We start from the raw sequence: 121,896 nt of genomic DNA on the forward strand, positions 1-121,896 counted from the left end.
CTCATGCACACATCATCCATTTTTTATTTGTGGCTGTGGATTGTAACTGATGAACTTCTGCCTTGGTACCTTTCTCTCTGGCTCCCCAAGAATATGCAAGATTGGTGTAAAGGTTGTGTCGCTGGTGCAATGCCATAATTCATGGGATTGATCTAGGCCTAGGACTTTAACCTTGCCTAGTGATTAAGCTAGAACCCTGCATCAGGATGAGGCTCCAGATACAACATGTTCCGTCCCTTCTTAGTTCATTAAAGCTGTAGATAATGGTGCAACTTGCCTCAGACTTCATTTTTTATATTTATTGAGGAAATGATTATTGGGGGTGGGGAGAGCTGGACAGCATGTTTTGGAGTCCACTTTAGTGATACTCATTTCACTTCATTTGTTTATAGAAAACAGACGAAAACGTGGAGGTAATACTGCTGGGTAACAAGTGTGATAAGGAGACCGAACGTGTCATTCCAAAAAACAGAGGGAAAAAGGTAAGGCATTTATCACATTGTTTCACCTCTTCTTCTTTTTTAAACAAAATATATAATACAAACCAGGGGTTGTCAACCTGGTCCCTACCACCAACTAGTGGGCGTTTCAGGATTCTAGGTGGGCGGTAGGGGGTTCTACGGCACAAGCTGAATCCTCCTTCCATCAAGCACTGGTGGGCAGTAAGGAAATTTTACCATCAAGAAAGATGCATTAGTGGGCGGTAGGTATAAAAAGGTTGACTACCCCTGATATAAACATATAAAATACAATATCTGTATGAAGGGCAGATCTTTCAAGTGGTATCTCAATATAAGAGTTCCCTTTTAAGAGGAATGCATTATTTGCATATTTTGCATCAGTCTCTTGCATCTGGAATATGCAAATACTACAATTTTTACTTGAACTATACAAGTAAATACAGGCCTCCTACAGCAAACTGCATGCTTTTTTGGAACCATTTGTGGTTAGTCAACTAAAAGCTATCGTGATGAATATTCAACCAGGGGGCAGTGTTGGCGTATCACATTTTCTGGCTTCTAAATAGTTCAATGCCTTTTTCAATTGTATGGTTAACAGAGTAACTTTGTGTTAATGGAACAATCCATTACCATTTCTCATTCCTTTCTAGATTTTGTTTGAATTGCTCTTCCATTCCTTTGTCACAATATAGGAAATAATTCTGATTTCTCTCCATTTGGTGAAATTTTCCTAGAGAGCAGAACAGCCAATATTACCTGCTTTCATCAAGTAGTATCATGTAGTATTTGCTCTGCTAATAAATTAGTAGCATTTTGTCATATATACCGTATTTTTTGCTCTATAAGACTCACTTTTTCCCTCCTAAAAAGTAAGGGGAAATGTGTGTGCATCTTATGGAGCGAATGCAGGCTGCGCAGCTATCACAGAAGCCAGAACAGCAAGAGGGATTGCTGCTTTCGCTGCACAGCGATCCCTCTTGCTGTTCTGGCTTCTGAGATTCAGAAATTTTTTTCTTGTTTTCCTCCTCTAAAAACTAGGTGGTCTGGTGCGTCTTATAGAGCAAAAAATACGGTAACTCTAAACATTGAGCATGCTCACTATTATCCTTAGAGCAGGGGTTTTCAACCAGTGTGCCATGGCAACACTGGCCTCTGTCCCTCTTTCATTCCCTCCATCCTCTGATGCTCTCTTGTGTCTCTGCCTCCCAAAGGCTTGCACAGCTGTTTGTTGCAGCAGCCCTGGCTACAAGCTCCCCAGACAAATGGTGCCTTTGGGGCTGGCCAGGGGGTCCTGGTTGCCAGGAGCTGAGGCACCCTTGGAGTAAGCAAGCAAGCGGGCGAGGGAGCCCAGACAGCCAGTCCACCAGCCCTTGCTGTTGGAAATGGACAGACAAGTGGGGAGGCTGGGCAGGCAGGCAGGTGCTGTGCTGGCCTTGCTGTGCCTGCTGTGTGCAAGGCCTGCCTGGGAGTTGAGTGCCTGGTGCTAAAGATGAGCCTTTCTGCCATGCAAGCCTGGCAGTGCCCGCTGCTGCCATTGCTGCCTCCCAAGGCAAGTAAGGTGTTGGCTTCATGTTCACCTTTGGCCAGGCTCCATCAGGCCACTAAGGCTGAGGGCATCCTCTTCCCAGGCCCCTGTGGGGCAGTGTGAGGAGGCACTTCTCTTTGGGGCAGCTTAGCCCTACAGCATCAGGTGTCTCCAGACCATTCAGAAGGCCTGACTGTAATCCTAACCACCATTTTAATCAAGATCTAAGGCAGTGGTTTTCAACCAATGTGCCGTGGCACCCTAGGGTGCCTTGAGTGATGGTCAGGGGTGCTGTGGGCAACACTGGCCTCTATCCCTCTTTCCTTCCCTCCCTCCTCTGATGCCCTCTTGTGTCTCTGCTTCCCAAAGGCTTGCACAGCTGTTTATTGCAGTAGCCCTGGCTACAAGCGCCCCCAGGCGAATGGTGCCTCTGGGAGGCACCTCTCTTTGGGGTGGGGGTGGGGCAGCTCAGAGACCGACTTTTGGCAGCAGCGGGTGCCTGGAGGAAGAGGAGAGGAGTGGAAGCGGAGGGAACACTCCACAAGGGAGGGTGTTCGAAAAAGAGTGAGAGGCTGCCAGCTCTGCAGGCAAGGGGTGACATAACTGGGCTCCTGAGCCCCACAGGGGTGCCGCAGAAAGAATGTAGTTGGTCAAGGGAGCCGTGGACTCATAAAGGTTGAAAACGTCTTCCTTAGAGGACTCTAAAGATAGGTAAAGGTAAAGGGGCCCCTGACCATTAGGTCCAGTCGTGGCCGACTCTGGGGTTGCAGCACTCATCTCGCTTTATTGGCCAAGGGAGCCGGCATACAGCTTCCGGGTCATGTGGCCAGCATGACTAAGCCACTTCTGGCAAACCAGAGCAGTGCACGGAAATGCCGTTTACCTTCCCGCTGGAGTGGTACCTATCTACTTGCAATTTTTGGCATGCTTTTGAACTGCTAGGTTGGCAGGAGATAGAATGTATGAAAAATCCTTCATTGGTCTTTCGGGGTGCACAAATGAACTTTAGTCGTGTCCTGAGCAGAGTGATTTAAGTCATTATTGAAATCACTAAGCAAATAGATAAATTTTAATTATTTGATTCGAATCAAATTTCCCATACTAATAGGTTGATCTAATTACCAAAAAAAAAAAAACATTCACTCAGATCCTAAAATAACCTATCCTAAGATTAGTTAAGGAAGCTCACAGAGGGGGAGAGCTTTCTATCTCCACCCTAGCTACCCACCTGTAGCTCCCTCCCTTTCCACCGTGCCTGCCCACATGGCACCTGCAAAAAGTATTAGTAAATATTCCCACCGCGTTCAGTGGAATGTGGACGTGTTCCATGTTGGAGAGGCTGAGCCAGTGCAAACAGGACCTGAGCAGGAATGCAAAGTCTCTCGTGTATTGTGATTTTTGGAAGGAATATTTACTAAGACTTTTTGCGTGTGCCATAGTAGGGCACCCAGTTGGAGATCCCTGACTTTTGTCTATGACTTCCCTGTTTGGAACAGTGTTGAATGTGAACTAAACCAAGATTGAAACACGTTTCTTTTGAAAAATCATCATATAAGCTCTAAGTACAGGTTTTAAGAGAGCCTTACACATTCCCTTAATTAAAATTATGAGATGTTCTGACATATGTTGTGTGGGTGGTAGAAATATTAAAGGCTAGACAAATGTGCTATTTTTCAGTCAGAAACGCCTAGGCAACATTTTCCAGCTTTAAAACTCATGCCTTTATGTAGTTATCCATTTCAATTTATGTCCTGCCTGTTTTCTGTTTGTATTGTTGCTTGTTTGAATATGATAGTTGCATCTTTATTAACCTTTATGTGGCACTTTATACGGGGAAGCTTTGAAATCCTGTTTGCCTTTACAGAAACCTTACCATTTTTATTACTATTTGTAACATCCCACCCCCCTTTTTTATATAGCTATTTTATTTATTTGGACCATTTTGTCCCTGCTCTTCAGCTCCAAATGCATCTGAAGAATAGCTGACAGTAAAAATAAAAATATATAAAAAACTAGATACTGTATTAGGTAAAGGTAAAGGGACCCCTGACCATTAGGTCCAGTCATGACCAACTCTGGGGTTGCGGCGCTCATCTCGCTTTATTGGCCAAGGGAGCCGGCATACAGCTTCTGGGTCATGTGGCCAGCATGACTAAGCCGCTTCTGGCAAACCAGAGCAGCGCATGGAAATGCTGTTTACCTTCCCGCTGGAGCGGTACCTATTTATCTACTTGCATTGCGTGCTTTCGAACTGCTAGGTTGGCAGGAGCAGGGACCGAGCAACGGGAGCTCACCCCATCACGGGGATTTAAACCGCCAACCTTCTGATCAGCAAGTCCTAGGCTCTGTGGTTTAACCTACAGCGCCACCCGTGTACAGTATAGAACAACATTAAAAGGAGCAGAACATTAAAATAGGAGTTTCATACTTTCTTAGCTCTGGTTTTATTCTGTATTTTAAAAGGTATTAAGCCAAACATCTAAATAAATACAATTTATTTCCTTGGCACTGGAAGGGGATGGCACCAACAGGTGAGCCTCTCTGGGGGAGAGTGTTCTAATGATGGAGTGCTGCACCAAAAAGTGTTGGATATCCTCATCCTTCTCTCTTCTTCAAATACAGGTGACCCTCAAAAAATAGCCTCAGAAAAGGATCTGGGCTTGTATTCAGTGAAGTCGACCCATTTATGGAAGGACTTCTGCTTGCACAATGGAATCTCTCCTTCTGCTCTCTCCTCTTCCTGAGCTTGCCCCACCACCATCACCACCACAAAAAAGTCTGCTCTGGATGGATAAGGGAACCCCCAGAACAGGTTGGTGGAGCATGGCAGGAGGAAAAGAATCATAAGTTGCATTGCACAAGTGGAAGTCCTTGCAGAAATGGGACCACTTTGTTGGGTACAACCCCGTGTGCTTTCAGATATTTACTGAGATTAACAAATAATGGTCTTCATATTAGTGCTTTGCTGTCTTATGAATTAGATTATTCAGTTTTAAAAAGTTTGATTGACTTAAAGGGTGCCCATGCTTATTCAGGCAGCAATTATTTGTTTAAAAGTTTCTTTCAACTACTACTACTGCTGCTACTTATTACTATTATTAATTCATGTTATAGCCTGTCCTTCTTCCCAAAGGACCCCAGGGGGGCTTTCTTACCATATGACCATTGTTTCTAGATTGGGAGCACCATTTTAACAGGCACTTCCTGCCCCCTTTCCTTGGTTTAGGAAGGAATGCCTCTAACTGAGCAATGGAGGACCTTCTTTCCACAAAGAACTGCATTTCCTCAAGAGTAATGTTTGTTGTTGAGTGGGTCCAGAATCACACCCTGCAACCTTCACTCTCTGAAGATCACCGCACACATGTGCACGTGCACACACACACACACACACACACATCTCTCTACCCCTCCCCAACACACATGCTCCTTGACCATGGCCCATCAAGAGCCGCCAACTCAAGGCATCCTAAGTTCTAGCACAAAGGGGGGGGCAAGGAAGCTGGTTTATTTGGAGCGACCCCAAAGTGCCTTAAGCAGCTTAAAGCAGCACCTCCCCATCTTTTCCTCTCACGTTTCCCAACAGAAGGGCAGGGGAGTAGCTGCTTCATTGCTTTTGGAGAACCAGCTCCACACAAAACAAGCTTTCCTCACTCTTCAGCTTCCATTTATTTGCCAGTTAACTGACAAAAAATGAAAACGATTCTTGCGATTCTTATTATTTTTAATTAACCAGGTTGAAGACCTATGTGAGATTTTTCAGGGACACATCTTTATAAGCCTCTTTTTTACCCCAAGAACACACATTTTTCACCTCAGATTTTCCTGCTAACTGTTCCAAAATTTTGGTAGTTAGGATTCAAGCCTTTGTTTTGGATGGGATTCTAAAAATCTTCCTAATGTGATTCATTAAATTATTTATTTCCCCATGGCTTACTTCTATTGGCACGAATAATTCAATCCTTTTCATTTGTTCCTGTAATCAACTATAGAAACCAGTAATTACAGGTGCTCAAAATAGCTATAAATTGTATGCCTCCTTCCCTCCCCCACTAGCCTAGAAGAAAGACATTTTCTAGGGAGCTACACTCATTTCAGGAGAAATTATTAGATTTGCTATTCAAAAAGGCATGCATGCTCTTTTCTTTCTCAATTTATTTGACCTTTCTTTTCTCCTTTGTAAGATCTCCATGGGGATCATAAGGCCAAACATGTTTGAAAAGCATGTCTGAGAAATGTCACTGCAAAAATGTTTTTAAAGCTTTGTAGAGTCCACACATTGGTGATATTTTACTTTTGAAACAAGTATAACCTAAGATTAGAATGAAATTATTGTTGTATAGTAGAAATATGTTGTTGGTGTCATGGTCATCGTCGTTGATTTATTAATTGCCTTCTAAACGACTGTCTCAAGGCAATTCACACATTAAAACAGTTGAAACCCCCAAAACAACAAATACATTTAAAACAAGACTGAAAGCATAACAATGTAGACACTCGTGGTTAAGACCCATTTATGTTGTGTTGAGGGGAATAAATAAATGGGGAGTGGGGGAACCCACTTTTTCCCACTCTCCATTTATTTATTTACTTTCTCCACCTGTACACCTAACAGATTTTCCACACATACCAAGCTTTGTGAAGGTAGCATGAAGACTCTGACAGCATCCCAGAGCCGAGAGTGTCTGCTGTCTGTGCAGTCTTTGAGAATGACAATGTGTGGGTCATATTGGTTTGAACCCAGCTAAATAAGGAGACTTACTGTAAGTTAAATCTTGCTGTTAAGGAGACTTGCTGTAGGTTATTATTATCCAATAATAATGGGGGGGAGCAGAGGGGAGAGAATAGATGATGTCTATGGATATAAAAGCAAACCCCCATTTAGGTGGGCTTATGTTCCGAGGCACCATGCATATATTTGAGATACAACTGAAAACCCCCACCATATCCCTTTTTGTGACATTTTTTATTCACCTCTGGGTTCGGCGCAATGCGCATGTGCATAGTCATACACATATTGAACACGGTTAATGGGGGGGGGGTTCCTGTATATTCATTCCCAACCCTAAACAGACTGTGAAATGAGGTCTGTTGATTTCATTCTGTGACAGAGTTTGTAACAGGGATGGTGCAAGCCTCTTTTCAAACTGAGTTTGCTATGAATTGCACTTTCCAGGCATTAGTAGTGTTTGAATTCAGACTCATGTTCCTTTTTTCCCCCAGCTTGCTTGGGAATATGGAATACCCTTTTTTGAGACCAGTGCTAAGGACAATATTAACATTGAAGATGCCTTTTTAGTGCTAGCTAAAGAAATATTGAACAAGGTAAGCTCACTGCAACAACTTTTTTTTCTTAAACCGAATCTTGTAAATTAGATGGCCCAGAAATACAAATTCATTCCTGCTCTGTGAATATATTTAGCCTACAAATTGTTGTCTTTACCTTAACAAACAATGTTTTGAAGAAAGAAAATACATGTGATAGAAAGGGAAAGTTTAAACATTCGGATCTACTGACTATGTACCTACTGACCTATAAGTTTGGGATCAGAAATCTCCAGACGTTGTTGGCTGGGCTCTGGCTCCTGTAGAGACAGACTGGGGCCTTCTTAAAGGGATAGACACAGAGCCCATTCTGCCTGAGGATCCTCACTTTAAGGTTTCTGATCATGTTGATTCAGTCTACAGTCTCATCCAGTCCAAAAACAATGACCAGTTCAGACCCATCCAATCTCTCCAATAGTTTGCCTAAAATCTACTTTCCACCCTGCCCACCATGATACACCAGTTCCTCTGTCCATACAAATCTATGGTGTGACCACATTTGGAATATGATGTACGGTTCTGGTCTCCTCACCTCAAAAAGGGTACTCCACATTAAAAAATAAATTACCATATAAAACAGCAACATATCTGCTACCACCTGGGACTGATGAAGAGCTATTGGAGCTTTTGAGCTTAAATAATCCAGAGGCAACCGTTGGGGAGGAAGCTAGGGGACAACCAAGTCTTTGGTCTTCTATAGCCTCTTCCCCTACCAACAGTGAAGGATAGGGGGCTTTGCCAAGAGGTTTCCCCTGCTATTCCAGTCATCTAGTGAGAAGATGTATAATAAGTGCACTGGAGGTAACCCTAGGGGGTTGTAAGAAGGGGCTGGCAAGAGGCCCCCTGGATCTGTTGCTCCCCAAGCCCTATATCCTGGGAAAAGGGGCAACTGGAGTGTCATGAGGCTCAGAAACTGAAGACACCCTGTCACCAACCCATTAAGTGTAGAGGGACCTTGGCGAGTGGACACCACCAAAGGCAAGCCAGAAGTCATTCAGATGGACTTCCGAAACCTACTCTCCAAGCTGAAAAAAAACAACTGAATTCCACTGTGGTCAGCATTCATCCCACGTTTGTCATATAGCAGGAATGCAGAGCCTGTGGTCTTCATATGTTGTTGGACTGCAGCTCCCATCATCCCTGATCACTGGCCACACAAGCTAGGGCTGATGGGAGCTGAAGTTTAAGGAAACAAGCCAGGATCAGAAACCATACTTTGAAGTTGACTTGTTTCCCTAAACTACAGTTTGTCTGAGCTCAGATGTAGCAGTAAACCCATTAGTTTAAACTGGAAGTGAAAGCTCCTATTTTTTTTTGTCAGGAGGGGATGGAGAGCTGATGAGCGCAAGGTTTGTTCATGTAACACAAAACTGTAAGTTAGCATTATGCCCAAAGGTGGCCATAGTATCCATGTGTCTCATGGAAAACACTGTTAATTTGAAAGTGCGGCTTCTGTTGTTAGGAAGAGCTGAACTACCTTGAATGGGTATGTTTTTATACAGGAAATTGAAAATAAATGAAAAACAGAGTAGCTAAACTATGCATTTCTATGACTTCCAGGAATACTGTCCACCCCCATCCTAAGTATACATTTAAGAAATTTGTGTCATGCACATTCTCTTACATAATATGTGTTTTGACAGCATCTAGAATCCTGAATTGACTTCAGCATCTGGGAAAGATACTGAGCTGTCTGACTCATCTCACATACTTTCGCATTGTCGGGAGACTGAGTCTTGTTCTTCTGACATTGAAGTGCTATTGGTGAATTAAATTCCTTAACGTTAGCATAATGCATTTTGCTATTGTTTCTATTTTTAAAAAAGAAAGACTACGGTGAGAGAAATCTAGGAATTCCAGATTGCAGTCAATTCCAAACAGACAGCACTACTTCATACAGTATATAATTTGTGTATGAATTCACTGACGCACAATGCAGTGATGGTCACTAGCTTAGAAGTCTTCAAAGGGGGATTAGGCAAAATCATGGATGATAAGTCTGTCAGTGGCTGCTAGCCATAATTGCTATATGAAATCTTCATGTTCAGAGACAGCATGCCACTCAGCATTAGTTGCTGGGAAACAAATAGCAGGAGAGCAAGATTGTCTTCAAGTTCTGCCCAAAGGCATCTGCCTAGTCATATAGGGAACAGCATGCTGATCCAACAGGCTTTTAGTCCTGAGGGTAGCACTGGACTGCAGCACGTGGACAACAGTCATCAGGCTATCCTGATCCACAGCCTTTCAGGGTTGCTGTAAAGATGTAATTATGTGCTTATCCACTGCTAGAGAAGGTAGCTGAGCTCTGGTCAACCACACGTATACCAGGAAGTCAGAATAGCCCAAGGCCCACTGGCCATGAACACAGATGGACTAGCACAGGCCTGCCTGAACTGGCAGAAACCTTGTTGGTTTTTTTACAACTAGTAGAGCATGAGACTTTTAATCCCAGGGCTGTGAGTTTGAGCCCACATTGGGCAAAAGATTCCTGCATTGCACAAGATGACCCTTGTGATCCCATCCAACTCTACGATTCTGTGATTCTATGAATGGCCACTCTACTATGGAATGCTGCTTTTAAAGTCATATTTATTAATGATTATTAATGTTATTCATAACTGTTTCAATTAATATACTTATTATCGCAAAGGTATTTGTAATGCTAACTTTGTTCACACTGGATTAAATTCTGTTATTCTTTTCCCTCAGAATTCCTGTGCATCCCTTGACTTAGATGTAGTGGACCTATATGAAAAAACACGAAAGAGAAGTTGCTGCAAGCTGTGATGAGCAGTTTTGTATTCTTTCTGATCACGTTATCTATTTTGTACATACCAATACTTGAACTTTTAATATTTTGTTTTCCCTTCAATGATATACAAAATACCCAATTGTTACTGGTATTGACAAAGCAACAGCACTGCCTGTCCACTAACATTTTATTTAACTGCCTGTTACAAATGTTCAAGATAAACAAAACTATGATTTGCACAGGAGGACTGTAAAGTATTATGCAAATACAAGCATAAGAAGTATCTTTGTGAAAGTGTTGGTTGTTTATACAGGAAATTTATGAAGTAGAAAGGTGGACGCAATGGGGTGAAACTCAGCTGAAAAGATCTAGTTACAGGTAGGTAGCCATGTTGGTCTGCTGTTGTCGAAACAAAATTTAAAAAATCCTTCCAGCAGCACCTTAGAGACCAACTAAGTTTTTTCTTGGTATGAGCTTACATGTGCACGCACACTTCTTCAGACACACTGAAACAGAAGTCACCAGACCCTTATATATAGTGAGAGGGTGGGGAGGGGTATTACACAGAAGGGTGGTGAGAATGGGTGATTGGCCAATAGGTGTGGTAAACCTGTTGACAACTGTTAACAACTGCAATTGGTCTTACAGGAAAAAGCAATGGGTGAGATGGCTAAAAATAGCTTTATCATGTATAATGAGATAAGAATCCAGTTGTCTCTATTCAGACCAGGTCTCTCCATGGTTTTAAGTTTGGTAATAAGTTGGAATTCAGCAACTTCTGATTCCAGTCTATTTCTGAAATTCTTTTGTAATAAGACAGCTACTTTGAGATCTTGTATAGAATGTCCTGGGAGATTGAAGTGTTCTCCTACTGGTTTCTCTGTCTTGTGATTCCTGATATAGATTTATGTCCATTTATCCTTTGGCGTAGAGTTTGGCCACCTGATCGGCATTCTGTACTGTAAACAGACGCTCTCAGAGGAACTCTCTGTACTGGACAACTCTATTAGGAATCACCCAGCTTGGCAAGAGTTCCACAAGGAAAAACAAACCAGTTACCACTCTCAACTGGAGTTACTGAAAAAACAGAAAAACAAAAAACTCTCTAACCTTTCCAACCTACAGGCTACTAATCAAAACAACAAGATCAACAATATTGTCAATCTCTCACAGCAAACACCCAGCCCAGCTGAGGAATCAGTCCTTTCAAGTGGACTGTCATTCTGCCCTGCCAAATCCCCACACATGATCCTTTTCTGTGGGGACTTGGAAGCATTTTTCTGTCGTTTACGCCTGAAGGAGTACTTTCAACACACACAAGAACAAGACAAAGTAGAACAAACAACATCTTCACAACACAACATCTCTCAACCTACTGGGGAACAACTACCACCCTCCCAACACAGAACATTGACCACCAACTACCACCGAAAAAATGTTACACAAAAAGGGATTCCACATGGACCCCTCCTGATGGATGCAATACTACACTAGATCTGTACATCGATTGCTTCCGCCACAGAATCCAAACGGATGTGACCAGAAAACACCATTGCTTACAACAAAATCTAAACCATGCTGAAAGGAGAGCCATAGATAATCTCAGGAACAACCCAGACATTATAATTAAAGAGGCGGAGAAGGGTGAAACTGTTATTACATCCAGGAAACTGATTATATCCAGGAGGCTCACAGACAACTTTCCAATACTGCCTTTTACATAAAATTGGACTCAGACCCCACACAAGAATACAAAAAGAACTGAACGAGATTGTTAAGGAGCTACCCCCACACATCCAAGAACAGATCCTCACAAACACACCAGCAGAACCTCGACCAGGAACTTTCTATCTTCTACCTAAAATACACAAACCAGGAAATCCAGGACGCCCCATCATCTCAGGTATTGGCACTATTACTGTGGGTGTTTCCAGTTATATGGACTCTGTTCTGAAACCATATGCCCTCAATGCTCCCAACTATGTATGTGACACCACAGATTTTCTGAGGAAAATACAATCTTTGAATAATCTCCCTAACAATACTATACTAGCCACTATGGATGTGGAATCTCTGTATACCAACATCCCACACATATAAGGAACACCATTTCAGATAAAATCACAGTGGACTTTGCTACCAAACTCTGCCATTTTGTCCTTATCCACAACAACTTCAAATTTGGTGATGACCTGTTCCTCCAGATCAGCGGCACAGCAATGGGCACTTGCATGGCCCCACAGTATGCCAACATCCTCATGGCAGATTTAGAACAACGTTTCCTAAACGCCTAGCCACTCAAACCTCTCGTGTACCTGCAATACATTGATGATATTTTTATTATCTGGACACTTGGTCAACAGACCCTGGACACCTTCCACCAGACATTCAATGACTTTCACCATCTACCTAACAATGAACCAATCTATGCAAGAAATACATTTTTTGGACACTACTATAAAAATACAGGATGGGCATATAGACACCTTATACCATAAACCAACTGACCGACAAACATATTTACATGCTTCTAGCTACCATCCCAAACATACCAAACAATCCAGTCCGGGAATAAGTGTGTTTTTACATGAGTAGAATGTATCCTTTTATTTAAAATGCATCTCTGGGTTATTTGTGGGGCCTACCTGGTGTTTTTGCATGATTAGAATGTGTGTTTTTATTTAAAATGCATCTCTGGGTTATTGGTGGGGCATAGGAATCTGTTCATTCCCCCCCCCCCGAATATAGTCCAGCCCCCCACAAGGTCTGAGAGACGGTGGACCAGCCCACAGCTGGAAAAGGTTGCTGACCCCTGGACTAGGGCCTAGAAGACCGGGGTTCAAATCTCCACTCAGCCATGGAGCTCACTGGGTGACCTTGCACCAGTCACTGCCTCTTAGCCTAACTTTCCTCATAGGATTGTTGGGGGGATTAAATGAGGAGGGGGATAACCATGTACACCACCTTGAACTCCTGGGAGGAAAAAGTGTGACATAAATGCAATAAATAAATACTTTATCAAGGTAGCAAGAAGCTCCAGGCTCCGGTGTGAGCCATTGCTAAGCTCAAACGATCCAGTAGCGCTTATGACGCAAATTGCTTTTTTTCAACTCCCATCTTGCTTGGGGCTAATCATACAACCATCCTGGATAAGGAAAGAAATTGTTATCATTGCCACACACAAAAATGTTATTTTGCAACCAATAAGATACCTCTACTGATATGCAAATCAGAGGTCGTAAAACCGTTACAGAAATTGAGGGACAAAGTCTCAGTTTACAGCTTGAGCTGCATCCAAGATTCCTAGCTGCCAATCGTAAACTTTCAAGAGACAAGACATCAGTTTTTAGTACTGGGGTCCAATTCCAGTGTAACCTTTTCCTTACAGAGGAAAAACATTACTCATTTGATGCCAAACCGATACGAATTTTGCAGGAAAGATCTGTGAGCCTGAGCAGGTAGAAATCTAAACTCCTACGAATGTCGCCTCCCCCACAAAAAAAAGTATAATATTTGCTTTCAATGTATGGTTCCTATGAACATAGTACACTTTCCCAGCAGTGTGCCTAGTATAGTTGTCCAACGCTCATTATATTTAAGGATTCTTCCATTATCCCATTCAATGCCATCAGTTTCCTTTCTTTTGGAGCAATGCCAACAGAACTGGCCGAAGTTGTTTTGTCACTATAATGGAGGCGTATTTCTCTTTGTCATACACATCTGAGAAAGACCGGTCCTAATGACATTCAGGCAATCCATGGGAGGGAGTACAAGAGATGAGACATAGAACAGAGAAAGAACAAAACATACAAAGGGAACAGAAAAAAAGACACACACATCCCTCTGCGCAGGAAGTCTAAGGCTGGTCCACCGCTGCTTCCTGCCAGCAACACAGCTCAGATAGATGGATGGAGCAGCAGCTGAACTGCCCCAAATCAAAACTGCTAGGAAGGGGAAGGCATATCCCACCACTGAGAGCTCTGCTTCTACACCAATTACAGGAAGAATCAATGAGCAAGCAAACCTGTCTGTTGTCATCACTGCTGTGCTACACTCATCCTCTTCTCAATGCCATATAACATTGCAGGTGGGCAATGAAAGAAGAGGCAGATTAGATGGATGGTGCTAACAGAAGGATTGGGGTGGAAGATAGGCTGGTAGCCCTAGCTGAGATGCATGTGTGTGTTTCTGCACACGAACATTAGAGCACAACCATGGCACAGGAGACCCTTTGCTTTTTTTTGGTGCCCCCAACAGCTACTTGTGCTTCCCTATGGTAAAGCCAGGCCTGAGTGACAAAGAACTCCACTGAAGGTTACAAATAGCCCTATGGTTGTGCAGCATGATCCTACCTATATTTCATAAGAGAGATTTTAAGAGTTACCACTGAGTAACACGTCCAACCACGTCCAAGCTTCAACTGATTAAGTCAAAGGAGGCACCGAAAGAAGGAAGTGTTGCGGTTGTAGTAATGGGTGACTTAAGTTGCCCTTACATCGACAGGGTAAATGTGTATTCTGGTCATGACCAAGAGGTTTCTTGATACCTTAAGTGACTGTGCCCAAGAACAGCTGGTCATGGAACCAATGTCAGGGAAGGTGACCAAGTGATCATGGTGCTATCTGGTTCATCTTATGTGTAAGTGGACAATTGTCAGCAGAGTCACATTGGACTTCTGAAGAACAACATTCTAAAAAACGAGGAGAGTGTGAAAAATAAAGTCAAGAGAGTCAAATCTCTGCAGACGTCTGGGGGTTGTTCAGAACCACAGAAACAAAGGCTCAGGTAGCCTATATACTGGTACCTCGGGTTACATACGCTTCAGGTTACAGACTCCGCTAACCCAGTAATAGTACTTCGGGTTAAGAACTTTGCTTCAGGGTGGGAACAGAAATCATGCTCTGGCGGCACGGCAGCAGCAGGAGGCCCCATTAGCTAAAGTGGTGCTTTAGGTTAAGAACAGTTTCAGGTTAAGAACAGACCTCCAGAACGAATTAAGTTCTTAACCCGAGGTACCACTGTATAGTGTACGATTTAGGTTTTCAAAAACAGGGATCATTGAGTCCTAAAGCATCTAGCAGGGTCTAATCCAATCCATAATCCAGTCTTCATTTTGGAACCAAGTCTAAATTTGGACAAGAATCTGGGGATTTAGTCCCCCCTCAGCCATGAATCTCACTGTGTGATCTTTGGCCAGGCACTGTCTCTCAGCCTAACCTACCTCACAGGGTTCTTGTGAAGATAATATGGGGGGAGATTGGAGAACCACGTTCACCACCTTGAAGAGGTGGTATATAAATGTAATAAATAAAACAAAATAAGATGCAGCCTCATTTCTTATAGTTTCTCTTAGTTTGTTTTCCTTGTTGCCCTTTGTCCTCGCTCCCCCCTTTCGTGTAACATTTCGTCTAATGGAGAGTTTTAGAGAACTCAGAACGTTGCTCGCTGTCTTGTGACATTTTGGTTGATCCTAATAATAGTATTTATCAGTGGGGGCAGCAGCAGACCAAAAATTGGAGGGGGGGGCACAAAAGGGGGAAAGCCTATTTCTAGATAGTGGTTTGTGTGTGCCATATGTCGAGATCGCTAAAAGAAAAATAACAGTTTATATACATTAATCCAGCTGGGGGGGGGGGCGAGAGCTCCTTGCTGCCACCGCCCATGGTATTAACCCAACTGTAGGTCAATACCACAGACATATCGATCTGGCAGCAGCCCGCGTCACCTTCGCCATGTTTATTCTGAATCCCATTCTTTCCAATGGGGTTTACTTCCTCCGAGTAAGCGGCTTGGAGATTGTTTTTCCACGCGTTTACTTGGTGCTTCCGCCGATTTCCTAACTCGGGCCGCCGCCACCGCAGCTTGCAGGGCGCCTGAGCGGCCGGACGGGGGAGCGAGAGCGACAGCGTTTGCGCGCGTCTCCTCCCGCGCCCGGCGCTGCGCTCTCTCTCTCTCTCTCTCTCTCCACGCCCCCAGGAGGGAGCGCCTGGGCTGCCCTTTTCCCGGGGAGTGGAGAAGAGGAGGGGCGCCCACTGCGCAGGCGTCGCTCGCACCTTGTTGATTAGTCAGTCCGTGCTGGGATGGCGTTTACTGGGTCAGCTGGAGCTGCAAGCAGAGGAGCCAGCGGGAAGAGCCGCCGCCGTCTGTGCAACCCACGCCGCCGCCGCCGCTGCTGCTGGGGGGCCGGCGGAGGAGCAGCAGCAGCAGCAGCTGTCGGCGGCGACTCGCCTTGCTTTTAAGCCAAGCCCATCATGGCCTGGGGAGGCGGCGGCGGAGGCGGCGAGAGTCGAGGCTGAGCAGGGCGAAGCCGCCACCAGACGACCCCCGCCGCCGCCGCCCGGACCCCAAGAAGGGCGGGAACATGGATGCGGGCCCCTCGCCGGGCTCCAGTCTGAAGGATGTGAAGTGGAGCGCCGTGTCTGTCCCGCTGGACCTGCTGGTGAGCACCTACCGCCTGCCTCAGGTCGTCAGGCTGGAAGGCGGTGAGTAGAAAGAGCGCAAAGGGCCGCGCGGAAAAGCGGCTCGCTTGGGAACTTGGCCGGACTCCGGCGGGCTGGGAGCGGGAGAAGCGGCGCTTGTGCAGCCGGGCACTGGCTCTCCTCCTTCCCCAGCCACTTCGGAAAGAGTCGCCCGACTCTGCCTCTGCTCCACTTGAACGCCGGCCAAACTCCAGGCGCGAGTCCTTCTGGGGAGAAGAGCCCATTGGGGAGAGGGGGCACGTGACTAAAATATGAATGGGGCACGAAGGAGGCGAGTGCCAGGGCTTTGATCTTAAGGAGCTCAAAGCGGCGGGGGGCGATGTCGGGGCCCGGGGAGCTGGTGCGGCCGGCGCGCCGAATGGGGAGGGGGCAAGTGAGCTGCGCCGGAATGGCCCCTGGCTCGCCTCTTGCCCGCTGTTGCTCCCTGCGCGAATTGGGGCCCTTTTAATTTACCATATCTGAAAGTCGAGAGGCTTTCCTTGAGTCGCCCTGGCTGCGATCCCAAGAAATTCAGCTGGAAGTTAGGTCCCGTTGCAAATCACCTGGGCTGACTTGCGGCTGGGATATTAGAGCCCTGAACACAATGCAAATTCAAGAGCTGCGTGCTTAAGAAACCCACTCAAGCAGATGGGCTCAGGTGTGTTATGTTGGCTTGTGGTCCAAAACGCAAAGTATAGGACTCTGCGTAATCTCAGAGCAAGAATTGTGCTCGCCCATAGATTTATTGAGATGGCTATTGGCTCTCAGCTTCTCTTACTGAGGGCAACATTAACAGGAGTGGTACAGGGAAAGAAGAAATGGTTATAAATCCCCTCCCAAAGGGCATAAACTAAGAATTGCTTCTATAGCTTGGTGCAGAAATCCAATTCCCTTCAAAGTATGGTTGATAGGCTCTTCTGTTGAAGGGCTATTCTGGCAAGCTGTGTTTAACTTTGAAAGGGTTAGTATGATGTGCTTATTTCCCCCCAGCTCCTTTATTATGGAGATGTGTTTGTCAAACAAACACATTATAGTAATTATAACCATTGCAATTACTTCTTCAGTCATCTGTGCTCTCTCAGCTAGCCAAAAGCTTTTTTGGTAGCTTCAGATTCAAACTTATGTTTGATTTTGTTTTCCCCATCCCCATCCCCCCGAATACCCATTTTCTTGTGTACCCATATCCTGTGCCAACCGTTGAATTAGATTTATTTACAATTGAATCCTTTGAAAGCTCTTTTTTAAAAGCCTTTTGCACAAATTGAACTTTCAAGTTATGAAAAAAACATTTCATATTAGAATGGCACGATATGGGATTGCTAATCATTCTCTGTCTTGGAGAAGTGTGTTTGTATCTGCCTTGTTTACATATGCAGTGCAGGAGAGCAACAGCTATGATGCAACATTTATGCCTCTTTAAATATTGAATAGATAATGGTTCCAACCCTGCACCACCTATTCGCCCAGATCTATCAAGGTATTCCCAATTGATTAAGCTAGACATTCATTAAACTAAAGACGGCACATTTCATATGGGCACCCTGCCTGAATTTTTCTTCAGTATTCTCTAGTTAACAGTTGACTCTTCTGTTCGAGTGGTTGCATATTATCAGATGACGTCTATGAATTAAAACGAATGGCCAAGTTATATAACGTGTTAATAAAGGAGGGCATAGAAGGGTTGTTGACTGGTGCATTTCTATTATTAGGGGCCTGTCTACTGGGTTTTCATCCGCTTTTCCTCTCCTCTCAAATGTAGCAATGCAAAAATAGTTGCTGGTGTTCCTCTCTTCCCCTTGCATTGGATGTAACTACTGTGTGATCGGCAAGCAGTTGGGAAGTGGATAACTGAGCTGGGAAGGTTTTCCACTGCAGCTTTTGAACTGTTATGCTGCTCTCCATAATTTTCTGCTATCTCCTTCTAATCATAATTTCTTCCTGGAATTCAACCCTTGGTGTCATTATAACTTTAGGATTAAGGCTTTTTTCCTCACTGTATTACAGCTCTTGTGCAAGTCTCTCTTCTGAATGCCCTTTGCAATTCACCTAGTCTCCTGGTATTCACACATCTCCGTTTTCTATGATCACTGTCCATTTGTGTCCAAGACTTTCTTCATGGCTCCAGGAACTGGAAGAAGCCATACATGGCAGAGACAGAGTTATGGGAATCTGTCCCCCTCTGCAAGTTGGAGGGTGACTCGTGTTGACTTCCCATGTAGTAAAGAACCCTGATTTTCTGGGAGTTTACAATGTTTGGGAGCCTCCATGAGGACATGAGGTTCCTTGCTTTGGACAGTTGTCTTCTAACCCATGAACAGCAATGTGGGAAGGCAAAAGTAGCACTCTCACCCCACATCCTTCCCCATGTGTTGCTCTTCCAAGTTCCTGCTTGTCTGAAGAGGGGTTAAGTTTCCAATTGATTCCTAATTTTTAAAAATGTGAAACACTCTTTCATATTGTCCTTCTCACAATAGACTGCTGAAAACATCATTAAATAATATTGGCCCATTTGGCTAATGGGAAAAGTGAGATACTAAGGGGTTGACTTGATAAAATTTAAGATCTGCTCATTAGCAGCTGTTGTTTCTAAGAATTTAGAATTTCTTCACCTGATAGAAATACATGGCTCGTATTTTCATTCTGAACGGTATCTATGTGAATCTGGATATATCGAGTGATGGCAGCACTGGACACACTTCAGTCTGATCTTGAATATCTTTAAAAGTAGTTAAATAGTTACTTCTGATGGTATACATAGGGAAAAAAATCCTCTGCATTTGCATATTCAATAAAGCACAAGTGCTTCCGATGACAAATAATCCAGCTCTTTTGTGTGAGTGTCCTAAGGGCTATCTGCCTGTATACACTTAAGTAGAACACTTTTGGTTTAGCATGGAGTTTTGGAGAACTTGGAAGCTTCTTCACTACCTTGTGACATTTTTGTTGGATACAAATACTATCCAATTGCGTATTTTAGACTTTGTGTGTACTGTATGTGTATATCAACCTGACCCCGATTGTTATACTTTGTCACTGAATAAATTAGTATAGCCGACATCATCACCATCAAAGTTTGCATTTACAATAATTTTCCTAAGTGTTCAGTGTTATTAACATGCACTACTTTAAGAATCCTTACATGCAAAGATCTGTTACAAAAACAAAATAAACAGTTTATTTTAAAAAATAGAATCCCTACAATATTCTTGTGCTAGTCATTACCCCACTTTTGTACAAAAGGAGTACCTGGTGGTCGTCCCATGAGTTCATAGTTTTGGGAAGATTTGAACTGGGATTCTCTGAGCCCACAGTTCATTTTCCTAGCCACTGTGCTCTGCCAGCAACAGTATATTCTAATCCTGCCTTCCGTGCTGGCTGGGATTGATAGGCGATGTGGTCCAGAACCTCTGGGAGGCACCAGGTTGGCAAAGGCTGCTCTAGATCACTTGGACTGTTCTGTGGACTGTTACACATGTAGAATGTCCTTGGTTGGTCTGGTGCATATTGTTAACTTTGCTTTACTTCCAGAGCAGTATCTATGTGAGGAGTTTTGCAGAACACATTTCCTTCAGCGTAAGCTTATTTTCACAACATGGTTTTGCTTAAGGTTGTAGGACAAGGCTTTACTGTCAGTATCTTTTTGTGCAGAGCTATTAATAAGACTGAATGAATGAATATGAAAATAGCTCTAAATAGATGTGTGTGTGTGTGTGTGTGTGCTTTCCCTCTCTATGTTAATAATTAGCCTTGAATGTCTAAGGATATGGAGAGGGGGAGCAGACATGTGCCCAAATACATCCGGAGTCGGAAAGCCACGGCATAGAAAACTACAGAATGCAGAACTTAAGTTACATTTTACATCCTTGAGATAGAATTCATTTTACTTGTGCAGCATATTATTTCCACTGCAGTATCTTGGCTTTTTATTAACCATTGGTATTATTCTTTTTATGTGTGGACACTTCTGCTAGGAGCTCTCTGTATGTATTTTTGCCTGGGTGACTTTGGAAATTCAGAAAGTACGCAATTAAAATGCATGAGAGTATTGGGAAGCCATGTAAGAGTCATTCTTGCAAGGGAATGTTGTAGAAACAATAATGAATGGTAAACAAGCAAATTGCAGCAAGTTCCTTTGAAAGAATAGCAGGCAGACAAAATAGGGGCTGAGGAAGGAAAACATATCTGTGGACCTGTTCAAAAATGATGTAGAAAGCTGTGTCAAGTGAACACACACTTTTCATTGTGTAGTGTACACTTACTTTGCAGCAGTGACTAATTACAGCAGAGAAAGAAATTCTCTCCATTTTTGTAGATTCATGCATTTTTTCACTCTAAAAGCAGTTTTCATGCTTTTCCCCTATATGTACACAAAAGTGCTGTAAAGGAATCTTGCATTGTTTAGCATGGCCTTGAATTTCTTTGTAGAAAGGAGCTCTTTTATTACAGTACACCGTTCCTTAGTTTCCTTGATGGCACTGTTTTGCCAGAAGAAGGTGATTCAAATGGGAAAATAGATACGCGTGACATGCTAGTGTCTTGCATAAGAACTAGGGAGACATGCTGATATTATTGGCTCCTTGAAATGATATGATGGATGTGTAGAAAGCAGTGTAGTATTATATGAGTCCATTATTTTTCTGGCAAGGATGGTTCCAGATAGATTTTGAAAAGGAATATGTCCCACCATACTTAGCAGTTTGGATATAAGAGCTTTGGTTTTTTGGTTGACCAACACAGTCTGGGACCTGTGAGCATGTTCTTGCCACTGGGGTAATTCCTATGGCACTTAAATGTGGAGTGAGGCATTCATTCTCACATTAAGGTATTTTGCACAGACACACTCATTTGAGGCAACCTACAAATGAAATATTGTGGCACTCGTTATGTGAAAACAAAATGTTGTAAAAAGCCTAGCGCCTTTGCTTCTAAGAGCCGTGAGGCTGAATGTGGCCCGTTGTGCTCAAATGAGTTCTTTCTCCTCTTTCCACTCATCATGGTTATAACTGCCTGACAAACTACTTCCTCCTGCTTCAATGCAATCCTTTGGAGATTTAATTGCTACTGTAGGTCATCTTCCAATGCAGTAAAGCTCATGTTAGCTCTTTGCCTAGTGATGTGATGTCTAAAGCTGCTTTTATTTTAAACAGCTAATTCATTTTTATTGATTAATATGGAATGGTTTCCCCCTTTCCTCTATCATAGCCTTCTACTAAGCCTTGTACTGTCTCTGGTACTTGATGCAGTTCTTGTACTTCCTTTTCAATGTCTTTGAACCCTGAGATAATCACCAATTTTGGTATGCTTGAAACTGCTGTAGTAAACTTCTTAAAGTCCTTTTCTTGTGCCAGTAAGATACTCCTTTTTTGTTAACCACCTTAGGAGTGATGTATTTTTAAACGAAGAGCAGTATAGAAATGACTTAAGATAAGTGCTTAAGATAAGTGCTTAAGATAAATGACAGCTACTGGCCTTGGTAGCTCCCACAGGTTCCAACTATCATGTTTTTAAACAAATGGTTTTGGCTATGCATATATACATGCTATTGCTAAAATGAGAGCCAGGACAGGGGAGCTGGTGTATCACGGCGGGAGGAGTGGAAGGTGGCGATTAGGCAAATCATTGGAGAGATTTGATAGGTCTGAACTGGGCAGGAGGCTGTGTAATGAGGCCATAATACTGACATGGAAGAAGGCACGTTTTTCTGTTTTGTTTTTTGAGGAGGTGGATTTGGGGTCATTGCAAGCAACTTGTAATTGCCAAGATAATGAAGAATAACTGTAGGCTGTGAAGTCCTATACTAGTTTCATTAAGAGAAAGCTAACTTCACTAAGAGAAAGCTAACTTCATGTGCCATGGGGAATATCTAGAACACCATTCACAATTATGTGTACAGAGTCCTGTATGTTGGGTACATGTTATGTGTGCTGTCCACTAACGGGTTGTAAGAAGAAACATATAGCTCAGTCTGTTGACAGTTTGGAATATGGTACTGTTGCTGCTGTTTCCCAAGATATCCATTTCTGAAAGCATTTTGACCTGGTATGGTCTGCTGTCTTTCCCTGGCATATGTTATTTCCTTGGGGAGAAAATCTCATTTCTGTATATCGCCAGTGAGCTGAGCCCCTGTTGCTTGCAACAGTTGCTTGCAGGTTTGCAAAAGTATAAAACTCCATTAGGGGCGTAGATATGAATTGTTGGTTTCGTTAGGTGATGGTGCTTGTTCTAGTGAATGAATTTTTCATTAGTTTTTAGCCTTATTACAAGCTGCCACAAGAACCCCTGTTATAGCACTGGCCAAAAATAAAAGAAATACATTTTAAGTACATATAAACATAACTGACAATAGCACCATTCTGGTATGAGTCACACACATATATTTTAGTTCGGTTTTGATGGTTCCCTTTGAGTTCTTGTGAAGTTCATTTTCAGGAATGAAAAGAGCCTTGGAGGAAAGTGCTTTTCCCTTATTGGCAGTATAAGTGTGCATTGTTCAAGGCTGCTCTGAGAGAGAGAGAGAGAACTATGTTGCACTTGAGAAGTAGAAAGGCTATTACAAGAGGATGTTGTAAGGCAGGCAGCTATGACTTGTGACCTCTGGTTAAACTGATCTTTTTAATAACTGCAATGGGAGATGGCTGCTGTTTAGAGAGAGAGAGACCAGTTATTATTGTGTTGTAAAGTCTTATTCGTCCACATACAAGAAGTTCAGGCCACATTCCAAAGGTGTTATTTAGCATGTTATAAGGGGACAATATGCCCAGGGCCAAACTACATGTGGCGTCAAATCCATGATTTGATGTCATGCATCTCTCTGAAACAGAACACGACTATAAATAGCCATTGATAAAGACCGTGGGGAGAACCTTTCAACCCTTTCCTCACAGGCCACGGTCCCATCACCCCCTTCCCAAAGCTCCCATTAGCTTGAGTGGCTTTTGAAGATTTCTCTCTGCAGTAGTTCCCACTGTTTCAGAGGCCTTCCTCTCTGATTTGTTCCTTAATTATTTTCTTGCTTTTTTTTCTTGTCTTACAGTCTGTAAGCCCACAGTCAGGGCCCGTCTTTAGATGGTGATGGTGATGATGATTCAACAGCATCTGGTTGAGTTGCTTGGTTTATACACTGAGCAATATTCTATACAGCTTAACATTCCTTAATTAATATTTTCTGTAAGTTTCCTTGAGTTACTTTTGTGAAAAGAGTGATTAATAAAAATAACAAATAATAATAAACATAGCTTTTGTAAATGGTTTTCTTTGTATTGTACAATTGAATAGGGAAGAGGAGGAGCCTCCATTTGTTCAGTACCTTATTGCTCTCAGTGGCAGACTGTTCCCTGCAGCTTAGTCTGAGGTCTTATGCTGCAATCCTATGCAAACATATCTGAGAGCGAGTCCCACTGAACCCAGTACTTGCAAAGTAGATGTGTATAGGCTGTTAGGCTGAGAATAAATTTGCCTCAATGTGTTTTGACAGACAATCAGATATGGGCAAAGGATGTGACTATAGCTTTCAGTGTGACGGCATTGCTTTATGTTCGATCGTGTGCAATCCAGTATGCTGTATTGTGTTAACTTCCTGCTTCGGTAATAGATAAATTCGTGGGAAGCAATACAATATGGCATCCTGCCATACGTAATACGAAGGTGGTATGATTGTGAATTCAGTCCTTCTCTCAAGTTAAAGCCTCTCTGTTTTCTTTGCTCTTCTTGAGGCATACTAAACATTTCCAAAATATATTAAGCAACTTCCCACAATGAATTGTTAATGGCCTAGTTTGCATGTAATGTCAAACCATAGTTAATGTTTAACTGTGGTCTAGCACCAGGGTGCAATGTGTTAGTGCAGGCTGCTGAAAGTCTCCACTTTGTTTCTCCCCTACTCTTTGCTGGAAGCAACAAATTGAAAAGGCAGGTCAACACCAGAAATTTAAAGCACATCCAACATACATTTAAAGCATATGACACACACCCCTTGAGAACATCAGGAACTGTAATTTGTTAAGGGTGCTGGGAAATGTAGCTCTGTAAGGGGTGAACTATAGCTCCCAATGTTCTTTGGAGGAGGTCATGTGCTTTAAATGTGTGTTGGGTGTGCTTTGAATTTATGGTGTAGAACAGTCATGTGTATCTAGTGTGTTTTAAACATTAGGTGTGCATCTTCCCTAAAGGTTTGTGTATCAGGGCAAATGGTGGGCATGTGAGAACTGAGAACACACCCTAAAAACCTATTTATTTATTTTAAATTGATCTTATATCCTGCTCTTCCTCCCCAAAGGATTCCCGCTCCCCCACTGAAACTGTTTAGAACTTCCATAAAAAATCTTGTGCTAATATTTTACATCAATTTAATGCAGCGAGAAATCTGTGTTAATATTATCTTGCCTCTGCAACAGTCATATAGCAGCCTTTCTGTAATATGCCAAAGCAACACGTCAGGTTAATAGCATCCCCTAATGGAAATAATTGTCAATGAGCTCTAAACCATTTCCCAGCACATATACTCTAGTCAGGAAAGCCTAAATGAGTAAGTGGCGGAGCTGGACTGTAGTTGGCCAGTAGGGAAATCCTTATAGAGTAGGCAGGTTGAAAGGCTCAATTAAAATTCTCAGGAGGATGTGTCTGCAGATAGTACTAGAACTTTGGTCTGAATCCTTTGTTAGCCTGGGTGGGGCCTCAGTTTGATAAGGGGTACTAGGATATACCTGGCAATAATTGGATTTCTCCAACATTTAACCTTAATCTTAACCAGGAGGATTCAGGCTGATCATAAAAAGAGCCCTGTGGAATCAGACCAAAGGCCTCAGCTAGTCCAGAATTTTGCCTCCCATGGCGACTAAGCAGATGTCAAGAGAATTTCACAAGCAGGAAGACAAAAGGAACATAGGAATCTGCCTTGTACAGAGTCACACCATTGGTCATCTAGCTTGGCTTTGTCTACAATACATGAACTGGCGTCAGTTGTCCAGGGGTTCAGACAAAGAACATTCCCAGCCCTGCCTGGAAGTGCCAAGGATTGAACCCAGGATCTTCTGTGCACGAAGGAAATGCTCTGCCGCTGACCTGTGACTCTTCTGCCAAAGAGCTCTCTCCCAATGTTGTTTTCACTAGGTATAGCATCCTAGAGGTAGTACGACAACCATCACGAGCAGTCACATTTAATAGCCTTTTCCTCCAGAATTTGTATTGTCCCCTTTTAACGCCTTCTAAGTTGGGCACTGAAAAGTAGTAGAAGAGCAGTTAAAAACTGACCTTGAGCAAAACCCAGCAGACTTTCGGTTAAGCAAAGTTTTTTTTGTGGTGTGCGTGGTCAAACCGCATATTTCATTTGTTACATTTCTGTCCCACCTGTCCTCCTGGTCCCTTCTCATGTTATCCTCACAACATCATGGTGAAGTAGGTTAGGCTGAGAGCTGGTGACTGGACCAAGATCCCTTTTGAGTTTCATGACCGAGTTGGATTTGAACCAGAGTTTCCCCAGTTCTAATCCGACACTCCTATCCTTGTATCTTGCATCATGCCATCCTACACAATATATCCTCTGTGTGGGAGCCATTGCTACCACCTGTTGAATAAAAGGGTGCTTGTGAACTCAGTTAACCCCCCATTTACAGAGGGCTGGTGGGAGGCACTTTTGAATGGTTTGCTCATTGTCAGGGATAGGATCATATTGATGCTAAAGACTGTCCTAAAGTTGGTTTATTCCTGAGAACCTCCCATCTTGAATGAGGTATCCTAGAAGTGGTAAAGCTCCAGCCAAAATGAGTGAGGGACTGGAATGCCTTCACTACAAAGAGAGACTAAAGCATTTGGAGCCAAAGGCATAGCCAGGATTTTTGTTGGGGGGCAGGCAGAACCTCAGCTCTGTATTTTTATTTAGTTTTGTTGATTTGGGGGGGCAGCTGCCCCCCTGGCTACACCCATCCTTGGAGCTTTTTACTTTTTAGCAGGTAAGAAAAAGCCAGGTAAGAGGGGCGGGGTAGATATTTCTAAAATCGTGCATGGTGTGGGATGAAAAGAATTTCTCCATCTCCCATGTTACTAGAATTCTACGTTACCCAATTAAACAGGTATAGCTTCAGACAAGAAAAATTGCTGCTACATGCAGCAGATAACTTGTGGATTTCTCAGCCACAAGGGGTGGTGACAGCTGCACAGTTGGATGGCTTTCAAAGGAGGATTGGACAAATTCATAGAAGACAGGCCTGTTAGATAATATAGCTTACTGCAGGGGTCACCAACCTTTTTAGACCCATAGGCACATTTGGGTTTTGAGTGAGTGCCATGAGAGCCATCCACTCTAATAACTTCTCTCCCAGATCAGCATGTGTGTACACACACACACACACACCTTGCTTTTCCAAGGGATCTGGGTGAAAGTTGGATCCAGTAGAATTAATCTGACCCCTGGAAAGCACATAGAGCTGAAAGAGGAAAGGGGAAAGAGTGCCACTCCTATAGCTTCCTCCTTCAGTTTTATGTGCTTTGCATTGCAAGGGGTTGAATTAGATGGCCCTTGGAGTCCGTTCCATCTCTACAAGTCTATGATCCTACGATATTTTGCAATTGGGAGGGGGGGAGTTTACCCTCTGTATCACTTTATGGCCAAGGGAGCCATGAACAGAGAGATTTCAGAGGCTCTGTGAGTGCCAGATGGAATCCTCAAGGAGACCACTATGCTCACACATGCCATATTGCCAACCTTTGGCTTAATAGAACCACATATTTAAAAGGTGTGTGTTGTTTTTTGCTGGACATAGTATAATTAAATAAGTTACTACAGATTAAAAAAATCTTTTTTCTTGCCAAAGCACTGTCTTCTAATTAAATGTGTTAAAATCTGTTGCTTTGCTCAGTGTGTGAAATTTCAGGAACAGGTATACTATGTGAAATAACTGTCAACCAAATGGTATTTAACCCGCCCCCCCTTGATTTAACACATGTTCAGTTAACAGCAATTGGCGTAAAGCTGATCAGTAGCAAAGAGGAAGTAAATCTAATCTGTCATTTAAAAAGATAGCAGCTTTTTCATACCCCTTAGTTGAAATATGGCGTTACTAAATTGTAGAACAACTCAAAGAACTTGAACAATACCTGAAATTTTGATGTAACTTTTATGCTGGTTTACATCTGTCTTTGAACCTTCTCTGAACTTCTGTTCAAGAGGTCAGTTCTTCCTAAAATGCAAAATAAGAACAGAAAATGCTGTCCAATTCCTGCCTCTCTCCTCCCTTCTGTTTCCTGGCCTCTAGCCAAATCAAATTATCCCTCTGTCAGGCTCTCCAAATTAGTTCAGCATTCACATGGAGGGAAATTTTTCAATGCGTTTGGTAATTAATTGTATTGGACCATTTACCCATTGCACAAACATACTGCAAAAACTTGAAAAATAGGATATGTGTTGTGATTTAAAAAACCAAACCAAGTTCTGTATGACTTGCAGTTGGAGAACTTTGGCTGAAAAGACAGCGAATATATTCAAGGTTTCCTTCTAATGTAGGTCCACCTAAATGGGGAGTTTGGGTCTGCTGCTAGCCAACCCGCCTCTTCATAACTGGGAGGGGGGAAGAATTTCAGAAGGTAAATCAGCTGCATTAGAGAGAGAGAAATTACTTTCTACTGTGGAACATAATCCTATGCTTCCAGTACTGAATTGTGAGACAAATAAAGACAGAACATGTGCTTCCCAGCTATATCACACATCCTGCTCTGTGTTGATCTTCAGGGCTGGGTCAAGGTTTCCATACCGCTGAGTGTCCCCCTCTCCACATCCTCTGCAGTGGGCACCAGGAAGCCTGAGCTCTAATACATCATCCTTTCACCCTTGTGCTCTCAGAACAAACAAATGAGTTGGTGGGACTTCTCCACACAAAGTAGAGGGAAAGAGGATGTGGGAGCAATGAGAGAAGTTGTAGCATAGTAGGGAAAGACAAAGGAGAGTGGCAGCTGTCCAACCCATGCTACCTAGTGCTGCCAAGCTTCTGTGTGGGCGCTCATTTGCAGAAGCCATAGGGAATTCACTGATTCCTATGAATTACTGTCACATGAAAACATCCAATTAATTGGAGAGAAAAGCATAAAGTCATTTGGTATTCAGCGCATTCTCACTGGAAGAAAGCTGACCAATGTTTCAGTATTAGGGCGCCTGCACCTTGAGTGCAGGAGCTGTGAACCTTTAGCCCTCCAGATGTTTGACTACAACTCCCATCATCCCCGACCACTGGACATGCTGGCTGGAGCTGATGGGAGATGGGGTTGGCATCTGAAGAGCTACAGGTTACTTTTTTCTCCAACCCATGGGTTGATTTCTCTTTTTTGTGACAGCCTGCACACTTTATCTAAAAAAGATGTAGGAGCCGTAGTTTTCAAAACTAGCTCTTCTTAGACAAAATGTTTTCCTTCCTCTGTTCCACCTTTCCTGTTGTGTGCCATGACTTTATCTTACAAAAAAAAGAATGCTCGATACATTGCAAAATGTATGGTTTGCCTTGGCACTTACTTAGATCTGAATCACTGCGAGTCTTGTTATTACCAGGGCCTTGTAGCATGACAGAGTTATTGTTATGCTTACCAGCAAGAAGAGCCTCTTAAAGGGCTAGCTGGCTTATGAGTCAGTATTCATGGTCCTAGTTCCCCTCTGGAAGAATCAGTTGGTTGGAAAAGCCTTATACAAGCTAATAGTCCCGCAAGGGGAGAATAGAACTTAAAAACATCCGGCAGCTCTTTAGCTAGCAATACTAAAGTCTTGTGAATATATTCATAAAGGCCACCCACCCACATTCATTTCTAGGTTCTCCAGCCTTTGGAACTGCATACTTTATTCTTAGCTGTAATTCCTTCATTACAGGGGATTGGACTAGATGACCAAACCAAAGTGCAAAAAATCTTAGGAGATGTTTCTTTCATCTTTCTACTGACTAGGGGGAGAAAAGCTTTGAAGGAAGTTTCTTACTATTGAAGGAGGTATAACAATAGTAGCCATGCATCATAAATAAAACAAAACATTTGTGAAGTTCTGTTGATCAGAAAATTAACATTGTTTCGTTCTTGGATAAAAAAAGAAGGCTGTTTTAATTTGCACATGTGCTTCAGCTGTTAGCAAAAGGCTTCAGTTCCTTTTTGTGTCTGAAGCACAGTAGGTGGTAGGATTGTAAGGAAAAATTGAATGTTTATATTAAAAAGGCTCTTGTGACATCTAACAAACAGAGTATAAATGGTGATATACTACTGTGCTGCTACAATACAGGAATTATTTCAGCACTGTAGTAAATTTTGCCAGTGGAGTGTAAAGACATCTAGCTGGCTGGCTGCCATCTCAAATAAAAGTGGAAAAAGGAAAAAAAAATGGGTCACTTTTGTCTTGTTCAAGTCAGCAGAGTTATTTGCAGTACGCAACACAGACCCCCTTTAAATGTCATCTTAGTTGCCTTTGTAGAATTCAGGTACATTGCTCAGTAGTACTAAAAAAGAACAAAGAATATACATTTGCTTTGGCCGAATGTATTGTGCTCCTCTGCTTCTCTCTGAATGTCAAATTGTGAAACAGGATCACCGCTAGTATACTGTAAGAATGTAAAACTGTGTCCGTTCATAGTCCCCCTCAAATACTGTTGAGTGGCCCTCATACCAAGAAAGCTCATCTTGATACAGAACTTTCTCCTCAGGGTGGCTGAAAGGGACAAAGTGTTTGGCATTGATAGCTGCTTTTCTCCACAGTGAAATTTTATTCATTCCTCTTGCTGCTCTGTTGAGATTAAAGTCAATTCAACTAATGGACAGCCTTTAAAATTATTATAGAATGCCAGTGATCTCCTCGTTTCTTAATTGGCATGAAGTTCGCAGTCCCTGAGCTTGGAGGGACAATTCACAGTATGCGTAACTTGCTGTGATACTGTGATATGTTTTTGAAACGTAGTACATAAGTACACCGTTTGTTAATTTTGAGGCTTCAGATATTGTTGACCAAAGATGGTCAAAGTGCACAATAACTGGCTCCTGATTCTCCAGTGTTATCCTGTTATCCCAAGTGTCCAGGACGAATAACAGTATCAAAGAATCATAGGCAATCCCAGCAAAAGAAGTCCAGTTGAATGTTATAGTGACATAATCACACTCCTGAAACCACAAATATCATTTCTAGGGTTTGAAAAAAGTTTTAAGCAAAAGGTGCTTACAAATTCAACCATGCACCAAAAGGCATGGAACTTTTAGGTTCGGACATCCATCTTCACTTCCATACCATGTAAACAATAAACTTGTTCTGCACATTGTGCTGCCTTAAAGCTAGACTCCAAGCTCTTACTGTGTGGCCTCATTTACATGTGCTGAAGAGATGCATGAGTACATGACAAACATATGTACATTGAGGAGAAACGCACAGTTATGCACATTTCACAGGGCAAATTATACTTGCATTACACTTATGCTGGGGGAAATAGTAATCAGACAGCAGATCAAAGTTTATAAACAATTGCAAATGGCAAAAAAATGGATTAATGTGCAGGCTGTTACAGAACAAAAAGTTGATTATACAGGCAGTATTTAAGCTAGGTTGTCAACTCTTTGGTAATGGCTAAGGGGTAGTAAAATTCTAATTCCAAATATGGAGAGGAGAAGGGGGGAAAAATCAGACAGGCATGCATAGAACTGAATTCGTTTAAGAGGAAAGAGGGAATACAAATGTTTGTTGCTGAAAGGCAGCTTAGGTAGCTGTGAGAGCTAGAGAAAATGGAGCATGGATGTTGTCTGTTCAAAAGCAGGAGGAATGGAAAGAAGTTCTTTATTATAGGCACTTATCACAGTCACCATTTTTGTGGGCATTTTTAAAACGAAAAAATCAGCTTTTGGTAGGCTTATATCACATACTGCAGCCTATTTCTGTGAGTGAATGAGTCACTTGTTTTCTTACTTTTGTAAGTAAAACTACTTTTTATGGTGGGGGGAAATGCGCTTAATGTCACTCTATATTTGGCACCTTTCAAATAAATTGGCTCTAGTTCTGCCTGGCTCACTGTAATTAGAAAACATTTTGCAGCCATGATCCAGAAATTTTAGGTGCTGCAAGTTTTTCCTTATATGTGCCAAACTCACCTTCTCCCACAGCGACTCTTGGTTTCACTGTGTTGGAGGCTAAGCTGGAAGTTCCTCTAGGTGTTGGGAATGGTTGGTTGGTGGTTGGAAATGCAGTGTGTTTTATCAGCATAGTGCAGTTTCCCTTGGAGGCTGGTGCATGGCCTGTTAGGATCAGGGTCAAGGTAACACTTTCCCAAGGTTCATCTTGACCAACCAGCCCCCCCCCCTCACACCCACCTCTTATATCAGAGGTTTTCAACCTTTTTGAGTCCATGGCTCCCTTAATCAACTACATTTTTTCTGCGGCACGCCTGTGGGGCTTAGGAGCCCAGTTATGTCACCCCTTGCCTGCAGAGCTGGCAGCCCCTCACTCTTTTCAAACATCCTCCCTCGTGGAGTGTTCCCTCAGCCTCCTCTCCTCTCCCCTCTCCTTGGGAATCATCCAGGCAGCTGCTGCTGCTTTCCCTGGTCTCTGAGCTGTCCCACCCACCTGCCCCAAAGAGGTGTCTCCCAGAGGTTGGGGGGCCTCGGCCAGCTTAGCTTTCTGAAGCCCAGGGCAAGTGTACTCAGCTCCCCCCCCCCCTTTGCAGGGCCTGATGTGCTCATGCAGAGAGAGAGAGAGAGGGAGAATCATAGAGCTGGAAGGGACTCTGAGGATCATCCATTCCAACCCCCTGAATGCAGGAATACAGAGAGAGAGAGAGAGATTGCCAGAGTGATCTCATTAACTTAATATTTCTTCCTTTGAAGGAACCAGATTGCATTCTTCCTTGCTATAGCTTCCCTCAAAGATCATATGCCAAACTATGTGGGAGTACAATTAAATGAGCCGGAGTGGGATGTATTTCACATCTGCTGATTTCATTCCTACGTAGGCATAGAAAATTTCATCATTATGAATGGAGAAATAGGTTTGTTATCACTTGCTTCCATACTAGAGCAATGAGGCAGTGCCTTTGAGCTTTGTTTCTAGAAGTGTAAAGGCAACATCTTTCTCTATCAGTATTCCTGTATTCGTTGGCTTGGGAATTACAGTGCTTGTCTTTAGCTTGGGTTTTTTTAAAAAAAGATTCCCTGAAGTTCCTCCATAGTGAGTGTTCAAATACTGAATTGGCATTGTGTTCTTGGGTTGTCTTGCAGCTTATAACAGGATCATATCCACAGCTCCATTTTTATCCCATTGATTTGGGGAAAGAACATATTTTTGTCGTCCCCCCTTCTCAGATTGATGGAGTGTTTAGGGATTTGTAGGACAGAAACATAGACTGAGACTGTTGGTTATAGGATTCTTAGAAAATAGGTTTCTGCTCTGGTTGCCACCCTCTAATTAACAAATGCAGTGTGCGTTTTGTACGTAGAGGGAATGGTTGCTGGCAAATGGTATAGCTAGATGCCATCTTAATGAATGCATTACTAATGAGCTTTTGTAATATTAGCTCATCAACACCCTCACTGTTCCTGTCCAGTTTTAATTATGTGTGGCAATCAAACTTTGAGAAATCATTATATAAGCACTACAAAGGCCACATCGTTTTTTGGCACAGGGCATTCTGGGATGGTTTTCCCACACACACACACACACACACAAACACTTTTTACATAGCATGCAATCTGTGTTATTGCTTAGCAATTCCTGAGCTTGTCTACGTTCTAAGAAGATTTCCAAAATCCAAATAATAAACTTTCAGGAGAACACAGAGAAATATAGTAGTGTTTGCACTTTCACGTCTGAGTGCTAGCAAAATGCCAGTAGCCAGTTGAATCATTGCACAACAGCCTGTAGGCAAGAAGTGCTATTTCTCACTGACTATAAAAACATGTATTGAAGTGCATGAGCCATATGTCTGAGTTAAAAAAAAGTAATTAAATGTCACATTGAATATATTTGTATGAAAGATTTGAGGATGTCTGAGATACCAGAGAGATGTAAATTGTTTTGGTAATGTATTCATACTTGGTAATAGCAGATGAATGTAGAAATAGCCATTTTGCAAAAGGGAGTGCTTATCAGTGTGCTCCTCCACATTAAACAATTGATTATGCTCAGAGTAGTGTGCTAAGAATTAAGATTCCTGAGGTTTATAGAAAGATTAAAACAGAAACGGGCATTACTAAAGTTTCTTTTAAAAATAACAAAAAGCTGTCTTTTGCCTTCCTGTATTATAAGATGTGAGGAGTATATGACTCGCCTGTTATATTATTGATGCATTTTTTATATTTATAAGCCATGTCTTGTCCCATAGGATTCCAAGGTGTACATAACAAAATGACTAAAAAAAAATAATTTAAACATCACTTAAAATCATACTGTGTCAATGAAAACAGTTCACCAGCAGCATCAAAAATAGCCAAACTCACTCACAGACATCGTCTAAAATGCCTGTTTGAATAGATGCATTTTGTGGTCTGAATAACTTCCTTTCTCTTTTAAAAGTTTTGAGGTTGCACAGGTTCTAAGGTGGTCTCCTGTCATGTTTTAACTAGGCCCAGATCTGGTTTAGCTCCACATACAATAATGCGGAACACATTCAAACCATTTCCAGGGTTGGAGGCAAAATAAAGGAAATAAAGATGCATGGCAGAGAGGAACAAAACAAGTCAGTTAATGATGGTGCTTGTTGATTGTCCTGCTGTTTTAGCAAGTTTCATCAGATTTGAACAATAGGGAAGACTACTGTCTTGGGAAGATTGCATTCATAGGAGCCATGGCAGCATACTTCTTTCTACGGGCAGAAAAACACTTCACCAATCTGGTTGCAGAAAGAATATTGGGTATCCTCACTGGATGTGCTTCCCTAGCATCCAAAGAGAAGAATCATGTAGCAAAGTGTGACTCTCCTTCGTATTCATATACTGGATTTTTCCACTGCCTGTAGCAGAGAAAGTGTGCTTATGTGTAGGCAGTTGGGTGTCTGCCCTGGACTGCACTTTACAAGTGTGCCACCCAAGAAGGGAGAGTAGGAAGGAGGTACAAGTCATGCAGAATCACCACAAGCACAATATTCAGTGACCTGGTTCCCAGACAGGAGGGATTACAAAGCATCCAAATTACATTGTGCTATAGCACCAGTAGGTGTTTCACAACAAAAGGATTGGCTTGAATCAGAAAGCAGGAATTCGGGATGGGTTGGGAGAGGATGGGAAATGCAGTAAATTTCCTCCTGAAATCATAAAACATGTCTACAGAAAACCAGTGCCAAATTGAAGTATTAATAAATTTCTTTTGGTCTCAGTTCTACTAACACATCTTGATCCATTCTGCCCCATTCCAACAGAGAGAGACATTAAAAGAGTTAGAAAACATTGTGACAGGATAGCTTGTTTCTAATTATATGGGTTTTGCTCCACCCTAAGTTACAATTTCAACTAATTTAGGCCTGTGTCAGCCTGCTTGGTTTCTTCCAAACTAAAGTTAGGAATTTGCATGACTTTGCCATGATTTATCAAGATGATTCTGTTTTCTGTGTTAACATAGGTTATTTCAGCATATAATGTGCATTCAGGTGGATCCAGAATAATAGTAGCCTTGAAGTAAAAGACTAGTAGACAATTTCTGAAGAGACATGGCTCAGGTGGATGGCATAGTAGCTCATAGGATCAGGTGTTTTAATGGCATCTCCTTACTAGTGGAGGGGCACAATTACTGCACCCCCAACTCCAGTGGTGGGAACAGGAGCAGCCTTTGACATGGTCCTTTGTTGATGGCATTAATTTTTATGAAATGGTGTGTTTTTCTAGAAATGGAAAAGATCCTTGCACAGAAAAATATAACTGTGGGGGGAAATGTCATTATGGAAAATGTTCCACCCTACATCACTGTTTACCTATCAAAAGCTGGCTTCAGAACACAGCATAGCAACCCAAGGATCATTATAATATTCCTGAAACCTATAAAAGAGGCACAGCTTGCACTTTTTTTTGCTTTGGAGAGAGTAGGGAAAGATTAGGAATTTCAATGGAAATTGAAGATGGATGGATTTGCCCTGCTTGCCAGACACTGAAATGGCAATGACAATAGACCAGAACTAAAAAGTATCAATGTAATATATATGTTTGCATTAAGTTCAATAAATCTTGCTGTAACCCTGTGAGAATTTGGCACTGTAGACCCACAGTGCAGATGCAGTCCAAAAGCTGAGACAGCTGTTTGCCTAAGACCACATACTAAATTCATTGCAGAGATTAGATTTGCACCTGGGATTTCACAGATCCACCAGTTGGCCACTATACTATTATACTATAATATATTAGCTCAAGCATTGTATGTGGTATCTGAAAGTGTTCTACATGTTGATTATGGTATTGATTGTTTGCTCTCATTTTTTTTTTTGCAGGAGAAGCTATAGAAGGTCTTAGGGAGAGTGATTACCTTTTGATTCATTCATGCCGACAGTGGACCACAATTACAGCTCATAGTCTGGAGGAGGGACATTACGTCATAGGGCCGAAGATAGAAATCCCTGTGCATTATGCTGGTAAGTGTGGCTTTGGCTCTGAACTGCAAAATAAAGGGTGACTGAGTTGCCCACCAATTACGCCAGCTTTTTGGTTGCTTGGCAAAGGAAAGCAAAATTGACAGCAAAGGTGACTATTTAACAAAATAAGTGCAGAAAAGGAGCTGCATCTTATTCCTACAAGCTGATGATACGCACCAGTATAAACTGCTAAATCGTGATTTTAACTAGGAAAGCTTCATTAACTGCTGGAGAAAAGTGGTACGAGTCTCATGCAAAACAGTCCTCCAAAGTTGTTTTGAAAAAAGATCAGGTGCCCAGCTACATCATGCCTGAAAATGTACTGAGCCACATGATAGCCTACTTATGCCTGTTCCTGGCAGCAGTGCTACGTGCTTCTGAATAAGCATGTGGACTTGGAACGGATGCCAATCAGGATCATTTTTTAAAAAACTTACTTTCTCTTGTAAACAACTATTGTTTAGTCTAACCTATGACATCGCTGCAAGTTCATGCATGCCTTCCCTTTCTGCTGAGTTCTAAGAGTTCCCTGTTGTCTGGAATAAATAGTTGTGGCCAGTCTGTTGCTTTTCCTGGGGACTTTTTTCATTTCTCTTTCTCCCTCTGTTCAAGGCTCACCAGGCCCCTTTTCAGTGCAGTGCTTTTTAAAAAAATAAAAAAGTGACAGCTATAATTTGAAATTTCCTTAGCTGCATTTAAGCTTCCTTTCTCTTACATCTTTTAAAAACTGGGTCACGACTGCAATTCTAATCAAAACATTGTCTTTTTGCTTCACTGTTCCCAAAGGTCCCTTGGCCAGCAACAATGAGTGTGTTGGGGCAATCATGTCTCTGCTTAAGAAGACAAGATAGGAATGAGCCTCAGAATCACCTAGGCAGCCCTTTTGATCCTCCCATTGTGCAAGCAAGTGAACAGAGCAGGAAGTCTTCCATTAATTATAGTTAACGATAGTTCAGACAAAATGGGAAACTATAATTAATTGAAGAGTTGCATTTAGGGAGGGGCTAGAAGGACATTCATAGCACGACTTACCACACTGAGTTATGATCATATGAACTCTCCCACTCATTCTTAAATAGTGACCTCCTGTTTTCAGCAATATATGAAATATATCTTTTTTCCCTCTCCTTATAAAGGAAAAATAATTATAGGGTAGGGGTTGAAGCGACGGGGACCTGGGGTAGCCTTCCCCAACCTATTGTCCTCCAGATGTTGCTGGACTATAACTCCAATCAGCGCCAGCCAACATGGCCAGTAGTCAAGAGTGATGGGAGTTGTAGTCCAACAACATCTGGAAGGCACCACGTTGACCGCCTTTAAATAAAAAGTGGTATTTAGGAACACAACTGGCAACAATAAATCCTATTAGCATTTTACAGTACTGAAATTTGCCAAAGTTGCTGGTACATCTATTGTGGGGCAATCAGAGGCCAGTTTCCTACTACGTACACTCCAGTGGCTCTATGGATCAGTTGGCAGGCTTTTTCTTGAGAGACTATTAGACTTTAACTGCAATTTAAAGAGTACCTCTGAGGGCCTTTGTAATTTGATCACTATCTGATAATGTTACTTGTGTTTGTCATAATGTGCTCTCTCTCTCTCTCACCCAAACAACTCATTTATGAATTTAGTGATTCTGCAAGGAAACTAAAAAGCAATGCAGAGGTGCAATTCAGATGAGTAGTATAAAAAGCAACTTCATCTTCCACATTAGAGGCACTTTCTCTTCCTATCTTCAGTTTCTGAATCTTAATCCCCTGCATTATATGATACAATTACTACAGGGAACTCATTCCAAGCAGTTACTGGTGTGGTATATTTGTTATGTGGTTTCTACATACATTCCACTTGTAACATTTCTTTCCTTTTGCTTCCCAAACCACATCTACACCATCAGCATAAAATAGTTGTAAAACATTGATTGCCGTGGCCTTTCCTGAAGTCCCCTGGTTATGATTGCTGTGTGAGTGCTGGTTTTCTTCTGCTACAGTTACCGAGATTCTTTGGAAAAGTTATTAGTCTAAATAGCTTTGCTTTGTGGTGCAGATACAAATCCATGAATGGAATCTAGAAATTGAGGTTCTACCCAGTTCAGTTTAGAATGATTAAAAACAGAAGAGCAGCGCTACCTATAATAACTCATATACCCATGTGGAAATAAGATCAAAAATATTGTGCATAACGTGAAGCATATATGGGATGTATGCAAAAGAGTAAATATTGCAGAAGTTCAAAGGCAAGAGTTTGCTCTTGTTTGACAGCACACAGTGTCTTTTCCCAGGGTTAGTGATGCCAAGTCTGTCATCATTAAAGAGTAAAATTCTGTGTCAGGGAATTAACCATGTTACGAAATGATTAAAGGAGCACTTGCTACTCAATCTGCTTTCTGAAAGAACTGAACTTTGTTTCCTGATCCAGCTCAAGGTTGAAAATGGGGTAGATTGACTTAAGCATTTTCTGGCTTGTGTGTGCCCATGTTAGGGATTTAAGAGTGTGGTTGACCTCTTGAAAGAGCAGTCATGCATTTTTTCTGCTTGCCTCAGAAAAGCAGAAATTATACCCATGCAGTGCCTGTGGTTGATGGATGCTGCTCTAGAAAGAGGAGAGAGAATATGTGTCTTGCACGCAGGCGTCTTGTGACAAACTTTAAAGGGATACAAGTTCTAAATCCAGAAGAGGGAACAAGGAGTTGATAATATTGTTGCCCAGCTTGTTAGTTTTTATTAAAGTAATGTATACACAGACCACTTCCTGTGTAAAGATCTTGAAGTATAAAATTCCAGTGAAGATAAAATGTTAACATATAAAACCAAATTTATTAAAATATACATGAAATCCAAAGGAAATGGATGAGTTAATTAGTTGGGATAAGCCTGAGCAAACTTACTTTAACTGTCTTTGGTATAACATTTTATTTAATTTATCTTGTACAGTTTATATACTGCTTGACTGTAAAACAACAACCCTCAAAGTGGCTTATTGCTGCATTATTCAAAGTGAGTGCAAAGTGGCTACATGTGAAGTCCAGGTTCTTCCATTGTGGCATTCAAGTGCCTTGAAATCTGACTGCCGTGGTGGTGGGGACTACAGCAAGCTCCAGGTGATCTGCTTCTTTATCTTAAGAGCTGCTAGAGGGGAAGAGAAGGAAGTTCTTCCCTAGATCTCCTAGATCTCTCTGTATGTTGGGTCTTCGATTGCATACGCTAAAAAAACCCAACCCCTTAAATCTTTTAAAACTCATAATGTTCAGACCTCACTATAACCCTCAAACATAATTTGAGAACAAGCTTGAAGCCATCCCATGGTATCTGGGCTTTCTGCCAGATGGGGGCATGCTCTGTCACAAGGCATCTAGCTCTCTTCCTACTTCTTTGCAATGAAGAGTGTCACCACGGCATCACACTTCAGTGAGATCATTTGTTTAAAGTATTGGTTTTAGGTGAGGGAAACTATTCTGCCTTATTTACAAAGAAACACACCGCGGTATGTTGCAATTCCTTGTTTACAAAGAAACACACAACGGTGTGTTGCAATTCCTTTAGACTACAGAGTAGCTGGAACTACTGTTAGGGCATTAACCTTGTCTACAGCTCTTCTTGAAACTCTTTAGATTTTTTTCAAATTGGTGGGGGAAACCTAGCTATTCTTTAATTTTAAAAAAAACAACAACCCTAAAGAATAAAGCTTACTTCTGTGTGTTGTATGGAGAGTGATAGACGCACAGTGCCTCTGAGTGCAGTGGAAATAACATGATCAGCACATGTCCTAACATGTTGCTTTCCTGAATATTTTCAAAGTTTCCCCCTGTGCAGCTATACTTGGCTAAACTTGAATGCTACTTTGTACACAGATTTGATGAGTGAAGCAGTTGAGCTGCAATGAATCATTGTCGGCTGAGCTAGTTTCTAAAAGGATTGGACTACTACTTTGGGCACACTGTGCTATGGTGTCTAGATCAAGGGAAGTAATAGTACCACTCTATTCTGCCTTGGTCAGACCATACCTGGAGTACTCTCTAGTTCTAGGCATCACAATTTAAGGAGGATATTGAGAAGCTGGAACATGTGCAGAAGAAGGCAGCCAAGATGATCAAGGGTCTGGAAACCAAGCCTTAGAGGAACTTTGGAGGGAGTTTGGTGTGTTTAGCATGGATAAGAAGAGACAGAGATGAGATATGATAGCCATCTTTCTATTTATCTGTACACCGGTAATCATATCATTCATTCTGATTATTCGTATTTGCCCATGCAACAGAAGCCTGTTACACCAAAATGCAAGCAAGTTAATAAGCTGCCTTGGGTGCCCTATGGGATGAACATTGCTGAGAGGGGGATGTGGGGCGGGGGGGGGAGTACAACCCTGCTGATTCTCTTGGATGTCTTGTGGCTTTTGACGTTATCAGCCATATTATCCTTCTGAATGGGCTGTCCAGGCTGGGTGTCGGAGGCACCACTTGGCAATGGCATCAATCCTAATTGGATATGCTTTGTCCGTTCTGAGGAAACTTGTGGAAAATATAATTAAAAATAAAAGTACCAAGCAATTAAGAACAAATCTTGCTGAAGAAGAACTGGCATAGCTTCTGCAAAAATGATAAGCATAGGGGTGATCTAGTGGGCATTGTGTAATCTGGACTTTCAAAAAGCTTTTGATAAAGTCACTTGCCAAAGACTGCTGAGTAAGCTTAGCAGTCATGGGATAAAGACAGATGTTTGTCCACACATGCATTGGGGGGGTGTTTTATGGACAGCGTTTTAATTGGGGGGGGGGGTAGGCAGGTGTTTGGCATTCCTAAGCAATAGATTTCCAGGCAGGCTAGAACCTTGAAGCTTTTCTGCTTAGAAAATGCTATAGGGCAGAATGTTAAGTAGGGGACAAGTCTTTCCACCTGGGGGGGAAATGCTGGCTATGGACACAGGAATTTGGTGTTTTATTTCAGCATCGCCATGCTTCCACTGCAGATTTGTATGCATGTATATTGCTTTGGGTCTGAAGCTTCCTAGTGAGAAGAGGAGGGTAATCACTGTGCCAAATGAATAATATTTGGGTCAGGGCAAAAACTTGGCAGGGAGCTAATTGTGTGAGCCAAGGTTGCTTCCTGCAAGGATCACTTAACAGCCAAGCATAAAAGAACAAGAAGGGAGGATCTGTGCATGTGTGGGAGGAAGAGGGAGGAAGAGTGAGACCCAGCAGCTGGGCTCCAGCTGGCTAGGATTGTCTTAATCCTGGAAAAAGAAAACCAGCCAATCTTGCTTCTACATTTGTCTGCTTGCTTGCCATAGTGTTTTCAAGCCTTTAACACTGCTATTAAATATAATCCCCTATTATGTAATCTGTAGGTGTCTACCTCTCCATTATCTCTTCCTCCATAGTCATTTCCAACTTTGGGCATAAAATTATAGAACTAGAAATTACCCTCTTGAGGCTACTCTTCCCCTCTCCCCACCCTCCCTTGCCGTTTTCTGGGGGTGAACTGGGGATATGTGTGCTCTTACATAGTCCCTGCTTTCTTCCAAGTGTTTCCAGGGTGGTCACATTGGAAAATGGAGCAAATGCACCCACTTTTCTGCTCTTCTGTTTCTGGAAAAGTGCTGGAGACCTTCCTTCTATTTGTCCACTCTACTTCAGAGCCTAGTACATCTGTGTACCCCAGATGTGCCAGAATGCTTTGAACCCAAGACTGCTCCAATTCTCTTTTTTTTCCCCCTTTCCTTTCCTTTTAATAAGTCTGCTCAGTTCCCTTGCCTGCTCCTCACATTTCTACCCTTGCGTGTTCTTTCATTCATAAACCCTGAAGTCTCTTCCTGGAATCATTTGTCTTTTCTACTCCTTGTTATCAGACACTCCTTCATAACATTTCCTCCTTTCTTGAACTATGATTCTGACAGCAACCTGAAGGAACAGGTGCATAGTTTGGGCGAACTCCTGGATCTAGTTCTGTCATTAGAGGCACCCGTTTCCTCGGTGGCCAAGATCAGGATAGTTTGGCTCACACACACACATGGAACTTCAAGGTTGGATATCTGCAATGTAATCTATGTGGGGCTACCCTTAAGCTTGATCTGGAGGCTGCAGCTGGTGCAGAGTGCAGTGGCTACATTGCTAGCTCTTTAACTTGCTAGTCTCCTTTTGGGCCAAGTTCAAGATTCTGCTACTCAAACATAAAGTCATGTCATTCATAGATAGATAGATAGATAGATAGATAGATAGATAGATAGATATAGACCTGGTTACTCAAGAGGCTGCCTTATCCTTTACCTCTCTTCTCTCTCTGAAGCATGGCCTCCCCTCCTCTCCTCTCCTCTCCCCTTACAACTTTGTCTTCACTGGGGTTGTTTCCCCTGTTTGTAAATTGTTGTAGCAACCCAACTCTCCTCCAGCCACCTTTCGAAATCATTGGTAAAGGAGACCAGATACAGCCCTTGGATCCCAGAAATATTAATTCCACTGGGGAAGGAACTGTTTGAATTGAATGGCTGTTTCAATCTGTAATGGATTTGGGACTCCTGATGCTTTTAAAAGGCAGGCATTGAAAACACCTATGGTGTCAGGTTACGTCATACTGTTCAATGTTTGCTCAGATGTGTATGTGTGCACGCCTTGGTCTAGAGAATGCTGGTAGGAAGTGTGGTTGGAATACCTCAGTCAGCAATCTTCCCCATGGAAACCAGAAGCGCTTCATGTCTGGGAGTCAGTGCCAGGCACGTCAGCCTGGCCTATTAAAGCAACTGACATCATAGATTTCTCGGACTGTGACTGAATTGTGGTACTAGGCAGCGGCTGTTGCTGAACTGAGGCTCTCTGCTTAGCGGTTCATTGCGAACAAATACCTATTGTGTGCATTACACATAATGTACAATCACTGAAAAGTCATCTATAATGCTAAAGCATTTTCTCTATGCATTGTGGGGAGAGAGGGGGGGCTCCTTCACTGCAAGAAACCAGAAAAATCGAAGTAGTCTGAAAGCAGACCGGAACAGATGCACTGTTCGTTCTCAATTAACCTGGATTTATTTAAAGTGTCTGAGTACTAATAATCTTCTTGCTAGTATAGCAAAACACTACCTGCACCGCTCTCTATGTAGTGTGAGAGAGCCTGGGGAAAGTGCATGATCCGTTGTCTCTAACAGTTGCAAATAACAGATGGCAGCATAATGTGATTCCATATGAATCCTAAGCACTTTGGCCTTTTATAAATTAGGATTTATCAAAGAGCCTGCTCTTTCCAGACAAGTGTTGGTGACCCACTGACTATAAAAGTGCACCTTGCAACTTAATAGCTTTTCTTTCACACAATTGGCTTCCTGGCCAGACTGAAACCTTAGCAGGAAAAGGATTCTTTTGAAATGAAAGCAATTATGTGAATTTATTAGCAAAATTATTCATCTCTACTGAACTTTTCCTCCTCTTCCTCCTCCTCCTTCTTTTCATTTGATTGATTGATTTTTAAATGCTAACTTGTATTACTTTCCTTCAGGGCAAGGACATCAGCCCTGTGACCTTTCAAAAGTTGTTGGACTACAACTTCCATCATCCCAAGCAATTGGTCATACTGACTGGGGCTGATAGGAGTTGTAGTCCTGCAACATCTGAAGGATCACAGGTCCCCCATCCTTGCTATATAGAACAATATCTCTGGCTATGGAATTAAGGGGCTAACATAATTAGTAGGGGGTTTGTTCATATTTGATGACCTTGATGTGTTGCTGCCCCACTCACCTTTGATTTCTCAGCAGGGCTGCACTCATGCAGAGGTGCTGATGTACATGGGGACAAAACATGATGCCTACACTCACATTATCACCAGCAACTCTTTACCTCTGTGCTATCCAGGGCTTAGATCCAGAACCTGTCCTGGGAGACCAGGGTTCAAATCCCCCACCCTGTGAAGAAGATCATACGGGGACTTTGGGCCAGTCACTCTCCCTCAGCATAACCTACCTCACAGGGTTGTTGCAAAGATAAAATGGATCTAACCTTTGAGATGGATCATGCAGCTAATGGAGGAATGTGCACAGTTCATTTCCTTTACTCCTCTTATTGGCAACTTGCCCCTACACCCCCAGCTTTGGGGCCTAAGTTTCAGCAGGTGTAGCTTACTCCTTCTAAAAAAAGTTAAACCACTAGTTCTACAACTGATCCATTGCTGTCTATCAAGTTTCTTTAAACTAGACATTGGATACATTTTTCGTTTTCCGTCTTTGTCTCCATCTGCTTGGAAAAGCTACATGTATTTTACATAAATGAACTACAGTGGTACCTCTGGTTACGTACTTAATTCGTTCCGGAGGTTCGTTCTTAACCTGAAACTGTTCTTAACCTGAAGCACCACTTTAGCTAATGGGGCTTCCACTGCTGCTGCGCCGCCGGAGCACGATTTCTGTTCTCACCCTGAAGCAAAGTTCTTAACCCGAGGTACTATTTCTGGGTTAATGGAGTCTGTAACCTGAAGCGTCTGTAACCCAAGGTACCACTGTATTGGAGATTTTTCTTTTAAGGTTTTCCTTTTGTAGTGTAATTTGGTTTTGTTGCTCTGATTCCCTTCAGTTTTACACAAGTGCTATGACAAGTCAAAAGGGACAGCACAGTTTGTATCCTAAAGCGACACACAGAAAATTGCTTACTGGAGAATGTAGATTATTCCAAGTAAGAGTGAGCTAATATTGGGAAGGGATGATGATGATTTTAAATGCATCACTGACACCATGATAAATGTTTTCAGCTCGTACGGGTTAAGCAGCATTTGCTTAAAATAAACTCCTGAGCAGCTAGAGGAACTCTAGCATTCTTTTGCTTCTGAGCCTACCCTTGTGACTTGTAAAATAGAATGGCATGTTTCTCCACCAAACTGCTGCGACCGTCTAATTCTGTATAAGCTTCAGGGATATTGCATTCCTTCTTGCTCTTGGTTTCAGTATCAAAGAAACACCAAACAGAATAACTTGAATTATAAGAGTTCTATTTCTATTTGCAGTAAAAAATGAAATAAAATATGGATGCAAGGGGCAAAAGATAGTGTATGAAGGTCAGAGAAATCGGAGAGGTACCAGTGACTTGATGAGCAACACAAACAGAAATAGGAGTTTCGAAAATAGAAAAAAAAAAATTGTAGTTCTCATTTCATATTATATTTCATGGACCTGAAGTCAGGTGACTATATGACTGCTGGCAACCCCTGTCTTTCTGGCAATTGCCCCCCCCCCTTCTTCAAAATATGAGCGCACATAATGTTGTTGTTCTTATTGGACACTGCTGGGGAAGTTCCAGCACCTGATAGCCACACCTGGTTAGGCCCTAAGGGTTTATTTCCCCTGTATTTCCACTATGGTACCCACCATGTCATTTCTGTAATGTTTAACTGCGTTTGAAAAAGCCCATCAAATGTATGTAAAGGAGCAACCATTGTGATGTTCAGGTGTGCTTCTTAGGTGCCATTGGATTCCTTAATGTTTTTCAGACATTACAAAAAGGACACAATCGGACTCCAATGAAAATATTGAGGTATTGTCATGGACTGGTTGGATACAGAGGAATGGTAGAAGGAACCAGCCTGGGAACGCCCAAGGGAAGAAGGCTCAGAGCCCGGGGATTGGTGGTGGGACAACAATGAGCGGTCAGAGGGAGAAGACTGGGGGGGAGGAGATGTTGGAAGCTGAAGAGGTAACGTGAGGAGGGAGAGTCTGTGGCAGGTAGTCTTGAATCAGCAATAGAAGTGAAACCAAGAAAGTGGGATGTGGGAGGCCAAGAGACAGAGATCATTAAAGTGGGTGAAGAAGCACAGGTGTCCCCCTCTCCTGCTGCAGCAAGATCTCCCTTTCCCGTGGTCTCCCCAGGACCAAAAGAGGCATGAAGTGGGAGGAGCACAGACAGACCCACAGATGCAGTCTCAGATTGCTTGAGAAAAACCCACTTAGGCCTTCAGTCTCCACAGCTGCCTTGGAGGGACAAGGCCTACTGAAGAAGAGTTTCTGTACTCATTCGGCCGGGCACTCCTGTGTGGATCCTATTTCTTCTAATAAATAGTTAACTTCACTTACTCAGTGTGATTTGCTGCTGTCTCACTCCTGATAGGAATCTACCCTTTTCAGCCGTGCAGCCCTCAAATGTAACCTTAAGGTTTAGAAAACAGCAGAGGAAATTTTATATAAGTGTTCCAAATTGGATCAGTGAGAAACTCTTGCAGAGGAATGTGCTCAGTGGTCTGTAATGAAAAAGCGTTATAATTAAAATAATTGCCTTATTTCTCATGTATTAATTTTTTCTATGTTAAGCTGCATCCTCAGACTTTTTTGGTGCTGCTCCTGGTAATTAGCAAGGGGCATTCATGGAGGTAACACCCATGTTCTAGTAATTGTTCTATTCCTATATATAGCAAAGTATCTCTTAGACTGCTGATCCCATGTTTAAATGGTTCGGATATTTATTTCTCTTTGACTGCGACCCCAGTGGAATACCATGTGCCTGTTGCAGAGAGCTTCATACAAATGTGCCTTCTCAGAGTGAAGGATACTTCCGAGAACTTGCAATAGTAGACAATACCTTAGGCTGCCCGAGTTATCTCTCTGATGCTTTATCTTGTCATATTTGTCTGAGTAACGGTGAATCCTTAATGGATCGTCTTAAGTGGCTAATGTCAGGAAGGTTAGTCTTCTAACTTTTAACAAGAGAAGCATAATGCAATTTCAAAATGAAAGCTTTACTCATACAACATATCAATGCTCTTTGTTCAGTTAGTAATTTTAAACTATATACAATATAATATCCTTTCCTTTCAAAGCAAATTTGGGCTTAATCTTTATATTCATTTATCTTGCACTTCTCATCTTTTAAAAATTAAAATGCAAGTTCTTCCCCCCCCCCCATCAGCTGACTTTCAAAAGCAGTGAAGTGCTTGCTCATAAAAATTTGAATGGGAAAGTTTCCCAGAAAATGTTCTGTTGCTGTGAATTGGTGGATATAGGATTGGGCTTGCTTGCTTTTTAGTTTTGTTTACATAGTGAAGTATGCGGTGTGAATTTTATGTGCCATATGAATAAATGAATCATTACATGGTGGAACTAATTATTTGTTCTAAAGTTAAATTATTTGTCCTATGGTTAAGTTGGGATACTTTTTAAAAGGGTTCAGAATGCTCTTTTGTTTCTATACATTGCACAATCTGTGTTTAGTATGTCTTACAAACATCCAGTGCCATGAAACCTTTTGTTCATGCTTTAGATTTGAGGGGGGGGTAGTTTTGTGTTTGTTGTTTTGTTATTAACCAACCCAGAAATAGAGGCATTAAGTCACCATGAAAAGTTCTCCAGGGGTATGGTTTTGGGGGATGAATGGAAAGGGGAAGCGATAGCTTGGAGCACTGCTGAGCCCAAATTTAAACTTGTTAAGAAGCCTAATTTTAAACATGTGATTAGCAGAAGCTGAAGAGATTTAGAAGTTGGCAAGCAATCAAAGTAGAAAAAGTACTAGAAGTTTCATTTTTTTATTTTGATGTACAGATGAGGTAATACAGCCCCACAATTAAATGTGGGGAGGGGAGAGCACCAGCTGTGGAATGCTAATGTAGGAAATGTAACTTGGAAAATGATCAAAAATACTGAAAACAAGTGAATATAGTATTGTGATGGTCAAAATGTATTCACTTAACATTTAGTATTAAGCATTCATAATATAGTGCCTAATCCTACACCTGCTTTTTCTCTGAAGCGAGGACTGGATGATCCTTGTGGTCCCCTCCAGCTCTACAGTTCTATGTGTCCAATAAAGCTTCCTCCCAAGTAACTGTACATAGGAATGTGCCATTCCCTTAAATAAGGGCAGAGCAGTAGATTTTCCTGGCTCAGAAAAGTGACTGTTTCTTGCATCAAAATCCAGCCCGAGTTAGTTGTACACAAGGTTGAATTCTGGGATGCTGTTTCATGGTGTTTTACCTTGACATCAAAAGATTGCTTTAGGGATTCATCTTATTTCTCTAAAATATTTGTGCTCAAAATGGCTCTCAAAAGCAAAAAATAAAAATTAAGGCAGCAACATTTAATCAATTTTCATTTCCCACTACAGTCAAACCTCGTTCTGCGTCCGCCTCTGTGAACGTCCGTGGCAAACCCGGAAGTACCGGAATGGGTTACTTCCGGGTTTGCCACTCGAGCATGCACAGAAGCGCTAAATAGTGCATGCGCAGACACAGCACTTCGATGTGCGTCATTTTCGGGTTGCGGCGGGACCTCCGGAATGGATCCCCTCATAACCCGAGGTTCCACTGTAGTTGGAGAGCAGCAACAGGAAAACGCTATGTTCCTCTCATGTCTTGCTTGTGGGGCTTCCCGCAAGCTGGACTAAATAAGGCCCTGAGTCTGATCCAGCAGAGATCCTCTTAAATTCTATGATGAAGAGACTAATATAGTGCATTTATATATATATATAAATTTATATTGACAAACGGATGCCTTGATTGATCAGGAAGTTTATGTGTTATAGATATAGACATATATAGATATATCATTTGCTTTTCCCATCATGCACACTTGTTTGATCAACCCAGGGCTCAAGACAATTGATCAAGGTTTTTTTTAAAAAAAATGAGATGATAGCACTAAGCTAAATATATGTATAAAGAGATTTCCTTTAAAAAACAAGACCTAGAACAGTAGCAAATCATGATCAAGAAGACACCCCTCCTCTTAGCTATACAAGGCCTTTCCAACCATGCGGTGCTTAGCAGTTTTGTCTAAAGTGTGTCTAAAAATCAGCAAGCGGAGGTGGGGCCATCACTGAGAGGGTCCTGCTCTGTACTGTTGATCTCTCCTATAGAAGGTTCCCAGATCAGCATTATTGAAGATGACCTCCCATGTGGACCTACACAGGAAGAGGTACACTTGCCAAATGCAGCTTAGTGGCTTTGAAATGGCAGGTAGAAGGCGGCCAAAACAGGGAATATGTGGTGTTTAAGAGAGACTTAGGTTTACTCCCCCGTATCCCTTCCCTTCATTCCTTGACATGTTGCTGTCACCAGATTTCCTCTCCAATTACCTCAAGGGTAACTTGGTGAAAATTGGTTGCAATAAGCTCCTTTTCTTGTATTATAGTTTCAAGTCTTTGTTCCCCAGAATTCTTCACCAGACAATATTTTATCCACAGCAGGAAGTAGTAGGATGAATAAAAATAAGGCTAGATGTTGAAGCCATGAAGTCACCCTATAGGCTCCACTTAAGGATACCATGCTCACTGGAAGGACAGATTGTGAAGCGGAGGCTCCAATACTTTGGCCACCTCATGAGAAGAGAAGACTCCCTGGAAAAGACCCTGATGTTGGGAAAGATTGAGGGCACAAGGAGAAGGGAACAACAGAGGACGAGATGGTTGGATAGTGTTCTCGAAGCTACCAGCATGAGTCTGACCAAACTGCGGGAGGCAGTGGAAGACAGAAGTGCCTGGCGTGCTCTGGTCCATGGGGTCACGAAGAGTCGGACATGACTAAACGACTAAACAACAACAACAAGGATACGATTGCTCTGAAATTTTTTGCTGCAACAATTGTGGAATTGAATGACATAACCCCACATTGCATTGAAATATTATTCAGATAAGATAGTGTTCTGCCTTTTCAGAATAAAAACTTTTCGCCTCTTACCTCATTAAGGTCTGGTTCTTATCCTTCCCCTCTTCTTTGAAATCCTTTAGTCATTGCTGGAAGCAGCTCAGCCAGTTCTCAGTACATTTTGCAAAATAGGGCTGAGTTCAGCCATAAATCACCAACATTTCTTTATTTCATTTTTTTTAAAAGTGTGTGCCCTGTTTGCTCTTCAATGTTTCTATTGCCAGGGTGTCTTGCAGACTCCTTGGGGAGAAAGGGCAGGACATAAATCCAATAAATAAAATAATAAAAGAAGGGTGATGTTAAAAACTGCAGATAACCTTTACCGTTTCAGTGATTAGTTTATGAAAGCACACAAAGTCAAGTTAAAAACCAATTCAGATAAATTAAAAAGTTTGGGAGAGTAAGCAGGTTTTGACCTGGTGCCAAAAATATAGTAAATTAGGCGTCTGGTAAGAGGACTCATTTGTTACTACTGTTAACAAGGCCCCCTCTCCTCTTCCCACCTACCTAACCTCAGAAGGTGTTAGCAGACAGGGAAGAACCTCCAGAGATTTTTTTCAATATACAGACAGGCTCAGGTAGAAGAAAATGGAAGAATTTAATGCCAAGGAGGCTGATAGCCAACCACCATGGTACTTTTTGGGGGGCAGGGGGTTACATGTAGCTCTACAAGGTACTCTAGGAACTGAAGTTAAGGTTTGCTGTCTGAAAAGCTACATAGTTGAAACAGGTATGTTTGGTAGGTATGACAACCTTACAGTACAGTTATTCCAAGGTATTCCGTACAGGTGTAAGTGGGCTCATGTGCTTTCAAACTCTTAATGCAATCCAATAGTTACATCCTGTTTTTTAGTATGCCCAAAACTTCAGCCAAGCATCTACACCTGCCAAGTATAGCAGGCTTATTTCCCTATGCACAACTTATGTTCCACCACACAGAGGGTGGGCAAGTATTTGTGCTCCCCCTTCCCCCACTCCTTTGGAATGGCTTTAATTAAACATTTCCAGATTGATGATGATCCATATTCCCACCTCCTCCAGAGTTTTCTCGAAGCTATCACTTTAATCAGTTTTAATTATAAGGATGTTCCTCCTCTTCTTCTCACCCTTAATTGTCTGCTGTTCTCTTGCTTTTTACTTTTAATTTGTGCAGTTTCACTTCAGCAAAATGGTGCAAACAGTAGTAAGTTGTAAGTATCCAAAGAATAGGACTTACTTAGGATAGCAGCCTTCTGCTGCTGCCTATTTGTGGTTGTAGAACAGGTGTGGAGAACCTGTGACCCATGGACCAAATTTGGTTCTCCAGGCTGTTTCAGCCATACCACACTTGCCTGCCCTACACCTGATGTCATATTTTATTAAGTATGGAACCAAAAAATCTGAAGTTCAGCTGAAAGGGGCTTTACAGACAATGTATCTTGGCAGTGGCTGAAAAGCCTCTTTTGCAGATGTCAATTATCTGGCGTTATTATCACATCAGATGATTCACTTGTCACAGTTGGCCCCACGGAAATGTGGAGTGTGGGGAGATTAAAAAATCTGTCTTGGAGGTGGGAAACAATTTCAGCTCATCATTACTCTCCATCTGCTGTGGGGAAGCTTTTTGGTCCAGCAAGCCAGATTCTTATCTCTCCCCACCCACCCTGGCCACTAACTGAAATGTACTGCTGTGCTCAGGAGCAGCATCAGAGGGAGGCCTCGAGTAATTGTATGTATTTGGGGCAGGCGTGATCTCATGGCAGTCACTGGGCGAGGGAGCAGTGTTGGTCATCAGGCCCACTGTGGGGCCAAGTTAGGAGGTGGAGTCACTGTAGCAGAGAGATGCTGCAGGGCAGAATCCTGCTAGCAACAACCAACCCACCTGGTGCTTAGCTCTCCAGCTTTAGAAGAAAGACAAAGGTCCTTACTACTTCCTAACCATAGGCTCCCTCAATTTAGTTAATTGGGCAAAAGCCATCAGGAGGAGCAACAGGAAGCAAGTAGTTAGACCAAAGGCACCAGGAGCAGGCTTGAATTAAAGAGATTATTTCCCTGAAATTGCACTTTGCCGGGCTGCACTGGTCATAAAAGACACAGTTCATCTGAGGACACTTTAGGGCAATCGCTTGTAAAATGTAATGATAAAAACAGTTGCGCTAAACATATTCCAAAGAAATTAATCAATGTGGTCTTCTCCCTTCTCCATTGAAAGAAATGTCTGACATGTGATTGCCAGGCTTCCTTCAGTGTTAAGCCAATAAAATAATATGCCATTAATTAGAGGCAGTTTCAGTATGTTATTTAGCTTAATTTTTACTGTCTCTTCTGCTCTCTTTCCTGTAGTGATTTAGATCGATTGGTTGTGTTAGTGAGAATCGGTCTTTAAAATCCATTAAGTTCTGGTCTCTGTGAAAAAGATTCTTATCTGGCACCTTTCAAAGGAAATGTACTCAACAAAAAGTTTCCTTGTTCATGACTTCTGAAATAGATCTTTTTGGAGGAACAGTAAGTCCTGTGATTCCAGCTTAAGCCAAAACTTTGCAGGCTAAGGGTGAATCTACTATTTTTTTATGTTTTGTGGGAAAAGCACCCCATTTGCAAAGCATCCAGAGGGGGGGCTTACAGCACAGTCCAAACCCAAGATCTGCCAGGATGAGTAAGTTTGGAATAGGTGGATTTTGGACTTTCCCACTTGAGCCAGGGCTTCATTGGTGTAATACTTCCTTCATCCCTGCTCAACTTGGATGAACTCTGGGCTATGCTAACTCTGCGGGCGAAATTGATATAAGTTTTTAAAGGGGGGTGTTCCAGAGATGTGGCAGGGGGAGGATGGGGAAAGGAGAGGCTTACACCTATTCAGGTTGCTTTTAGCTCAGTCACGTGACCTGGCAAACTGGTGGAACTTGTGCAGACAAAAGGACTGGTGCAAGGCAAACTCTATTTTAAAAGCTTGGCTTCCCTCAGGCATGCTCAGCCAGCAGAAGCTCCACTCCTAAAAGGAGTTTGGAATATGAGTAACTTATGGTGGCTTAATTTGAGATGGTGTAAATTCTGATGGCTTCCTATCTGTAGGACTGCTCTGCCCCACATTGAAATTGGGTCATTCTGGTTTTTGTCATTTTTTTAATTACCAGACTTCCCCCAGAAAGGTTAGATCTGAATTAAGGGGAGGAAAAGAATTGAATTGGCCTTTTTGATGCCAACAATGCTGCATGAATATTGTGAAACAGTTCGTGATGAGAACCCATCCCACAATAAGCAGCTGTCTAGAAGCAAACTGTCTGTGTTTGCTTTCTGTATTAAGAAAGGCCTGCTTGGGGCTGCAGGAAATATATACTACTTCACAACTGGAATTCCTTTTTAAACAAGCTAACAAAGTCATCACCTGGTTTTCCAAGTTTCCAAAAGCTAGATTTTTAAAAATATATTGGTGGAATTAGTTATCAAAATTATTGAAATAATATCTAGCCACCTGGCTGTAATAAACTCAGTGTCTACAGTGGTACCTCGAGTTACATACGCTTCAGGTTACATACGCTTCAGGTTACATACGCTTCAGGTTACAGACTCCGCTAACCCAGAAATAGTACCTCGGGTTAAGAACTTTGCTTCAGGATGAGAACAGAAATCGTGCTCCGGCGGCACGGCAGCAGCAGGAGGCCCCCATTAGCTAAAGTGGTGCTTCAGGTTAAGAACAGTTTCAGGTTAAGAACCCACCTCCGGAACAAATTAAGTACTTAACCTGAGGTACCATTGTACTTGCTTCAGTTAATGATAACCTGAGACAAATGCAATATTGGAGCACTCACACACCACTGGTCAAACACCTAATATAGTAGAGCATGTTGCCGAGGAATGTTTGGCCTTTATGCGGGGGCAGAGGGAGGCAAATTTCAGAGATTAATGAAAGGTGAGATATGGCAAGCCTATTATTTACTATTCCCAGTCCATGCCTGAAATTCTGTGGTCTGATTAAACAATGAATTGCTACTGTTCAAGGAATGGAAGTCTTTCCTTTTGAGAAGTTAGCATTGCATGAGTTTTATTCTGAGAATTGTGCCACGTCTTCTGCCAGAGAGCACTGGAAAGGTAACATCTCCTGCCTGTGTATTCCTCCAGCTAGCATCTATCCACTGACACCATCCCTAGCTGACTGTGGCAGCAGTTGTGCTGCTGTCTAGCACCTGCCCATTCAAGAAAGAGATCGAAGTGCTGCAGATGCAATGTACTTGCATTCTGAGTATGCATAGGTTGTAGCCACGTCTGGGGAAATAGATCAGTGGGTAATGGGTGGAGCTAATCCATCTGCTGGCAGACAAATAGAGGAGACTGGCCACAGGGGGCCCCCTTTGTTTTCCACATCTAATACTATGCTTTACCCAACATAGTACAGTATAGTACTACAAGGCACCAATGGGAAATGTGGGTGCTGGGTGTTACACTTTTCACTCTGCATCTTCAGCAATAATACTTGCTTAGCGGAAGAAGAGTTCACAATTTGAAAAGGGAAGTTTAGGGTGGGATGAATGAGCATAAGCTGTTTCATTGTTTTCATGAAGATTGTTTTGAGCGCTAGCTGTATACTTTTTATGGAAAAGTATTCGTGCTTTTCATCAAGTACTGCTGATGACGCTTTTGACGGGGCAGGGGGAAATTCACAACCCTAAGCTGCAACCCTAAGCTTGTGTAAAAGGCCAACTAAATCATGTGTTTTATTTATGAATATAAATACAGTATGCTTAGTTTATGTGTTTAGGATTGGAATGCAGTTCTGTCATACTGATCCCCATGTATATAACTGCCCAGTGATTGTACCAAAAACATCCCCATGGACGCCACAGAGTGGAAGGCAAGTGAAAACTTTGCAATTAGTTAGAGGTTTTCCCCCTGTGCATTTTAGAATAGCAGGATCAAGAAAGGTACTTATCTCAATGCATCCCAGAAACCTTTTGTGCTCCCCCTACTATTTTCTAAAATCTATTTGTGTAGAGATCATAATACAAGCTGCAGTGAGCAAAATATAGGCTTTCCACAGAGTGCTATATTAGCCCGAGTTCATATCTCATAACCTAAGACGGCTACTCTGTCTTGGTTAACTGTGTGTTCATTCAAGAAGAAACGCTTCGGGAATTGGCAGTGTACACGACCGTACTAAAAGCCTACAGCTTAAAGCTCACAGGTGACAAATCTCTGGGAAATGAAATTCTGGTTCTCTTGATAAGTTCACAGCACATGATTTCTAGCATGCTTGAATAATTCCTGACCGTGACACAGCTGCTTCGCGGCCCACCTGAATATGTCATTCTGAACTCCTTTGTCAAGTAATTTCCACTCTGTCTGGCACTGGATGAACAAATATCTCACGCTGCCACAATTCTATTTGGGTTGAGAAGAGTTGAAATTTATATAATATTCTTTTCTCCCTGATCTAGAGCACAGCAAGTGTCACCAAAGCTACTGCTCTGTGTGTACTTGGGAGCAAGTCTAGTTGAAATAGGTGACTGAATTTGAATCACGTGTGTATATAATCAGGACAGATTTCTTTGGAATCAGTGGGACTTGCTTCCACTTAAAATATTTCGGATTGGAGTATTTGCATCTTACGGGTCTTATTTTGATGGGATAAATTTTTAATTTGATGGGATAAATTTAAGGCAAAAACAATCAGACATACATTTTAAAATGCATTATTTAGAAGGCACCTAACATTTCTTAGTGCCGTGCAAAAGGTTTGTAACCTAAGGATAAAGACAAGGCACATAGGTGAGGAAGGGAGAAAGAAAGTAAAACGGGAGAAGGGTATTAGCCAGGTGAACTGATGTGTTCTAAGGAGGCACCTAAAAAGGGCAGCCTAGTAATAAGGAACTGCAAGGGGAAAGGGGTGTAGGTAAGGAATAGAGAGGTTGTGTTTTATATAAGCATTTATTCATTTTTATTAGTTCCATATCTTGCCCTTCCTTCCAAGGGGATCCCCAAACAGCTAACAACAGAAAATAATACAAATGATAACGCATCAGTCAAAACATACTATAAATGACAACAGTTAATATCTTCCATCAATGCAATTGACACCTTCTTCAGTTATGCTCCCACGGGCCTGGTAAATATACCGTATTTTTCGCCCTATAGGACGCACTTTTTCCCCTCCAAAAATGAAGGGGAAATCTGTGTGCGTCCTATGGGGCGAATACAGGCTTTCGCTGAAGCTTGGAGAGCAAGAGGGGTCGGTGCGCACCGACCCCTCTCGCTCTCCAGGCTTCAGGAAGCTATCAGCAAGCCTGGGGAGCCCGCGGGATTTCCCACAGGGCTCCCTAGGCTGCAGATAGCAGCCTGCCGCCCGGCGCGTGGGGCGCCCTGAAGCAGAGCGCCCCTCGCGCCGGGCAGACATCGGCCAGCCCCACAAGCTTGGGGGACAGCGGGGAGGCGCAGCCCCGCCATCCCGCTGTTCCCCGACCTGGTTTTGGGGGGGAAATAAAGGAGGAAATTTTTCCTTTATCCCCCCCCCCCCAAAAAACTAGGTACGTCCTATGGGACGAAGCGTCCTATGGGATGAAAAATACGGTAGGTACATTTTAACATGCTGCCTTAATATAGCCTAGGTGGGGAATGCCTGATTTTCACCTTGGTGGGAGTTGTATAATCAGGGCACCACCACCAAGAATGCCCTGCCCCTTCCTGATCCTGCTGATGGGACCACCCAGGGCCTCTCTGTCTCAATTGTCAAGTCTGGGTCAGAAAGTACAGGGGCAGGTGCTCCTTCAAATACTTTTGTTACTGCCTTTTATTCTCTGCTGAATTAGTTGTGTTGTGGTTCCATTTGAGTCCTTGGATTCTGACCAGGAGTGGGAAGCACCAGAGTATAAGGAGGAGAGGGGATGGGGATGAGACTATGTAGCAGTATCCAGCAATCTCTCCCAGGGACAGGTGGGGAGGCATATTTCTCGGGTTTTCTGCCTCTCCTTAAAAGTTTGATGGGAGAACTTGTTGGAACAACGTTACAGTTCCCATGCAGTCTTGGACCTCTTGCTGTAATCTTGAGCCTTGGCCTTTGCCCTTAGATTGGATTGTTGTTGCTGTTCCTCTGCACTGTGAAAGCACCTGGACTCAATTCTACCCTTTCCTAGTTGCTGGGTTTGTACTGTTGGACTGATATACTTCCTTACTTAGAAGAAAACTCCTCGGTTGCCTGGTTTTGGATAGGAACCAGAGCAGGTCCTAGTTTACACTTCTCTTAATAAGCCTTTTCTGTATTTCATTCCTGTCAGTTTCTTGACTTTTATACAGGATCTTGGAATCTTAAAGTTTTCATTTGAGTAAAAGAACCCAACATACATAATAACCTAGTTTCTTGTCTGCGTTTCTGGAATGAGAGCTTAAGCTGTGTCCCTCTCTCTCTGAAATGAGGGCAATGAGCTCGGAATCAGGAATGTTGTGGAGCATGGTAATCTTGTAAGATGGAAAATGCTTGAGGAAAAATCTGTTTAATCAGAGTGCCAATGCATGAAACAAACTGAAGTTTTGCATGGTCTATAGATTATGTGGTACTAATTTCACATGTGGCTAAAAGCCAGAAAGGATGAATCAACCAAAGTAATTCTTGACATCTTAGCATTAATGGATTTTCACTTCATTAAAATGCATATGTGTGGAGAGAGAGAAAATAAGGCAGTAAATTTGAGAATGAGTACAAGTGCATTTTGTATTGACTACAGTTAAAAAGACACCACCCAGCATTTGAACCCTTGTGTTTCAGCTCTCCTTGAAATAAGTAATTGATTCTGTAGAGGAATGCCAGTTGCAGTTTAATTTCCCTAATCAGTACTACAGCACTGCCAAGTAGCTGCAATGCAGTTAGCAGAGAAGTAGGTTAACTACACCTCTGGTCTGGTATGGTAGGCAATTTGGTTCAAGAGTAGCTTAGCACATCATCTGTGTTTTTCCTCTCCACACAGGCACTCATGAGAGCACTTCTAGAGGAAAAGTCGCATCTGAACACATATGAGAAGCGGGTGGCGCTGTGGGTTAAACCACAGAGCCTAGGACTTGCCAATCAGAAGGTTGGCGGTTCGAATCCCCGCGACACGGGGTGAGCTCCCATTGCTTGGTCCCTGTTCCTGCCAACCTAGCAGTTCGAAAGCACGTTCGAAAGCGGGAAGGTAAACGGCGTTTCTGTGTGCTGCTCTGGTTTGCCAGAAGCGGCTTAGTCATGCTGGCCACATGACCAGTCGCATCCAAACACATATGAGAAGCAGATCTTAGGTTTAACTGTTTTGAATATTATAAATGCTTTGTGGAGCAACTGCAGATATTTCTTGATGAGACTGATTATCTAGATCCACTACAACCTGGTTTCAGACCCAAATCCATAAAACTGACCTGGGCCAGTTAGTGGGAAATTCAAAATCAGATAATCTGTCTTTTGAAGTGTTGAATCCTTGTTTTGTGTTTTCGCCCCATTGGGAGGATGATCAAAAAGAATGGTCAAGTAATCACTTCTAAATCAGCCACAAGATAACAACCCTGAATATTATCAGCAAACAACCATGCTTTGGTAACCATAGCAAGCTTAATTATCCTTATTTGAACTGCAGGAATTTCAACTAATCTATAATCTAGCTTGAAATTCTAGTCACATTCTCTTTTGTTGATGGTAAACAATAGTCTCTCCTTTTTGCTTGTTAACTTGTAACATTGCTATAACAGAGTCATGTATCTCCTCATTGCTTTTGTAATAGATCATTTCAAGTTTTGGACTATTGTAATTTGACTATGTAGAATGAGTTAAGCATTGGAAGCTGTCTGCTGGGTTTGATTTATGCCTCTGAAAATATTGGAAACAGCTGACATCAAGAAAAAAGCACATCTAGAATCTAAAGAAAGGTACTCAGTACTTCCTCATGGGATATTCATTTCCTCCCCTCTCAACATTTAGAGGTCCTATGATATTCTTCCTCTTATAAAATCAAGAGTTGTGGAATTTCTACCCTCAACACACCAGTGCTTAGTGTGAAATTACTGTAAACCATTTTAAGCTTTCTTCTCATTTGTGTAATCTTGCCTCAGAATCTTGAAGAATCAGATCCTTGTGGATTCACAAAATGAGCAGGTGGGTGGTCAAGCATACACAGACCTTTCTGTCCCAGGGGAGGGACAATGTAACCTTGTGCAGGCTGGTATGCCAGTGATCATGTGTCATGGCTGTAGGCGGGCGGGAGAAAAGATAAGAATCTCTCTCTCCTCTACAGGCAGGATAGAAGTAGGTTCCTCTCCTTTCCCCACACGTAGTTGGTTAAGTGGTTTGTGGTCACTTATTCAGTTATTATCTCTAGCAGCCAAGTTGTTGAATGAAACTCTGATTATTTTCACCTGTTCATTTTTTATAACATTAACAAAAGCTGCAGGGACACATGTTTTGATGGTTTAAAGACCAACTGGAGCACAAAACCTCAAGACATTTATACAATAAAACAGGGTATTTTTTTGTTATTTGTTTTGTATTCTTCTGCTCTTGTATGAGCCATTCGGTATGTAGAAAATGTGACCTAATCCCTGCTTTGTTAATGAGATATACTTCAGAAAATGCGGGTTTCTCCTTTGCATTGAGCCTGTTGCCTTTGCAATGCAAACAAATCTACTTGTTTCAGATTCCAGTATTAATTTAGTCTTCAGTTTTGCTCTCTTTTTTTCCATCTATGCTCCAGATAGGCACCCTGCCTCTCCCCCTACATGTAAGTCCAAATAGTGCCTTATTTTTTAAAAAGGGAATTCTGTGTTTCATTTAAGGGTCATTCCATAGCAATTGATCCAGCTTTTTTTGTAACTTAAATTTAAAATTTTAAGTAAGTTCAGCATGTGACATATAATACTAAAGCTCATGAAGTTCTGAAGAGACTGGTGTTTTTAGTTTTGACATCTCTCAATTATGGGCTGAGTTTTTAAGGTTTCTGTGTAGTCCGACAAGGCCAAAATCGTCAGTTTTTTGAAATTTCAACCTCTCATAACTAAAAAATGGGATGAGGTTTTTTTTAAAAAAACACCCCTAAAAATGTTGTTGGATCACAACACCTATTATCCTTAAACAATGGCCATGCTGAGCCAGGGTTGATGGAATTGAACATCTGAAAGGCTCCATGATGGTACCCCCACCTTAGAAAGAAATTACCATCTCTCAGCCATCAACCAATGTTACTAAAATGACAAGAGGTCCACTGTTCTTATAACTAAAAATATGACTTAGCTTTTTAAAAAGCAATTCCCTTTTAAAAACCTGACCTAAATGGGCTTAAGAAGCATTTCGTAGATGGAGCTTCCACTCACGGAAGGACTTCTTTCCTGAGTGCAGCTCTCCTTCTGTAAGCAGAAGTGGGAAACAAGCAGTAGATGTTTGATTACTTAGACTTAGATTAAAACTATCATGTGTTACTGCAAGATCCTTGCAGTAGCAGAGAAATATGATAGGATTAGATAGCTTCATAATTATTTTCCCTTTCAAATTCTCATGAGAGTTTTCCAGGGCTTCTTGTCTTGTCCATATATATATATGGAAGTTGTTAACTTCTTCTGCAGACAAATAAATGTCTTGTAAGCAGAATTTCAAGGAAGGCAAATTACCTGATGAGAGATACAGATGGAACTTTCTGACTTACCAGATAAAGCAGAAACTTCTGTCCATTGGACAACTTTTGAGGTCAGTGGACAAAATGGTGATTTCTTCAGAATAGGAGCCAGCACTGCTGCACTGAGCATGCCAAATCACACAAAGGTTGAAATATTATGCTGCAGGATTTCTCTTCTTCCTTCATCTACTTCAGGGATGGGGAATGTGTGAACCACAATATGTTGTTGGACTACAATTCCTATCAGCTCCAACCAGCATAGCCAGTGGTCAGGGATGATGTGGGTTGTTGTCTAATAATGTCTTTGGGGCCACAGCTTCCACTCCCTGGACATATCTGAATCATCATTGGAGCGGTGGAGGGATGGGTAGTCAAGAACATCCAACTTTTACATGCAGAATGCCAGCGGAATTCATTAATTACCCCAATAATTTTCTTTATAGCTCCTCTTTCTCCATTTCTTTTACTGTTGCCATTTGCAATATATAAAAAGCATGTCTGATGTGCTGTTAAAGTAGTTCAAACATGCCTGTTTGCACCATCCTATAAATGTTGTCATTACATTTTTATTTTTTTTATTTTTTTTAGTGGAAATACTTAATAGATGCAAAGAAGAAGCAACTCATCACTCCCGAAGCCCGGCAAGGTTCAGGAGCTGTAGGGTGTGCTAACCTATGTTTGAGTGTCACCCACCTAATAAGGGTGTCCTACCCATCCAAACTAACCAGCTGAATGCTTCTGGGATAGGGAGGAACTTACAGGTAGACCCTGACTGAGATTACTCCACCTTGCTCCACCCCTGGTCTTGAAATATGGGGCAGTTTTGTGTGACCCTGGGTAGCATGAGAATTTAATTCTGTGTTCTATTTTAGGCCATTCTTCCTACACAGGAAATGACCTCTGGATTTGTCTGCTGATAGTGTCCTTCCCACACCAAATTCATGGAAGCTTAAGCAATAAAATTGTGGCCTTGGGGTGTAGGAGTTTGTGTGCATGTGTTCCCTGTCCTTTCTCTCCCTGCTTCAACTGCAAGTCAGTTTTAATTTTGTTGTGGCTTACTGTACTTAGTATTAAAATTCCTCTGAACTTTTTTGTCTCTTCTCCCCCCCCCCCCCCCCCCGCCACCGCCTCAACACATATCCATGTTTTTGCTAAATGCCTACCTGTGTACATTTTTGGTTCCTTCCTGCTCAGGTCTTTCCTCCACTCCCCAGCAAAAACCTAGAACTGGTTAATTTCCTTGTCTATACTGGAAAGTGTTTTTAATTGTACGTGGAAACACAACTTTCACAGAGAGAAAGCATTTCTGAATTAACCATTGGAAATGTGTTATCAACAACTTTCCCCAAAGTTCCACAGAGCCAGTTGTTGAACTATAATTTGCCTTTTTCAAGCTGTATACATCTTAGCATCTGAAATGAAATATGGGGACAAGTTGCCAAAGGTTAGCAATGTCGTATCTTTGAAAATGCTTCCTCCCTTCCTCCATCCATAGCTCCACAAATTTTGACTGGCCATCAAGATCCTGCTCCAAGGCCACATATAATCTTGTATCTGATGTCATACTGATCTCCCAAAGGCAAGAGCCTCTAAAATTCACAGCAGCCTTTAAGTTCTTGTTTGTGTGTTAATTGTTTTTGCATTTTCTGTTTTAAATTTTATATACACATACATGCAAACATACAAACACACACACACACACACACACAATAATTAAATGATAGCACTCATAATTAAATGATAGCACTTTTCAAACTAGTCACAATTATAGGGGCTGCCCTGGGGTGAATTTTAACACTCAGAGCAGTACACCAAAGTCTAGCTCAGAGAAACAGTTATCATCCCATCCCTTCCCTTCCCATACCAAGAGATGAGGTTTCTGGGGTTCCAAATCTCTTAGGAGTACAATTTACATACATCTATGCAGTGCTTTCTTCTTTAACTCATTGGCCTTCAGCCTGCTCTTTATGTCTCTCTTCTATGATATACTGAAAGCATCATGTTTTGGAATAGTTGGATAAAGCGTTATACATGGAAAGAAGTAGGGTCAAATAAACAGTTAAAACAAAAACAAGATTAAAGGGAGGGGGAAATGCAGTTTCAGATGTCAAGTGCTATTTTGTGTTTCTGTACCTTGTTGGCTTTAGATGTTAACGCTCATTGTCAGGATGCCTGTTTTGCAAATCTCATTGGCAGGAGTCCAATATAATGCATCATATTATTAAAAAGCGAATGCTCGTCTGTTTCTCAATTAGTTTGCAATCGTGGCCAAACCAGTCCCTCAAGGCAAAGGCTGTCCAGCATTCTTCATGCTTATTAGAGGAAGACTCTAGGTGCCTTCAGCCAAAAAACTGGTTGGATAGCTCATATCTACAGTGAAATTTATCTGCTGCTTGACCTGCGTGGCCACTCTGCACTCTCCATGCTGCTCCTGGGCTTCCTCCAATCCTTGGACCTTCCTTAGAATATTTGGACTCCTTCCTAGTTCTCCAGCTTCCCTCACAAAGCTGCCTCTGTCCCAAAGGCCTGTGTGAAGTATAAATCCACCCAAACAGAAAAATACCTCATTCCCTCACAGAAGGTAGACAGCTTTATTATCCCCTAATCCATGGATGGGAAACCCTTGGCCTTCCAGATGTGATTGGACTCCATCCTCCCATCAGCCCCAGCAACATCTGGAGGGCTCTCCAACCCTGCCCTAAGCAGATTGGATGTTCATGGACATTTTGTGACAGCCCATCAACTCAGCCAGTCTCTGTTAGAGTCTTTGCTACCACACACAAGCACAATAAATTGGAAGCCCTTAGAAGCCGCAGGTTCAGCTTCCTGTTGTTAATGAGTCTGTCCCTGCTTACGTTTGTTTCAAACTCAGAACAATACCGTATGATGGTTCAGATTTCATAGGGAGGAGTGAGATATGAGGTTTAATAGGTTAAGACTTGTTACTCAGAAAGTAACTAGATATTCTATGCCTGCTTTCTATGGCACTGAATATACATATATCTGTGAAGTGGTGGGGAGAATGACTTCTTGCAAAGTATATCAGAGATTCTATTATTTGTATTATAAGCAGCAAGTGCCCCCCGCCCCCAGTTTTCAAGTAAAGGCTATGAAGCAATTCATTCTGTCCTTGTGCTGTGTTCATGAGATGAATCCACTCCAATACTTAAATTTAGCCCTAAGTTGGCAGCAAAGCTCAGAACTCTGAATTAAAGGTTTTTCCATTCTTCCCAATCAGTGCCCAAGGCGTGCAAAGTTTTGTGTGACAGTGGAGCAGCTGAACCAATGGCAACCAGAGAACCAGATAGCTGATGTTTCAGATCAGGGAATAGCCAACTGCAGGCTATGTATTGCAGACTTCCCGTCTAGATTCCTTATGTATGCCACATCCCCATGACCTCGTAACTAATCAGTCAAAAGTGTAGGTTAGGAAAGTGGTGATATTCCATTAGGCCCAGGCTTTCATTTTTACTGGGGTGACAGCAATTAAAGGCTACTTAAGAAGTCCTTCTAAGTAACATTTCTGCAACCAAGGTGATAAATGAGAGCCTAGCACCAGGCAGGAAAACTGCCTTTCCTGTTGGTGCCTCATTGTCTTTTTTCTATGTTCCTCTACTATCCTTTTATAACCTCAGCCAATGTTAAGAGGGCTTGTCCTGCGGGATTGGTTAAAGTCATGTAAAAAGATGGTTCCATGTTCTTCCAGCTATTTTATTGTAAACTGTTATCTGAAACAGTTTTAAAGTGTCTTAAAATAGCTTCTAAAAAGATCCTGTTCAAATGTCAGTGCTAGTGCTTATGTAGCCAAAAAGGCACCTCCCACGCACAGGAAAATGCCATGATTTGCAGAAGTACAAAATCTGGTGGAGGAGGGACCTAGTCAGAGTGGGGAACAGAAGAAGCCAATAGGAACCAAATGTGTTCAATGACCATGGAAAGTTGACGGTTGGGGGTGAAGCGAGGGAGGTGGATGGGAGAGGGGAATGGAATGGCATATGGAGGAATGCAAGGCTGGCTGGCTGGCTGGCTTGAACACTAAACAGAAATTGTGACATGCTGCAACATCACGTTGCAGGTCCCAAATGTAGAGAAATGTGCACACTCACAATTCTTACATCTATATTTTTATAATGTTTATCCAGTGCATTCAATGAGTGTTAATAGTTGTCTCAACTCTTGAGTTTTAGGAGTAAGGAATAGATTCATTGCAACTTGTTTTGCTGATAGAATCATAGAATTGTAGAGTTGGAAGGACCCTGATGGGGAAATGTTTCCCAGATTCATTCTACTGTGGGTGTTCTATGAGGGAGAAATGTATACAGTATGCATGCTACAAAGAGAATATAAATCAAACACTGCCTGTGTTCAAGAATACACAGGAGAACCTTTTTTAAAATAAAAAATATCTGTTTTAATGTATGTACACACTTTAGTATGCCTACTGGGTTTTAGAATGCTGAATCCTGGTTAAACTAGAATTAATTTCTTCCCACATTATAATGTACTATGAATACATATTGCCAAAAACTATATAGCCATATGGACTCTTTTTTGGAATTAAATCCTCCCATTCAGTAAATTTAAAAGCTTCCTCCTTGTGAAACAAAAGCAGTCTTTTACATGGGGTTTCTCTATGTACATATTCAAACATCCTGCTTTTCGAAAGCAGTTCTTCTTTCAAGGCTTGCTTGTTCTATCCAGAGTTCCAGGCAGAAGCAGAAATGTTTACATAACTGTCCCTGTCAAATGGAATTTTTTACTATACAGCATCCTACACTTCCACCGCAGCCTGTTTAACATGGACCAGGGTCAAAACCTGAAAGGCACAGAAGAATGCGCAATAAGCAAGATGTCAATGAATGAACTAAGCCATCATATTTTAAAAAGGAGGCTCTGATGTAGGAGTAGCAAACTCAGCAAGACTTTTCAGCAAATGAATAAAAATCAGAGGAAGTAGGAGTTTGCTGTCAACCCCCCAACTCTGTCCTCTGTAGCATGGCATCAGTACACTGAACAGTTGCAACAATTTCAATATATATTTGTATGTATGTATTGTGTGTGTGTGTGTGTGTGTGTGTGTGCACGCGCCAAATATGGTGCAGTTAAGAGTGGGTGAAAGCAAATTGTTTGCCACATCAACTTGGTTCACATGATACAGTAAACTATAGCTTGCTGGAATTGTGCAGGCTCCCAGAGAGCAGAATTAAAAGTTGGTTGGAGCTTGTGGTTAATGAGTGAGTTTTAACCATAGGCCTGGATTCAGATGACTCACTATGCCAAATCTGGCATCTCTCAGTGCAGCATGGGAGCAAAAAGGACCAGAGAGGAGCAAACAGCTGTGAGCTCGTCTCTGGGAACCTGCATGTTTGTCTTGGTAAACCATACTTTGGCTTGCCATCTTGTGAGAACCCGTCCATAGTCCCTGCTGTACAATGCCATATGTGGTTACTTTTCCATACCTGTGCTTCCAGAGATACAGCTCACCCAGAGACTTGAAGTCCCATGTACTTAGCATAGCCATGCAGGATTTCTTAAATAGGAATATTTGCTAAGTGGGTAGTCTGTTTTCACTCAAAATAACAGGACAGTGCACTTCTGCTGTTTCCCACAGAATTTTCAATCAACAACAGTGCCTTTCAAATACTTTATACGCAATCTGAATTGTATATCTCTATTTTTTCCCTTTATATTATTATTATCTGCCAACTAAAGGTTCATGGCACATAAATGAGATTCCACACTGAATAGAAGGGGGATTTGGTGCTGGATTGCTGTGAACATGGAAGCACATTTGAAATAGCGTGCTTGGGGAGAGGGCTCCTGTATTCGAATCCTGCTTGCAGGTTTCGCACAGTCATCTGGTTTGGTCACTATGAGAGATGAGAAGAGGATATGCTGGACTAGGTGAGCCATTGGTCTGATCCAGCAGGCTCTTCTTATGTTCTGTATGTCAGGGGAAAACAGCAAAAAGCTGTTGTTGTTTAGTCGTTTAGTTGTGTCCGACTCTTCGTGACCCCATGGACCAGAGCATGCCAGGCACTCCTGTCTTCCACTGCCTCCCGCAGTTTGGTCAAACTCATGCTGGTAGCTTCAAGAACACTGTCCAACCATCTCATCCTCTGTTGTCCCCTTCTCCTTGTGCCCTCCATCTTTCCCAACATCAGGGTCTTTTCCAGGGAGTCTTCTCTTCTCATGAGGTGGCCAAAGTATTGGAGTCTCAGCTTCACGATCTGTCCTTCCAGTGAGCACTCAGGGCTTATTTCCTTAAGAATGGATAGGTTTGATCTTCTTGCAGTCCATGGGACTCTCAAGAGTCTCCAAACACAGTTTCAAAAATGAACATATAAATTAGTCCTAGGATAGCCAACTGTTTTCAGCATCTTGGGGAGCATGGTAATCTCAAGTATTGTTTTTGCAAAAAAAAAACACCTGTTAAATTAGTATAGAATAATAACATTCCAAATAATATTTCAGATAACTGCTTGCACTTAGGAAGTAGTATTGAATTAAGGTATGTGGTAAGTTGGGGTGGGGGGTGGGGGTGTATATACCTATATGAAAAAAAGGTTTAAATTATTGGTGAGTTCATGACTGCTACATTCTACCGCACACTATTGATATTTTAAGTGCATGTTGCTGATAATTAGTTTCTATAAATTACAGTCACGGATGTCAAATCCACAGTATTGCATTGGTGGTACTTATTACAAATTAATCTTATCATTTGATAACCTTATCTTCATTGATTGATATTGTGTCCACATTATAGCAAAGCTAGTACCATGGTTGAATTGTAGGAATTGATTCGTGCAATGCTGTATATCAGTTTCATGTGCTGGCTGTTACCACTGATAAAATGTTCATTTGAATAGGCCCCAAACAATGGTGCTTTTACCATCCAGATCTTATTCCAAGCAAAAGTAAATCTTTACCATACATTCCCAGTTTGTATAAAAACTGTATTGTGCTTGTTCTATTTGGTTACAGCAAGACATAATGCACTTAGTTTTTATTTAAATGAACTTCCCGTATGTGACCCCAAATTTATATACAGAGTATTGGTATGTGGAGCAGATAACCCTTTGTGAGTATTTTGTGATGTCAACAACAAGCTTTATTTCCAGACTAGCTTGTACTGCCCATATACAGTAAGTATCAAGCATGGGAAATAAAGACTTCAGTTTCCCAAAAGCCATCTTGCTGGGATCCTGTTCTCCTTATGTTTTGGACTACAATGCCCATCACCCTGATCATTGGCCATGCTGCCTGGGGCTAATTGGCATCGTACTATAAAACAACCAGAAAGCATATCAGTGCATTGTGATAAACAGTAATAACACTGCCTGTTTTCACAGAACTCTAGTGACTTGACAGTTTAACCTATTATGTGACCATGGGAGTGGCTTCAAAAATGCAATGTTTTGTGAAGCAGCAGAACAGAAATTCTGAAAACTGGTGAATATCCCTAAGCTTTGTGCCCCTCAAAAGGGGCTCTTGGGAACACTGTGAATTGGCCAGTGAAATTTCTTCAGTTCTTACACATCTGTGCTTTTCTTTTTCTGGTGTATTTTCCTGTAAAAATTGAGTTTGTGGTTTTTACACATAAAGTACTGTAACGTGTTGGGGAAAGTTCTAAATGTGCAGAAATCTGTGTGTAATTCTACCATAAGAATGCATTCGTGCTTTCAGTCCACTTCCAGAGAGCTCGCCTGTAAATTCTATTAAATTTCACGTCGGCCCACACACATTCTTCTAATTCCGGTTTAGCAAAGCTTGGTAACTCTTTCCTTTTCAGGTTCGCAAAGAGTTGTGCAATCTGTTCTTCCATTGCCTAACTGTTAATAATTGGAGGAAACTGACCAAGTTAAATAGTGCAGGGAATGCGTTAGCAGTTGCCACAGAAACAGCCGTCCAATATAAATATCTTATTGCTCTTCTATTTTATCATCTGTTTTCAGGGCAGTTTAAGCTGCTGGAACAAGACCGTGATATTAAGGAGCCAGTGCAGTATTTTAACAGTGTGGAGGAGGTGGCTAAAGCATTTCCTGAACGAGTTTACGTCATGGAGGAAATAACATTCAACGTTAAGGTAGCCCCTAAACTAATATTTATCCCTAGTGAAATGATTTATGGTTAAACCCTTTTTATATATATACATGGCAGTTGAGCAACTGTGCTCTGTGGGAGAAATAATTTTGGGTTACTGAGTTGTCTTAGTCTGATGGTATTTAAACTGCAACTTACTGTGTACATTTTCCCCAAACCCATCCTGAAATCTCTGTGAATCAGTGCGAGATATATACGAAGACTTTTTCAAAGAGGGAACCACCTTCAATAAGCAATGTTCTTTTCCGATCTGTTTAATTGCCTCCAAATTTTAGACAGAGATTCTTTTGTCGTTCACTCCCCTTCCCTCTCCCTCCCCTCCAACCCCTTAGATTTTAATTGGTGAAGGAGCAGCTGCTTCATTCACTCCACAGAATGTCTTAGGCTACATAGGGGCTGTATGGACTATTATTGAAACCCCTCAACACTGGTGAAGATTATCAGCATTTACATGGAAACAGAAAGGACTAATGATTCCTTGATTTAAAATCTATGCAACAGCCACGAGAAATAACATGATTCAAATGAAATGTTGTTGTTTTCTTTAAGCCCTGCAAATAGGGAGGCCGTATCACTGTCAAACAGAGTAGTGTCAGAAACTACTACCCACATAAATTCTGACTGCAGTGTCTGTAGACTGTTCCTCTCTCTCTCTTTCTCTTCCCAATCTTGTATGTTAGAATGACTTCTAGCAGTTTCCATGTTTGTTCTGGATTTACCTTAACGGTTAAATACCACAAGCTATTTCCTGTTGCCACAATCACTTTAGAAAAATAAGTAATTGTTTTCTAGGGAGCTGCACATACTGCATGGGCCTATCCAAGATGGCGGTCTATCACTGTGTAAGGGCAGTAGCTCAATGGTAGAGCACTGGTTTACATGAAGGAAGTTCCAGGTTCAATCCCTGGCACCTCCAAGTAGGACTAGAAAATGTTCCCAGTCTGTGAAACCATGGAGGGCTGCTGCTGCCAATCTAGAGTAAACAGTAGTGAGCTACATGGATTGGCGGGTTGTTTAAGTACAAGGCATAGTTCTATGTTCCTATGTACTTTGGATGTGGCTATGTATGCTTGACCTCTCATTTGAGCAAGTTCATCTATAGTCAAGATAACATTATTAATATTCAGGAAAATTTGAGAAGAGGGTGTAACATCTAAGTCAGAAAGTTAAGCATGTTAGAATTGGATTTGGCCCTGTTGATCTTCAGGTTTATTCCTACACACACACACACACACACACACACACAAGTTTAGAGAAAAAGCCAAGTGAGTCTCATGGGAGTTCTAAATGGTGCCAACTGGGAGATCTCCTGCTAGGATCTCTTGGGTTATGTCTGTAAAACACACAACACACAAATCTGTGTACATTGATTCTATATTAGATGCAGAACAGAACAGCATACTCTGCACTTTGGGAGATTATAATGACCACTAATATGTCTGTGTTGGTATTCACACACTGAACTTACGTTATCATATTAGTGCAATAATTAATTAGGAGTATGTAACTTCCCAAAGCTGCAAGAACACTGTCTGTTTCCCCCTATTTTAGAAGCTGAAGTATTCATGGTGATTTGGTACAAAGTGCAGGTGGACATTATATTTTTAGCAAAAAATAATAATTGGCAAAGCCATTTGGGCATTTTCTAGGTAGAAAAATTGTCTTTTCCAGCCTCAGTTTTACAGCTCCTCATATATAAGGCATGAGAGGTGCACAGTGAACACCTTTACAAATATTATAAATATATTGTTTTGTCCTCATGAAAGTCCTGTAAGATAATATAGGCAAAAGTATATTCTATCACCTGCTACCTGAGCCTTTTAACTGGCAGTACAGGCATTGGACCTGGGAATGAGCTACAGTCCCTCAGCAAATCACAATTTGAGGGTCTAGAATGTAACACCTGAACATGGCAACTATTGTTGAAGATAGAAATGGAGAGCCCCTGCCAAGATGATATTAGGCTAGTGAGACAAATAGTTTGACCTGATATAAGACAGCTTCCTCTTTGCTCATCAAACTATGGTTTGCAATCCTGGTTTGGAAGGATTAATTAAACCACAGTTTGCCAGTTAGGATGTCACAGAAAACTGGTTTGAGGAAACCAGGTCTTCTTTTCAAGGTGCAAGTAAGAAGGAAGAATCAATTTTTCTCATCACCTATTCTTGAACCATATTCTAACCAAATAATTTCAAGAGCCAATAACGTGATATCTGAAAACAGCTAAATTGCCAATGATCAAACTTATGATAAAATCTTCCTGTTTAGTATGCCCTTTATAGTCACCAGAGTTGTTAGGAGCTAATTTTCCCACACTGGAAGGCTATATTTGGATCCCATCTCAACTGTGAAGTTTATTTGGTGACTTCGGACCTGCCATTATCTCTCAGCTTATACTATCTCTTAGGTTTTGTCATGTGGCTAAAATGTGACGACCTCATGAATAGCAGCCCTGAACCCCTTGGAAGAACAGAGGGTTACAAATGCAACCAATACATCAGGTTAATAGGGTTGAGTTAGGTGTTAAATCTGAGGCCAAGACTCAAATCTGCCAGTTAGTCAAGCCCATATGTGCATCCTATATGTGCAGAAGTGTCTAGCCTTTGGCCTTCCAGATGTTAATTCAACTCCCTGATCACTGGCAATGCTAGCTGGGGCAGATGTGAATTGGACTCCAGCAGTACCTATTCCCCCATCCCTGCTCTAGTGCAATGCCTGAATCGCAAAACTGGCCAGATGGGAATCAGTGACATGAATCATACCCAAGTCTAATTTAAGTTACTGAGTGTTCACCCATTCCACATCTCTTTCTTGAAAGCAGAGTTTGGGGCTGCAAGTTTTAAACACACACACTCTTTCCAGCATAGTGGCAGAAGAAAATGAACTGGAGCCTCCTGATCCTGGAGGTGGTAATTCAATAGATTTATTCTCTGAAGTAAAAGGGAAAAGTTGTTGAGGATTCTTACCCAATAAGCTAACTGCAAGATATTTCAGGTTCTCTGGGTAAAGCTTCAAGTCCATGAATGCAAATATTTTCAGTACACTGAAGCATTACTTTGTTGATGCAAAATTGCATCCAATTTTTCTGTGATGTAGTCTCATACAGTTTGCCTCGAGACCAGCAAGGGGCCCTAATCCCAAATTCAGCTCTAAAAATATGTTTCCAAATGTACGGGGAAAGAGGAGGCTGGAAACTGTACAGTAAGGCAACAAAAGGAGTTATTCTGCAGCCGAGACTCCAGCGTGGGAGGGAGGAAGCAGAGGAGTCAGACCAAGCACACTGGGACCTTGATCTCAAGTTGTGACCACACTGCAAACACTTTCAGGATGCTGGAAGGTATTAATAGAGGTCTTTGACCATTGCAATATAACGCGGAGGTGGTGGCAATGAAGGCACATCATCACTTCTTCTGAAGTCTCTTATGTGTACCACCACAAAAGGAGGAGATCCGGATATGAGGGTGGCTGCGCTAAGTGATGTGCTCATGAATGCCATTGGCATGCCAGAGGGTGGAAATCCTAGACAAAGCAATTAGCGTTGCAGTTCTGAGCTATAGTTCCCCATGGCATTTCTAAGCACAACTTCACTGGGTTTGTCTTTGGATAGCAGTTGTAGCTTAAGCTGGAGAGGAGTTAGATGCCATGAAGCATAGTTTAGAAGAAACTTTGCAAATGTCATTTTTCTCTACCCAGTTAATGTACTTATCGTTAGATGTTTTAAATACTGTTTAGGAAATTAGGTTTCCCTGATACCTAGCATTTTATTTCAGTTCATTATACACACTGCTGTGTAGCCATAAGATAAATTGCTGCAGTCACTTAATAGCTGGCTGAGCCTGATATCTGTGGTAGGGCAGAACTGTATTTGAACTATGTCAGAAATTACTAATTTATAATGCTTTACATATCTCTTTTGTCTCTGCCATTAATAAATGAAAGTTCAAATGAACACCTTTTTATGTGCACCTTTGCTTCAGAATAACAAAACTGACATGAAATTACTGCTCTAAGCAAGGGACTTTGTCTTCAGGTGTTAAACTAGAGCAGCAACAGTCTTGCCCATCCTGTCAAATTTGCAGTACAAGGACTTGCATATCTTTGCACTCAGATGTGTGTTGAGTTCATATATATCACCATAGAGCAAGTGTGCAAGCTGCCTAGTCACACATGACATAGACCATGCAAAAAGAGGAATCAGGGGGCACTGATTTCTCTGTTGCTTCTTGTTTCTCATGTGAGATGTCACCAAGTGTGTAATGCAAAAATGTGAGGAGAGGGGAGTGTTCTGCAAAGTTCAGAGTGTTCTTATCTCCAGTTGATATTACTTAAATTGAAACTAAATCCCATATTGGAAGTCTACATCACACAGGATATCTGTCTTCAATGAATATTGTATTTCTGTAGGAAAATGTGTACAAAACATGTGAGGGCTTTTTGAAGGGGGGGGGAGACTCCACGTGCCTGTTCTACCATGTCTATGTTTAATTTAAAAGACTAATGTGTCCAAAATGCCCCTTCTCCTTGCAGCACTGATGTCCATGGAGCAAAAAAGTCTTGTGTGAAGCAGCTCTAGAAGTGTGTGAGTTTTAGTGAGTGTGTGTGTGTGTGTGTGAGAGAGAGAGAGAGAGAGAGAGAGAGAGAGAGAGAATAGTTAATCACGGTGTGAAATCTACCATTGTTTAATATTAATGTTTCATAATACTGCCATGGCATTGACCTGAATTGTGAATGAGTATCACGTACAGGGAAATCCTGATTGTTTCCTGGATTAGCTCTATTAAGGATGTGTAGATTTGAACACAGCGTTTGAATTACTTCCTCTTGGGAAACTCTGAAAGTGCAATACTAGCCGGGCATACTGTTCATGCCAAAGTATTCAGCTTTAAGCACATGCATAAGATGCATCTCCTCCAGTTTTGTCAAGTTGTTATTCACACTTAGCAGGGGCTTTGCATGTTTTTGAGGGTAGACATACACTACAGAACAACACTTGCACCAGTGGAAAGCTCTGCTGGCATCAATGTTCTACCAGCATTGGTGCTCCATCAGCAATGTTTGACCAGGAGAGAGGAGGAAAGCGGATAGTGCCGTGGGTAGGTGTAGGCATGATACAAAGCCCCTTTGTTTCCCTAGCATGGTTGCAGTAAAGGTTCATTTAACTATGGGGCTGGCACAGTTCATTCCCTTCTATTTTAGTCAGTGGAGGTAAGATTCCCATAGGGAATTCGATGTGGCAGTCTCTGTGGAAACAGATCTCCAGGATATTTCACCTTATCCCCAAACAGAGTATAAACGTGAGTTAGGATTGCTATGCTCATTACTTATGTGGTAGCATGCAGTTAACAACTAGAAATACTAAGAAGCAGAAACTGAATGCCACTCTGAATATGAGCAGGCTTTTGGAAGAAAAGGAATATATTATGTTGTGTTATTATCTGTGTTGGAAAAGCCTGCAACCCAACTCTCTGATCCATTGCACTGGAGGGAGCTGGATGGGCCAAGGCCTCCCTCTGCCTAGGCCAGAATCAATAGGGTGGCAGCTCATTTGTTTCCCATGCACTCTCTAGCACAGGCAGCTCATTTGTTTCCCATGCACTCTCTAGCACAGGCATGTCCAAAGTCCATTTCAGGGACCTAATCCGGCCCCTGGGGTAAAATCCTAAAAAAAGCTTAACAACTTTGGTTGGCCCTTCCTCACGGCCCTTCACTTCATCAAATCTGGCTCTCTGGACACCACTGCTCTAGCATAAAATTCCAGGTCTCCTAAAGCTACCAGGCGAGTTGTTAATTACAGGGGTGGGGTAGAATCACACATACATACATTCAAAAACATTGGAGGGAGTACTGAAACGGGTTGGGGAAAAGGCCATCATTTTTGTCCTATCTCATGAATTCAAGGTGAGTTTATAATATATTCTTACTTTTCTTTTTCACATTCCTGTGTAATATGTTATGCTTGACAGTAGCTACGCAGATGAATGTTATGGCTCAGCAGAGATTTGAACCTGGATCTTCCATGACCAAATCTGGCAACCTTTTGTGGGGGGGGGGTGTATTTTCCTATTGGGAAAAGTATAAGTTATTTGTGATTTCTTAACTCTGGCAATGTGTTTGTGGGAGGTATTGCGAACTCAATATTTTTGCTCACTAAGGAACAATGGCCTCAGTAAATAGGAAAGGGTTGACAAAGGACTGGAGAATGTATCAAGAGCTAAAAGTCTGTAGCCCATTTGTTTAGTTTGTGTGGATGAAATTAATATTATTATTTTGAATTACATGAATATAGTGGATGCCCGAACACGTCTGATGGGTTTGTTCTATTCCTTCTGCATTCCATTTGTGCAATTTCCAGTGTGACTGGAAGGAGTGGTTCTTAGGCTGATCATCAGATTGGGATCTCAGTCTACACTTAACTCAGTAACAAAAATGTATATGGTGTAAAAGAGCTGACGATTTTAGGCGGTACTCTGTTTATGTGTGGAAATGTGATGTTTTCTCTCATGCCATGCTCTTGGAGCCCTAGCCATTACTAGCTCCATTCCATTTCTTATTTGTTAGCTTATATTTATTTCTTATTTTTAAATTTATGAATCTCCTTCCATATAAGTCTCAGGGTGATTTCCAATCATACAATAAGAACAGGTTTAAAAAGCAATTGAGAAAAACAAATTAAATTTAAAACATTTTTTGAAAAAAAATTCCCTATTTATTATTATATTTATAACCCACCCTTCCTCCAAGGAGTCAAGGTGGCATACAAAAATATGGTTCTTCCACTCCCCATTCTATCTTCACAACAACTCTGTGGAGTAGGATAGACTGAGAGACGGTGACTGGTTCAAGGTTGCCCTGTGATCTTCATGGCTGCATGAGGTTTTGAACCCTGGCCTCCTAGGTCACAGTCCAGTGCTTTAGCCACTACACCAAACAGTACAAATATACACCCAAGGCTGAGCCTTCCCCGCATCCAGCTGAAGAAGCTTGCCTCTTACACTCTTAAAGAGGGTAGACCAGAGAAGTGGCAATCTTTCTATGAAATTGCAAATTTTCATCAAGGGGAGGCAGGCTCTGCTACCTAACTTGTGCATTCAGTATTGCTCACTCCTGATTCTCTGTGACTCTTGGTTCAGCCGTGTAGCTTACCACTTGGCTACTTGCCTTGGGATAAGCTGCAATTCCTCCAGGCCATGATCAGTCCAAGTAGTAAGCTCTACCTGTCACTTTTCCTACAACAATAGAATTTGATTGTTTCCTGGGCTTAGGAAACACTAGCATTTGTAGCCCAACTCTCTGTCGTCTTCACTGATAGCACTTGTTTTAACCTCCTGCACACACACTTCATGTTTTAGCCTCCTACACACACACACACACACACACACACACACACACACACATCGAGTATTCAACCATTGTAGTACTGCATTATGTCCTTGAAGCACAGATCCACGGCAGAACTATAGAGGCTGCCTTAAGCCAGAAAAGAGAGAATACAGCTGGCAGCTGCCACACTGCCATTCCCTAGTTATGGGAGTGGGATGAAAAATTCAGCAAAGTCAGAGTGACTCAGTCCTAATTTGCAAGGCTTTGCAAGGGGTGGTCTTACTCAGTTCAAATGTTTGGTTTCCCTACATTAATTGCATTCTTTTTATTCTTTGGCTGGGGCATAATTTTTTCCAGGATATGTCGGAATTGCCTGTGTACATATGGATTCATAGAATTTCATATTCAGTAAAGAAATCAGGTTGGTTGTGGAGGAAATTTAAATAAGACATTTTAAATAAATGTTGATCCGTTATCTGCAGTTTCAATAATTTTTAATTTGTTGTTTCTGCAGCTGTTGCTTTTATGCTTCATGTTCGAAATGACTTATCTGGGCATCTCTTAAATTTTCTGCGCTACAGGTGGCTTCGGGCGAATGCAACGAAGACACCGAGCTTTACAACATCACCCTCTGCACGGGAGACGAGCTGACGTTAATGGGGCAAGCGGAAATCCTCTATGCAAAATCTTCCAAGGAGAAGTCACGGCTCAACACCATCTTCAAGAAGATCGGGAAGCTCAATTCCATCAGCAAGCTGGGCAGAGGCAAGATGCCGTGCCTGATCTGCATGAACCACAGGACCAACGAGAGCATCAGCCTTCCTTTCCAGTGCAAGGGCCGCTTCAGCACGCGCAGCCCCCTGGAGCTGCAGATGCAGGAGGGCGAACACACCATTCGCAACATCGTGGAGAAGACGCGGCTGCCCGTGAATGTGACTGTGCCCAGCTCTCCGCCGCGAAACCCTTACGACCTGCATTTTGTCCGCGAGGGGCACCGCTACAAGTTCGTCAACATTCAGACCAAGACTGTGGTGGTTTGCTGTGCGCTGCACAGCAACAAAATCATTCCCATGCACTTCCCTTTGCATTTGGCTCTTCCAAAGTTCACGCTCCCCGAAAGCCTCGTGAAAGGGGAGGTGGGTCACGAAGCCTTTGTCAAGCACTGGTTCAGTCTCTGCCAAGAGCAGTTTGACATAGACGAGTATTCCCGTGGCGTGAGAGATGTGAAAGCCGACTGGAATGAAGAGTGCAAAAGTCCGCAGAAAGCCCGGCCCCACAGCCACAACCACATGCCAAACTCTCTTAGCTACGCTCGGGACGAGTTGACGCAATCCTTCCACCGCCTCTCGGTTTGTGTTTATGGAAACAACCTCCATGGAAATAGTGAGGTGAACCTTCACGGCTGCAGGGACTTGTGCAATGAGTGGGCTTTATTCTCCCATGATGCCCTGCAGTGCCAGGACTCTGGTGATGGCAGCAGCGACTACCTGTTCCCTGAAGTTTGTGAAGAATCGTTGTGTTTACCTACCAAACCGGAACTTCCTTATGAGGAACTGTGGCTGGACCAAGGGGGTGGGAAAATGAATGATCAGCCTTTCACTCGCTCACAAAGTGAGAAGAACAAATGTGACAGCTATAGGAGTTCTTTCCGGTCCAAGTGTGGCAATTCTTCTCTTCCAGCACCTGGGCCTATAACAGTAACATCAAAATCTCCAGAAGTTTCCCTACCTCCACCACCTGTGCCTCCTAAATCAGAAGCAGTAAGTCATGGTCTTTCTTTTTTCTAATAAAGATGGGTGATGGTAGGTCCAGATCATAAACTTAAAAGTGTTGATCTGGATAATGGGGTGAACTTGATTTCCTGACCCAGGATTGCAAGTCCTACTGTCATAATTGTGAATTCAGATGCTTTGGAATCCCCCAGATCTTCTGCAGAAAGAATTATTTCCTCAATTAGCCCATACCCATTTCATAGCTCTTGAAGGCTTAAGTACAATCCTGTATATATCTACTTAAAAGTATACCTCCCTGAGCTCAGTGGGTCTTACTCACAATAAGATGGGTATAGGATAGCAGCCTTGGTGTTCATTTCCCCCCCTCTAGAGTTTGCACTTTTCTAGATTGGTTTGGAAGTAAACCACATTTGAGAACAGGATTTTATTGCGTCCAATAAAAATGTATCCCTGTAGAGCATGCATTTTTCTGTGCATTGTGCAACTTCACATGTAAATTTGAATGGAGAAATGTTTTTTTGCTATGCAAAGAATTTTTGCCATTTTTAATGGTAAGATGAAACTCAGTGCTGAATGAATATGTCCTCCCAAGAACAAAAGGTTACCAACTTGGAACCTGCTTAATGCTCCTGGGGAAGAAGAAAAATGGAGAAACACTTGAGTGATGGAAACTGACTTAGCAAATTGAACAGGCAGGTTTTTTGGGGTTTTTTTAAAAAGGGGTCTCTATGTTGCAAACCGTAAGTATTCCATGTAATACTTTGCATCAAGGAACAGTATGATTAAAATTGCATTAGAGCTGAGCATATGTCTGGTGTATGGGTCAAAAAATAATATGCCCTGAATGGAAAAATCAGCAGTAGAAATCAATAAAATGGTGGAATTAAATAAAATATGGCGTAGAGATAGACAATGGTTTTAAGGAGTTAAGGGTCACTGGAGACTCTTTTTTGGCAGCGTACGTGCATGTGTTTTTCTTTTGTCCTAACATTGACTCTCATCAGACAGATTTTCAAAAGTATGCATAATGCTACAAAACTGAGGTGAAAGTAAGAACAGAAAACTAGTCCAAAACTAGGTCTGGATCAGACCCTAAGCCCATCTAGGCCTACATCCTGCTTCCCACACTGAATAACCAATGCCTGTAGGAAGGCAGCAGGCAGGTCATGAGAACAATGGCTTTCTCCCACTGTTGTTCCCCAGTATGCTCCCTCTGATGCTGGAGCTAATATATAACCATCACGACTTGCGGCCATTGATATCCTATCCTGAATCTCCCACCATTTGGTGTCATTGGTTGGCTCCAGTTTTTAATATGAGGAGAGAAACCTTTTTCTCTATCCACTCCCCCCACACAATTCTTTCTCCCTCTCTCATATCTCTTCCAACTTGCCTTTTTTCAAAACTGAAAAGCCACAAATGTTATAGCCTTTCCTCATAGGGCAGTTATTCCAGCCCTGCACTCATTCGAGTTGCCTTTTCTTCATATTTTTCCAGCTCTACAATATCCTTTTTGAGAAGTGGCAACCAGAACTGTACACAGTATTCCAAGTGTGGCCACACAATAAATTTGCCATTACAGTGGTACCTCAGGTTACATACGCTTCAGGTTACATACGCTTCAGGTTACAGACTCCGCTAACCCAGAAATAGTGCTTCAGGTTAAGAACTTTGCTTCAGGATGAAGCGGCGTGGCAGCAGTGGGAGGCCCCATTAGCTAAAGTTGTGCTTCAGGTTAAGAACAGTTTCAGGTTAAGAACAGACCTCCAGAACGAATTAAGTACTTAACCCGAGGTACCACTGTATACCTGACATGGAATTTGCCTTTTGTACAGGACACTGGGTAGGCATTTTCATTTAGCTATCCTCCACACTCTCAAAATCCATTAGGCATGTAGAAACTCTTAGACACATCAAAAATATTTCCCTGAATTATATAGCCATGGTCTTGTAGCATATTGTTAGCCTAACTTTAGAAGTTATTTAAATATGCCTTGGTTTAATGAATACCAGTTGGTAGTTGCACGCTAAAAAAATACATGTTTCTGGAGGTAAAGGCATTTCTCTATATATTTGGTTTAATGCAGTGAGTAAGTAAGACTCTTGATTATTCCTGGCACAATATTTACAGAGCATGTTTGCTTCATTTGTTACTGCTGAGCATACATTTTTTACTCTTAAAGCTTCAAAACAGTGCCCTATGGAGCCTTTCTTAGTATAGGACGATCTTCTGGGTTGAAGTTCTCTCTAGGACTGAGCTACTTCTTCACAATGAATATGTAGACAACATTTTATCGCACTTTATAAAAGCATTATTATTGCTCTGCATACCATACTGATGCTCGAGTCGGAATTTAATCAATTTATTGCAATCTAGGGGGCAACACTGAAAGCTCATTGGTGCTATGGCTGAATTCAGTAACAGCCACAAAAGAAAAATCATTTAGATTTTTTTGCTTGGGTATTGAAGGCCTCTTTAAAGATTAGCTCCTCACATGGAGGTCATCAAAGTGCTATCCTCTGGCCCCTCACTTCTACTCAGTTGACACAGCATTGCCTTGACCACTGTACAGCTAGTACCTCTGTACCCACACCTGTCACCCCTATTATTCTGATGCCCTGCCACAGGTGGGATAAATTGGTCTTTGCCGGGAGTGTCCACTTCGTATTGTTTTAGTTTTACTATCTCTGCTTTTTGTGTTTTAAGCTCTGTTTTGGTGTTTTAATTGTACATCACCTTGATGTGTAGAAGGTGATTAATAAATTGATGACGATGATGCATAGCTGCTTGCACAATGGCAGGTATAGTGCTGCATTCTGGATATATAAAACATTGTAATATCTTGAAATAAGCATTAAAAATCAAAGCCTTGTATTCACTGCTAGTATTCACAGAGGGAGAAATTCTCTCATTGTTGTAGTATGCTATCTTGCACCTTTAAAAAAACAAAAACAAACAACTTACAGTTACAAAACCTGCAATCACAACATTGAAGGGTGGTTACAACCGAAATGTGCAGACTGTCTTGCCTGGTTTTTAAAACACCAGTTTTAAAACGCTTGCAGTTTTCTGTGATAGCAACTCTAAATGATTTCCCATTTCCTACTGGGTAGTTGCATATTTTAATATTTTACCATGACTTCTAGTTATGGAAGAAGAGGTTCTCCTTCACTCTAGTCTCCTCTTCAGACGTTTCTTGCTCACATAGGTAGACTGCTTGTATATGGGCAGATGACCAAAGTAAGCTGGGTCCAGTAACATCTGTACCAGCTCATGCAATCCTTCAGTGGCTACCATATGCCCTCTGCTGGCAGCAGATAAGTAGACAGGCTATGCTTTCTATATGGATACATATCTGCTACTAAGAAGGCAATAACATTGTATTCCATTACTCAGGGTTTCCTTGTTTTTAACCACCTTTGTGGGCATTGCAGGATGAATACCACTCCTATTCCTCTTGTTTTGTGATCCTTAAAAAACTGGGACCTGAGCTGATGCATCTACCTCTGATTCCGATGAGGTTACCCACCTGGACTCTCAAGCCTTGTCTTAAATTCTTGCACACCAGGTGTGATGCGGGGGTGAAGAAAAAGAGCTGGGAAGTCACCCAGGAAATCCAGATCTTGCTTGATCAGTACACTCACTAGGTGGGCTTAAGCAAGTCATTCTCTCTCGGCTTCTGTTCTGCATCTGTAGTAAGTACTGACCTGCTTTACAGGCAGTGCTTTTTTCTGGGGGTACTCAAGGGTACACAGTACCTTTTTTTATAGAAGAAAAGCACTGTTTACAGGGTTTCTGTATGGATTGCTGGTTACTTATGCGGTGTGCTTTGAACATACTAAAGTTCTGCCGAATGATAAAGTTTTATTTCCCTCCTAGGTCAGAGAAGAATGTAGACTCCTGAATGCCCCTCCTGTTCCTCCACGAAATTCAAAGCCAACATCCACCAGTCCATCTGTTCCTCCGCGGGCAAACAAACCAGCACGGCAGCAGACTCGTTCTCCTAGTCCAACACTCTCGTACTACTCATCAGGGCTGCACAGCATGTAAGTACGGAACACTTCTGGCTCTCAGCCTTCTCTTGCTCATGAATTCTTACAGTAACTGTGGAGAACATCCTTCCAAGTTATTTCTTCAAACAGTTTTGTGCAAAGTTTCCCTGTAATAACTATACATTTAATAGGTAAGGTAATTTAGCCTCTTGTCTTAATAGATACCTTTGGGTTTTCCTTACACCTTAAACAGTGGTACCTCGGGTTAAGTACTTAATTCATTCCAGAGGTCCATACTTAACCTGAAACTGTTCTTAACCTGAAGCACGACTTTAACTAATGGGGCCTCCTGCTGCCACCGTGCCGCCAGAGCACGATTTCTGTTCTCATCCTGAAGCAAAGTTCTTCACCTGAAGCACTATTTCTGGGTTAGCGGAGTCTGTAACCTGAGGCATATGTAACCTGAAGCGTATGTAACCCAAAGTACCACTGTATAAGGGAACAGTCACTGAAGTGGATTACTCCAGCCATTTAAAAAAACAATCCAACTCATTAGGGAAGTCCAAATTACTGTAACAAGAAATCCCTGCAGTTTTGCACTGTGCTTTGAAAATTGGTCCACATGTAGATGGGCATACTATGGATTGTGAGGCACCGGATATTAATGTCAAAGGAAGCATTACAGTGCACTGTCATAGAGCACATGTTTTGCAAGTTCAGTCCCTTAGAATGAACATGAGAATTATCTCTCATATCTGTCTAGATCCTTCTACCTACTAGGTTTAAGGTACAGGGGCCAGACATCTGTTCTTTATTAAATTAGCAGAGTCCAGATTTCATTATTTCAGTTCAGAAAACACAGTGTACCACCCTATTTCCCCCTATACATTGCATGTTAGATAACTTCGCAAGCTTTACTGGCATGATAAAAAGTGATTTTAAAAAACTTCCCATTGGTGTATAGCAGCAAGCTTAATCAATGTAGTGCCCTCCACTTAAGTGAACAAATTTGCTTAGAAATTACAAAAATAATTGTCAGTACAGTTAACTGCTTTTCAGGGAATGTGGGGGGTGTTTGGCTTTGCATGTCGCCCCCCCCCCCAAAGTCTAATTCCTGTGTTTGAATTTGTGATGTGCAAACAGTTCTGCAGAAGGGAAATTGTATAAAGACACTGACCGCCATCTTGACATAATGTAAGGCAAAGTAATAGCTTTCTCACATGACCACCAAGTACCAAAGTAATTATCTTTTTGCTTATCTTTTTTTTTAAAAAAAAAGCAATGCTGCAGAAGGAGAAGCTGAGTCTGCCTCCGAGAGTGCTCCTGTTGCTTGCTATCCCTGCAGCACAGTGAAGGCTGACCTACAAGATTTTGGCAACCTACTGCCTTTTGGAAGCCCCTCTGCTGATGCTCTGTCCTCCAGGCTGTCGTGGCCAAATCATTGTTCCGGAGCTGCTGAAGGCCTTAACAGGGGTGAATTTCTATTGGACCCAAGCAGGAGTTACAGTTATCCAAGACAGAAGACTCCTGGCACACCAAAGAGAAACTGCCCTGCAACTTTTACATTTGACTTGGATAGAAGTGAATTTCCTGTAGGGGACACCCTACCAGCTGCTGCAGCAGAACCTGGTTGTGCAGTGCCCGCTTGCCCAAAGTCGGCGAGTTACTCTCTCGAGTGCACCGATGAGAAGAGCCTGGCGGTCAGTAGCACACCGCAGTCTCTCTCATGTCCTGCCTTACCCCCTCGTGCACCAAAAGCGGCAGATGAGAAGCCCGGCCTTGACTTGTGTCCACTGCCTTTCAGAATAGATGGTGCGGAGGAAGAGCCGCAGGCAGGCTCGCCAGACCTTTCTGAAGATCAGTACCTTGGCAAAAAGGGCATGCAAGACATCTTTGCCATCCCTTATCCTTTCTCATCTCCCCTCCACCTTCAGCTAGCACCAAGGTCCTGCGGCGACGGCTCTCCTTGGCAGCCCCCTGTGGATCTGTCTGGACTTTCAATAGAGGAAGTTTCTAAATCTCTGAGGTTTATAGGTTTATCTGAGGATGTCATATCCTTTTTCGTTACAGAGAAGATTGACGGCAACTTGCTTGTTCAGCTCAATGAAGAGATCCTTTTGGAGGACTTCAAGCTAAGCAAGTTGCAGGTTAAGAAAATACTGCAGTTCATTAACGGCTGGCGACCTAAAATGTAGTGCTGCGAAGCCGGTGCAATAAAACTCAGAGAGAGGTGTGCCAGAAGCACCGGGGCTAACACACAGTCTCTCGTTTTTGTTTTTGTTTTTGCACTAAAATCCTCTGTTGCTCTTATGTAAATATAGTCGCAGGAAAAAAACATTCTTACTATGCAGATATTCTGAGTGGTGAGCAGACTCTTTTGTACATAGTAGAAGCAGGGAGGTGTGCCTTGTGCATCCCTGAACATTCAGAAGCTGCTAAACAGTGGGCTTTAAAGGGAATTTAATTTGTACTCAGTGTAGTCTATTAAGACATTATATTTATTATTATTGATTAGGCAAAGCTGAACAGCACACAAATCACCTTGATTTTTGTGTGTTTACCAATAAATGTATTTCCTCTTGGGGGGTTTTTTGTTTTTTGTATTCTGATGGCTGCATACCTTGCCTTCAGTTCTGATTTATCCAGTGGTTAGTGTCCTTCTCCCACTCGTTCTAATTGTTGGGATAGCATTCCTTTTATATGTGGGTTGTGATTAGAACCCTTTTCTGAATGAATCCATCTTCCAGAAGGAAATTCAAACCGCAAAAAAAAACCCGACGAAGAATTTAGTAGCTTCGCATCACCTCCAGATGAGTGCAAATTTCTCATTGAAAAGGCAATACAAGTTCACCACTTATTTCTCTGCCTAGCTGAAAACAGGGTTGGTTTTTATAGAGTTGTTGGCCTTTAGGAGAGCAATACTTACCGGTAATCCTCTGCTCTTAAATCTCTTGTGAGCTGTCACTGGCCTGCTCACACATGCATTGTTTTCCTTTCTGCCTTGTTATCCACCTGTGGCCTCTCTTTCTGCTCAGTTATAATTTACAGGGCGAGGAGGGGAAAAGAGAGGTAGCAAAAAACACATTCAGCTTCTACACACATGTATTTATAAAGGGGCAATGATCTATGAACGCAGCATAGTTTTCAACCTAATAGCACTTGAGGGAGAAGGAAGGCCTTGGTCTTTCATATAGCTCTGTGGGAAGGGCAGCCCAAACAGTTTAGAAGTCATAGCCCTACCAATCTACTTCTCAGAATGGCCCCAGTTTGATTTACCATTGTACTGTTTTCCTTAGAAACTGTCGCAATCAAGGCAGGTATTTTTTACCCAGTCGAGTTCTCTTGCATAGCAGATAACAGATACAGAAAGGGAGAAAATAAGCATAGGTTCCTTTCAATGTTGGGGAGCAAAGGGGTTCTGAAATGCAGAAATGTGCTGTTCTGAAATGTGCTCTTTGTTTTACAGAATTTATTTTGGAAAAGGTTTTGTATTAGAGAAACAAGGAAAGATTTGGATTTCAAATGTGATTGAAACTACTTTGCATTCAATCTGAGCAAATTTTGATGGCTTGCATTAGTACAAATAACTGTTAGAGAACAATTCACCCATTGGCTTGGGTGTAAAATGCACACAAGGTGAGAATGATCTGCCTTGGAGTGCAAATTTTCAGGAAATAAGACACAGATGCAGCAGTTCAGTGGTTCATCCTAGATGCTTTGTATTGCTGCTGCTTCTCTAAGGTTTCTTAAAAAAACCATAATTAGGAAAGAGTGAAACTTAAACACTAACCTAAATTAAACGTGTTCACATTTCCCAAAACTAAATCTAGTCTAATCAAAATTAAGCTGATTAAATGATGATTAAAAAATGTTTAGAGGAAGTAGAATAGTTGAGGTTACCCTCCTATTCTTGAAATAATATATGAATGTTTTAGGAACCTAATCTATGAAATGCATTTGACTATTTAAAAAGTGGGGTGAGGAGAATGCAAACTTGGCCCACATGGTGTGTGATGTATTTACCTAGCCAGCCTGTTTTCATTATGCTAGACAACAAATACATCAAAGTCTTAGGAAGGGAATCCAGGTCTTAACACAACACTACTAATCCCATTGCTTATTCATAAGAGTTAAACAGCTAGGATAAAGGATTTCATGTTTGTATTTAAAGCTCCCCCCCCCATACAATCCTTAATGCAGTGTTTCTTAATGTGATATTTTCATTAATTTTTCTTCAGTTATCTTTGTTCATTGTGAAAAAAACAACTTAGGAAGCTTACAGAAGACTGCATGCTGTAATTGTGGGAGAAAGCTGAAGAAAGTTCTTGCCATTAGGGGGGAGATTGTAAACTGCTTGATTTTTAAAAAAACACACACACTTTGGGAACTTGATTAAAAGTACTTTCTCCATACATGAGTAGACTAGTGTAGTTAGGTGGATTCTCATGTGAGGAGATGTCAGTGATGATCCCAGGAATTCTCATGATGTAATGTGTCCCCCCCCCCCCGCCCCGTATCTCATAGGATTGCAAGCACTTCAGTGGCCAAGTACAGCACTGGACTGCATTTGTATAGGAAGAAATTCTATGGGGAATAGCCTGTACTTTAACTTCAGTGGCCCAGTTCACATGGAATGCTAAACCATGGGATAACCCTATGTGCACAATCTGGAATGAGCCAAAGTCTCTAGAGAACATCACCAGTACTTACTTTTATTTTCCCTTAATGTTGACTTGTTGTGTTATCCATAGTTCCTTTCTACTTACCGGTGCTTTTTTCTGGGGGTAATCAAGGTACACAGTACCAACACCTCTTTTTCTAGAAGCTTTTGTAGAAGAAAAGCACTGATAAGCACCATGGTTTAGTGTTATGTGTGAACATGGCCAATGGTTTCCGTTGTAAGGTCAGTTAACGTAAGGAAATTAATGGAAGGAGAGTTTCCTGACTCTTCCTCCCCTTGCAGCCTCCTGTGCCCCACGAAAAGACTCTAGAGCAGGCATGGCCAAACTTGGGCCTCCAGCTGTTTTGGGGCTACAATTCCCATCATCCCCGACCCTTGGTCCTGTTAGCTAGGGATGATGGGAGTTGTAGTCCCAAAACAGCTGGAGGGCCAAGTTTCGCCATGCCTGGTCTAGAGGATCATTGACCCTTCTGAGCAATAGGGGGGCTGCTAAGGAAAGAGAAAAGCCTAAAATTGTCTTAGGATCCAACTTCTCTTAGATTCAACTTGTCTTAGCATCCAAGCCAAGCCAACATTCTTTTGGTTCATTCAGACAATCATGTCAAACCATTGTTGAGAAATTTTAACTGTGGTTTGGCATCATATAACAAACCTTGGCAGTTGAGTGCTTATCAGTTTGGAAGTTAAATTGCAGTTGCCTGACATCTTTGTTTCTGTTTTCAAAAACCTATTTGTACTTCAAGCAAGGGTTCCTGTGATAGCTCCTCACAGTGTATAATCCCTTGTGATTTGACAAGCGCTCACCACATGGTTAAAATCTTTTAATAGTGAAGGGTTTGCAGGATGATGGGGGGGGAGGCAATGTTTCCAATTTCTAGCAAGTTTTCTCTTAATGGAAAACAATTCTGTGCTTTGGGCAACCTCAGTCCTACCATAATCTTATGCATGTTTCCTAGGAGTAAGCCTCATTGAACACAATAGGATTCACTTCAATAACAAGTGTTAAGGATTGTGGTTCTGGTCTTGGTGTGGCATCAAAGCAGTTAATAATCCCATACCTTAATTTAATTTACAAATAAATCCATTCAGTTCAGAAGTGCTATATGGCACACTGAATTTACCGTGCCCTGTTTCATGTCTGGTTGTAACTTTATTGCCTTCTGGATCATCATATTTAAGAAGTTAGTGAGAGCAGGTGTGGGAAACTGGTGACCTTTCAAATGTTGCTGAACAACTTCCAGTAGCCCTAGCAAGCATGGTCAATGGAGTTGTAGTTCAGCATCATCTGGGGAGCCAAACATTCCCCACACCTGACTTACGAGTGGTGAGATTAGTAGCGCATACACTTTTATCCCAGACTTTGTAGTGACTCTCATTTCTGCATTGGAATGTTGTTGCCCCCCCCCCCCATATTCTGTTCTCTGCCTTTGCTTCCACAGATCATTGTTGTTGCCTTGTAGCGTTTTGCGAATTCGTTTGTCCCACCAGCATCACCCAGTAAAATATTTTTAACAATGTTAGCCTATTGGCGGATTAATGGCTGAGGGAGCATTCCTAAGCATTTGTGCACCACCCAAGGAGCAATACTAATCCTTTCAACCCTGACCACTTACACAAGGACTCCAGTGTCTCCTCACTCCCGAAGTATGTTCACAGATCTTATTTCTTGCAGGATCAGAGATAGAATTTTTCCATGATGCCATGCGGATAGCATTCAGAGCAAGGGGAAGCACCCAGGCTGGCAGGCAGCATTCTTGCCGGGACAGTGCCTGCTCCTTGGCAGATTGCAACATAGGACTGGGAGGTGTAACAAGGACCTCTCATATGACTCAGTCCTCAACGTTAATCATGCAGCCTCCCATATATATTCTGATTAAAAGGAGTATCCCATCTTATAGCCCCTGATGATGATGATGATGATGATTGAAACTTTATTTGCATCAGCCATCGGCCATAGCAACAAAAAAACATTGTGATTTACACAGAACAAAATAAAAAGTCAGTTATATAAAACATAGTTTAGGGTCCTGAATCAGCCGTCAAATAGTGGACCTTATTCTGATTGCCCCAGCTAGAAACCTTGCAACCTTTGTAATCATCTGCTCCTCTTGATCTGCCAGGAGAAACAACACTGTGGCAGTGGTTGGGTGACCCAGAATGGTCAATAAAAGAGGCATGATAATATTGTTCCTCAGGTCTGTGTAAAGCGTGAACGCTAGGAGGGCATGTGCCACTGATTATGGCCCGTGTTCTATTCATGTTTGATAAATAACTAAAGTGCTGGCTGAAAGCAGAATTGATGCTGCTTTTTGTTTCGGAGCAGTGCGATGGACATAGTTTTGTATTTAATCATCTTGCTGCAAAATCCCTTTATGTGCAGCACATTAATACCTTGTATAATAGTCCTTTATATATGGGTGTTCTTGTTTTCACAACAGGATTTCAGTAGTTTTTCCTTTAAATAGGAGGCAGTCTGGGAGTATTGAGGCCATCCATAAGATACCTGTAACTGTTGCTCTGGTGTGGCTAATCCTATAGTGCAGTGTAATGTGTTTAGTTTCTTTAAGATGCTTACAGTGCAGCCCTAAGTCTGTGTACTTGGAAATAAGGCCCATCAAGTTCAGGAAGACTCCTGTGTGCATACTTGGGATGGAGCAGCCGTGCTTAAGTCTGTGGAACATTCTTCCAAGTAAGAATGGATTGTACATAGGGGCGGCATCAGACTGCTAATGGCAAAAACTAAAGCTTTAGGGCAGATGTGGAGAACTTTGGCCCTCCAGATGTTGCTGAACTACAGTGCCCACAGCCGCAGCAAACATGGGCAAATGCCAGAGATGATGGGAGTTGTCGTCCAGCAACTTCTAGAATGCCAAAGGGTTCCCACACTTGTCTTAGTGAATGTTTGCTTAATTGCATAAGGAAAATGCACTTTTGAAAGCCAAGGGGGCAACTAAATTTGGGGGGGGGGGTGTTAAAGCTAAATTTATAACAAAGTCCCATAATATGTCTATGACTATGGTATATATAATGCTGTATAGTAAGATTTCATAATGGCATCAGTTTCATTAGAAGTAGCCACAATGATCGAGTGAGTGGTTTGGGTGGTAAGGTAAGTTAACTTCAGGACGTTCAGGAAAGGAAAGTTTTCCATCCCTTCTTCCTCCCTGTAGGTTATTAATGCAACCAGTTTGTTTTCAGATACAGTAGGAGGTGGAGAGATGTGTTGGCCAAACAGACTTAGGCACTTTACAGCATTGCTGAATGGATGTGGCTCTATCTCTCAGTTGATCTGCATTACCAGCATACACAAGTGTAAGTTGCATCGAGAAACACAGTAGTAAGTCATACCTGATGCAGTCTGGGCCATGAAAACTTCTTAACGTCAGCCCAAAATCCCGTAAGAGGTTTGAAGACACAATCCTGCATCTGATTAAGTACTTGTACTGCCTCGGGGAAACTAGAGGTGGCAAGAAAACCTTTTTAGTATGAGGAACAAGCTGCCTCTTAAGTGGCAGGGTGTGAGAGTGGGATGGATACAGCTCAAAAAAAAAAAGATACTCCCTTTCCTACCGCCACTACTAGTATTGTACTGGGGCAGTTGCAATATGAGCATTAACTTCCACAAATTTAAGGTGTGTCAGTTATGAAACTGAAATGTAAAGTGAGTATTTCAGCATGCAGTTGCCTTATAGTTGAAACACTACAAGATGAGACTATAAACAATAACAGCAAAGTAGTAAAAGACCCTTTTCATGCATACATTGTGCATAAATGAAACACATAAGGCTCAATAATATCTAGAACAAATGAGCTTTTTTAAAAAAATGGAACTCCTTTAATTCTTAAATAAAGAAGCTGATCAGACATTAAAGAATAATGGCAAAATTTTAGCTTCTGGGCTCAAATGGGTTCCATGTATGCCAAAAATAAACAAATTTCAAAACAAAACCCAATTTATTGGCTTAGTAAATATATTCTGTTGTTAAAACTAAGTATGTGTTTGTGAAAGTATGTGCCGGTTTGATAATCTCTTTACAGGTTTTGGGGTGAGGAACATTTATTTAAACCAGAAGCAAATAAATAACCCTACTATGTATATGAACAAATGTCAATGGTGTATTGTAAGTATATATATAACTGTATATTAAAGATATTATTTTCATGATATTTTAAATGCGTAGAGTTTATTATTTCATCCAGAAGTTAAATGGACAGATTAGAAACACAGTATTGGCATGCTAAGGTCTTAATTGCTAGATTCTTTGTGTAAAATAATTGAAGTGAAACACAGGAGTTCTTAAAATGAATTTCTTTCATTAAGTTGGAATACTGCCAAAGTGCAAAGCTGATCAATTTGTCTGCATACTTATGAGATCTGTTTTTTTTAAAAAAAGGACTGCTGGTTTTATTGCACATCTTGATCTCATCTATTTTCAGGACTGTTTCTTGGAATCTTTTTTTAAAATACTCTTGTGCAATCTTAATATATGCATCTGTGTCTCAGAATCTGTACAGATGTATGGTCTGGTTTCTGTCCTAATTCAGAAGTAATGAGAAACTGGTATAATCACAACTTGTTATCACTAATGATAGTTTAAACAAACTACAGTTCCATGAATTTGGACATCCTCGGAAGCTGTGATTACTTTAAAAAGGAAGCAGACTCTCTGCATTTCCTGTGGCATGTAAAAGAGGGGGAAATGTATGAGCCTGAGGCTCACCGCAACTTGTTGGGGACTGTGATTTCCTGTTAAACTAGCCCTGTCCATTGCTAAGATCAGACTACTTCTGCTATTTCACTATTACTTGACCGCCAGTCACAAGTATAGATGCACAGGTGGGTCTGCAACAAAATGTAATTGGGTGTTAGGCCATGTGCTCCTTCAGTAGTTCATTCCATCACTTCCCCAAGTTTTCCATTTTTCTTTTCCGAATGACAGTAAAAAGTCCATGGCTACTAAGTATGCTCAGGCCTAATTTGGGTTTTGGAGAAAGGGTTTGCCCTTGGGCTTTTTGTATTTATTTTTTTTACCTTCTGCAAATCTTAAGAGTTTTTCTGAGAATACTGACACATCCCTTTTGTTACAACCCTGCTGGCATTAACCATCCTAGTTTGCTATCGAAAGAGTTGCATTTGGGGCTGTGTTAGTGTTTAGAAGATTAGAGAAGATTTATGATTAGAAGATGGAGCATTTCCTCAGTCAGATGGATTTCTCCAACTTAGCATTAACTGTGATGCAGCATTTCATCTGAACTCACACTAGCAGCCTGAGAAGCTGTGAAGTTGACCCATACTCCTGCTGCATTTCCAAGTGGCTTTCTCCCATCACTGTGCACACCAGCGCAAAAGTGTGTGTGCCTTCACTTGATTTCTTTCCCTGCGCCATGTGAAGCCATCATCTGTGCACCTGCAAAAGCCGCCCAAACTGTCCACAGCACAGCGTCGCTTCCATTTTCAAACTGGATGGGAGCTGGTTTCAAGAAAAACACATCAAAGAGGAGTTTTCCCTAAAAGCTGCAGGACACAGGTGGATTGAGGCTGATGATGTGTGAACCCAGCTTTAAAAAAAACAGTGGCAGGAGCATGTTGAGAGTCACAGTAAGTAGTAACATGAACATACCCTAATATTGGTCAACCAAGATTTGCAAACCTATTTCTAACCTATAGTAGGTTAGTGCATGAACAACTTTTAAGATTCAATTTTTCAAAGGCTGAGTCACAACTGCCACAATACAGGGTTGCAAATTTCAGTCATGCCTACCATATGCAGCTTGACATTTTTAATCTGGGTTGTGTGCAGAGAACAGAAGGAATATAACCGCTAGCTGTTAGCACCCAAGAAATTGTGCATGTGTTTACGTCATTTTAAAGAAAGCCGGTTTAGAAACTACCTGACTTTTTCCTGTGCATCCCGAACATCTTTAGATTTAGTTTCATTTTTAATGTATGTTGTAGCCTAATATGTAGAACAAGCTCTAGGAGGATACCTTTTATTTCCCTCAAACCCTTCTTCCAAGGAGCTAAAAGCAACCTAGAGGGTAACCCCTTTTTATAATTACAGCAACCCTTTTGGGTAGTATAGATGGGGGGCTGGGGAATCCAAGAAAAGCAGTAAACTTTGAAGCAGAGTGAAGATTTGAACTCTATGCTCTCTAACCACAGTACTCCACTGGCATTCTCATTTCTTTGTGTCTTCCAGCCTCAGAGAGGCTAGCTATTGTACTCCAAGGGGAACTCGGGTGCAAATATTTGAAGAACACTGCCAGCAGCTATTTACGTCCTGATTATGGTTGTTTGGATCCAGCCAAGGTTTGTCTGCTGCCTGCCCACCTGGCAAGAGAGGAGGAGAGGAAGATGGGGAGATGGTGGTGGCAGAACCATCTGATGTACAGGCCGCATACTTTCTGAAGATATGTAAATGGTATGCAGTTAATCTGTCCTCCAGTTCAGTGTGTTTCTCAGATGGTCGATAATATTTCACAGCTTAACCACCCCTGCCATAGATAACATTATGGATGTAAATAATCTGAAGTTTTACCTAATGTTCGTGTATCTGATTCCTGTTTAATCGCCAGCATTATCATAATGGTATTACTGCATTAGCTTAGATCTGTTACAGAAATATTTAAATATTATTCCAACAGCATCATGATGTGGGCAATTTTATTTTTCAGTCCCTAATTATCCCTATTTTTTCAGTTCCTGCTTACTGAATCCTTATCAAGATAGCCACCCTGACTGCAAGGTTTCATTTCTGGTCTATCACCACCTGTTCAGATCCTATTAATGCATATGCGAAATTAGAATTTTCTGTCTCAAATGTGCATCATTTGCAGTGAGTTGCATTGTGCCATTTTACTGCCCATTCACGTCAATTTGGAGAGATTCTTTTAGAGCTCCTTGTAATCTTTTTTGTGTTTGTTTGTTTTAAACACCTTGAATGATCTGGTATCATCAGCATACTCTGCACCTCTTATAAGTTAAATGGAACAGGTTCTCAGAAGACTCCATTTCCTACACCCTTTCATTGGAAGAACTGTCCATTCTTTGCTTCTCATTCCCAGCTTTCTCTCATCAGCTGAGAAAGATATCAAAGGCAATACTATTAAAGAAATGATATGGCAGCCAAGTTGGCAAAATTAACTGGAAAAATTTGGAACCAGCAAGACCAGAATTTCCTGAAAGATTGGAATAAATTTATGATATATTATATTTGAAAGAAAATTGTAATCGCTTGTAGGGTTGCAAGAAGTTTTGTAAAGAAAACTATATGAATTATTGTGAAAAAGGACTAAGAAGGAGTTTGTTTAATATTTGGATTTTATAGCAATAACTATTAAAATAAAATGCAAAATCAGAAAGAAAGTTAGAAAACCATTAGTCAAGGTTTACAGAAGTCTTAGGCTGTGATAGCCAAAGGTTTGTTATATTGTATAAGATGGGGTGTTGTGTTTGGAAAACATGTACAAAAACTACCATATATATATATATATATATATATATATATATATATATGAAGAAATGATATGGCAAAGATACGGTCTTCAGAGAATTCACATTAAAGCAACTGATTAAATTTCATATTTTAGCTAATAAGACTAACAGCCTATAGTTAAGATGATACATACATGTTTTTCTTCACTGGCACCTTTTAATACAATACATTCATGGCTACAAGTATATTAAAGCTATTTTGTGTTTGATCTTTGAAGGTAATGAGAGTTCTTTACAATGGGGACATTCAGTAGAGAAGATCCATCTCCTATTAATACATAGGAGCATACAAAGTTAATAGGGCATTGATGTTTTTATTATCCTTTGCTCATCATACTTGTACAACTCTGTTATGCAGTGTTAGCAAGATAATAAAGGCTAACCTCAGTAATACAACTCTTCTTCCCATTTTGTCTGATGGCGCCTACAATAAGCTACTTTTATCCTTGGGCACATTTTAACAACCTAATAAATAAAATTGGGAAGCTCCATCATTCAGTATATTGGAAGAAAGGAGGCAGGTTCTGTTATCCCCAAAGAGGTTTTGCTAATATTTTGCACAACTGATATAGCCATCCCCAGTGGAAATGCCCTAAACACATCTTAGAACTTCGGTTACCTCCCTAGAAGGGAGGTTAACAGCTTTTTATACCTTTGAGTTCACAAAGCAGCCAGGCAGTTGATGAGTTTTTCAGAAAAGGGCTGCCACTGAAGCATATGTGATTTTCCACCCACTTTCCCCCTTGAAATGCTATCGTGCCAAATCCCCAAACAATTTTTTGAACTCAGATGTTTAAAAAGCCATTTAAAGATTCTGGAGGGGAACAACCTGCAAATGACACCCCTCTAGAAAAAAGATAGGACACATGTCTTCACTCTGGGTCCATATTGTTTATACAGAAGGGAAACCTCCTAGTTTCGTTTCATAAATTATGTGGTGGAAATAAAGAAATCTGACCACTTTCCTTATCCATGATATGTACCATGCTAGAGAAATCCTTAAACTTGCACCATCTCAAAATTTAAAATATCACTTTTAGCCACCTTTTTTTGCATTGATTTAAACTCACACACAAATAATTTCTTTCCCTTTTTTCCTGTAAGTAAAGTGTCTGTTGGCAAAGGAGAAACTGTGCTGGACATGAAGTTATGAATAAGGTGTTCAAGTGAGGTCATCCTTTTTGGTTTCCAAACTTTCACTATCTTCAGAGAGGTGTTTTCTGTCAAGAGAGCAAAAGGCATCTTCTAAATCACTTGGATAGAGTACAATTATAGTAATTGCAAAATAAATGTGGCTATCCTGCATAGAGCATAGTATATTGAACACATAGCATGAATCAAGCTCAGGTTAATATTTGCCGGCCTAAGTTTATCTTGCTTTTCCATACTCTTAGATGGGAAATGGGGGTCTCAAATTGGGGCTCCTGTGCAGAATTTTAGGCCAGAAAAAGTCACAGCTTCTTTTTAAATTTCAATGGAAGAGTAATTTATTTCAATTAAATCCTAGAAGTAGCATATAGCTTTTGTCTTGTTTTTAATGCAAAAGAGTGGCTGTTTCCCCTAAAATCGTTTCATCCGAGAGGAGTTGCAAACCCAGAATGAGAAATACAAAAGGTGATGCTTTTCAGTAGGCTAACATACTGCTGGCAAACTATCCAAAGATGTATACTTTGTTTCAAAACGGGTATAGAAAGACATTTTCTATGGCAAGATGGCTGATTGCTGCAGATGAGAAGTAAGGAGTTGCAACTGCCATTTTGAATCTCTTTTTGGGGAGGTGAGGGGTGCAATAAAACATATTATGTACTGCTACTTCTAAAATTAGTTGATGCTGCTTTGATAAAATATATTCAAGGACTGGTAAGGTAGTTTGAGAGAGCCTCATTCTTTGAAACTTGTTTAGTTCTTATGCAGTTTAATCACATTTTCAAGGTGCAGTCCTTGGGAGGGTAGCCCAGGGCACACAAGATTCTGTGACCCTGTCTTCCCGTGCCAACCTGGAGGTCTGCCCACAGAGGCCTTTTTGAGGAAATTTCCAATGGCAGAAAGAGGGCAGGAAGTGTTTGGGCACACTGAGGCAAGTTTGGATCCCAAACACTTCACATTCCCGTGACATGCCACTGGAAGGCGGGGGGGCGGAGGGGGAGTAGAGAAAGCCAATACTCCAGTTGGGGAACAAATTTTCATTTCTAGTACATCAATGGAGAGAAAAGCCCTTTTACCAAAAAGGGGGGGGGGCGGTGTCAATGAAGTTCAGTGGAACTTACTCACACATAGGTTTGTATAGGAATGAAGTCCAAAGAAAGGAGAAGATGGGGAGGAAATCTACATTTCCCCTCCCACCTTCTACCCTGTGCAATGACCCTGGGAATCTGGTTGTTCTTCTGCCTCAGTTTCACCCTCCCTCACTTGGATTGCTGGGTCAAAAATGTAGCCACCCCAAAAAATGCCACACTATGCAGCATAAGCTAACAGAAGTCAGTGGGGCTCGGTAGATAGTGCACCCAGAGTTGTGTTAGCCTCTGTGTGCGTTGCCAAAGGCCACACAACCTTTCATCACAAGTTCCCCTTATTTGTACAATTAGAATACGTTTGAGGGCAGGCTAAGTATTGCACCTCACAATCTTACCTAGCAAGAAAACAGGTCAGTATTGCAAAGACACCTAAAAGTTTGCACCACCGGAAGCGCAATACTTACATTTTGTAAACCCAGGCTTTCCATTTTTTTCCTATATTTCTTTTTAATACAGCTGGTTGTCACAATGGTGATGATCAACATAACGGCAAATATAGACAGAGACGAGGCAACTGCTATCACAACTGTGTCCTGTGTAGATCCCTTCTGCTCGCATTTTTCTCCCACATACCACCAATCTGCACCTACAGGGCATCTGCAAAGCATGGCAGTGGTTAAAGCAAATCACAAACACAATTCAACACACTGCAGCCCCACCCCCAAATGAAGCTCACAGGTCAGAAACCCCCCATTCTAAGCTAAATGGCCCACAATACTTTTCACCCAGCAGTGAGGAACCTGTGGATCCCCATAGCTAAAGTGACAAAACTCTACACAGTATCATGGAACTACAGAAAGGCATTTTTATACAGTGGTACCTCTGGTTGCGAACAGGATCCGTTCCAGAGACCCGTTCACAATATGAAAAGCCCGCAACCCAAAGCGCCATATCTGCGCAGGTGCGCAGCGCAATTTAGTGCTTCTGCACATGTGCGAGCGATGAAACCCGGAAGTAATCCTTTCTGGTACTTCCAGGTAGCCGCGGGACGCAACATGAAAAAACGTAACATGAAGCAAACGTAACATGAGGTATGACTGTATTGGTTGCTGGAATGTTCAGTCCAGCTTTAAAGAAGACGGAGCACGGAATGTGCTCTCCACCATGACCCTAGCATATCTTTCCTCGTGAATTAGGACTCATATATTAGTGTATGTATGTGAGGTTAGGATCTCCTACCCTACCTGGCATCTCCTTACGTTGGCATGCACTGCCTGTTGGTGTATAACCTAGATAAGCATGCTTAAAGCCTGTCTAATTTCTGGGAATAGTAGGGAAAAAATATGTGGCCATTCCTTCCAAGTCCATACTGGATGGAGGGAGAAACCGGCAAAAACAGATGAGCACGAAGGCCTAAAATAGTTAACCCCCATGCAACAAACAGAAACCTGGACTGGATACTGTTACTTGTTGTCAAAAACAGCTAAAGGAACATAGCAGATTATTAGTGACAAATGTGGAATGTGCACAAAATGTAGCACAGCTGAAGTTCAGTTCAAAATGTCCTCTGTGGGAGTACCGCAAGATGAAGATCTCGGGTTCTCTCACCCCCACTTCACATTGGATTTTTAAAATAAAAGATTGCTAAACATGATGCCTCTCTAGAAGGAATTCCACAATAATGAACACTTAAGAACACATTGCTTACCTGCAAACTGGCTTCCCCTCTTCAAGAATGCAGATTCCACCATTTTGACAACCATAGGCCTCACACACACTAGTGGCTGTAGTTGGAGTGACTGTAGAATTTGGCTGAGTTGATATTAAATGTGATATATCTGAGGTGAATAAATGAGGCAAAACATAAATTCTTGCAACTTAACCAATGCATCTTAAAGTATTTGGTGCTATTAATTTTATCAAAGTAGGTTTGGGGCTCAGAAGTTTAGAGATATTTTGTTTATAAGCTTAATGGCAAAGGAACAATCCTTTTCCCATTATAAAACAATTTGCAATTAACTAACTATGAGTGACGTATAACTGCTTTTTGGAATAAATGTTAACCTGTGATTTTTGCTTAGATACATAAAGGTGTAATACAGAATAATAGTTCAGCATTATGAAAATGGCTTGCAGCAAATGTCACATGCTCCATCCTTCTCTGGGGCGGCCATGAGGAAGAGTTGGAAAGCTTCCAATTTTAGATTAGTCACATTATGCCTGAATCCAGATAAACTGCCGTTTGTCTCAACTATGGCTAGTCAGAAAAAGACACTTTTGTGCACCAAAAGTGCACCAAATACTTTTGTTTATGCAGTTGGTTTCTTAAAATAAAGGATAGTAAATATTCACCACAGTTTGGGGTTTGGAAGTAACACTGTGTTTAACTGAAAAGTGAAAGCTGCTAAACTTGTCACAGCTGCTCAGGGGAAGGAGAGGGGAGACACTGAATGTTTAAGTCCAAGCCTTGCCCAGGTTCATTGACAAAAGGCCTCTGAGCAGCTATATCAGTTAAACTAGGGAAATATTACAAAAGTTGCAAGTTCCAATATGTGGCAGCTGCCACAAAGGTTGATCTATTTGCCTTTCGGAAAAATTAACACCTCCAGATGTTGGAACTCTGCATATTCAAATGACTGCCTGTCTAAGCAGCTCAGCAGACATTTTGCAAAGCATTTCAACCAGTGGCCATCAGCAGATTCAGAAGCAATCAGGGCCCACCTTCTAGTCTCAACTCTTAAGTGAGAGAGAAGAAAATATACAGAACTATTTGTTTTAGGGAGACTCCCATTGCCTATCATGGGATTACTTCTGCTGAATCCTTGATACTAACAATATCACTCATAGCAAAACCCACATACCTTCCACTGTTGTAAGAATGAAAATACTATCCTCTTTAACAAACTCACGACTTTCAAGCCTTTGTTGTGTTATAAAGGAACTGAATTCAGTTGCAGGACCTCTCATGAATTCAGTGCCATTAGGAAAAGTAGCAACTATTCCTACGTTGTCTGGTCTATCGTATACTGTGAAAGAAGAAAAAATTAGTAAAGCTAATATTTTTAGTAGAAAAGGGGTTCAGCAAAATATGAAATGATACTAACTATATACCTTTTTTCCAGCAAAATAAGGGGGGGGGGAGAATTACTCAAGATTCTTGTGTAAGCAGGAAGACAATGTGACTCAATTAACTCTTGTAGGCTGTGAACATCAAGACACAGTGACTACCTAAGCTGGGCTGTCACTTCCAACTGGGGCAGGAAAACTATGTAGCCTGGGCAATGCTAAAAAGTCCAGAGATAACCTTCTGGATGGGCACTGGCTGTGAGGATTTCCACTGAACCCACAGCGGCACAAAAAAGTTACCAATCTCTAAAAACATTTCAGCTCCAACCTACTAGGTCTACTACCTGAAGGCCACAAAACATTTGGAGAGGGAAGGTTTGGCATCTCCATTATTCATCTTCCTTTTCCAGAGGTTCCCTCCACTGCTACCACTACTCAATTGGCTTTGTCTTGGTTCTCAGAGGAGCAACTCAAACAAGAGACCTTATTGACCACTGTTGGTCTCTTACTGCCATTTTTATCTCATCCTAAGGAGCAACCTAGCAGTTCGAAAGCACGTCAAAGTGCAAGTAGCTAAATAGGTGCCGCTCCGGAGGGGAAGGTAAACGGTGTTTCCATGCGCTACTCTGGCCACATGACCCAGAAAAACTGTCTGCGGACAAATGCCGGCTCCCTCGGCCAGTAAAGCGAGATGAGCGCCACAACCCCAGAGGAGTTTGCGACTGGACTTAACTGCCAGGGGTCCTTTACCTTTAAGGAGCAAGTGGAGACCCTCCAGATACTGAGGCCCAAAGGAACCGTTGGCCAGCTTTGAACAAAATGGGGGAAAACTGGATATCTCATGTATAGTGTTTTAAAAACAAAACGTTTTGCTATCAACTTCCAGAGACTCTTCAGTCCTAAAATAACTGCACCCGGCTGCAGATAAATATGTGAAAGGAAATGTAGTGCACAATAGGGATTGGCTTAGAAATGCTGGCTTTATGTAATCCTGCCTTACCTTGTCCCCACTCGACACCATTAAGGTCTAGACCAGTGAGGTTATTATTACTGGCATCTGGCAGATATACTTGATTTATGCCAGAGGTGGCCTCCACATGTAGACTACAACTCCCATGAGTGCACTTATACTGAGGAGTCAACACACATGCCTTTGCTACCTCAGGAGAAATAAAGGATTCTTACTTCTTTTCAAGGAATGGAGCTGAAAGAGGAATGTGAACCCCAGGGGGGAAGAAAAACAGACCGGAGGGCTAAAAGTTTACCAGAGGAGTATGGAACACATATATATATATATAAATAAAGAGTGGAGAATGGTGACAGCCACTATATACCATATTTTCCCATGTATAACACGCCCCCTATTTTGGGGGACTCAAAATTAAGAAAATGGGGGGAGATTGCCCCATGTATAAGACTACCTCCCCTTTTTAACATTATTTTTTAGTAAAAAAACCAAACACCTAGTCTTATACATGAAAAAGTACGGTATTTCACAGTGTCTACACAAGGAGGTAATCAGCTCAACTTTTTTTTAATATAGATTATTTTGTTTTGCATTATCTGGTCTGGGGGCAGTTTCTCATGCACCTTGGGAATTTTAATACACTACTGTTGGCGAAAGAAAGAGAAATTTTAAGGCATTATTGAAGCATATATATATATATATAAAACCATAACCATTAGAGTAAACTGATCCAAGTATTAACCTACCTAGTTGGCTTGGGTCTGTAGTTATACTCCTTTGATTTGACATACGTTGGCGGATGTCTGGATGCTGATCAAGCAGAAGCACTGTAGCTTGTTGCCATGCACAAGGCCACTGCAACCGGTCATCATTTGCACCAGAGATCAAGTGCAAATGTATGTGTAAATTAGAACTGGTGGGGAGCAAACCAATCTGAAATGCATACCCTTTGGGAGAGTAAAAGGGTGGACTATATTGTATTGTAGCGCTTGAAACCAGCTGAGTGAAATTTCTTATATGCCAAACATGGTGAGGGCACTGAGTTTCTGACAGGTTGATATCATCAATGGAAAGGCCTCCATTAGATGCATCGGATCCTTTTATGCCTTCAAATATTACTCGGAATTTATTTGCAACATTTAAAGACACATGGTGTAACTCCCAGTAGCCTGCAGGTGAACCTGGAAAAGAATAATGAGGTGCATTATATTGACAACATATTTCAATGTTACACAAACAGATTTTCACATTCCCCATGAAATTTAAAAGGGGTTAAATGTTGAACAGTTCATTTAGTCATTCATATTTGTGTACTTGAGTTTTATGCAGGACTTATCCTTAAAGACTTTTCAGTGCTTCCCCTGACGCAGACTACAGTAGCCTGCCTCCTGACTGTGGTGGATCACAGGAAACATTACTTCACAGATCTCAATCTACTGGTTTTTAAATGTAATATATTTAACAGTTTAGGCTCAAAATACAATTTAAAAGTCCATCACTACAGTGTCCCATAATAATTTCAGATCAAGACTTCCATGGATCAATATGGGCCTCCTTTTTGTGGGGTTGGGGCAAGAGAAATCCATTAAAAAACACTATGGAGAACCCAGATCAAAGAATAAAATACTTGTGGTCTCAGAACTTTTCTTGTCAAATGTGAAATGTTAAACTCTAGCCTAGTCCTCACTAGCATAGTAAACTGGTGTCTGGACTATATAGCTTCAAACTCTACATTTTTTAATTGTTCTCCATTTTTTAAAAAAACACATACCTCCACATCAAAAACTTGATGTTATGGGGTAAGGAATGTGGCTTAATCTTCTCTCTGACAGGCTAGCATTCTATACAGAGGAATGTTTTGTTATTTTTAAAAGAGGAGCATGCAATAATTTGAGCCCCCACCTGCAGTCTAAAGTGATACAGAGTAGGCACAGATTTACTACCCCAGTGTTAACTAGAACAAGAGAGTATACATATTAAAAATAATGCTTTCATACCTTGTATCGTTTTTACAAGCCTTTGGGTACCATTGGGGCTTGCATCAGTGTATTCCTTGACTAAAACATTCAGCTGGTCACTTTCACTTCCGCTGTTGTAATAATAGAATTGTAGGCACTGGAAACCTCTCTTGGGATATAGAAATCGGCTCTCTAAAACCGCTCGTTCTGACACACTTCCAGCACTGGTGTTAAAATGCATAAAGTAGCCAGTCTCTGTCAAGGAGAAAGAGAGAGAGGAGGGAAACTTTTAGAACGTCTTCACCCTCCAGACACTGGCATGGAACCCCCCTGGAACTGTTGGTGCTTAATGTTCCTCAGTCTAAGCAACATTTTACCATCTAGTGATTGCCTACAGTGAACCCTAAAATTTTGAGTGCGCTTTAGAGAAAGCATGGGTGCACATCACCCCAATCTCTGAGCAGTATGAGATTCCATGGTTCCTGGTGCTTACTCAGGGTTCGTGTTTCCTTCAGAATGTGGCACAATGGAGACTCTGGTGTCTTTATGATATATGGCTTGTTTATACATATATGCAACCTGAGCCTACAATGGAGGGGTTCACAGGATTAACACCACAAGAGGACCTTGCTTCCCCCATAGCTGCAACCTTGGATTCAAACAGGAATCAAACATTGCTGTCTCTCTCTGTCTTCTCAGCTTGCTGGTTTGCTTCTAGCTCACATCACTCTACTCTCAACTCTGGTTTTGTCTTTCTAACCAGCTGTGATTTGGGGGATAGGCCCCACCCATTTGCCATCTCACACAGATCCACTTCCTTTGTTACCTTAGAAACCCAGAACTTAGTGAGTCTCCTGAGCCCTGTACAGGTGTGTCTGTTTTGCTGGCAGACAAACTGGCTAAGTTTTAGAGTTTCTACTTGGGTGTCTGTTCTTGCACCTTTGAACTGTAGCTGATTCTTGTGTGGTAAGTGCAGAAGCACAAATTCCTGCTTTGTGTGCTCTTTTTCTAGACTCCCAGTTCCATCAGACTCTGCCTAGCAAAGCCTTGCTGGAAAGAGGCAAGCCTTTTTCAGTCTTCTTTCTGGATTTATGCTAAGCATTCCCCACTTCTCCTTCCTGCAGTTAGGACAGGAAGGAAAGGAATAACCCCCTCTTCACCTTGCTGCCTTCTTCTTATCAATTTTCCAACTTCTACTTTTCCAACTTCTACTTCTACTATTCTCCTCCCATGCAAAATGAAACATCACTGTGCAGCTTCCTTGGCCTGCCATAGTTTCACACACACCTCTCCTCCAGAACAACTTTCAGAATTAAATTACCATTTTCAAATATTTTTAAACATAAATCCCCAATTCTTGAAAAACTCTAGTCTTGCCTCTGTTGCTCCCCTGTGTATCTTATGAGGGCACTTCACTATCCAGGCTCCAACCCACATTTATGCATGTTGTTCTCCAGCATATTTTGGTAAACATTCTAGTTTATGGAACAGCTCTACGGAAGGGGCAACATCCTGTCTTCCCACAAGAACCAAGGTCACAGTGGGAAATGGCTCCCCCAGCCATTCAAGGTCTGAAAACAGCTTAATTCCCTTAACATGGAAAAGTAGGTTGCAGACATGTATAGAGAAATAATACGGTAAACATTCTAATTATCTAACAGGCATGGTTAACAACGCAATAGCAATTTATCAGCAAGTTAGTGAGGTTATGAAGATCAGATACATCCACAGAAAATACTTATCTAAGAGATAATAATAATTGCTGTACATTACCTTGGCAGATTCCAACATAGGTGTGATCCGTTTGTGGTCCACTAGGAACCTGGGTTATGCGCTGCCAGTCAGCATTATCTTCTGTACTTTGAATCATGCCACACACGTTTTCAAATTCAAAACTGCACGTCTCCATAAAGCTTAAAGACGAAGCTACCACCATTAAAAAAACAGAGCAGATACAGTGTTTGTTTACTTTAGTGGGACTATTCAGTCAACTGCATCAGGAAATAGTTTGGACCCAACTAGATATGCCATCAGGAGATCTGTGACTCATTTGTACTTTTAAAATACAAAAGCTGCTGTAAACAGTGGCGAAGTAAACAGAGTCAAGGAGCCTGCAGGTGAGATGGCTAAACCCTTTTCCATCTCACTTTTTTCCTAATCTATATCCCCACCAGCTGCTAGCTGCCTTGTGGGAGGAAACATGTCTGTCTGGTATTGTTTTACCTCTAGCAGACCAAACGGTTTTGGCATGAATGGCATGAGAGAAAGGTTAGTCTCCCCTAGGACCATTGTTCCATATAATTCTCAACCTTCACCCGGCAACTGCTGTTAAACTTTTTTTTTTAAAGTGGGAAATCCAATTACAGATCTTCTCATATCTCAATTAGTTAGAAAAACCACAATGTCAAAATAACCAAACTCTGTTCTAACTCAAGGTGGGTTCACATCACAGAGAAGTTTCTGTTTTTCTGTGCATTTTAGTGCCCCCCCCAGCTGTTCACAACAGCATGGCTTCTTTAGTATCTGATTCACATCTGTTGGGGGGGGTGTTGACAGGCAGGGATGTCTTTATAAAGACATCTTTATATCTTTATGTCTTTATAAAGCAAAGGTTTTCACACCTTGGCTAGAGATAAATTAGGAATGGCCTGAGGACTCTGATTGCTGGTTTGGGAAATAACACATCAAGCAGTAGTATTTTATAACAAAGAACAGGATATATACGCATTTTGCATGTTGTCATGTGAACACGGATTTAAAACCCAGTACTACACATGCAATGAATGCATGGTAACAGAAAGTGTGAACACAGCCTCAGTCACTCTATGATCAATCAGTGCTATTAGCTGAATCCATAAACCACTTCAAGTTGAAGTAAATGAGTTTCATTTTAAAAGAAAATAAATAAGCTGGCTTGTTTTATAGAATGAGCAGTATCCTTCTTTCACTACTAGGAAAATCAAAAGGACCTTTAAAGGGCAGATTTTGCACGCTCAGCAATTTAGTGTGTGGGTGTGTGTATATATATATATGAAAGAGTCGGATGGCACCTTAAAGACTTACACCTGTATTATGGCATTATGGCATGTGTTTTAGTGGACCACATTCCTAACTGAATTGGATGTAAGTAAAATCAACTGACCATATAATGACCACCAGGCCACTTACACTGCTTTTCAGCCTTAATTTTTCCTTCTTCCTTTGTTTAGCATCCTACCTGAGGAAGCAGCTGCTTCATGCAGAATCAGACCATTGGTCCACCTGGGTCAGGTGTAGTCAGTGCAGCACCTTTCAGTTATTGTTGCACTAGAATTCCTATCAACTACGGTTGCCATATTTCAAACAGTGAAAAGTTGCTGAACTTTTTTTTTTTTTAGTTTTGCCCAAAGTTGTTGAGGTTTTTTGGCCAAAATCACTTTAATAAATGCAAAAAATGGCACAACATGAGCACCACTGCTGCTGACAGTGTCCAGGGAAATCCAGAAGCATAAGAACCTTATATAAGCCTCAGTCACATTAGGCAATCCCAAACAAACAATCCTGTGATCCTTTGCAGCGCTGGTTTCAGTTCAAACCACCAAAGCACAGGGAAACTTATGCTTATAGCACATCCCACTCTGGGGTCTGCTGTAAGTGCAGATCCCAGCCAGCTTGCTGTAAGCACCAATCAGCCGAGTGGCATATACAGGCAGTCTGCTAGGGGTAGACATTGCTTGCGCTAGAGAGTTCCTGACTAAGAGTACAGTCAATCCCAGCCACCTTGCCATAACCGCCAATCTACAGCCCTTACAGGAAGCCAGCTGGAATCAGTTTGTGCTTCTGAGCTGGTAAGTGCTAACAGGAAGTTAGCTAAGGCACCCATTTGTTTTCTGGCAGCTAATTCTCCACCTCCTCAAACCTGACATCACAAATTATGTCAGGTAAGGGACAGGTGGGTGTGCTTTGGGGAGAAATGGCACTGGAAACCCAATGGGGACATGTGCTGGGCCTAATTGGGTCCTTGGGCTGGAGGTTATTCATCCCTGTCTCAGATGCTAGTGGGGAATTTATTTGCAACTATAAAGCTACTGTATTCCCAGGCAAAAGACCAGATTTAACTAACAGGCACTGCTAGTGGAAGCCTGTGCAAGCACTTCTGCTAGCACCAGAGGACTCTTCCCCTCTCCTCCCCTTGTGTGCCCCCAAAATTGGCTCAGGGGGAGGTTTGGGAGGAGATGAGAGATTGCTCCACCAGCGCAAGCATCTCTGGCTGCCAGATGGAACAATCAGAAGAGGGCAACACTGAATTCGTCCCAAAGTAAAGTTCAGAAATGAAATCTAAGCAAACAAATCATAGAATTGTAGAGTTGGAAGGTACCCTGAGGGTCATCTAGTCCAACCCGCTGCAATGCAGGAATCTCAGCTAAAGCATCCATGACAGATGACCAAAGGAGGCTGAAAAGATATGATGGGGTTTCAAACACTTACTGCAGTTGTAGAGTCGACTCAGCTTCCGGATATCATATTCACTGAAATCCATGCGCTGTCCAATCACATCAATGAAGGCTGGTATATTTGTTACTATTGTTGGTTCTGTTCCATTCCTGAAGGCATTTTTACTGTAGTGCATTACAGAGTTATAGTCATATGGGACATTAAGGAAGTCAGATGTTTTATCATCATATTTGTTGAAGTTTCCTTCCTTACCTGAAAGAAGCAGAAGAACTTACCACGGTGACTTATACAGATCACAATCCAGCCAAAGCTAAGCCCTTTTCAGTCCCACTGGTTTAGGTTACAGATAAGCACACTCTTTAATATCTCTTCCATTGCAATATTACAAATTTATAATTTATGTCCTTAGCCTGCTGTCCCATCGCTTCTTCTTTGAATTCCAAGTATATCATACAGAACCACAGAGTATTTATTTATTATAGTAGTTTCCAATTTACAATGCTTTGCAAGCAGAAAGAAATGAGAGAGACTCGATGCAGCAGGCATATACAGAACTCCAGATAAGTCAAGCTTCTTGGTAAAAGGAGAGGGGTCAGATGTAAGGTACATGTACAAAGAAACAGAAGTTTCCTGTTTTAAAGAGAAAGGGGAGTTTCTAGCTGGAGCATGGTGAAATTGGAGGTGCAGCCTAGAAGTAGATCAAGATGCAATGGGGGGGAGATCACTGTAGAAGAGCCCCGTTTACCTTCACTCATGCTCTGCTCACATATTGAGAGGCAAAGCAAATATTCTAAAGGTGCCGCAAGGGTGTGTGCCATCACCCAGAGGGAAACCTAAACCTGGCAGCACTGCCCCTTGAACTTTTCCCTGCCTGGAGGAGCAGGGAGTATATAACAATGCATCACATTTTGGACATTGCCATCCAAGTCAGAAAGCTTTAATGAGATTCAAGTTGAATGAGTAGCTGTACAGATGAAACCTATCAATGGTTTTAAATTAAAAGGAAGGTAAATTAGCTTACCCGCCTGAATTCTGTCTCGCATTATTGTGACATAATCATCTCGATCAGATCGTGACTGTTCATGCCAGAATCCCAGTGCATGAAGGAATTCATGCTCAATCGTCCCAATCCTGTCACAGTTGGCTCCTATGGAGAGTTCTTGCCTCCCTTTTTGGCGGTTTCCCACAGAGGACCAGCAACTGACAAAAAATGCAAGAGTGTTCAAAATCTGCGCTGTATACAATCTTGCCCTAGTCTAATTATCCATCAAAGGGTTCACTCAGAGGAAACCCTTTTCACTTGGTCAAACTAATTCTGCAAGGCAGAACTTGCAGAGACATTGCTTCTGCCCAGATTCCCATGCTGGATTGGGTACTGTGCATACAAACCAAAGGAGATGCACACCTGTACTTAGAGAGTTTAGAGAGAGATCTGAAACACCTTCCATTTGCTCTACAAGGCATAAATTCCCATCTGCATTGTAGGGCCTTAAGCTGTGTACATGTCTTTGTTTATGACTATGTTTCTAGTAAAGCTTTGGTGTGAAAAGCCTCTCATGAATTTTATATGGTTATAGAATTGGGGGTTTGGTCTAGATGTCATATTTAGGACCCCTCAAGGCCTGTGGTTTTACATCTGTAAGATGTGATTCTATAGCAGAAGGACTGACTGAAATGGTCAAACCAGTTCCTTTATTAAGTGAATGGGGCTAGCCAAGTCTGTTAAGTTAACTCTTAGCACAACTAAAGAGTTGGTCAAGTATAAGTGTCTTGCTGTAGAAATGACTGGCTAGTGATGTTCCTAGAGGGGAACACCCCCCCCCAATGCCTGGAGATGCATTGATGATTGCACTATGGTGTCTCATAGTGAGGTAGACTTGGGAAGAGGCTTGACTTGCTCTCTGTGCTGAAAGCATCTAGAAACGGATGCAAAAGCAAAATATGCTGAGGTGCTAATGTTGTGAGCCCTTTCATTTTATGCTTAGCTAGTGTATGTGTGTGAATAACACCACCAGAAAGATATTCCAGTGACCTTCATTCAAAGGAAACCAAACCTGAAGTGTGTGCTGGCACCCCTTACATCTTTCATAACTTGGAAATTGGAGTGTGTTTAACAATATTGTATGCCTTGAAACTTTATTCATTTAGTGATTTGCCAGCTCCAGGTCTTGGGAAGGCCTTAAACAAGACGTCTTCAGTGCCTCCTCCTGAAACGAGCCCTTCTCTCTTTGCCACAGTCCCTGCTGCCCATTCACCTTCCTTCTTCCTCTGGGCTTAATCTGCATGGCCATCTCTAGAGGGAGAAGGCAAAGTGGGGTCCTCTTGCTCCTATCTCTGGGCAGAAGAACAGGCCATGGCAGCAAAGAGAAGCAGACTTCAGGAGTTGAGAGTGGTGAAGCAACTAAAAATATGGCCTAAGCAGGTACCAGGGAATACTGACTTCTGACATATAAGCCAGATTCACTGGTTTGTGCCCAACCCATTAATTTCAGTGGGTCTAGTCTGCATAAGAGTAGCATTAAAATCAACTCAGCATCTGCAGAATGCCTACAATACAGCCAGAATGCCCTTTGAATTATGTGCAGAAAGGCTCTGGGATGGAACAGGATGTTGAAAGTAAACACATGGTCACTTTTAGGAGTGTTCCATATGACCAAGCAGTCATACAGTAAGCACACATGGCAACCAGCTATGCATGTCTGCTGTACAGCATCTTCAGTTTTACTATGCAATTCAGAAATGTGAGTGGATCCCAAACCCAGAATACACACAAATGAATTGCCATGAGGATCAACCACCATATAGATCAGTGAGCAAATAGGAATGCTGTTCTCCAGCCTTTGTTTCTCTCACAGAGAGCCAAGGCAGATGGTTTAAATAGATCAGTATGGATCCAGCAATGTTCTCCAGCAAAAACCATGGTTTTTAGAGACACAGGGAGCATTACTCAATCCACCAGGCAAGCTGCTTCTCATAACTTGCTGGCTGTGTGGGCCATCCATTGTAGGAGGAATTTTAAGTAGCCTCCACCCAGCCACTAATTCTGTTTAGCCCTGACTATGCAAAACAACGCAGACATGGATGAAAGGAGAACAATGACAGCCTTTTGGAGTTAAGGGATTGAATACACCTATTGACATTCTCTCAGTGACTTACAAATTTTAAAATAGAAAAATACAATTAAAATAACAAAACAATAGAAACAAAAAAGATATTCGAAGTATTCATCATGAATTTTGTAAAATTAGCTCCTGACTTTATTTGAACCTTAAAACAATAGCCAAAAGACCAGCCTCCCTATCCTGCAATAACCTTTCAGAAAAACTTACAGGAAGTTCATGAACTTTTATCTCAGCTGATTCAGTTCTCAGAATCTGACAAACTCTGTTCTTTGAACTCAAGGCCCAAACTGAAATACATGTTTTATTGCTTTTCACAGTTGAAAAAAAGAATAATATTTGAAGTTCAGCCAAATCTTAAACAGTTTATCACCTTTGATTGGTCAAACAGTCCTTTAACAAATGAGCATTGAAAACTGTGATTTTGCAAGGCAATGAGAGTAGAATCGGGGGTTTTTAAAAAAGTATTTCATGCAGCCATTCCTGCAGACTATAAATTCATATTGGTTGGGTAAATAACTTTTATCACCAGTTTATCACTGTTGCTAACAAGCCACCATAAAAAGCAAGAACATACAGCACTTCGTAGAAAACAGAATTCTGGATAAATGTTATTTATAAATCTATGAACAGTCTACCCTTGTTCAGCATTCTGAGCAATGACAAGGAACTTTTGGTTGAAAGGAAGACAAATTCCAAGAGCAGACAAGATGAATAAGCAGCCTCTCAAATGTTAAAGTAATTATGATCCCAGCAGAAGAAAGAAACATACTGAGACTTAAGAGCTGCCTTGACTCAACACAGATTTCTTCATTGGTTCATTTCCATTATGCACTTGAATCCCTACCACAAAATATTGACAGTCTGGAGGCAACCATATAACTACTTTGAATGGGATGTACAAAATACTCTTATCAGCACAATGCCACAAAGAATGAATGTTGCACCAACGTTCAGGCTCATAAACCCAAAGTTGTGACTCAACCTGACAAACATCTCTACAGATAGGCAAAGTTTTAAAAACTTGGAGATTGGAGTTGGTGGGGCAGGGCCCCATTTGCCCTAATGAGCCAGCCTCCACTGACAGGCACAGATCTCGTATGCGAGACTGTACAGAGACTATGAAAAAGAAAGAAACATTACTTAAAAGGATGATTTCTCTTACCCACTCCCTTTGAAGACAGATATGTAATTTGCTTCGCCTTCCCAGGGTTTGAAATCAATACAGGATTTTAGGCGATACTGTTCAAATGCATTGAGGATCAGCCCCTTTGCATTCATATCTGGAAGAAAAAACAACGAATTGGTTATCGCTCACCTAAAGGAATGCCCTTTCAGCTAACCCTCCACATAGCTACTGGAAACTCTGCTATTAGTACTAATGAGTATAAATTTGGTAGACTAATATAATTTAAATTGTTGGGAGAATTATTAAAGCCTTTTCAAATATGCCTTTAGCATAGGAAAGTGGACTGTAAATACCTATTTTAGAAGTAACCCAATTTGCTCTACAAAGCTCTCTTTTGCTTCCTTGGACTGTTGATTTGCTACAAGCCTTCAAGCTAAGCAACTAGTTCTATTATCCAAGCCATTATACTCTGAAATGTATTGGGATCCAGTAGAGCTGTTTTAACACTGAGTTTCTGTCCTTCCTGTAACTGGCTCCGGTCACCATCTGGCTGCAGCTTCTTATAAAGTGATAAAGCAACCACATCTTCACTGTTAATCCCAAATTGGCACTTTTGAGTTTGAGAGAAGGTGCAAGATAATGACATAATTACTTTATTACTACAAGCTGCATATGGTAAGTGGAGTTTGTTGTAAATTTGGAAGTTGGGCAATCTTTTGCCTCTATTTCTTTGCATTGCTACTCTCACCCCAAATCTCTGAGCAGCTAAGACACAGCAACTTTCATCAAGGCTTGGTTTCTTTTAGAAGGAGGTCACTAGAAGCTTACTGGTGAGTCATAATATTGGAGTGTAATATTTATACCCCTGTTTGTATACAGGCTGAGCTTAATGAGGCATAGCTTAAACATTCAACCAGTCAACCCAAACCCACGGCTTGCGCATCAGACCTTCTAGGGTCCTGGCCAGAACTCTAAGATGTTTACAGACCCCAATTTCAACTCTTTGTGTTTCTATGCCTTTGCAAATCTCTGTTTCAAAGTACAGTGGTACCTTGGGTTAAGAACTTAATTTGTTCTGGAGGTCCGTTTTTAACCTGAAACTGTTCTTAACCTGAAGTACAACTTTAGCTAATGGGGCCTCCAGCTGCCGCCACGTGATTTCTGTTCTCATCCTGAATCAAAGTTCTTAACCTGAGATACTATTTCTGGGTTAGTGGAGTCTGTAAGCTGAAGCATCTGTAACCTGAAGCGTATGTAACCCGAGGTACCACTGTATGCATTGTCCTGTTGTTCATGGTCCTCCTCCAGGCTATAAGAAAAGAGAATCTGGAGGATAGAAAACTCATAACTGCTTTGCTGACTCATGGCACATTGCTTATAATGAAAGATACAGTGGTACCTCGGGTTACAAACACTTCAGGTTACAGCTAACCCATAAGTAGTACCTCGGGTTAAGAACTTTACCTAAAGATGAAAACAGAAATTGCGCAGCGGCGGCAGTGGGAAGCCCCATTAGCTAAAGTGGTACCTCAGGTTAAGAACAGTTTCAGATTAAGAACGGACCTCCGGAACGAATTAAGTTCATAACCAGAGGTACCACTGTATATCATATCTGTCCAAGGTTTGACTAAACCAGATGTATCCTTTACAACTTTTTAGAATTCCTGGATAGCGCTGTTACCTTCCACATGCAGGCCTAGCTGGTTTTATTTACAAGTTGAGCTTGCATTTTTATCAAATGCTGAAGTTTATTTTTCTCCATATTGCTGTATTGAAAGGTGGGTTTTGTAATATACTTTTTTAAATTGTTGGTAAAAATCAAAGTTTAAGAAATTATATCCCATTTGTTCTTATGAAGTAAGCCTTTTACCCCAAATCTTGGCAAATATACCACCAAAATTAATACTGAAGAAAAGAACAAATGTTCATGCTGAAGGTTGCTTCTGCAACAAGTGATCTTAAGAAATTAACTGCCGTACCTAGGCTGTCCTCAAGGACATATGGAATGGTGTGAGGCCATCGATATTCGTTGCCAATAATGGAGTTACGTTCTAGTCTCTGAAAAGGAAGGCAAATCCAAGAAATTCAGAGAAAGAAAGCACAAGAGTTGGCACTGTGACTCCTCTGAGTTCAGACTTTTGCTCTTTAGGCACCTGCAGTGTGGTGCATCCAGTTCCTCATTGTTCTTGCACACTGGGATTGGATAATTGGGGCTGGTCTGTTGGAAGTGCCTCAGTGTCGCAGAGTTGCAGCTATATGCAAGACTGAATATTCTGTGCACCCCTGGGATTGCTTTACAAATGTAGACTCAAGCACTGGATGCAACATTTCAGAAAGTTGTGCACTCAAGTGAAAACACACACACTACCTTCATGTTCCTTATAGCTATTACGAAAAGGTATTCAAATGTGCCCCTACCGCATGGTGCAATTTCTGTTGCAGTAAAAAACACCTGATCTTACTCAAGTAGTCAAGGGCAAAGCTCACATGGTTTCCCACTGGCAATCCTTGAAATAGTGTATTAGTCATAGGCATGAAATCAGTTTCTTTAGATGCTTGATTGTGACATCCCAGAGGTCTTTTGGAAGGCCCTTAACCTCACATCCCACATGTCATCGCTTGATATGCCAAATTAAATGGGGGTTTCATTGCTCCAGTTTTTCTCTGGGACTAGATTCACCCTACAAAGAGTCAACAGCTGCTGCCACATGCTAAGTTGTCAGAGCAGTAGGGCTATTAAGTATTACAAGGTGTAAGATTTAACTGGGGCACCAAGTCACTGCCATCTTCTAGTATCCCTGCATCAAATTCCCCTGGAGGGTCGTCAGTACTTGCTGTTAACTTGGAAGAGTACCAAAGTAATCACAGGGAGTAAGAAACATTCTAAATTCTCTTGGGCCGGATCATACCAGTTAGCTAATAAAAAACTTAGATTTATTAACACAAAGAACACAGAATTCCAAACAATGAAAGAAAAAGATAGTATGTTTAATTCATTGCTCTTGCCCAAGTTGGTGGAATAGGCAGGCAGGTCTTATCTCACAGGATTCATTTTTAGAAGTAATAGTTGGAATGGGGGAGGGGGGGGGCTGTATCCACTTGTAGTTGCAACATAGACTCCAGGGAGCATTGCTAACTAACTCCAGCCAGACATTAAGAAACTGCATGGGTGTTTGTTTATACAGCCTTCCCTGAAACACTGAGGCAGTGGTATGTCTGCCTGGGCAAAAATCAACAATGGAACCACAATTTAATCTGCTGCATCCCAACTTTGCATGACACTTACGTACAGGGTTATAACTTTCTTTGGAATCTTCTGACCATACAAGCCTGTTAAATACAGTGGTCTAATCATTGAACTGAATTGAACTATCAGCATAAGATTGGATGAGATGTACAGGCTATAAATCTCTCTCTCACACACACACACACACATACACATACTATAAGATATTCTGTAAACCTCTCCCATCCACTGTGGTCTGCACAGGGTTAGCATTTTTGCTTTCAGCGTTGTACTGGCATCTATCTCAATGCAAGGGAAATTAAAATGCTAATAATGGTAACCTAATGGCTGAATTGATTATATTCTGTGTCATGCTTCCACATTTTTACAGTACTCTTTCCTCTTTTATTATCTCAGACATTCTATATTAATTCCTCTCCAGACACTTCCAGTTATAGCTTCATAAAGAAAACATTTATAGCTAATAAACAGGGTTAATAGCTCCTCACTCTGATGGAGCTCCTGTAGCCTTAGGCATCACATGGAGGAGGAAGCTCCTGGCTCAACCTCAAGGTCTAACTTTCCCAGCCACTGGACTGATGTGACCTTTATGCCCATCTCATCCTTCCTTTCAACTGCCTGGTGTAGTGCAATGCTAAAGATGAGGCAGTCTCCATCGGCAAGGCACCAAAAATAATAAAGTGTGAGGAGTAGAAGGATGGGAAGCTTCAAAGGGGCTGCAGTGAAAGGCGGGCATTACAAAAACAGCCAGGAGCTTCATCAGGAAGCTATGAAGCAAGGGAAGATCTCAGACTAGGGCAAAATCCTATCACCTTTTTACAATAGGGAAGCATGGGCTCATCATCCCCAAGTTAGCAGTCATTTATACTGCTGCTTGTCATTTCAACTCACCTCATCAAGTTTGATATCACCCTCGAACAAGTTCAGTCCCAATGCTAAAAAAGAAACCCACAGAAGGTTAGTGCATTTTAATCCATGATCACACACACATACACACAGTATTATAAAAGACAATAATAATTAAAACATTAGGCTGAAAAAACCTTCATTGATATCAAAGATATCTTGATCCTTTCCACTGTCTTCATTTCTTTCTGAAAAACAAAAAGAAAACAGAGATAGTTGCAATTATAGCCATTATATTTTATTTATTACAACAAGCAGGCTGCAGTCCCTGGCAGGGCATCCTAGCAGTGGCATACCAGGGTGCAGAGGTCAACGGAGCCCACCACGCCATCCCAGTCCTTGCCACCACCACCAGAACAAACCCCCCACCGGAGCCAAGCGGGCTGCACTGCACCACCTGCCCGCCTACGCAGAGGGGAGCCCAGCTGGCCAACACAGCCCTTGGGTCATCCCAGCCTCATAAAGCAGCTTGAGGCTAGCAGGGTGATGTGGGAAGGATGCAGAAGCCATGCGCCCTTTGATCCCAGCCTCGCAAAGCAAGGGCGAGTCTGGGATTGAAGGCCACATGGCTGTGGCATCCTGCTCACGCCGCCCAGCCAGCCCTGTGCTGCCTTACGAGGCTGAGATCCAATCTGCATGATTTGCCCTGTGAATCATTCAGATCTGATCCTAGCCTCACAAAAAGCAGCACAGGGCTGACAGGGCAGTGTGAGGAGCCAAATGTGCAACACCTCCTAAAACAATGTGCCTGGGGCTATTGCCCTGGTAGCCTCCCCCCACACTATGTCCCTGCATCCTAGAGGCCATACTTTTCTGTGACTGTTCCTCTCCACAGGGGGAGAGAGAGGTCCTTCCACAGAGAGGGAGATCAGACCTTGTAAGCCTCCTCCATGAGGCTGCAGAAAGATGCATAGCCCATGTTTTTTTCCAGTAGAGCCCCAATGGAAAGAGTTTCAAAAAGGAAGCATGCAGAAGTCATGCTAGGAGAGGTTTTGGATTTGCCAGATCCTAATTCTTTCTGTTCCCCCAACACAACTCTGGAACCAGGGACAAACCACACCAGACCTGGAACTGATGTAGCCCCTCCATGGTGATAAATGGAAGGGCAAACGTTGTTCAGAAGGAAAGCTCCTGGAACTGGGGTGCGGGGAGGGCAGAGGAGGGAAAACAGACCCCACCTTCCATCTGGTCAGTGCACACCTTTGGTTCTCCCCACCTCTGTATTGTTCTAGAAGCATACCTGTTCAGAGGCAAGTTCCACTCAACTCAATGGTACTTAATTTCCAAGTACCGTAAATACGCTTAGGATCAGAATGTCAATGTGCTAACCATAATTATAAATCCGCTTTTGCGTCTGCTGTGTTCATGAGCAGCTGCTTTTGTTGCCCCTATTTTGTCACAATTAGTAAGATACAAAATAGAACTCACCCTGTAATTCTTGAACAGGCTAGAATAAAAGAAAGGAGGAAACAGTCAGATGTGCAATCTGTTCTTTGTAGATTACAGGCGATACCTAATGGCAAGTGCAGCCATCAGCCAAATTCATTTGGCAAATTTTGCATCAAAAGTTTAAAGTCAGATTCACTGCAATATTATACACCTATGATTTTCTGTGCATATATGAAAACATGTTCTACCTGGGACATGGGACTAAACCCTATTTCTTGCTATATTTTAAAAATCTTGGTTAACCGCTGCTTTCTCTTGTTGATATATTTATATACTAGAAACTGTGGTGATAATATTCCTGGTGGTGTGCTTAGCAATTGCGTGGAGCTGGGATTAAAATCCCTAATACTCATTCTATCACAGAACAGTTTAAGAGAATTTCTTTTTCCATAATCCTACAATAGCACAACTGGAAAGGAAGAGGAACAAGTGTTGTACAAAACAGAGAATGGTGTGCATATGGAGGTGCAAAAAAGACACAGCATCATTTCCCAGGCCTCAGCTCAAGAAAATTACTAGAGCCTGGATTAGGTGTTTAAACAAAATTAAATACTGGTCACTAGGATACTGGGATATTATACATAACCTGGCACATATGAAAATACTGGATCATTAAAATGTATTCATTACCCACACTTCATAATAAGGATATTTAAACACCTGGTGTGCCGTTTGTCTATCATGTTGTTCTATGGATACAACACTGTGGTTTATACTAGCCTCTTGGACCATACAGTTTAGCCAGTTTGTTATATTAGAACACATACCATTATAATAAGTGGGAGGATACAAGTAGAAATAACACTATGGTACAAATGTTATTTCAAATATTTATTCATTAATAACTTATAATAATGCAAGCTTGTTGTTCTTTTTTTGTATTTGTATAATTACACTTTGAAAACTTTAAAAATTGTTTTAGCTTTTGATATATAAAACAACTACTCTAAAATAGGGGACAGAACACACAGGGACAGAGGCTGCATTTACTGTGATGGGAACCAACATAACCTGCCCCTAGGCTCATGCATGTCCCCCTTCTTTTCTGGCATAGATAAAATTAACCACCGTTTAGGTTAAGACACAATGCCAAACTGTTGTGTAAGTTGGAAGTAAAAGCTTCTGATCTCATCCTTGTGGCTGCACCAGAAGTGAAGGGAGGGAGAAGCATGCAATCTTGGGCAGAAGTTAACTCCAAAAGAGGGATTTTTGTCAGAACCACAGCCAAGGAGGAAATGATTAAACTCTCCCTCCCCACTGCAACCCCAATAATTATGACCCCTGGCCCCGATTTACATAAACTATTGGCATTTTTTTAAAATATGCACATTAAATACAAATGTGCTAATTCACTCTAATCCTTAAGAATTAAAGTATGTTTTTTATTGTCTTACCAAGCAGCAAACTATCTGCAGAATAACCCCGCTCAGCAGCACATAAAATAGCCACAAATCCATGATGTACAACTTCAGTAAGAGCTGTAATCTTTTAATTTTTGTGCATTTATATCTAGAGTGCCATCATAAATGAAAACTTTGACCTTTGTATTGCAGGTGTTTGATATATACCTTTTGACAGAATGAAGCAAGAGGGCATTTCAACTTTTTCATCGAACATCAGCACCAGAATAAAACGATTGTTGATTGGTCTTCTTCTACCTTTATATACTTCTCGTTGGATAAAGATGGTGGAAGTAACCAAATGCGATGCCTCAAACGAGGTATCTTCATGATGAACCTAGACAAAGACTCAGTTATTTGCACAGCCACATTCAGCTTAAGTTTGGGGGGAAACCCAGAACATTTAAGAGAAGGAAAGCAGGGATCATTCCATTTGGGCAGCTAAATTGCTTATGCTGACAGAATTTTGGACACAGTACATTTAATTCCTCCCCTCCTCAAAATCTCTTTGGTTACCTTGATCAGCCTAGTTCTAGGATCCTATATATCAGATCCATGACCTCCATAGGTCCAAACCAGTGGCATTGATCTGTACTGCTGATCTTTGTAGAAGTGAAGATCTTTATTTAGAAGCCAATCTTAAAATTCTTCATCAGATTTTGTCTGTGTTGCCTACATTTCCCTTCAATTACTGTTATGGGAACGCCTTGGTCAGGATCACACTGCAATCGACTCCACCCCTATCAGTACTATTACGTGATGGCTTATCCAGATACAGTTATGGGGTAACTATTCATCAACCTTGAAGATTTTTCAGTGGTGACCCTCTTTTTCATTAACTCCACTGAAATAAATCTGTTTCCTGCCGATGACTAGAAGAGGAGCTCACCTTGGCCCTAGCCTGGAACATCTCCCAGGAAGGGAAGAGAACCCTTGCAGTTATGGCTATCTGACACTTGCAAAATGGAAACTGCCAATCCTACCTTGTCTCTTAAGTAAACAAAGTGGGCGCAGCATCCAAAGTATGAGAAATACAGATTATGTCTAGCATAAGAGGATCCATCTCATTACAAAGGCGTACATCTTCAATGCCAGCCTTTGGACCTTTCGAAGTGTGACTTTCAAAGGATGCTTGTGTTTCGGTTGTCATATTGTTTCAGAAAGCATGAATTAGGGTAGGTTGGCTTTGAAATGGAAACTGAATGAAATTACTCCCCCATCCCTACTCTCAGGTAAGTGTATATATAGGATTGCAACCTTAATGTGTGTGATGAAGTAGAAGGCTGCTATGTTAGAGAGAAACATAAATGCTAAAAAATATATATCCATAGATCAAAGAGCCCACAAAGAACAGAATAAATTCCAGTTGCCAAGCAGATAACATGAATGAAATTATTGCTTATACTGTAATAATTTACTACCTACGGTATGTTGTACTTCTCCCTTACTCAAAAGCCAATTGTTCATTCTTTACTTCTCTCTCCCAGCAGTTATGAAGTGAGTTCAGCATGGTTATTTTGAAAGAAAAACACTCAGCTCTCAACTTGTACTTTTCCTGTATTGTTTTTTTAAACAGTAGAAGCCACATAATTCGGTAGAAAAACTTACAAGGGCAATCAATAACCTTCTCCAATCAACTTCTCCTACATTAACAAGAGAAAGCCACCAGATTCAGAGAACTAGTAAATGGGATCATAAAACTGAAAATGGAATTATAGGCACATGTAATCCATGCAATCAGTCTAATGCACATAGCTAGACTTCTGCTCATAAAACCAGTCGAATGAAATGGAATTAAATACAAAAACTGCAAACTGCATCAGTGCATTTTTTTTATATTAGTCATTGCCATATATTGCAGATTGCCTGCTTTCTTGGATATAAGCTGCTTTGTAGTATGCACAAAAGGTTAAAGTGAAGTTTTAGCATTACTTTCTTTTCCCGCAGGCAATTTTGCACTGCTCCTTGGAACGTGGGGGGGTCTGGACTCAATGAAGCACACCTTCCCAACCCTTCACAAAGCTGTGCTGTGGCAGAGCTGTCAGGGGCAGACTTTGGTCTTTCACATTTCAGCAATGCCGTGCGAGGACAAAATTCAGCCCAATAAACACACACACACACCGCCTCTCACCTTCCATTCTGCTCAATTCACGATGTCATAGTTGCAACCCCCTGCAGCGTCCCATAGGCTTGGCACCCAGTGTGGCAGAACCAGCCATGCTGCCCTAAATTCGCCTCTGGAGCAGTTTCTAGGAGTATCTCAGTGCTTAGCATTAGACTGGCAAGGGAAAGGGCTAGTACTCACTATAACAGGCTGATTCTTGCCCTCATCATCTAGTAAACTTTTGTTACAACAGTTGTGATGGGAGGATTCCCCGAATGACTCAGGTTACTGGCCATTTCATTCCCATAAAAAGTTCCAAGTCAATGTTGAAAAACTGGAAAGGCTGGGGGAGGGGTAATAGCCAGGGGGCAATCTGGTTATGTATCCACAGTGGTATACCCACATATGTGCAAGAGAGAAAGAAAATTTAAGTCTAAACACAATACATAGCTTTACACTATTGATATTGTTGTGTTGCAACAGATATAGCAGCATGCCGTACCAAGATGAACAAGACGGGCATCTTGCTAAGTTGCCTGTAAGTTGCAATGTGCCAACATAGTGATTGTGGGTTGTATTTCTAGAACATTGGGTTGGAGAGCTTGCCTATGGGCAAGCCTTGAATCTTCCCGGTTCTGTCACATACAATGATTTTGTTTCTGGTTATGGTGGCTGTTTCCTGCAGAACATTTGTGCAGCTTCTATGATCATGCCAAAGGTTATTAAGAAAATCTAAAAAACTCTAAAAGGGAAATTCCGTTTATCAGAGATGTGTTTACTGCATCTCTGTCTGCAGTTTACTGCAGTCTTACCCTGCATAGAAGAAACTAGCAATGTTTGTTGCCTCAACGTCTACCACTAGGAGTGGGAGTGTTCCCTGTTTGAAAATCCTGCAGTTGCTCCCAGTCAGTGTACACAATATTGAGCTAGATGGATCAATGGTATTGTGCATGGGGCTTCAAACGTTCCTTCTTTTCTATATACTGTGAACACTCTTGGAAAACACATTTCATTTGCAGTACTGTCATGCAGATATATTCACAAGCTGTACAAGACACACATTTGACTGAAAAATGTGCAAATTAAAAAACACCACAAAACCAGAACAAACACTTGCGGAATGAATGTAGAGGACAAAAACATTTTCAGGATGGTTTTGGTTTTTTTAATTGTATCTTAGAGCAATGTCTTTCAAAAGTGCTTGGTGCCCCCTAGTGATTGAATCATATTATTTTTAGGGAAGTTAGAAAAGGAAAAGTCAATACTGTACCATTCAACTGCTGAGAATCAAACTTCTACATGTGATGTTCAGAAGAAAACCAAGGATGGTACTCAACAAGTTTGACTCAGAATAGACCCACTGAAATTAATGACTAAGTTAGGGCCATTAATTTCAATGGACCTACTCTGAGTAAAACTTGGTGGAGTACCACATGTCAAATTACCAAACCTCTCAATCCCTTGGCAGCATTGCCTTTATAAAGTAACCAAAATATCCAAAGATGTAGTGATCATTTCCAGAAAAAAATATGCAGCCAAAAAGCCATGGAGAAAAAGTATGAGCTTTGTGGAGAAAAGTTTTTGACCACTACTTCTGTTCCACAAGTGTCTGCTCTGGTGAGTGAAACCACACATTGCCTTCCACAACCCACCCAAAGGAAGCAAAAGCCTGAGCTAACCCAGCTTCAGTCAGCAATGGGTGGCACCTGGCTCAGGAAAGGCCCGTGGAGAGGCCTAAATTTTAAAGCCACAACAGTGCTAAAACACAAAAAGGTAGATTCATTTTTGCTAATGGCAAAACTAAACTGACAATTGGCTCCATATATGCCCCAAACGCAAAACTACTACAGTTCATCCAGGAAACAAATTCCTTCTCCAAAGGGTAAACAATCCTAGGAGGTGACCTCAACCTCAATATGAGAGGCATCCCTAAAAGACATCCATCCTACAACCCCCTGGGCAACCTTCCTCAGAGGGAAACCCCAAACAATTAGAGACACTGACCAACTACTGAAAATGCTAAAAACTGAGGCCTTTGTGACATCTTGGGAGAAAAGAACCTGGGAGACACCAGCCACATTCCAGTCTGGATGTCCCGACATCATGTCCAGACTGGACAGCATTCTGCTCACAAAGAAACAACAAACATTGGTAACATTAAAACCCCAGATCATGCCCCAGTAGAAGCTACCCTCAAGAGAGGAAGCACAAACTACCCCAGCATGGTCCTTCAGCCCCATCCTAACCACAAACCAACTAGCTAGAGAGAGTCTCTGGAAAACTACCTTTAAGGACAACGAAAGT

General features: G+C 41.7%; 3 protein-coding genes and 1 long non-coding RNA gene across 7 annotated transcripts in view; 3 read left to right on the forward strand and 1 right to left on the reverse strand.

The window, feature by feature from the left end:
- The window catches only part of LOC310682646 (ras-related protein Rab-10-like), a 34,035-nt gene extending 23,736 nt beyond the window's left edge, over positions 1 to 10,299 (forward strand). Inside the window, exons 4-6 of the mRNA XM_083451685.1 lie at positions 393 to 482; positions 7,207 to 7,308; positions 10,018 to 10,299. Coding sequence (XP_083307811.1) covers positions 393 to 482; positions 7,207 to 7,308; positions 10,018 to 10,095 — 270 coding nt within the window. The 3' untranslated portion in view covers positions 10,096 to 10,299. The remainder of the gene's footprint in view (positions 1 to 392; positions 483 to 7,206; positions 7,309 to 10,017) is intronic.
- A 5,783-nt stretch (positions 10,300 to 16,082) lies between these two features.
- Positions 16,083 to 90,251, forward strand: GAREM1 (GRB2 associated regulator of MAPK1 subtype 1). Of its 3 annotated transcripts, XM_083450265.1 has the most exons (7): positions 16,110 to 16,542; positions 23,552 to 23,685; positions 35,922 to 36,062; positions 68,210 to 68,340; positions 76,259 to 77,437; positions 81,291 to 81,457; positions 82,683 to 90,251. In XM_083450265.1, the coding sequence occupies exons 4-7, from the start codon at positions 68,314 to 68,316 to the stop codon at positions 83,596 to 83,598; spliced, it is 2,289 nt and encodes a 762-aa protein (XP_083306391.1). In that variant the 5' UTR covers positions 16,110 to 16,542; positions 23,552 to 23,685; positions 35,922 to 36,062; positions 68,210 to 68,313; the 3' UTR covers positions 83,599 to 90,251. The 3 variants fall into 3 exon arrangements, with proteins under 3 accessions (XP_083306392.1, XP_083306390.1, XP_083306391.1); XM_083450264.1 differs by lacking the exon at positions 23,552 to 23,685 and having other exon boundaries at positions 16,092 to 16,542; XM_083450266.1 differs by lacking the exons at positions 23,552 to 23,685; positions 68,210 to 68,340 and having other exon boundaries at positions 16,083 to 16,542.
- MEP1B (meprin A subunit beta) lies at positions 87,490 to 119,371 on the reverse strand. Of its 2 annotated transcripts, none has more exons than XM_083450268.1 (15): positions 117,657 to 119,371; positions 116,068 to 116,086; positions 114,777 to 114,827; positions 114,625 to 114,668; positions 112,466 to 112,544; positions 110,523 to 110,640; positions 107,260 to 107,438; positions 106,272 to 106,490; positions 103,578 to 103,730; positions 101,844 to 102,059; positions 100,593 to 101,027; positions 98,675 to 98,839; positions 97,522 to 97,651; positions 96,278 to 96,470; positions 87,490 to 94,799 (listed from the first exon to the last, which is right to left on the reverse strand). In XM_083450268.1, exons 1-15 carry the CDS (start codon positions 117,696 to 117,698, stop codon positions 94,785 to 94,787), a joined length of 2,058 nt encoding a protein of 685 aa, XP_083306394.1. In that variant the 5' UTR covers positions 117,699 to 119,371; the 3' UTR covers positions 87,490 to 94,784. The 2 variants fall into 2 exon arrangements, with proteins under 2 accessions (XP_083306394.1, XP_083306393.1); XM_083450267.1 differs by lacking the exon at positions 117,657 to 119,371 and adding an exon at positions 117,483 to 117,560.
- Positions 97,660 to 98,944, forward strand: LOC310682026. Its single transcript, XR_014513733.1, has 2 exons — positions 97,660 to 97,842; positions 98,150 to 98,944. It is a non-coding gene; the product is annotated as an uncharacterized lncRNA (long non-coding RNA).
- Positions 119,372 to 121,896: the final 2,525 nt, after the last annotated feature.

The sequence above is a fragment of the Podarcis tiliguerta genome, assembly GCF_965153285.1.
Source record: "Podarcis tiliguerta genome assembly, chromosome: 7".
NCBI classification, from domain to species: Eukaryota; Metazoa; Chordata; class Lepidosauria; order Squamata; family Lacertidae; genus Podarcis; species Podarcis tiliguerta.

Coding starts and splice junctions, on each gene's coding strand:
- MEP1B (XM_083450267.1), bottom strand. CDS start 117,545: ATGGATTTGTGGCTATTTTATGTGCTGCTGAGCGGGGTTATTCTGCAG. Junction 103,731..106,271: donor GAGTCGACTCTACAACTGCA/GTAAGTGTTTGA, acceptor TAATGGTGGTAG/CTTCGTCTTTAAGCTTTATG. Junction 101,028..101,843: donor GCTTGTAAAAACGATACAAG/GTATGAAAGCAT, acceptor ATTCTTTTCCAG/GTTCACCTGCAGGCTACTGG.
- GAREM1 (XM_083450264.1), top strand. CDS start 16,422: ATGGATGCGGGCCCCTCGCCGGGCTCCAGTCTGAAGGATGTGAAGTGG. Junction 16,543..35,921: donor GGTCGTCAGGCTGGAAGGCG/GTGAGTAGAAAG, acceptor TTTTTTTTGCAG/GAGAAGCTATAGAAGGTCTT. Junction 36,063..68,209: donor AATCCCTGTGCATTATGCTG/GTAAGTGTGGCT, acceptor ATCTGTTTTCAG/GGCAGTTTAAGCTGCTGGAA.